General features: G+C 43.3%; 1 protein-coding gene across 1 annotated transcript; it reads left to right on the forward strand.

Annotated features, from left to right (window-relative positions):
* Positions 1-3,491: 3,491 nt before the first annotated feature.
* Positions 3,492-98,139, forward strand: CDHR2 (cadherin related family member 2). The gene is made up of 32 exons (XM_075274705.1): positions 3,492-3,520; positions 32,504-32,571; positions 34,492-34,560; positions 36,574-36,713; positions 40,593-40,643; positions 45,592-45,681; positions 47,866-47,955; positions 49,023-49,163; positions 51,501-51,644; positions 51,859-51,934; positions 52,039-52,154; positions 52,810-53,040; positions 54,095-54,250; positions 65,163-65,327; positions 66,593-66,654; positions 71,190-71,433; positions 71,520-71,759; positions 73,522-73,591; positions 74,217-74,831; positions 76,940-77,011; positions 78,729-78,778; positions 79,418-79,575; positions 79,666-79,768; positions 80,019-80,107; positions 86,113-86,190; positions 89,173-89,250; positions 90,462-90,522; positions 92,788-92,912; positions 94,391-94,504; positions 95,256-95,327; positions 96,490-96,541; positions 97,655-98,139. The coding sequence occupies exons 2-32, from the start codon at positions 32,517-32,519 to the stop codon at positions 97,778-97,780; spliced, it is 3,933 nt and encodes a 1,310-aa protein (XP_075130806.1). The 5' UTR covers positions 3,492-3,520; positions 32,504-32,516; the 3' UTR covers positions 97,781-98,139.
* The last annotated feature ends 23,981 nt before the right edge of the window (positions 98,140-122,120 follow it).

The following is a 122,120-nucleotide window of genomic DNA, read 5'->3' on the forward strand; positions in this document are numbered from 1 at the left end:
ACCCTGCCATTACATGGAAGCTGCCATGTGATAAATTTGTGTAGATTACAGACAGGCTTTGGGAGGTCCTGATAGACAAATGACTGTTAGTTAAAATAGGTTTGTGTTCATTTTACCATCTTTACTTACAGGTATTAGAGATGAGCAAATCAGCCAGGCTTGAAGGTGAATTTTTTTTGGGATTATTATAGTCTGGGGTCTCTTTAGACCCCAGTGTATAATATTAAACCCTCATACTCACCATCCCTCTCTTCTCCGAGTCTCCCTTGCCGTGTCCAGTGTTCATTCCCAGGCGTCTTCCAGCCTCTTCTGCCCCCCTGCATGATACCTGTGGTCCCAGGTCACCACTGAAACCTTTGTTTGGGCCTCAGCAGACATGTTGGATGTTTCAACGTCATGATGCTGTGATGTAGGCCTGGGGTATAATATGTAAGGCTTCACAGACTTAACCCGGTTTGGACAATATTGGAACTTGCAGATTTGGCCCTCTGGAACTTGCATTCATTTCTCTATCTATATACAGGACAGTGCATTACACTGAACCTATGGAGCAACATCTGGTACTGCACCTTAACAGATTTACATAGCAACCTTAATGCCCCATTCTGCCAATAAATATTATGTCTTAGCCCTCTAGTACAGTGCATTTTAATGGAAATTCAATGATACACGCTCACTGGGTAAATTTTTCACTTTATTCAACATTCAAACGTTTCTATATACTGTAAGTCTGAGTGCCTGGATGTTACGCTCTCATAGACTGTCGGCTGGTATGTGCATTGGCAGGTCAGGCTGTCGCCATTCGGAAGTTGAATAAATTGGTGCCCCTGATGCAGCATGTATTTCACCTTAGCATGTCCACTACAGGTCTAGGGTGTAATATTTATTAATATGCCTTTATGGAATCACTGCAAACTTAATCACAAGATGCAGATACAACTAAATACCAAAAGTATAAATATATTTTATTGTTCAAAGAAAATTAAGACGTAAAAAAAAACATACAACAAGGCGGAGGTCGCAGTGCCACTCCACATATATTCATGCAGGACAATTAAATATTCAAAAATCTCCAAATATCTGCAAATATTAGATAATGGTAGATATTCTAATAAACATATTGTCTATGATCGGCTAATAATTAACCATATATTGTATGAAAAAAGTAATATAATGATATATATGTCTGCTCTGCAATAGCTATACATATACAATGCTATATACCGTTCTATTAATGTCCACACACAAAAGAAGCCACGTATAACAGGGGTGTCAAGATATTGAAGACACCAAGGTGAATCACGAGATGACGAAATAGACAACTATTAGGCTAAGTTCAGACGGGGGGGGGTGGTATGGCGGATTTTGGCACCGAGAGTGACGCGGGGAGCCGCATCACTCTTGGGTCAAAACCCGGCTGTCGCGGCTTCCGACAGTTGCGGCTTCCCCCTCCGGAGTCGGCTCAAATGAATGGGCCGACTCCGGAGGTCTCTGCCACCAGGCGGACGCCGCGGCTCAACGAGCTGCGGAATCTGCCTGAAGAAAGGGCAGCTCGCTTCTTTTTTCCGTGAGCAGCATGTTGCCGCTCTCGGAAAAAAAGTATCCTGGCAGTCTCCATAGACCACCATTGTGAGGGGGCAGATTATGATGTGGATTACGTGCCATAATCCGCCCTCTCTATGCCCATGTGAATGGGCCCTTACTAGTGAGGGCAGCACCTAGCACCCCCTCAATCATTTCATATAGAGATGAGGGCACTCGCAAGGCAGAATTAATATCCAGGAACAAGACATCATGCAGGAGTCAAATGTAACAAGCAGGGTGTCAGAAGAGATTCAACTGCAAGCACCAGCCAAGACATGGTCATTCTCCTTTTTACTATGCCTCTAGGTCTGACGTCATCATTGGGCACAATTGACTTAGTAATATGACTTCAGCGTGGATCGACACCAGCAGAGCTATAGCCAAAACCAGAAGTACTCTGGTGAGCACTGGGAGGTGGAACAAAGGGGAAGAAAGTGTCCAGTTGCACGTGAGGCTTGGTGCCATTCATGTTTTTTGATAGGGCAATTATTTGGTGTGAAAGGCAGGGCCAGATGTTTTCATTTACTAATAAGGCTGCATAAGGCCCCAACACGTTTCCCCAGCTTTCATTGGTCTGTCAGGGGACATAAACCTCAGATAGTGCAGCCAAAAAGACAGTGGCCACTTGTGCTGCCTTATGGGACAATAAGCCGCCTTATCAGTAAATGAGAAGTTTTTATGGAGCAGCAATACTACAGTATTTAGAATACCTTACAATTCTGCACGCTGGAGTACACTCCTTTGTCACTCATTTTGTTTTATTTATCTGCCTTTAGCTTAGTACCATGTTGGTGCTTTTAGTTATCAGTAATGGCTTGTGAACTAAACAACCATCACTGTGTATCTCTATTGACCACATCCAAACAACAAGGTGTTCTCTGCATGTGAGGGATTCAGCACCTCTTTTGGTTTTGTCTACATGCAGATGACTGAAACTTCTTCAAGCATGCCATACAGTACATACATAGACATTGTACTTTATTTGTATCTCTTCCCTCTTCCTCTTCCTCGTGTACCTGTGAATAATTGAGAGAGCTGGATACTCATTGGTGTCTTTGGGGGCAAAAATAGTTTTATTGTTTATGAACGTTAAGTTAAGTTGTATTTATCTATTGAGGTCTACCCTAGAGACTGTAATTATACAACTATAGAGGCAACCCTCTATACTAATAACTATAACTATGACAGGCAGGGGGGCTCTTATATACACCAGACTGCTCCCATAATCTCACCGCATGGGAGCTATTCCAGCAACACATCAATTGAGTGGGTGGGGGCTAAATATGGAGGGGGTCGAAGGGAGTTTTGGGAGTAAAAACTGTCAGTAAGTGTGTAAGGCTTAAGTCTCACGTGGTGTAAATGCAATGATTTGACTGCACCGTTTTTAAATCCCTGAAAAGTGGATGGCATTCTAGAAAATCCCATCCACACATTGCTAAAAAAATACCCGCCGCAGAAATGCTGCGATTTCCAATACCTTTGCGTTTTCGGAAACCACAGCATGTCAATTATACATACTTAAATGCTGGTGGTTCCATATTGGTATAATTGATGAAAATCCGTAGAGGAAAATTCTGCAGACTTTCTGTGAGAAGCATTACAGTGCTTTTTGGCTGTGGCCCGCTATGTGGGTCCTTATCTTTAAACACTAAATAAATAAGGTATAAAGGATGTATGGCCGTGTTTTGGTGAATACTTCAGAATCCCAGTGCATTTTAATTGGTTCAGCTACGTCAGGATGCCATCATTATGACAGGGAATCTCTCTGGCCTGCCTGGTTTCAATAATGGGTGGAGATGGTAATTATTCTTGCTTATTACCTCCAGTTAATGATTGATATATGCGTGATGAGATGAAGTGAGCAGAGGATACAAAGGTCCTGAAATTATTACTTGCCCTACCTCCAGAAGAGGAGCGACTGTCTTAAGAGATACAGGTTTGAGACTTTTGTTTTACAAATTTCATACTTTTAGGCTAGAACTATAATATTGTGGTAATAATTTGATATAAAAGGAAAAAGAAGCTTCAGTATTTCCCATGTGCTTCTTGCTTTAGTTTGGATCTTTGGCTTTAAGACACTGCCACAAAAATACCCGAAGGCTTTGCCACATGTTACATTTTGCTATAGTCATAGGATATGGTGAGGCCTGAGCACGACATGATAATTGTTACGTGTATTGTATGTAGAAATGTTCCTGTGGTATATCAATAGTATATAAAAAAAAGTTTAGATCTTCTTTGGTATTATACTAGCTTAGAACCCATCATTCATATTGTCATATTCCACTTTAACCCTTTACTGAACACTGGTCACCTATTGAATTTACAGACACAAATAAGATTATACAGTAGTTAGGGTTACTGGAATGGACAATATCCACGATACTGACAAGGTCTTTGTATAATAATAGTTCTAAGTCACAGCTGTAAAACCTACTAATTTTCTGGTATTTTTTAAAATTATTTTTAATTTAATTTTTTTTTTTTAATAATCCCCAGACATCTAGACAGAGTATTCTACCTTAGTTAAATTGTGATATTTGCACCCATATCATATACATGGGTGATAACTAGAGATGAGCGAACAGTGTTCTATCGAACTCATGTTCGATCGGATATTAGGCTGTTCGGCATGTTCGAATCGAATCGAACACCGCGTGGTAAAGTGCGCTATTACTCGATTCCCCTCCCACCTTCCCTGGCGCCTTTTTTGCTCCAATAACAGCGCAGGGTAGGTGGGACAGGAACTACGACACCGGTGACGTTGAGAAAAGTAGGCAAAACCCATTGGCTGCCGAAAACATGTGACCTCTAATTTAAAAGAACAGCGCCGCCCAGGTTCGCGTCATTCTGAGCTTGCAATTCACCGAGGACGGAGGTTTCCGTCCAGCTAGCTAGGGCTTAGATTCTGGGTAGGCAGGGACAGGCTAGGATAGGAAGGAGAAGACAACCACAACAGCTCTTGTAAGAGCTAAATTCCAGGGAGAAGCTTGTCAGTGTAACGTGGCACTGACGGGCTCAATCGCCGCAACCCAGCTTTCCCAGGATCCTGAATGGAATACACTGTCAGTGTATTCCCGTATACCCGATATATACCCCCGATACCCGTTCCAACGGTGTGCCCCCCCACCTTCACCCCAGAAATACCCTGCAAGTCCCCTAGCAATAGAATTGGGGCTATATACACCCACTATTTTGCTACTGCCATATAGTGCCATTGTCTGACTTGGAATTCAAAGAATATATTGGGGTTACGTGCACCCACAATTTTTACTACTGGTATACAGTGCCAGTTTCTGACTGGGAATTCAAAGAATATATTGGGGTTACAAATACCCTCATTTCTTGCTACTGCCATATAGTGCCAGTTTCTGACTGGTAATTCAAAGAATATATTGGGGTTACGTGCACCCACAATTTTTACTACTGGTATACAGTGCCAGTTTCTGACTGGGAATTCAAAGAATATATTGGGGTTACAAATACCCTCATTTCTTGCTACTGCCATATAGTGCCAGTTTCTGACTGGTAATTCAAAGAATATATTGGGGTTACGTGCACCCACAATTTTTACTACTGGTATACAGTGCCATTGTCTGACTGGGAATTCAAAGAATATATTGGGGTTATAAATACCCTCATTTCTTGCTACTGCCATATAGTGCCAGTTTCTGACTGGGAATTCAAAGAATATATTGGGGTTACGTGCACCCACAATTTTTACTACTGGTATACAGTGCCATTGTCTGACTGGGAATTCAAAGAATATATTGGGGTTACGTGCACCCACAATTTTTACTACTGGTATACAGTGCCAGTTTCTGACTGGGAATTCAAAGAATATATTGGGGTTACAAATACCCTCATTTCTTGCTACTGCCATATAGTGCCAGTTTCTGACTGGGAATTCAAAGAATATATTGGGGTTACGTGCACCCACAATTTTTACTACTGGTATACAGTGCCATTGTCTGACTGGGAATTCAAAGAATATATTGGGGTTACGTGCACCCACAATTTTTACTACTGGTATACAGTGCCAGTTTCTGACTGGTAATTCAAAGAATATATTGGGGTTATAAATACCCTCATTTCTTGCTACTGGTATATAGTGCCATTGTCTGACTGGGAATTCAAAGAATATATTGGGGTTACGTGCACCCACAATTTTTACTACTGGTATACAGTGCCAGTTTCTGACTGGGAATTCAAAGAATATATTGGGGTTACAAATACCCTCATTTCTTGCTACTGCCATATAGTGCCAGTTTCTGACTGGTAATTCAAAGAATATATTGGGGTTACGTGCACCCACAATTTTTACTACTGGTATACAGTGCCAGTTTCTGACTGGGAATTCAAAGAATATATTGGGGTTACAAATACCCTCATTTCTTGCTACTGCCATATAGTGCCAGTTTCTGACTGGTAATTCAAAGAATATATTGGGGTTACGTGCACCCACAATTTTTACTACTGGTATACAGTGCCATTGTCTGACTGGGAATTCAAAGAATATATTGGGGTTATAAATACCCTCATTTCTTGCTACTGCCATATAGTGCCAGTTTCTGACTGGGAATTCAAAGAATATATTGGGGTTACGTGCACCCACAATTTTTACTACTGGTATACAGTGCCATTGTCTGACTGGGAATTCAAAGAATATATTGGGGTTATAAATACCCTCATTTCTTGCTACTGGTATATAGTGCCATTGTCTGACTGGGAATTCAAAGAATATATTGGGGTTACGTGCACCCACAATTTTTACTACTGGTATACAGTGCCAGTTTCTGACTGGGAATTCAAAGAATATATTGGGGTTATAAATACCCTCATTTCTTGCTACTGGTATATAGTGCCATTGTCTGACTGGGAATTCAAAGAATATATTGGGGTTACGTGCACCCACAATTTTTACTACTGGTATACAGTGCCAGTTTCTGACTGGGAATTCAAAGAATATATTGGGGTTACAAATACCCTCATTTCTTGCTACTGCCATATAGTGCCAGTTTCTGACTGGTAATTCAAAGAATATATTGGGGTTACGTGCACCCACAATTTTTACTACTGGTATACAGTGCCATTGTCTGACTGGGAATTCAAAGAATATATTGGGGTTACGTGCACCCACAATTTTTACTACTGGTATACAGTGCCAGTTTCTGACTGGGAATTCAAAGAATATATTGGGGTTACAAATACCCTCATTTCTTGCTACTGCCATATAGTGCCAGTTTCTGACTGGTAATTCAAAGAATATATTGGGGTTACAAATACCCTCATTTCTTGCTACTGCCATATAGTGCCAGTTTCTGACTGGTAATTCAAAGAATATATTGGGGTTACGTGCACCCACAATTTTTACTACTGGTATACAGTGCCATTGTCTGACTGGGAATTCAAAGAATATATTGGGGTTACGTGCACCCACAATTTTTACTACTGGTATACAGTGCCAGTTTCTGACTGGGAATTCAAAGAATATATTGGGGTTACAAATACCCTCATTTCTTGCTACTGCCATATAGTGCCATTGTCTGACTGGGAATTCAAAGAATATATTGGGGTTACGTGCACCCACAATTTTTACTACTGGTATACAGTGCCATTGTCTGACTGGGAATTCAAAGAATATATTGGGATTATAAATACCCTCATTTCTTGCTACTGCCATATAGTGCCAGTTTCTGACTGGTAATTCAAAGAATATATTGGGGTTATAAATACCCTCATTTCTTGCTACTGGTATATAGTGCCATTGTCTGACTGGGAATTCAAAGAATATATTGGGGTTACGTGCACCCACAATTTTTACTACTGGTATACAGTGCCAGTTTCTGACTGGGAATTCAAAGAATATATTGGGGTTACAAATACCCTCATTTCTTGCTACTGCCATATAGTGCCAGTTTCTGACTGGTAATTCAAAGAATATATTGGGGTTACGTGCACCCACAATTTTTACTACTGGTATACAGTGCCATTGTCTGACTGGGAATTCAAAGAATATATTGGGGTTATAAATACCCTCATTTCTTGCTACTGGTATATAGTGCCATTGTCTGACTGGGAATTCAAAGAATATATTGGGGTTACAAATACCCTCATTTCTTGCTACTGCCATATAGTGCCAGTTTCTGACTGGTAATTCAAAGAATATATTGGGGTTATAAATACCCTCATTTCTTGCTACTGGTATATAGTGCCATTGTCTGACTGGGAATTCAAAGAATATATTGGGGTTACGTGCACCCACAATTTTTACTACTGGTATACAGTGCCAGTTTCTGACTGGGAATTCAAAGAATATATTGGGGTTACAAATACCCTCATTTCTTGCTACTGCCATATAGTGCCAGTTTCTGACTGGTAATTCAAAGAATATATTGGGGTTACGTGCACCCACAATTTTTACTACTGGTATACAGTGCCAGTTTCTGACTGGGAATTCAAAGAATATATTGGGGTTACAAATACCCTCATTTCTTGCTACTGCCATATAGTGCCAGTTTCTGACTGGTAATTCAAAGAATATATTGGGGTTACGTGCACCCACAATTTTTACTACTGGTATACAGTGCCATTGTCTGACTGGGAATTCAAAGAATATATTGGGGTTATAAATACCCTCATTTCTTGCTACTGCCATATAGTGCCAGTTTCTGACTGGGAATTCAAAGAATATATTGGGGTTACGTGCACCCACAATTTTTACTACTGGTATACAGTGCCAGTTTCTGACTGGGAATTCAAAGAATATATTGGGGTTACAAATACCCTCATTTCTTGCTACTGCCATATAGTGCCAGTTTCTGACTGGTAATTCAAAGAATATATTGGGGTTATAAATACCCTCATTTCTTGCTACTGGTATATAGTGCCATTGTCTGACTGGGAATTCAAAGAATATATTGGGGTTACGTGCACCCACAATTTTTGCTACTGGTATATAGTGCCAATTTCTAACTGGGAATTCAAAATGCGCAAGGCTCCCGGAAAGGGACGTGGACGAGGCCGTGGGCGAGGTCGGGGGAATGGTTCTGGGGAGCAAGGTAGCAGTGAAGCCACAGGGCGTCCCGTGCCTACTCCTGTGGGGCAGCAAGCATTGCGCCACTCCACAGTGCCAGGGTTGCTTGCCACATTAACTAAACTGCAGGGTACAAACCTTAGTAGGCCCGAGAACCAGGAACAGGTCTTGCAATGGCTGTCAGAGAACGCTTACAGCACATTGTCCAGCAGCCAGTCAGACTCTGCCTCCTCTCCTCCTATTACCCAACAGTCTTGTCCTCCTTCCTCCCAAAATTCCCAAGCTTCACAGAACAATAACCCCAACTGTTCCTGCTCCCCAGAGCTGTTCTCCGCTCCTTTCATTGTCCCTCAACCTGCCTCTCCACGTCACGATTCCACGAACCTAACAGAGGAGCATCTGTGTCCAGATGCTCAAACACTAGAGTCTCCTCCATCTCCGTTCGATTTGGTGGTGGATGACCAGCAACCCACCCTCATCGACGATGATGTGACGCAGTTGCCGTCAGGGCATCCAGTTGACCGGCGCATTGTGCGGGAGGAGGAGATGAGACAGGAGTTGGAAGAGGAAGTGGTGGATGATGAGGACACTGACCCGACCTGGACAGGGGGGATGTCAAGCGGGGAAAGTAGTGTGGATGTTGAGGCAAGTGCAGCACCAAAAAGGGTAGCTAGAGGCAGAGGCAGAGGTCAGCAGCTTAGGCGAAGCCAGGCCACACCCGGAATCTCCCAAGATGTTCCAGTTCGTACCCAGCCCCGAAAAACTCCCACCTCGAGGGCACGTTTCTCGAAGGTGTGGAGTTTTTTCAAGGAATGCGCCGAGGACAGATATAGTGTTGTCTGCACAATTTGCCTCTCGAAATTGATTAGGGGCTCTGAGAAGAGCAACCTGTCCACCACTTCAATGCGCCGTCATTTGGAATCCAAGCACTGGAATCAGTGGCAGGCAGCAACGGCAGGACAAAGGCCGCCTGCCGTTCACGCCACTGCCACTGCCTCTGCCACTGCCTCTGCCTCTGCCACTGCCACTGCTGACTGTGCTGGCGATGCACTCCAGAGGACGAGCCAGGACACCACTTCATCTGCCTCCGCCACTTTGTTGACTTCTCCCTCATCCTCCCCTGTTCCTGTCTTATCTCCTTCTCCTGCACCATCAAAGGCACCATCAGGCGCTTCTTTACAACAACCCACCATCTCTCAGACATTGGAGCGGCGGCAGAAATACACTGCTAACCACCCACACGCGCAAGCCTTGAACGCCAACATCGCTAAACTGCTGGCCCAGGAGATGTTGGCGTTCCGGCTTGTTGAAACTCCCGCCTTCCTGGACCTGATGGCAACTGCGGCACCTCGCTATGCCGTCCCTAGCCGTCACTACTTCTCCCGGTGTGCCGTCTCCGCCTTGCACCAGCACGTGTCACTCAACATCAGGCGGGCCCTTAGTTCCGCGCTTTGCACAAAGGTCCACTTGACCACCGACGCGTGGACAAGTGCATGCGGACAGGGACGCTACATTTCACTGACGGCACACTGGGTGAATGTAGTTGAGGCTGGGACTGCTTCCCAAACTGGCCCGGTGTACCTCGTCTCCCCGCCTAACATTCCTGGCAGGGACACGAGAAGAACACCCCCCTCCTCCTCCTCCTCTACCGCCTCCTCCTCCGCCACCGCCTCCTCCTCCGCCACCGCCTCCTCCTCCGCTGTTAGATTGACCCCAGCTACGAGTTGGAAACGTTGCAGCACTGGCGTTGGTAGACGTCAGCAGGCTGTGCTGAAGCTGATCAGCTTGGGGGACAGACAGCACACTGCCTCCGAGGTGAGGGATGCCCTCCTCGATGAGACGGCAATATGGTTTGAGCCGCTGCACCTGGGCCCAGGCATGGTCGTTTGTGATAACGGCCGGAACCTGGTAGCAGCTCTGGAGCTTGCCGGACTCCAACATGTTCCATGCCTGGCCCACGTCTTCAACCTAGTGGTGCAACGTTTCCTAAAGAGCTACCCCAATGTTCCAGAGCTACTGGTGAAAGTGCGGCGCATGTGCGCCCACTTTCGCAAGTCGACAGTAGCCGCTGCTAGCTTAAAATCTCTCCAGCAACGCCTGCATGTGCCACAACACCGGCTTTTGTGCGACGTCCCCACACGCTGGAACTCAACGTTTCAGATGTTGAATAGAGTGGTTGAGCAGCAGAGACCTTTGATGGAATACCAGCTACAAAACCCTAGGGTGCCACAAAGTCAGCTGCCTCAGTTTCTCATCCATGAGTGGCCATGGATGAGAGACCTTTGTGACATCCTACGGGTGTTTGAGGAGTCCACAAGGAGGGTGAGCTCTGAGGATGCGATGGTGAGCCTTACAATCCCGCTCTTGTGTGTTCTGAGAGAATCCCTGATTGACATCAGGGATAACTCAGATCACACAGAGGAGTCAGGGATAGCATCCGATCCGTCACAGCTGGAGAGTAGGTCCACACATCTGTCCGCTTCATCGCGTTTAATGGAGGAGGAGGAGGAGGAGGAGGAGGAAGAAGAGTTGTCCGATGATGTGATGGTGATACAGGAGGCTTCCGGGCAACTTCGAATCGTCCCATTGTTGCAGCGCGGATGGGTAGACATGGAGGATGAGGAGGAAATGGAGATTGAACTTTCCGGTGGGGCCAGAGGAGTCATGCCAACTAACACTGTGGCAGACATGGCTGAGTTCATGTTGGGGTGCTTTACAACCGACAAGCGTATTGTCAAAATCATGGAGGACAACCAGTACTGGATCTTTGCTATCCTTGACCCCCGGTATAAAAACAACATCTCGTCTTTTATTCCGGTAGAGGGGAGGGCCAATCGCATCAATGCTTGCCACAGGCAATTGGTGCAGAATATGATGGAGATGTTTCCAGCATGTGACGTTGGCGGCAGGGAGGACAGTTCCTCCAGTAGGCGACCAAGTTCTCACCGGTCCACACAAACGAGGGGCACACTGTCTAAGGTCTGGGACACCTTGATGGCACCCCCTCGCCAAAGTGCCGCCACAGAGGGTCCTAGTGTCACCAGGCGTGAGAAGTATAGGCGCATGTTGCGGGAATACCTTTCCGACCACAGCCCTGTCCTCTCCGACCCCTCTGCGCCCTACACGTATTGGGTGTCGAAGTTGGACCTGTGGCTTGAACTTGCCCTATATGCCTTGGAGGTGCTGTCCTGTCCTGCCGCCAGCGTCCTATCTGAGAGGGTGTTCAGTGCAGCCGGTGGCATCATCACTGACAAGCGCACCCGTCTATCAGCTGAGAGTGCCGACCGGCTCACTTTGATAAAAATGAACCACCACTGGATAGAGCCTTCATTTTTGTGCCCACCTGTGTAAAGCACCCCAACATGAAACTCCATGTCTGTACTCAACCTCTCAATTCCTCCGCATCCTCATACTCATCCACCATAAGCGTTGCACAATTCTGCTAATACTAGGCTCCCTCCAACATGATTTCCCCCAACTCTGCTGGTTAGAGGCTCCCTCCACCCTGATTTCCACCAACTCTGCTGGTTAGAGGCTCCCTCCACCCTGCTTTCCCACAACTCTGCTGGTTAGAGGCTCCCTCCACCATGAATTTGCCCAAACTGGGCTGGTTAGAGGCTCCCTCCACCATGAATTGGTCCAAACTGGGGTTTTTAGAGGCTCCCTCCACCATGAATTTGCCAAAACTGGGCTGTTTAGAGGCTCCCTCCACCATGAATTGGTCCAAATTGGGGTTTTTAGAGTCTCCCTCCACCATGAATTTGCCCAAACTGGGCTGGTTAGAGGCTCCCTCCACCATGAATTGGTCCAAACTGGGGTTTTTAGAGGCTCCCTCCACCATGAATTTGCCCAAACTGGGCTGGTTAGAGGCTCCCTCCACCATGAATTGGTCCAAACTGGGCTGGTTAGAGGCTCCCTCCACCATGAATTGGTCCAAATTGGGGTTTTTAGAGGCTCCCTCCACCATGAATTGGTCCAAACTGGGCTGTTTAGAGGCTCCCTCCACCATGAATTGGTCCAAACTGGGGTTTTTAGAGGCTCCCTCCACCATGAATTGGTCCAAACTGGGCTGGTTAGAGGCTCCCTCCACCATGAATTGGTCCAAACTGGGTTTTTTAGAAGCTCCCTCCACCATGAATTGGTCCAAACTGGGCTGGTTAGAGGCTCCCTCCACCATGAATTGGTCCAAACTGGGGTTTTTAGAGGCTCCCTCCACCATGAATTGGTCCAAACTGGGCTGGTTAGAGGCTCCCTCCACCATGAATTGGTCCAAACTGGGCTGGTTAGAGGCTCCCTCCACCATGAATTGGTCCAAATTGGGGTTTTTAGAGGCTCCCTCCACCATGAATTGGTCCAAACTGGGTTTTTTTAGAGGCTCCCTCCACCATGAATTGGTCCAAACTGGGGTTTTTAGAGGCTCCCTCCACCATGAATTTGCCCAAACTGGGCTGTTTAGAGGCTCCCTCCACCATGAATTGGTCCAAATTGGGGTTTTTAGAGGCTCCCTCCACCATGAATTTGCCCAAACTGGGCTGGTTAGAGGCTTCCTCCACCATGAATTGGTCCAAACTGGGCTGGTTAGAGGCTCCCTCCACCATGAATTGGTCCAAATTGGGGTTTTTAGAGGCTCCCTCCACCATGAATTGGTCCAAACTGGGCTGTTTAGAGGCTCCCTCCACCATGAATTGGTCCAAACTGGGGTTTTTAGAGGCTCCCTCCACCATGAATTGGTCCAAACTGGGCTGGTTAGAGGCTCCCTCCACCATGAATTGGTCCAAACTGGGTTTTTTAGAAGCTCCCTCCACCATGAATTGGTCCAAACTGGGGTTTTTAGAGGCTCCCTCCACCATGAATTGGTCCAAACTGGGGTTTTTAGAGGCTCCCTCCACCATGAATTGGTCCAAACTGGGGTTTTTAGAGGCTCCCTCCACCATGAATTTGCCCAAACTGGGCTGTTTAGAGGCTCCCTCCACCATGAATTGGTCCAAACTGGGTTTTTTAGAGGCTCCCTCCACCATGAATTGGTCCCAACTGGGGTTTTTAGAGGCTCCCTCCACCATGAATTGGTCCAAACTGGGGTTTTTAGAGGCTCCCTCCACCATGAATTTGACCAAACTGGGCTGTTTAGAGGCTCCCTCCACCATGAATTGGTCCAAACTGGGTTTTTTAGAGGCTCCCTCCACCATGAATTGGTCCAAACTGGGGTTTTTAGAGGCTCCCTCCACCATGAATTGGTCCAAACTGGGGTTTTTAGAGGCTCCCTCCACCATGAATTTGCCCAAACTGGGCTGTTTAGAGGCTCCCTCCAGCATGAATTGGTCCAAACTGGGGTTTTTAGAGGCTCCCTCCACCATGAATTGGTCCAAACTGGGGTTTTTAGAGGCTCCCTCCACCATGAATTGGTCCAAACTGGGGTTTTTAGAGGCTCCCTCCACCATGAATTTGCCCAAACTGGGCTGTTTAGAGGCTCCCTCCACCATGAATTGGTCCAAATTGGGGTTTTTAGAGGCTCCCTCCACCATGAATTTGCCCAAACTGGGCTGGTTAGAGGCTTCCTCCACCATGAATTGGTCCAAACTGGGCTGGTTAGAGGCTCCCTCCACCATGAATTGGTCCAAATTGGGGTTTTTAGAGGCTCCCTCCACCATGAATTGGTCCAAACTGGGCTGTTTAGAGGCTCCCTCCACCATGAATTGGTCCAAACTGGGGTTTTTAGAGGCTCCCTCCACCATGAATTGGTCCAAACTGGGCTGGTTAGAGGCTCCCTCCACCATGAATTGGTCCAAACTGGGTTTTTTAGAAGCTCCCTCCACCATGAATTGGTCCAAACTGGGGTTTTTAGAGGCTCCCTCCACCATGAATTGGTCCAAACTGGGGTTTTTAGAGGCTCCCTCCACCATGAATTGGTCCAAACTGGGGTTTTTAGAGGCTCCCTCCACCATGAATTTGCCCAAACTGGGCTGTTTAGAGGCTCCCTCCACCATGAATTGGTCCAAACTGGGTTTTTTAGAGGCTCCCTCCACCATGAATTGGTCCCAACTGAGGTTTTTAGAGGCTCCCTCCACCATGAATTGGTCCAAACTGGGGTTTTTAGAGGCTCCCTCCACCATGAATTTGACCAAACTGGGCTGTTTAGAGGCTCCCTCCACCATGAATTGGTCCAAACTGGGTTTTTTAGAGGCTCCCTCCACCATGAATTGGTCCAAACTGGGGTTTTTAGAGGCTCCCTCCACCATGAATTGGTCCAAACTGGGGTTTTTAGAGGCTCCCTCCACCATGAATTTGCCCAAACTGGGCTGTTTAGAGGCTCCCTCCAGCATGAATTGGTCCAAACTGGGGTTTTTAGAGGCTCCCTCCACCATGAATTGGTCCAAACTGGGGTTTTTAGAGGCTCCCTCCACCATGAATTGGTCCAAACTGGGGTTTTTAGAGGCTCCCTCCACCATGAATTTGCCCAAACTGGGCTGTTTAGAGGCTCCCTCCACCATGAATTGGTCCAAACTGGGTTTTTTAGAGGCTCCCTCCACCATGAATTGGTCCCAACTGGGGTTTTTAGAGGCTCCCTCCACCATGAATTGGTCCAAACTGGGGTTTTTAGAGGCTCCCTCCACCATGAATTTGACCAAACTGGGCTGTTTAGAGGCTCCCTCCACCATGAATTGGTCCAAATTGGGGTTTTTAGAGGCTCCCTCCACCATGAATTGGTCCAAACTGGGGATTTTAGAGGCTCCCTCCACCATGAATTTGCCCAAACTGGGCTGTTTAGAGGCTCCCTCCAGCATGAATTGGTCCAAACTGGGGTTTTTAGAGGCTCCCTCCACCATGAATTGGTCCAAACTGGGGTTTTTAGAGGCTCCCTCCACCATGAATTGGTCCAAACTCGGGTTTTTAGAGGCTCCCTCCACCATGAATTGGTCCAAACTGGGCTGGTTAGAGGCTCCCTCCACCATGAATTTGCCCAAACTGGGCTGTTTAGAGGTTCCCTCCACCATGAATTGGTCCAAACTGGGTTTTTTAGAGGCTCCCTCCACCATGAATTGGTCCAAACTGGGGTTTTTAGAGGCTCCCTCCACCATGAATTTGCCCAAACTGGGCTGTTTAGAGGCTCCCTCCACCATGAATTGGTCCAAACTGGGTTTTTTAGAGGCTCCCTCCACCATGAATTGGTCCAAACTGGGGTTTTTAGAGGCTCCCTCCACCATGAATTGGTCCAAACTGGGGTTTTTAGAGGCTCCCTCCACCATGAATTTGCCCAAACTGGGCTGTTTAGAGGCTCCCTCCACCATGAATTGGTCCAAATTGGGGTTTTTAGAGGCTCCCTCCAGCATGAATTGGTCCAAACTGGGGTTTTTAGAGGCTCCCTCCACCATGAATTGGTCCAAACTGGGGTTTTTAGAGGCTCCCTCCACCATGAATTGGTCCAAACTGGGGTTTTTAGAGGCTCCCTCCACCATGAATTGGTCCAAATGGGCTGGTTAGAGGCTCCCTCCACCATGAATTTGCCCAAACTGGGCTGTTTAGAGGCTCCCTCCACCATGAATTGGTCCAAACTGGGCTGGTTAGAGGCTCCCTCCACCATGAATTGGTCCAAACTGGGTTTTTTAGAGGCTCCCTCCACCATGAATTGGTCCAAACTGGGGTTTTTAGAGGCTCCCTCCACCATGAATTGGTCCAAACTGGGGTTTTTAGAGGCTCCCTCCACCATGAATTTGCCCAAACTGGGCTGTTTAGAGGCTCCCTCCAGCATGAATTGGTCCAAACTGGGGTTTTTAGAGGCTCCCTCCACCATGAATTGGTCCAAACTGGGGTTTTTAGAGGCTCCCTCCACCATGAATTGGTCCAAACTGGGCTGGTTAGAGGCTCCCTCCACCATGAATTGGTCCAAACTGGGCTGGTTAGAGGCTCCCTCCACCATGAATTGGTCCAAATTGGGGTTTTTAGAGGCTCCCTCCACCATGAATTGGTCCAAACTGGGCTGTTTAGAGGCTCCCTCCACCATGAATTGGTCCAAACTGGGGTTTTTAGAGGCTCCCTCCACCATGAATTGGTCCAAACTGGGCTGGTTAGAGGCTCCCTCCACCATGAATTGGTCCAAACTGGGTTTTTTAGAGGCTCCCTCCACCATGAATTGGTCCAAACGGGTTTTTAGAGGCTCCCTCCACCATGAATTTGCCCAAACTGGGCTGTTTAGAGGCTCCCTCCACCATGAATTGGTCCAAACTGGGTTTTTTAGAGGCTCCCTCCACCATGAATTGGTCCAAACTGGGGTTTTTAGAGGCTCCCTCCACCATGAATTGGTCCAAACTGGGGTTTTTAGAGTCTCCCTCCACCATGAATTTGCCCAAACTGGGCTGTTTAGAGGCTCCCTCCACCATGAATTGGTCCAAATTGGGGTTTTTAGAGGCTCCCTCCACCATGAATTTGCCCAAACTGGGCTGGTTAGAGGCTCCCTCCACCATGAATTGGTCCAAACTGGGCTGGTTAGAGGCTCCCTCCACCATGAATTGGTCCAAATTGGGGTTTTTAGAGGCTCCCTCCACCATGAATTGGTCCAAACTGGGCTGTTTAGAGGCTCCCTCCACCATGAATTGGTCCAAATTGGGGTTTTTAGAGGCTCCCTCCACGATGAATTGGTCCAAACTGGGCTGTTTAGAGGCTCCCTCCACCATGAATTGGTCCAAACTGGGGTTTTTAGAGGCTCCCTCCACCATGAATTGGTCCAAACTGGGGTTTTTAGAGGCTCCCTCCACCATGAATTTGCCCAAACTGGGCTGTTTAGAGGCTCCCTCCACCATGAATTAGTCCAAACTGGGGTTTTTAGAGGCTCCCTCCACCATGAATTGGTCCAAACTGGGGTTTTTAGAGGCTCCCTCCACCATGAATTTGCCAAAACTGGGCTGTTTAGAGGCTCCCTCCACCATGAATTGGTCCAAATTGGGGTTTTTAGAGGCTCCCTCCACCATGAATTTGCCCAAACTGGGCTGGTTAGAGGCTCCCTCCACCATGAATTGGTCCAAACTGGGGTTTTTAGAGGCTCCCTCCACCATGAATTTGCCCAAACTGGGCTGGTTAGAGGCTCCCTCCACCATGAATTGGTCCAAATTGGGGTTTTTAGAGGCTCCCTCCACCATGAATTGGTCCAAACTGGGCTGTTTAGAGGCTCCCTCCACCATGAATTGGTCCAAACTGGGGTTTTTAGAGGCTCCCTCCACCATGAATTGGTCCAAACTGGGCTGGTTAGAGGCTCCCTCCACCATGAATTGGTCCAAACTGGGTTTTTTAGAAGCTCCCTCCACCATGAATTGGTCCAAACTGGGCTGGTTAGAGGCTCCCTCCACCATGAATTGGTCCAAACTGGGGTTTTTAGAGGCTCCCTCCACCATGAATTGGTCCAAACTGGGCTGGTTAGAGGCTCCCTCCACCATGAATTGGTCCAAACTGGGCTGGTTAGAGGCTCCCTCCACCATGAATTGGTCCAAATTGGGGTTTTTAGAGGCTCCCTCCACCATGAATTGGTCCAAACTGGGTTTTTTAGAGGCTCCCTCCACCATGAATTGGTCCAAACTGGGGTTTTTAGAGGCTCCCTCCACCATGAATTTGCCCAAACTGGGCTGTTTAGAGGCTCCCTCCACCATGAATTGGTCCAAATTGGGGTTTTTAGAGGCTCCCTCCACCATGAATTTGCCCAAACTGGGCTGGTTAGAGGCTCCCTCCACCATGAATTGGTCCAAACTGGGCTGGTTAGAGGCTCCCTCCACCATGAATTGGTCCAAATTGGGGTTTTTAGAGGCTCCCTCCACCATGAATTGGTCCAAACTGGGCTGTTTAGAGGCTCCCTCCACCATGAATTGGTCCAAACTGGGGTTTTTAGAGGCTCCCTCCACCATGAATTGGTCCAAACTGGGCTGGTTAGAGGCTCCCTCCACCATGAATTGGTCCAAACTGGGTTTTTTAGAAGCTCCCTCCACCATGAATTGGTCCAAACTGGGGTTTTTAGAGGCTCCCTCCACCATGAATTGGTCCAAACTGGGGTTTTTAGAGGCTCCCTCCACCATGAATTGGTCCAAACTGGGGTTTTTAGAGGCTCCCTCCACCATGAATTTGCCCAAACTGGGCTGTTTAGAGGCTCCCTCCACCATGAATTGGTCCAAACTGGGTTTTTTAGAGGCTCCCTCCACCATGAATTGGTCCAAACTGGGGTTTTTAGAGGCTCCCTCCACCATGAATTGGTCCAAACTGGGGTTTTTAGAGGCTCCCTCCACCATGAATTTGCCCAAACTGGGCTGTTTAGAGGCTCCCTCCACCATGAATTGGTCCAAATTGGGGTTTTTAGAGGCTCCCTCCACCATGAATTGGTCCAAACTGGGGTTTTTAGAGGCTCCCTCCACCATGAATTTGCCCAAACTGGGCTGTTTAGAGGCTCCCTCCAGCATGAATTGGTCCAAACTGGGGTTTTTAGAGGCTCCCTCCACCATGAATTGGTCCAAACTGGGGTTTTTAGAGGCTCCCTCCACCATGAATTGGTCCAAACTGGGGTTTTTAGAGGCTCCCTCCACCATGAATTGGTCCAAACTGGGCTGGTTAGAGGCTCCCTCCACCATGAATTTGCCCAAACTGGGCTGTTTAGAGGCTCCCTCCACCATGAATTGGTCCAAACTGGGTTTTTTAGAGGCTCCCTCCACCATGAATTGGTCCAAACTGGGGTTTTTAGAGGCTCCCTCCACCATGAATTGGTCCAAACTGGGGTTTTTAGAGGCTCCCTCCACCATGAATTGGTCCAAACTGGGGTTTTTAGAGGCTCCCTCCACCATGAATTTGCCCAAACTGGGCTGTTTAGAGGCTCCCTCCACCATGAATTGGTCCAAACTGGGTTTTTTAGAGGCTCCCTCCACCATGAATTGGTCCAAACTGGGGTTTTTAGAGGCTCCCTCCACCATGAATTGGTCCAAACTGGGGTTTTTAGAGGCTCCCTCCACCATGAATTTGCCCAAACTGGGCTGTTTAGAGGCTCCCTCCACCATGAATTGGTCCAAATTGGGGTTTTTAGAGGCTCCCTCCAGCATGAATTGGTCCAAACTGGGGTTTTTAGAGGCTCCCTCCACCATGAATTGGTCCAAACTGGGGTTTTTAGAGGCTCCCTCCACCATGAATTGGTCCAAACTGGGGTTTTTAGAGGCTCCCTCCACCATGAATTGGTCCAAACTGGGCTGGTTAGAGGCTCCCTCCACCATGAATTTGCCCAAACTGGGCTGTTTAGAGGCTCCCTCCACCATGAATTGGTCCAAACTGGGCTGGTTAGAGGCTCCCTCCACCATGAATTGGTCCAAACTGGGTTTTTTAGAGGCTCCCTCCACCATGAATTGGTCCAAACTGGGGTTTTTAGAGGCTCCCTCCACCATGAATTGGTCCAAACTGGGGTTTTTAGAGGCTCCCTCCACCATGAATTTGCCCAAACTGGGCTGTTTAGAGGCTCCCTCCAGCATGAATTGGTCCAAACTGGGGTTTTTAGAGGCTCCCTCCACCATGAATTGGTCCAAACTGGGGTTTTTAGAGGCTCCCTCCACCATGAATTGGTCCAAACTGGGCTGGTTAGAGGCTCCCTCCACCATGAATTGGTCCAAACTGGGCTGGTTAGAGGCTCCCTCCACCATGAATTGGTCCAAACTGGGCTGGTTAGAGGCTCCCTCCACCATGAATTGGTCCAAATTGGGGTTTTTAGAGGCTCCCTCCACCATGAATTGGTCCAAACTGGGCTGTTTAGAGGCTCCCTCCACCATGAATTGGTCCAAACTGGGGTTTTTAGAGGCTCCCTCCACCATGAATTGGTCCAAACTGGGCTGGTTAGAGGCTCCCTCCACCATGAATTGGTCCAAACTGAGTTTTTTAGAGGCTCCCTCCACCATGAATTGGTCCAAACTGGGGTTTTTAGAGGCTCCCTCCACCATGAATTTGCCCAAACTGGGCTGTTTAGAGGCTCCCTCCACCATGAATTGGTCCAAACTGGGGTTTTTAGAGGCTCCCTCCACCATGAATTGGTCCAAACTGGGGTTTTTAGAGGCTCCCTCCACCATGAATTTGCCCAAACTGGGCTGTTTAGAGGCTCCCTCCAGCATGAATTGGTCCAAACTGGGGTTTTTAGAGGCTCCCTCCACCATGAATTGGTCCAAACTGGGGTTTTTAGAGGCTCCCTCCACCATGAATTGGTCCAAACTGGGCTGGTTAGAGGCTCCCTCCACCATGAATTGGTCCAAACTGGGCTGGTTAGAGGCTCCCTCCACCATGAATTGGTCCAAACTGGGCTGGTTAGAGGCTCCCTCCACCATGAATTGGTCCAAATTGGGGTTTTTAGAGGCTCCCTCCACCATGAATTGGTCCAAACTGGGCTGTTTAGAGGCTCCCTCCACCATGAATTGGTCCAAACTGGGGTTTTTAGAGGCTCCCTCCACCATGAATTGGTCCAAACTGGGCTGGTTAGAGGCTCCCTCCACCATGAATTGGTCCAAACTGAGTTTTTTAGAGGCTCCCTCCACCATGAATTGGTCCAAACTGGGGTTTTTAGAGGCTCCCTCCACCATGAATTTGCCCAAACTGGGCTGTTTAGAGGCTCCCTCCACCATAAATTGGTCCAAACTGGGTTTTTTAGAGGCTCCCTCCACCATGAATTGGTCCAAACTGGGGTTTTTAGAGGCTCCCTCCACCATGAATTGGTCCAAACTGGGGTTTTTAGAGTCTCCCTCCACCATGAATTTGCCCAAACTGGGCTGTTTAGAGGCTCCCTCCACCATGAATTGGTCCAAATTGGGGTTTTTAGAGGCTCCCTCCACCATGAATTTGCCCAAACTGGGCTGGTTAGAGGCTCCCTCCACCATGAATTGGTCCAAACTGGGCTGGTTAGAGGCTCCCTCCACCATGAATTGGTCCAAATTGGGGTTTTTAGAGGCTCCCTCCACCATGAATTGGTCCAAACTGGGCTGTTTAGAGGCTCCCTCCACCATGAATTGGTCCAAATTGGGGTTTTTAGAGGCTCCCTCCACGATGAATTGGTCCAAACTGGGCTGTTTAGAGGCTCCCTCCACCATGAATTGGTCCAAACTGGGGTTTTTAGAGGCTCCCTCCACCATGAATTGGTCCAAACTGGGGTTTTTAGAGGCTCCCTCCACCATGAATTTGCCCAAACTGGGCTGTTTAGAGGCTCCCTCCACCATGAATTGGTCCAAACTGGGGTTTTTAGAGGCTCCCTCCACCATGAATTGGTCCAAACTGGGGTTTTTAGAGGCTCCCTCCACCATGAATTGGTCCAAATTGGGCTGGTTAGAGGCTCCCTCCACCATGAATTGGTCCAAATTGGGGTTTTTAGAGGCTCCCTCCACCTTGAATTGGTCCAAACTGGGGTTTTTAGAGGCTCCCTCCACCATGAATTTGCCTAAACTCTGCTGGTTAGAGGCTCCCTCCACCCTCATTTTCAAAACAAATGTTGGTGCCAACCTCAACTTACTACAAGGGCCAAATTCACTGCTGGTGACAAGCTCTCCTCACTGCAAGTGCCAAATACACATATTTCAAGGTGTTTTCCTACTGTCAGAGAGGTGGTATTGAGTGTGTAAAGTGTGTAGTTGTTAGGCTGTGATGTTGGGGTAATAGAGGGTCTTTGGTGTGTTAGATGCCCCCAGACATGCTTCCCCTGCTGTCCCAGTGTCATTCCAGAGGTGTTGGCATCATTTCCTGTGGTGTCATAGTGGACTTGGTGACCCTCCAGACACGGATTTGGGTTTCCCCCTTAACGAGTATATGTTCCCCATAGACTATAATGGGGTTCGAAACCCGTTCGAACACACGAACAGTGAGCGGCTGTTCGATTCGAATTTCGAACCTCGAACATTTTAGTGTTCGCTCATCTCTAGTGATAACAGCAGAACGAGTGTTTACTGTTATATGCGTCATACACTACAATGTACAGTTCACATGAATGTGCAGATAAAGTGATATTGGAGCAAAGACCCCTATAGTTAAGAGAGCATAGTGGTGCTGCCTCTGTTGAGGGTAATAATGAAGGCCTTATTATGTGACATACAGCTGTTCCAGAAAAAAGACGGTTATTAAAGTGGTTCTCCAGTACTTGTATATTGATGATTTTGAGTCCAACATTTGGCAGTGGCAGTGACACTCTCTCAGAACTGCTTCCGCTTCACAGATCAAGTGACATTATGTTTTTCAGTCACATGGCCTGACCGCAGCTCTGTCCCTTTCAAGTGAATTGACTGAGCTAGGCTTCTGTACAAATGTATGGTACTGTGCTTAGTATGTACTGAAGAGGCCTCAGCGCTCAGGAAGCCTTTTTAAACAGCTGATCGGCCTGGGTACTCAGGTATCACACCCCTGACCATCTTTAATTGGTGACAAATTTAACCTAGAAAACCCCTTTAACTTGAAGTGTTTTCAGGACTACATGAGATAACCTATTATTAGGATGGGCCATCAATATCAGATCATTGGATTCCACCTGTGCCTAGTGAACAATGGAGGAGACACAGTGCAGTCCCTTCACTTAGTTAATAGAAGGGGGTCTCAGGTGTCAGGTCCCCCAGAAATCTGATATTGATGGCTTAAAGGAGTTGTCTAGGCAAGTCAGTGAAGGGCCTGCAATGTCAGTACATTTGACATCACGGTCCTCTTCCTGAGGCCAGCTGAAGCCACAGATTGGTTTTAGCACTCACATGACCACTAAGTCCAGTCAGCGGCTTCAGCACAACACCGGAAGAGTCCCGGGACACGCCTTTGGAGTAGAATAACCTGGACAAGTGGGAGGACACCGGAGCATCATATGTTTTTCACTGCCCCAGCTGATTTAAACGTTAAAAGGGTTGTCCATTTTTGCCTGGACAAACCCTTTAACTAAAGGAGAATTCAGTTCTCTGGACATGTCCGTTTCACTAAATGCTTATAGTTCTCATAAAATAACAATACTGCAGCATCATTTTCTATAACTTTGTGTCGGGGGAATCCTAATACAATAGCCATTAAACAATAGGACTTTTGAGACCTAATTAAGACACTAATTAAGACATGAGGGTCCAGCCATTGTAAGTGACTGGCTGGCTAAAACTTGCCAAACCTGTATTCAGACTTATTTATACAATCCTAAGTAAATTCAATTCTCTACAACTTCTAATTATTCCAGAATTACAACTAATTCATTAAATTCTCAAAATATATATCAGCAGAGAAGGCAAAAACTTTAAGGGATCAATCTATCTCCCCCCTCCCCCATCATAACAAGAATTTATACACAAAAACACATTACAGAGCAGATATTCGAGTGACTTCTAATCTACTTAGTCAGATGTCTATCACCTTGTAGCAAACAATGCCGCAGAAATACCACTTTTGTTTTTCAAAACTATGATTTATCTTTACCTGCATGTACATATTAAGATAGCTCACATGCATTGCCTACCCCTTTATGGTGCCTAATCCCATATCAGAAGGATCATCTAAATAACAATGACTAAGTACATCTCATATTTACCAGAAGACATGTAACACATATGGGCCCATTCATTTCCATACATATATGCATACTTCACACTGGAGCTCCAGACAACACACATCCATTAAATCATAAAGAACTTGTCAAGTTTTCATATATTTTGTACAGTGATATATCACTTATTGTCTCAGGATGGACAATCTTATTTTCCTACAAATAATCACAGGGTTAGTTATAATTCCCGCACAGCTGAATATTGAGGAAAAAAAATAAACAAACAAATCATTACATGGCTTCATCTTCAATGTGTATCACTGAAAAATAAACATAATAATGATTATCTAAAATTTATGCCATTAATCCAATTCTAAAGACATTAAATATGATTTAAACAGCCAATACTGATACCAACATTACATATTAATATCTTTGTGCAGTTTTTGAATATGTCTATGGCAAACCCCTCTCTTCTAATTACCACAGATGTTCAGAACCTTTTAAACTATATTTGAGGTTTTGCCTTAAGGGCCAACTGCCAGAATTTTAACATTTTTCTTTATGAGATTCCAATCAAAGTTTTTACCACTGTTACACAAGTTTTAAAAATCAAATACTGGCATTTCTAAAAACAGCTTACATTATACAGTTACAAATTATTAAACCATATATTCATAATTCTCCATACATTATACCAATGATGTTACATCGTATCACTCATAGCTGAAATCTTAGCTACCTGCCGTGTCTCCCCTCCCCCCTTTTGTTGAATCCTAGCAAAACCTGTATCCTGTATACCTCTGCTGTGGATATATACGAGTCACACTGGAGGGGAGGGGCCTGACCTTCATCATCACTCACATGGCACATCAACAACACAATGCCATGTGCAGAACGCATTGATCTTTTAACTGGACTGAGTGTGTGTCCACTATGCATTTCCTTACACTAAGGAAAATATACACACACTTAATACCTTATTTCTGTAACCATTCCTTACTTAATTTGTTTTTCCAACTATCCAACATCTTATCAGCAGTTTCTCACCTCCATTTCTAACTGCTCTTTCCTTAAACCATCTTTTGGGTTGATTTCCATACCGGCTGACTCTGCACTCCCCCCATTCTGTTCTTCAATTAGAGCATATATCCCTTTGTAACTGATGCTCCTGTATCTGTCCTGCATGATCTAATCTCCATTGGTTCCCAAAATTTGTTATATCTTAGGAACCCCTGCTCTCTTAAGGATTTTTATTTATTTATTTTCCCTTTTTCTTTTACTTGGGCGGCAACTTCTTTTCTCTCTCATCTCTATTAGTTCATATGGGGTATATTTATTTGGGGGATCACACAGATTACTCCCCAGAACCACACAGATTTATTTGGGGGATCACACAGATTTATTTGGGGGATCACACAGATTACTCCCCGGAACCACACAGATTTATTTGGGGGATCACACAGATTACTCCCCGGAACCACACAGATTTATTTGGGGGATCACACAGATTACTCCCCATTTTCACTGAACTAATCTCTGTCTTTTAACTAAAGATGGAAGCTGCCTGTACCGCCTTATACACTTTATAACAGATGTATCAATCAAATGACAGCATGGACAGTATACAAAGAATGAGGTATAACATTCCCACCCCCTTTACAGACAATATATATTCTTTTAGGTTCTTTGCAAAAAGCTTGAGCTATCTATATAAGGAACATATGTGTTTACCTCACACTCGGACAGGAATACAAAAGTTCTTAGAAACACAGATCAAACTGGTAAGATTAAAGTTCTTACCTTGCAGCGCTGACTTTGTTGGATCTGTATTTCCAAGCACTCCTGTAATCTGGTCGTCCGGGGGATCAGCAAACCGTCTCCTCATCTCTCAAGCCGCACGTTTGGGCGACAATTTCTGTCGGGGGAATCCTAATACCCCCAGAGATATGCTGTCTGTAAAGGAAAATTAATTAACAGGCCAAGATCGGCTGCCGCCATCTTTAGCCCGGAGAATCATCAGAGACACATGGTGGTCGTGTATCAAAATGGATTCTGGTTTAATGGTGGCTAGAACAAAGTATATATCACATGGCATAGACAGAACAGGATTGGCTAGTATAATTAGCATACATCTATTGGTGGAGAAGTTTGTAACAATAGCCCTGATGCATATCTATTGGATAAGAAACTGGAGAGAGGTCACACCCCCCTGAAGGCTGGCTTTACTCTAAAATGGAGTCAGTGAGCACATGGTATGGTGACCACATGGCCACACAAAATGGCAGTCATCAGCACATGTCTCAAATACACATCCTAGATGTCTATCTCATGGTATCCTAAAGACAATAGACATCCTTGTTGGAGACAATTAGCTTAATTACCCTTCTCTTGTCCCTTTATCTTTGGAAGGGTCTTTGGTCTTTGATCCTTTCCTAACAGTGCCCGTAGTCCCTGCCGAACTGTCTCCATTTTAATTAGTCTCTTTGTAAGATAGCACAGTGCATAGTGTCTTGCATAACCAGTCTGGCAAGATCCAAACTGCATCTCTCTGGGAGAGAGATGGACAGATAGAATAATCGCTGCCTCTACCTCTATACATAATTTTTCATAAGATATTATTAGCCCCCCACATTTGTATTTTGCCTTTCCCCTGTTGTTCATCATGGAAATATATGAATAACCTACATGTCCATTCTCTTTGTTAAAGGCGCATGTCCCTATAAACAAAACTTTTCCAAATTAATGTTATTTTTGGTGTCTTGATTTAGGATGTCCTTTTTTGTTGGTATCTGCTGATGAGTCTCTGCTGGGTTTGCAATACGTTGGCTGTCACACTTTGGAGAAAATGTAAGCTTTCACCAACTCCTACAAGTCCAGTTCTTTATATCATTTAATAGGTGTTGCACCATTGATTCTGGCGCAGTTGGAATTATTTCTCTAGCTCCCACTGTTCTAGAACAGTCAATGCTCTTAGTTTTAGTGCTTCATATGCTATTTAGGTTCTGTACTGCTAGGAGGGCGATGCCAGGCAGGAGTAGACAAGGGGATATGACACTGTCCACCTCTAATTGGAGTTCTTACTCAAACCCCCTGCCTGACAATGATCTTCTGACATTACAGAACCTAAGTAACACATCAGGACCAAAACTAACTGTGCTTGTTGCTTGGGAAAGTTGGAGGCTAGAAGCAAAATTCCAACTGTGCTGGAATCAGTGGCAACTACTAACAGTTGCTTAGAACTTGAGATGGTGGAGGTGGTGAAAGGTGCTCTTTAACCACTTATGGACCGCCCATAGAGTATAAACGTCCGGGAAGTGGTTGCCTTGTTCTGACAGGACGTACCGGTACATCCAGTCAGAACACAGTAGCTGCACGGAGATCGTGCAGCTACTGAAGCTGGGAGCCGGCTGTAACTTCACCCGGAGCTCCCAGAGAGATGGCAGGGAAGGTTTATTCCCTTCCCTGCCATCTCGATCGCTGTGTATACAGCGCACAATGAGCGCTGTATACACGGCTATGGGCGCTGCCATGATGCAGCCGCCCTCTGACCCGGAGGTCACGTGATCCGCCGGGAGCAGCATCTTGCAAGAGCTGCTGAGTCCTACAGGACCCAGATCAGCTCTGTATACTGTGTATACAGCATGCTGGAGGCTGTATTCCTCCTGCAACTGGGGCTAAATGTACCAGCTCCAGTTATAGGAGAATCTCAGCCTCCCTAACAAAGAGAAAAGTGATGAGATGTCCCCAAAGGTCTCTTATCACCTTTGGATGTCTCCAAAGGTCTCTTATCACAATCTGAAAAAAAAAAAAAAAATTAAAGTTTTTAAAAAAATGTAAATAAAATAATAATAATAAATAATAATAATACGCTAATAAAATGCTGTTTTTAATGGTTATAGTCCCACCCTCGACGACACCATACAAAATAAAAATTACTGTAACGAAGAGGAAAAACTATTTTATAAAGTTTTTCAGTGACACTTTGTGTTATTAAATAAAAAATAAATAAATTGAAAACCAGACACAATTTCCCTCTTATTATGTTTATATTTTCCCGGATATAAAAAAAATTAAAACACATTTGAAAATAAAAACAACATAAAAATAAAGCCCTATGTGTCCCCGAAAAAAAAATGCAAAAATTAGTTGACTGAGACATACGGGAAAAATGTTACAGTCCATAAAACCGCACATACAAAATAAACCTAAAATGTGTCTGGTCCTGGACCACAAATTGGCCCGGTACTGAAGTGGTTAAATGATATTTTGTGACAATTTTCCAAACATAATAGCCAATTGATATATAATTCTGTCAAGGACAGGTTATTGCCTCTTCATAAATTATTTAGACATCTCTGCACTAGAATGAAAATTATCACCAATTATGGACTTGTGTAGATTTCTATTATACCTCACGCTAGAAAACTGGTGTAACCTATAATTAATCTGTTGGGCTGAAATTTCTCCAGCCTGTCCTGGCTCACTTCGCCTACATTCTATAAAGAAACAAGGGTCCTATGCCAAATGTGTGCCACAGTATCATCCCTGTACATGACAAAATTGCTATAAAGGGATTGAGGAATTCCTCCTAGTGTCCTTTCAAATCAACGGGTTGTCCATGTAATGCAGGACAGGTCCTTTAGGCCATGTAATCTTCTTTGTAACTGCTTTATCCAAGAGGTAAAGATCCTTAAGGCTAAGGCCCCATGTAGTGTTCAACAGCAAAAAAGCGCTGTGGGACAAACCATGGCGGCAACGCATTACAGTTCTTCCTACATTGCTTTGCACAGAAAGTTTGCAGAGGTTTCCTATGAAGACTTTCTGCTTCAAGTATAGCTTTAATAAGTGCAATGAGTGCAAGCAAATACCTTTAGCAGTATTTTGAATGATTTCTGGGTTTCTCTGGGAGCTCCTGGCATCCTCTGCATTTGTTTACATGGGTATCTTGCTGTTCTGTTTTCCTAGAACTACCATGATGTCTTGCACGTCACTCAGAGCTGACGCCATCCCTCTCCCTCCCCCTTCCTTTCTCACTTGCTCCTTCTCCCTGTTTCCCTAGTTGGCCGTCCACGATTAGCCCTTCCTAACTAACTCACCCGCTACCTTATCATACTTACCTGTCTTCTGGGCAAGACTTTCTGGGCATGGGACCTCACTTGTTGTTCTAGAACTCTGGCTCTATTGCGCAGACATGAGCCCTGAATAAGTGTCGTCCTGTGCCCAGAAGATCCACACACCATGACAGGTAAGTATGATGCCAAAGCGGGAGGGGGGTAGTATTGGTGACGTTCCATTTCCAGAAACGGAAATATGGAATGACATCGGAAAATTGGAAAATGTGCTAGGGGTGGTCACATGACTGCCCTGGCTTTCTAGGTAAATATAACTTTATTGTACAATAAGTAATTTAGAAGGTAGCTGGGGGTGGGATTAGGTTAGATTAGAAAGATCAGTTTATTCTGGACAACCCCTTCAATGGAATGGAGATTTGGCTATTGCTAAACATACGCAAATCTGAAAAGCACCAAGAGCAGAAATTACATGATCTCTACCTATCCCAATATGGTGATCAAATTGAAAGTGGAGCTAGTCGTGGACATGAAAAGACACTACCAAAATTGTGCCCAACCAGAATATTTAGCGATATAGAAATATCTCATATTAGTATAAAAAACAAAAAAAAAACTTTGCAAGTCTTCAGTAGGTGATACCTTTTTTAATGGCTAACTCATAATGATGACAGAATATGACGTTTCGAAGCTTTCCTCTGAGCTTCTTCTTCAGATATAACTAAAAAACACTCTGTAGAGGCTGCATATTTATAACTGGACACAGGGCTAGAATTACAGGAGGGAGGGGGGAAGAGGCTTATTACTATATACTTATAACAACAAACAATCAATTGCCAGATCCCCCAGTTCTTATCTTAATGGCTGTCTTAATGATGTGTATAAAAAGACATAAACCCACGTGAGATGTTCATCCCATTGTCCAACGTCTGGAATAGGGTCATGGCCTTGTACTCATAAATCAGTCGCTGTTTCCTTGATTTAAAGTTCCCTTTTAAGATCAAGATTTTCATGTCATTGATGATGCTGTGGTGTTCCTGGCAAAAATGATTTGGCACGGGAAGATCAGTTCTCTGTTGTTTGATTGTATGGCGATGTGAATTAATTCTCATTCTGAGTTTCTGACCAGTCTCTCCAACATACAGATTTTCAGTGGAACATTTGGTGCAAATGATCAAATACACCACATTAGGTGTGTTACAGGTGAACGTACCTGGGATTTTATATTCCCTGTTAGAGTTTGGTATCTCTATCTTGTCAGTGGTCAGTATGTGGGGGCAGGTTTTGCACCTCTTCTGTCCACATGGGAATGTTCCTTTGTTAGTTGGAGGTGACAGAGAGCTGCTAATAATCATATTCCTGAGGTTTGGTGGCTGTCTGTAGCATAGGAGAGGGGGGTCAGAAAATATGGATTTTAGACGGTTGTCTTTTTGCAGTAGTGGATGTAATTTGCGTGTGATTCCTCTCAGCGTCTCCAGGTGGGGGTTGTATGTGACAACCAGGGGTACCCGAGTGTTCTCCTGTTTGGTATTGTATTTTAATAACTCCGATCTTGGTATCCTGGTGGCTCTGGTGATTTGGTTATCAACTGTTCTTGGATGGTAACCCTGCCTCAAGAATGTGTTTTTGAGGCCCCCAAGGTGTTCGTCCCTATCTGCAGGGTTTGAACATATGCGATGGTATCTGATGGCCTGGCTGTATACAATGGAGTTCTTTATGTGTTTAGGATGAAAACTATCCCATCTTAGGTACGTAGGGCGGTCAATTGGTTTCCGATACAGCGATGTCTCAATTTTGTTGTCCTGTATCTTGATGACTGCATCCAGGAAGTTTATTTATTTCCGAAATAAACTTCCTGGATGCAGTCATCAAGATACAGGACAACAAAATTGAGACATCGCTGTATCGGAAACCAATTGACCGCCCTACGTACCTAAGATGGGATAGTTTTCATCCTAAACACATAAAGAACTCCATTGTATACAGCCAGGCCATCAGATACCATCGCATATGTTCAAACCCTGCAGATAGGGACGAACACCTTGGGGGCCTCAAAAACACATTCTTGAGGCAGGGTTACCATCCAAGAACAGTTGATAACCAAATCACCAGAGCCACCAGGATACCAAGATCGGAGTTATTAAAATACAATACCAAACAGGAGAACACTCGGGTACCCCTGGTTGTCACATACAACCCCCACCTGGAGATGCTGAGAGGAATCACACGCAAATTACATCCACTACTGCAAAAAGACAACCGTCTAAAATCCATATTTTCTGACCCCCCTCTCCTATGCTACAGACAGCCACCAAACCTCAGGAATATGATTATTAGCAGCTCTCTGTCACCTCCAACTAACAAAGGAACATTCCCATGTGGACAGAAGAGGTGCAAAACCTGCCCCCACATACTGACCACTGACAAGATAGAGATACCAAACTCTAACAGGGAATATAAAATCCCAGGTACGTTCACCTGTAACACACCTAATGTGGTGTATTTGATCATTTGCACCAAATGTTCCACTGAAAATCTGTATGTTGGAGAGACGGGTCAGAAACTCAGAATGAGAATTAATTCACATCGCCATACAATCAAACAACAGAGAACTGATCTTCCCGTGCCAAATCATTTTTGCCAGGAACACCACAGCATCATCAATGACATGAAAATCTTGATCTTAAAAGGGAACTTTAAATCAAGGAAACAGCGACTGATTTATGAGTACAAGGCCATGACCCTATTCTAGACGTTGGACAATGGGATGAACATCTCACGTGGGTTTATGTCTTTTTATACACATCATTAAGACAGCCATTAAGATAAGAACTGGGGGATCTGGCAATTGATTGTTTGTTGTTATAAGTATATAGTAATAAGCCTCTTCCCCCCTCCCTCCTGTAATTCTAGCCCTGTGTCCAGTTATAAATATGCAGCCTCTACAGAGTGTTTTTTAGTTATATCTGAAGAAGAAGCTCAGAGGAAAGCTTCGAAACGTCATATTCTGTCATCATTATGAGTTAGCCATTAAAAAAGGTATCACCTACTGAAGACTTGCAAAGTTTTTTTTTTGTTTTTTATATTTTATAACCACTGGCTAACACGGTACCAAAACAAACATTTTCCTTTTATCATATTAGTATAGCAGTGTATAGCATACATGTGCTGGATCGCAGGAGTTATGTGCTGTGCTCAGGAAAAAAAATGCACATGTGCAATACAATTTCCATCATTATCAACAATATTAGTCACATATAACATAAGAGCGTCCTCATTTGTGTATCATCTATGCACACGTATGATTCATGTACATATTTCTGTTTATAGGACACATGCTGGAATGATCTGGATCCTCTGCCTTCTCCCTTTCCTCCTTCTGGATGGCGGTGGCCAAGGTATTACTCTTGGTTTTTAAGCATGTTTTTAATGTTAATAACATATTTTACAGTTTTTTCATAGTTTGATAATACAATAACGAAAGTGGTGGAGAAGGAGTGGTCCCTGAAGAAACATTGAAAGAATCTGTAACGTCTCTGCCTGCTCGGTTCACTGCGTCGCCCTGTGCTCGCATGCGGCGGTGCATGAGGCTTGTGCAGTTTGATTCCTTGTTTAAAGTTTTTGGTTGCACTGTGTGAACACGGCTCTAGTTTGGTAATTGATTTTCCACCTCACCTGTCTGCTTTCACATTCATTTCCCTCTGCTTCTCTAATGGTTGCATTTAGTCTTGCCCTGTGATTGACAGCCTGCCTTCCTATCAGGTTCAGGGAGGGTACTTCCTCCCTATTTATTCTTGGCTCACATTCACACTGGTGCTTACTATTGCCTTGTGCTTGCTGGCGTTTTCTCTTGCTGTTTTGTTACTTGTATTCTTAATCCTGACCTCTGGCTTTCCCTATTGACTATTCTTTTGGACTTCGATTTGGCACTGCATTGCTTGACTGTTACTGAACCCTGGCCAGCTGACCTCGCTTTGTTGTTGTTTGTCTTGTCTTTGTGTATCACGTATATAGGAAGGGATTGTCTCCAAGTTGCCACCTATTGCATAGGATAGGACCAGGCAAGCAGGAAGGGATAGTGGGGGGCTTCAGCTTAGGGCTCACTGTCTCTTGTGCCCCTTCCCAGGTTTTCCAGCAGCTACTGGGGAATTGCTGTCCTAGCAATTCCCAAACAGAATCACTGGCAAAATCTTTCAGTGCAGTCTTAAGCTGGTTGCACAGTGTGCTAACTGGTGGCCATGAATGAACGACACAGGTGACATGCAGGTGACACATGGACATCACCCATATGCCGCACGTGCTTCCATGGCTTCTTTCATTCAATGAATAGGAGCCACAGGAGCAAGATGGTAAAATCAGACAGGAATAAGACCTATTCCATATTTTTTGGAAAGCATCTTGACAAATGGAGAAGGCAGCATTTCTTAAACAATTTAAAAATAAGATTATTATATTCAATTGGCCTCTTCAGTTGTGAAAAGTTGCTTTAGAATTGACATTACTCATTGAATTGAGCATGTTCTAAAACATTTGGAGAAGTGATTGTGGTCTTTAATAGACAGGAAGCTACTGAATGTTATAGAGCAAATAGTACTGAAAACTTTTATTAGTTTGTATTTCACGTAGGTCAAGCACATGTTGAGCACCGTTTATCAAACATATGTAACAAGAAAACTTACTGTTACCCATAACCACTAATAGCAGTGAAGTTTTGCTTTTCCCAGAGCAGTTTTATCACTGAAGTCCCTGCAAAGTGGATGGAATTCTAGCGAATCCCCCCCACACATTGCAGAAAAATACCTGTAGCAGAAATGCGATTTCCAAAACTGTTGCGTTTTTGAAAATTGCAGCAAGTCAATTATACCTACAGAAACACTAGTGGTTTTACACTATATGTATAATTGAAGAAGAAAGTCTACAGAAAAAAACTCTGTGAAAAGTGCTGTCGGAAAAACGCAATGTGTTTCCACCATAGTTTTTCCAGCATTGCTTTTTCGCTGCAGCCTCCTACGGGGGACCTTAGCCTAAGGAATGAAATCTAAGCTCTCCTTGCTATGGGCAATAGGTCACGTTTTATGATAGACAGTTTTGATAAAAGAGGCCCATTTTCTTCCCCAAAATAACTGAGTTTCATGTGTGTTCTGCTATTATTGATATGAATATATGTGAATATTACTATGTTTCTATGATTTGAATATATTTGAATATTACTTGCTATATTTTTCTATGATTTTATACATTATGCATTAAACTCATACTTGTCATACCAGTTTGTATTTCGTTTCTCCTTAATGTAAGACTTAAACATTGCTTTTCAGTCACTGCTAACAAACGACCTGTTATTCATGGAAATCCTTTTGAGCTGATACCAGAAGATTTACCCCTTGGTGAGTGAAACCTAAGTTATCAATTAGGGCTGCTACGTTTTAGGTAAACCCCTTCATCAGGTATAAAGTGTAGGAGACAATGCAAGCAACAAATAATAGACATAAGAATTCATAAGGATGTGATGTTGAAAACACAATTGGGATTAAGATATTTATATTCTACATATTATGTAGCTGCATATAAATATCCTAATCCCAATTGTGTTTTCAACCAGTAATATTTTGGGAAATAATAATATATATATATATAGTACTACAACCTTAGTCTCATTTGCAAGATGAGGATGTCCTCTTTCATATGACACCGAAAGCAAGTTTGTACATTTTATAACGCCAGAGATATAACTTTTTGAAGTGCCCCCTTCCCTCATGTTCTGTACATGTTACGAAGCCCGTACATGCGCCAAGCCCGTATGCCATGTTACTGGATGAGAGGTAGGAACAGCTCTCAATACAGATGCAAGGGAAAGAATAAAGAGATGCAGGATTTCATAGAAAGGAGTTAAAATTTGTTAATAAAGTATTTTACAAAATGTATTAATGACACAAATACTGCCAGAAAATCAAAAGTTGTTTGAAAGTTTAGTTATACTTTAATTACTGTTGGCTCCGCCCATTTGGCATTCTATTTCACTTAAAAATTAGAACTCTTAACAGTGAGTGCTGCTCGGCATTCCACATTTGACTCTGGCCCAGGACATAGGAGGTCTCCTATGTTAATACTCCAATGGGGCTCGCACTCCCATCTCTAATCCTCTGTACATTTGTACTGTGGCGAATGTGTGTTAACTCTGGCTCCAACTCCCTTCCCCAGGCACAACTTGGTCCTTTCAACTTGTCTCTTCAGCAGTGCACTCTTACCTGAAGTTATTCTGGATAATGGGATAATAGGCTACTAGCTGACTTCTCCCACCTTCTAGAAACAACTTTGAAGATGCCACTTTTATTTATACAGATGACACAGCGGAAATGAAAGTGGCATTTTTAACCTTAAAGAGGACTAGAGATGAGCGAACACTGTTCGGATCAGCCGATCCGAACAGCACGCACCCATAGAAATGAATAGAAGCACCTGTGACGCCGGCCAGCCGCCGGCAAAGTCAGCGTCACAGGTACTTCCATTCATTTCTATGGGTGCGTGCTGTTCGGATCGGCTCATCCGAACAGTGTTCGCTCATCTCTAAAGAGGACCTTTCATCAGATTGGGCACAGGCAGTTCCATATACTGCTGGAAAGCCGACAGTGCACTGAATTCAGCACACTATCGGCTTTCCCGATCTGTGCCCCGGGTAAAGCGCTATTGGTCCTGGTACCATAGCGCTTTACAGTCAGTCGAGCATTTCTGACAGTCAGCCAAGAACGTCCTTCTCTGCAGCAGCGCCTATCGCGCTGCACAGTGTGAGCGGGGAGGAACACCCCCCTCCCCTCCTGATAATACTCATCTATGGATGAGCACTGTGAGCAGAGGGAGGGGGCGTTCCTCCTCGCTCACACTCTACAGCGCGATAGGCACTGCTGTGGAGAAGGACGTTCCTGAAAGACTGTCAGAAACGCCCTTCTGACTGCAAAGCGCTACGGTACCGACACGATAGCGCTTTACCCGGGGCACAGATCGGGAAAGCCGATAATGCGCTGAATTCAGCACACTGTTGGCTTTTCCAGCGGTATATAGAACTGCCTGTGCCCAATGTGATGAAAGGTCCTCTTTAAAGACACAAGGGGCTTTCGTCAAGGGTTGGATTTATCAAAATTTCTCCTGTGGCAGTGCAGGGAATACTTAATTGAATTAGGTTTAGATTATGCTGTGATGGTGGTCACCAGTCACCCCTGCCCTCTTCTGATCCCACTCACTTTCAAGAAAAATGGCAAGGCCAGCACATGAATGCCCCTTGCGACTATTCTAGTCATAGATGGAGTTAAATAGTCACAAAACACCGATCAAGCATGTGTCCTTAGTCTTTTGTCTTACATAAAGCTATAAATAGGGATTTTCACACACTTTATCTCAAACAGGTTCACTTGCTTTCATCATTAATGCAACAGATGAAGATGGGGACACTCTGACATATAACATATATGGTCCAGATTCCTTCTATTTCAATTGTAACAACAACAATGGTGAGGCAACTCTCATTCTCCCTCTAGACTATGAGGTAAGCTGTTATAGGAACTCTTATTCTTATATAACATATATTTACATTTACTCTTTATTCCTCAAACAGAATACATATTGGGCATATAATTAATAGTGTGGTTATGGTGTGACCTTTACGTAAAATGCACCAAACTGTGTTGCATTTTGCATTTGGTTTGAGAGCAAATTTTCCAAATAGCTTGGCAAGTGGGTGTGGCTTTGCTTAAAAAGGGCATGTTCAGTCTTTAGAAAAAAAAAGAAGTGAAAGTAAAGTAATTCTTTCATATGCCAAGATCACATCTGAGATCTCTGAGATCTCATTTTTCTTAAACCCTTAAGGTGACCATACACATAAGGCCGGGTTCACACGGAGTATTCTGGCTCGTCATTTGGTACGTAGACGCCACGGGAGGATTTGCGGGCCGTATACACTCCCATTGTTTTCAATGGGAGCCGGTACCGTACACGCGGCGCTATTTTGCAGCCGTGATTTTGCGGCGGCCATCTACGTACCAAATAAACGAGCCAGAATACTCCGTGTGAACCCGGCCTTAGTGCGATGGCAAGCTTTATTCTGTCAAAAATAGATCATATGTGTTGGGAATTTTCAACCAGTGGAAAATTAGGGTACATTCACACATAGGACTCTGGCACGGACTCCGCAGCAGGATACAGAAGAAATCTTTGTCCTGCTCGATACTGTCTTGGAATCTGCAGCTGAATTCCGCAACTCAACAATTCCTGCTGATATTCCATCACAGGTATCCTGTGTCCGTATACGGTGGCAGAAAATGAAGACGAATTTCTCTTCGTTTTCCGCCATTTGACTGATTATAAGCAAATGTATAAAGAAAGAATATTTCTGGCACTCAATGGGAATTTTTCATATATTTATTTTAAGCATCCAGAGTTATACAAGTAGACATTTCGGTCAATTTAGACCTTCCTCAGTACAACGGATGCAAGAAGAGTGAACACATGGTGATTAGGAAAAGGTCCAGTGTGACCTTTTCCTAATCACCATGTGTTCACTCTTCCTGCATCCGTTGTACTGAGGAAGGTCTAAATTGACCAAAACGTCTACTTGTATAACTCTGGATGCTTAAAGGGGCTGTATCAGCAAAATCATGCTGCTAGAGCCCCACATATGCGTGCATAGCCTTTAAAAAGGCTATTCAGACACCGTAAAAGTTATATTAAACTACCCCCCAGTTTTAAAATAATAACCTAAAAAAGAATGTGCTCTACTTACCGAACGTGCACGCTGGGCGGGCATTCTGGGTGTGTCTTCATCTTCATCCCCGCCTCTTCTTCCTCCGATGTCTTCGGGTCCCGTCCTCCTCCGGCGCTTGCTCGCGGACACTGATAAAAAAAAAATAGCTTGCGCGCATGCGCAGTAGCACGCGGCTTCTACTACGGCTACTGCGCATGCGCCCAGGCTATTTTCTTTTATCAGTGTCCGCGAGCAAGCGCCGGAGGAGGACGGGACCCGAAGGCATCGGAGGAAGAAGAGGCGGGGATGAAGATGAAGACACACCCAGAATGCCCGCCCAGCGTGCACGTTCGGTAAGTAGAGCACATTCTTTTTTAGGTTATTATTTTAAAACTGGGGGGTAGTTTAATATAACTTTTACGGTGCCTGAATAGCCTTTTTAAAGGCTATGCACGCATATGTGGGGCTCTAGCAGCATGATTTTGCTGATAGAGCCCCTTTAAAATAAATATATGAAAAATTCCCGTTGAGTGCCAGAAATATTCTTTCTTCATTGAATATGGCGGTGAGATGCCTTTTCTGAGCACCTAACTTATTAAATACCGAGTGACGGATCATTACATTTTATAAGCAAATGTATGCAATGTCACTGCATTTAAGCTAAACTACTCCCCAGAAGGTGCAGTTTAGTTGTTAGTGTTGAAGGTGGGATAATTGATACAGGCAATCCCACCATCAATTGATTTGCCATATCAAGACTGGTCAACTATAGTTTGGAATTTTTAAAAGCCATAACTTTTTTTTTATTTCTCTGCTGACCTAGACATATGTAGGCTTGTTTTTGCATGATGATTTGTATTTTTAGATGCCACCATTTTGTGGTACGTATCATATTTTTTTTTAGCTTTTCTAAATAGTTTGGGGGGGGGGGGCTGTAAATATGTCCTTTAATTGGGTTTTGTTTTTATGAAATGCACTTTGCTGTAAAGATAAGTTTTTTTTTCATCGAATACTTAAAATTATGATAATATCAAATATATATTGTATGTTTTGTTTTATAAAAAAAAATAGCTTCTGGGCACCATATTTTAACACCCACCCTATATTGGGGTGATATATCTGTGTGAGGACTCATTTTTTGTGTGAGCTAATTTACGGTAACTTTTTGGGGGAATGGTGGAGATGAAATACAACAATTTTTGCATTCTTGCATTGTGGGTTTCTCTGGCATTTAGTGCATGGGATAAAAAATAGGAAAAGGTTTTTCAACCTTGCATATTTTCTATTTATACTGCAATACTTCTGCTATGACAACCTCTTGGCACTCTGGGATGTTGTTGCAGGGGACAAAAGGAAGAGAGAGTAGTCCTTTAGGGTATGTTTGCACGGCAGAATTTGCATTCCGCATTTGAACACTTCCGCAGTCAATTTGGGCACTTGTTTTGCACTGATATAAATATTTTGAGCTCCAGTGTAGCCCGAATGAATGGGGCTACACTGGAGCGTGCCTTGAGTCGCGGATGCCATGGGTGATTCAGTCGCAGAATCTGAGGCAAGATAAGGCATGTCACTTCTTTTTTCCGTTACTAGCTAGCGGAAAAAAGAAGCGAGTGGCTCCCATTGAAGTCAATGTGATCTGTTTTTTGGCAGCGGATTTTGAGGCAAAATCCGCTGCCAAAAAATGCTCTGTGAACTAGCCCTAACAGGGAACAATATTCCTTTGTATTTGCTGTTACTCACAAACTTCTGATGAAGCTCACCCTGGTTAGGTGTTGTCCAACTCTTTTTATTTTTATTGTTTAATAGGATTGCTGATTGGGCCATAAAAAATAAAAAAAAACTGTTCTTACCTCTCTCCAGGACTCCATTTCCATCAGCGGCAGGTTCAGTCTTTAGTATACAGGTTGTTTGTGCCAGATGACCACTGCAGCCAGTCACAGGTCTTAGTGGTGATCTCTTCACAGATGGCACATTACAACAATCATGTGTGAGTATGGGAAGAGGTCACCACTTAGTCCTGTAATGGATGCAGTGGTCACCTAAAGCAAACAGGATGTCGCCGCTGGCATCAACCGGGAGACCTGTATAGATGGAGACTGGAGCTGCCGCTGCTACTGTAAGTGGAGGCTCAGGGAGAGGTGATTACATTTTTTTAAATATGTTTATCAGCAGCCCTATTAAACAATAACAAATGAGTCAGACAACCCCTTTAAGGGCACTAATAACAGCATCTTTAGTGTGTGGTTATGTGGGATACCCTATTAGGATATACCACATAGGGCTCCGGCCTTACCCTTGGTTCACATCTGCGTTTGGTAATCCATTTGGGAACCCCCGAACGGACTACCGAATGCATTTGCAGGCAGTGTGCAGTGAATTTGCCGCGAGTTTTCTGCACAAGTCATGCCAACAGGAAAGTAGATTGTGAAATACTTTCCTGTCCGCATGTTCCCTGCAGAGATCTCGCAGCAAGCACATGGACCCCATTATAGTCTATGGTGTCTGTGTGCTTTCACTGTACACCGCTTGCAAATGCGTTCGGTACTCTGTTCGGGGGGAGGGGGGGGGGTCCTCATGCGGACTTCCCCGAACGGATTACCGATGCAGATATGAACAAGGCCTGATACTTTCAGTGAAATGTAGGGTTCTGATATGTAATCAATATCTGCCTTTCTTTTCCTATAGACTAAACAAGTTCTTAACATCATTCAGACAGTATCTGATGGAACGGAAATGGTAAGAAGTCACAATTAGAGATGAGCGAACACTAAAATGTTCGAGGTTCGAAATTCGATTCGAACAGCCGCTCACTGTTCGAGTGTTCGAATGGGTTTCGAACCCCATTATAGTCTATGGGGAACATAAACTCGTTAAGGGGGAAACCCAAATTCGTGTCTGGAGGGTCACCAAGTCCACTATGACACCCCAGGAAATGATACCAACACCCTGGAATGACACTGGGACAGCAGGGGAAGCATGTCTGGGGGCATAAAAGTCACTTTATTTCATGGAAATCCCTGTCAGTTTGCGATTTTCGCAAGCTAACTTTTCCCCATAGAAATGCATTGGCCAGTGCTGATTGGCCAGAGTACGGAACTCGACCAATCAGCGCTGGCTCTGCTGGAGGAGGCGGAGTCTAAGATAGCTCCACACCAGTCTCCATTCAGGTCCGACCTTAGACTCCGCCTCCTCCGGCAGAGCCAGCACTGATTGGCCGAAGGCTGGCCAATGCATTCCTATGCGAATGCAGACTTAGCAGTGCTGAGTCAGTTTTGCTCAACTACACATCTGATGCACACTCGGCACTGCTACATCAGATGTAGCAATCTGATGTAGCAGAGCCGAGGGTGCACTAGAACCCCTGTGCAAACTCAGTTCACGCTAATAGAATGCATTGGCCAGCGCTGATTGGCCAATGCATTCTATTAGCCCGATGAAGTAGAGCTGAATGTGTGTGCTAAGCACACACATTCAGCACTGCTTCATCAAGCCAATACAATGCATTAGCCAGTGCTGATTGGCCAGAGTACGGAATTCGGCCAATCAGCGCTGGCTCTGCTGGAGGAGGCGGAGTCTAAGATCGCTCCACACCAGTCTCCATTCAGGTCCGACCTTAGACTCCGCCTCCTCCGGCAGAGCCAGCGCTGATTGGCCGAAGGCTGGCCAATGCATTCCTATGCGAATGCAGACTTAGCAGTGCTGAGTCAGTTTTGCTCAACTACACATCTGATGCACACTCGGCACTGCTACATCAGATGTAGCAATCTGATGTAGCAGAGCCGAGGGTGCACTAGAACCCCTGTGCAAACTCAGTTCACGCTAATAGAATGCATTGGCCAGCGCTGATTGGCCAATGCATTCTATTAGCCCGATGAAGTAGAGCTGAATGTGTGTGCTAAGCACACACATTCAGCACTGCTTCATCAAGCCAATACAATGCATTAGCCAGTGCTGATTGGCCAGAGTACGGAATTCGGCCAATCAGCGCTGGCCAATGCATTCTATTAGCCCGATGAAGTAGAGCTGAATGTGTGTGCTAAGCACACACATTCAGCACTGCTTCATCAAGCCAATACAATGCATTAGCCAGTGCTGATTGGCCAGAGTACGGAATTCGGCCAATCAGCGCTGGCTCTGCTGGAGGAGGCGGAGTCTAAGGTCGGACCTGAATGGAGACTGGTGTGGAGCGATCTTAGACTCCGCCTCCTCCAGCAGAGCCAGCGCTGATTGGCCGAATTCCGTACTCTGGCCAATCAGCACTGGCTAATGCATTGTATTGGCGTGATGAAGCAGTGCTGAATGTGTGTGCTTAGCACACACATTCAGCTCTACTTCATCGGGCTAATAGAATGCATTGGCCAGCGCTGATTGGCCGAATTCCGTACTCTGGCCAATCAGTGCTGGCCAATGCATTCTATTAGCTTGATGAAGCAGAGTGTGCACAAGGGTTCAAGCGCACCCTCGGCTCTGATGTAGCAGAGCCGAGGCTGCACAAGGGTTCAAGCGCACCCTCGGCTCTGATGTAGGAGAGCCGAGGGTGCACTTGAACCCTTGTGCAGCCTCGGCTCTGCTACATCAGAGCCGAGGGTGCGCTTGAACCCTTGTGCACACTCTGCTTCATCAAGCTAATAGAATGCATTGGCCAGCGCTGATTGGCCAATGTATTCTATTAGCCTGATGAAGTAGAGCTGAATGTGTGTGCTAAGCACACACATTCAGCTCTACTTCATCGGGCTAATAGAATGCATTGGCCAGCGCTGATTGGCCAGAGTACGGAACTCGACCAATCAGCGCTGGCTCTGCTGGAGGAGGCGGAGTCTAAGATCGCTCCACACCAGTCTCCATTCAGGTCCGACCTTAGACTCCGCCTCCTCCAGCAGAGCCAGCGCTGATTGGCCGAATTCCGTACTCTGGCCAATCAGCACTGGCTAATGCATTGTATTGGCGTGATGAAGCAGTGCTGAATGTGTGTGCTTAGCACACACATTCAGCTCTACTTCATCGGGCTAATAGAATGCATTGGCCAATCAGCGCTGGCCAATGCATTCTATTAGCGTGAACTGAGTTTGCACAGGGGTTCTAGTGCACCCTCGGCTCTGCTACATCAGATTGCTACATCTGATGTAGCAGTGCCGAGTGTGCATCAGATGTGTAGTTGAGCAAAACTGACTCAGCACTGCTAAGTCTCTGCATTCGCATAGGAATGCATTGGCCAGCCTTCGGCCAATCAGCGCTGGCTCTGCCGGAGGAGGCGGAGTCTAAGGTCGGACCTGAATGGAGACTGGTGTGGAGCGATCTTAGACTCCGCCTCCTCCAGCAGAGCCAGCGCTGATTGGTCGAGTTCCGTACTCTGGCCAATCAGCGCTGGCCAATGCATTCTATTAGCCCGATGAAGTAGAGCTGAATGTGTGTGCTTAGCACACACATTCAGCTCTACTTCATCAGGCTAATAGAATACATTGGCCAATCAGCGCTGGCCAATGCATTCTATTAGCTTGATGAAGCAGAGTGTGCACAAGGGTTCAAGCGCACCCTCGGCTCTGATGTAGCAGAGCTGAGGGTGCACAAGGGTTCAAGTGCACCCTCGGCTCTCCTACATCAGAGCCGAGGGTGCGCTTGAACCCTTGTGCAGCCTCGGCTCTGCTACATCAGAGCCGAGGGTGCGCTTGAACCCTTGTGCACACTCTGCTTCATCAAGCTAATAGAATGCATTGGCCAGCACTGATTGGCCAGAGTACGGAATTCGGCCAATCAGCGCTGGCCAATGCATCCCTATGGGAAAAAGTTTATCTCACAAAAATCACAATTACACACCCGATAGAGCCCCAAAAAGTTATTTTTAATAACATTCCCCCCTAAATAAAGGTTATCCCTAGCTATCCCTGCCTGTACAGCTATCCCTGTCTCATAGTCACAAAGTTCACATTCTCATATGACCCGGATTTGAAATCCACTATTCGTCTAAAATGGAGGTCACCTGATTTCGGCAGCCAATGACTTTTTCCAATTTTTTTCAATGCCCCCAGTGTCGTAGTTCCTGTCCCACCTCCCCTGCGCTGTTATTGGTGCAAAAAAGGCGCCTGGGAAGGTGGGAGGGGAATCGAATTTTGGCGCACTTTACCACGTGGTGTTCGATTCGATTCGAACATGGCGAACACCCTGATATCCGATCGAACATGTGTTCGATAGAACACTGTTCGCTCATCTCTAGTCACAATATAATCAGCTGGTGACATGAAAGGCTCCAAATCAATAGACTTACCAAGTATTTTCATTGCAATATTGTAAATAAATTGTGCTTTAATAATTTAATATTTTTATACTCACTGAGCAGTGACTAAAGCATTTAGGTTGAGGGGAGGGGTAAGGAAAGCCAGAGACAGACTGAAATGACAGATTTGGCAGAGGTAGTGATGAATGAGTGGAAAGTACAAAACAATGAAAGCTATATTGAGATGCAGCAGGCTTTCAGATGAAACTATTCTGCTTATTTCCAAATCAAACCCCTGCCTTTCCTTTGAGAGAAGATTTTGGAAACTGTATTTTGTTCATGCTGAGATATTAGTCTTTGCTAGCATGAATTCAGTCATGCTGCCTACTTGGAAGAGAAGACAAGGAGCTGCTTCAGTCCCTGTTTGGACACAGATCTGATCTGTGAATGGATAATAGTCCCAATACACATTACAATCAAATAAAGAGAAGTTTTTTATAAACACAATGAAGGGTAAAATGTAGGCGGCTGTCACACAAACCTCACTTATTTTGTGTAAATATGTCCAGAGATGATCTATAATGGGCTAAATAACGGTACTCTGTGACGAAACACAGGGACAATGGCAACTGCTCAGGCCCGGTTTACGTCTACGTTCAGGTTTCCGTTCAGGGAGTCCACTTGGGAACCCCCCCGAATGGAAACCTATATGCATTAAAAAGCGGGTACATAAGGAAACCCACAGACACCATAGACTTTAATGGGGTTTGTTTGGTTTCTGCTTGTTTTCCAGCATGAAATATGCAGAGAAAAGTGCTGCTTGCAGGATTTTTCTATCCGCATGTTTCCTGAGGAAACCGAGCAGAAACCACACTATTATACTCTATGGGGTCCGCGGGTTTTCCAGGTAACTGCTTTTTAATGCGTATTGATTTCCATTCGGTGGCTCCCCGATCAGAAACCCGAATGCAGATGTGAACCGGGCCTAAGAGACAAATATAAACTCACCAAACTGTATTTGTCACAACAGTCATGAAAGACCTTGTGAATACCAGTCAGACAGCATTCACGTGGCTTCTGCCTTCCCCCCTACCTGATCTCATGCACAAACCAGGCACCATTTATTGTTGTCCTCTGTCACACAAAGCAGTGCTTTTCACAAAAAGTTGGCAGAGACAGTCCAGATCACTGATCGTGACAGGACCCCAGCCCTGGCCATAGATCTAGGCATAGATAGATGTACTAATTCTTGGTGATTTTTCATTTTAACCTATCGTATAGTCCAAAATGACAACTTTCTAATTTTTTTCCTAAAATGGTAAATAAAACCCTCCAGTTTATGGTATAAGATGTTTGCCAATGTCTTTATAGAGTGAAGAGATTATGTCAGCCTTACTGTAAGATTCGCTCAAACATTTTGGCCCCTATCCATTGAATGCATCGTAGCTGATTTCTGTGTTTTCTTTCTTTAAGGTTCAGAGACCATTTATCGTTCAAGTTACAGATTGCAATGATAACGCGCCGGTATTTTATGGGCTGCCTTATGCCGTAGAGGTCCTGGAGGTAAGTGTGGCTTTCAAAGTAAGAAATTGCTTTGGCTCATTGTTCTTAGTTTAGATCACATTAAATAGAGTCTTCTGTAGATACGGCGAATCTAGTGAGGATATTTTATTAGGACCATATAGGTTATAAAACCCATTACAGCCTTTGCGTTACTAGAGTCAAATCTGCTGGAGAATTGGGGGGGCCACACGGTGGCTTAGTGGTTAGCACTGCAGCCCTGCAGTGCTGGAGTCCCCAGTTTGAATCCTGTCAAGGGCAAAAAAAACATCTGCAAGGAGTTTGTATGTTCTCCCCGTGTATGTGTGGATTTCCATCCCATATTCGAAAGACATACTGATAGGGAAAAATGTAGATTGTGAGCTCTATGTGGGGCTCACAAGCTACATAAGAAAAAAAAAAATCTGCCGGAGAATTGTACGCTTGTAGCCTAGATTCTCCCACACATTGCAGCTCATTCCTGGGGCTGTGATCAGCTTATTTTTTTTGGAAGATCTTTCTATAAAACCGTGAAATGATATCTTTGTTGAGCAATTTCAGGCAGGTTGTATTTTTAGCTGTACAATTCCTTTTCTTCTGGACATAAACGCCACCAAAGATCTGAACATGTGACCAACTTATTTTTGGAAGATCTTTTCTTGAAAAACAGTTGTGAAATGTGACAACTACTTTATTACGTACTGTGAGGCCAAGGTACAAGAGTGACACCCAGTGTCTGATTTTTGTCCCTACATTTAGTTAATAGTACAGTACTACGTCTATCCTAACTACTTTCTTATATTGATTATAACTTTTTACTTCCTATTTTAAGCAAAGTATGTAAATTTTCTTCTAGAAAAACCCAGATTTTGGAGTTTTGAATCACAGCTGTCAATTATACGAAGGGAAACACTGGTGGTTTCCCTATAGGTTTAATTGAAGAAGAAAGTCCACAGAGGAAACCTCTGCAAACTTTCTGTGGAAAGCATTTTTTTTTTTTTTAAAAGTGACGTGTAGTTGCCACGTTTTTTCCTCTAGGAAGCTACACTGGGCCTTACTGAACATTTGGACTTTTTTCCTTTTTTATGTAGATTGTGAGCCCCACATAGAGCTCACAATGTACATTTTTACCTATCAGTATGTCTTTGAAATATGGGATGGAAATCCATGCAAACACAGGGAGAACATACAAACTCCTTGCAGATGTTTTTTTGCCCTTGGCAGGATTTGAACACCAGGACTCCAGCACTACAAGGCTGCAGTGCCAACCACTGAGCCACCATGTGGCCATTTGGACTGTGTTCTGTCTGCATCAGGCTGGGTTCACATCTCCGCTAGACTTAAAAGTGCTGCAAGTGCAACTTTTTCATCCGGCTGTTTCAGAACGGATGCCGGGCGGATCCCATTGTAGTCAATGAGGCCCATCGGCGCTGTTTTAGTGGTCCTCCGATGGACCAGAACAACAGACACCCAGGTGCAGATGTGAACACAGCATCAGATATTCTTTTGCTGTTTAAGGCTGCTGGCAGACAACCATGCTGCAACTGGCCAGCCGTGAATTAAAGGCATAGGCGGGAAACGGGGGACACAGGGATGTCACCCATGTGCCGCCTGTGCACGGCTGTCCTTCTGCGGCTCCTTTCATTAAATGAAGAGGAGCCATGAAAGCACAGACTGCAAAATAGGACAAAAATAAGGCCTGTTCTATATTTTGTGGCCCACACTGTGAAAGTCACGGTTGTGTGTACGGACCCCTTTTGAAATGAATGAGTCAGTGTGCTATCCGTGAAATATGGTCGTCTGAAACCGCCCTAATTCTGTAGCTCTTATCCTATGATGGATGAGAGCAACTTCTTACTGTAATGAAGATCATGTGAACTTAGCCTTAGATTCTCGTACAGCTTACAGTTTAGTCCTGGGGGTATCAGAAGAGGCATATCCTGAGATACATTTATTTTGGAGGATCTTTTTTTTTAGCAAATTGTTGTCAAATGTGAATACTCCTTTCGGCTGGCCATATAGGTTAGATCTTTACTTAGGGATTTCAAACAGGTTACATTTCTACCTGTCTAATCGTTTGTATCTTGTGCACAAACATTTAAGCCAATAATTTTTACATTACTGACACTGTTTTTTGAATACTAACATTTCAGATGAGTTTGAGGACATGATAAAAAAACATAAACCTATAATTATTTTGTATTGCAGAATGTGCCACTTGATTCTGTAATCTGCAAGGTCACAGCAGAAGACTATGATAATAACAGACTTATACCAGTGACATTTGCAATTGAAGAGGTAATATAGAAATGCTTTTGTATTGCTTTCAACCAGATCTGTTATTCACATACGTGAAAAACATCCTTTTTTAAAAAATAATTTCATATATGGTCTGCGGGTCCATGAAAAGAGAATAGCAAATATGTGCTCCATGGTTCACAATATGACCAAAATAGAACACCATTGGTCCATGGAAAAGAATGGAGGTCAGTATGAACCATTAAAATAAATTGGATCACTTGCATCCATGATTGCCAGGGTCTCACATATCTGCAGATTGTGGACATGTGAATAAGGCCTTACTCTGTATTATTTTTATTAAATGTGTTTCCTTTTATCTACTTTGTTTTGGCACACAGAGTTTTTGGCGCTGATTTTGATGGCCAAAAAAGGAACCCATTGAAGTCAATGGGAGGCTTTTTTTTCAGAGCTGAGTCTGACACCAAGGCCCCATGGTGCGGAAACGCAGCTTTTTTGTGGCAAATTTTGCTGTGGTTTTTGAGCCAAAACCAAGGAATGGGAAATATCTAGGAACTTCTTATACTCCTACCTTTTGTTCAGTCCACTCCTGACTTTGGCTCAAAAAACTGCAGCAAAACCTGCAACAAAAAAAGCCGCTTTTCTGCATCATGGGGCCTTAGCCTGAGATAGGTCAGGTTGCTTTTTTTTCCCGCTGGCTAAAAAAAACCGCTAGTGGAAAATAAAAGCTAGCGGCTTCCTTTGAAATGAATGGGAGGCTTTTTGCAGTCGGATTTTGAGGCAGATTCTCGAAATTTGCTGGCAAAAATCTCTGTGTGAACTAGCCTGAAAGATTTCAGATTGCTGCTGTGTTGGGGGAAAAAGTAAAGTTATTATAGCTTTCCGGATGCAAAAATTACTTTAAAAGTAGCCATTGACATACATAACTTGAAGCCCAATTCACATCTGAATTTAGCAATGGTAAGAGGAGGATAGGTCTGAAATATCTTATAGGCCTGAGTAACTTGTTGGCATATGTCTAATTCATAATATATATATATATATATATATATATATATATATATATATATATATATATATATATATATATTACACTTCTTTCCTAGGTCATTCCAAGCTCAGACAGTGACCTGTTCTACATTCAAGATGTTGAAAACACACTTCCCAGAATTGCAGATATTAAACTGAATGGTTCTTTGGACTTTAACAGAAAAAGCACCTTCTACCAATTAATAATAAATGCAACGGTAATGAAGTTGTAGACTGTAACCTTTCACATGCTTTTCTTGTTTTTATACTGGTAGGGTGGGATTTATCATTGCTTGTACACCAGAATTCAGCCATGTTTTCCCCTATTTTGCATGCTGGTTTTCTTGTGTGCCCTTAAGTTATTAATAGCTTGCTCAATTTTTTAAATGTTTTGCACCTACTGCACTTTTTTTTGGTGCATGATGGTTTACTACTTTTGAGTTTTTAGAAAGTTGCAAAATACATGCGCAAGCACAAGCCTGGTTCACATCTGCGATGGGGACCCCTCCGAACGGAATACCGAACACACTGGCAAGCATTGTCCAGTGAAAGCAAACAGACCCCATAGACTGTAACATACCCGGGCCACAAGAAAATGGCCGCTTACACAGTAAGCTGGTGTAAACGGTCATTTTCTTGTCGCCCAGGCATGCACAGTCAGCTCTGCCCAAAGCCTAAAAGATTGAAACCCAGGACAGAAGAAGACACAGGTAGAGGCCGTTCCAGAAGAAGATGGAGGTGTCGCTGGAGAGTTCTCTCGCAGCATTGGGGATGCCCCCAGTGCTATTTGAGCGTTGAGGACGGCCCCCAGTGCTGCGAGAGAACTCACTTGAATACCGAAGAAAACTCGGATTTCTACCGAACAGCGTCGCAGAGAAGACATCTAAAGGTAGGAGAAGAATAGCCTCTCTTAAGGCTATTCCTACGTGTTATCGAGAAAAAAAAGGGTATCCAATGATAGTATCCCTTTAACATTACTGCCCATCAACGATTAAATTATTGGTTTCTGGTTTCTAGGATGTATAATTTCTTGCCGCTCTGGAGGTACGTACACTGAACATGGGGCGCATCTTCCGTGAGACGACCTGAGGCGATCGGCCACTATTTATTGTATTATTGCAATAGGTAGAGTCTGATGGTTTACTCACCTAGCCACATTCCGGTCCAGGCCTGCCTCCGCTGGTGCACTTACATAACAACGCTCTTCCTAGCATCCTGACGTTTTTGAGCATCAGCTCCAGTGTGCCCTGGATGTAGTAGTAGAGGTTGGCATGGACAGGAGCTTGGATAGGTGAGTAAATTAACGGTCACTACCTATTGTGATGATACAAAAGGTAGCAACCTAACATATCACTACGGGGGGCTTTAGGAAAGTGGTCATATACTATAATAATAAATTAAAAAGTTTAAAATACCCATTTTATCATTTTAATATCAATATCACCGTATATATCAGTATCAATATCAGTATCACCGTAATCGTAATGCCCCACTGGACAAAGCTGTCATGCTATTTTTAATGCAGATTGAACACCATAAAAATAAAATGCAAAAACTAATGAGAGAGTTGTAGTTTTTTGTTTTTTTTTAACACAGAGCTGCCCAAAAATAGTTAATAAGAAAGAAAACATTATGTGTACTTCAAAATGGTGCCAAATGAAAGCACAACTTGTCATTCAAAGAAGTCCTCAAAGTTATGTTGACAGAAAAATAAAATGTATGAATTCTTGAAGGTGAAGATGACAAGTATGAAAAAAGTCGCCGAGCATTAATGTCCAAACTACTGTGTCTTTAAATGGTTAACAGTCAACACAATGAATGGAACTCATGCAAACAGCACATAGTCTTTATTGTTTACATAGTCAAAGCAGCTCATCTGTATCAGCAGTTGTACCAGGTGTATTGTAGTTTGTCACATTAAAGGGCTTGTACAGTTTCAGGGGAAATATTTTATTGTTTGTGTATTCTAATATTCTTTCTGTAGCAATGCTCTGCATTTTTTAGATCTCTTTTTGCTGTCTTCCGGTGGATAAAATTTAGTCCATGGCCACATAATGGACACACAAGTCACAGCTCCTTACAAGACAGAGCTCTCAGTACTGTGACTGTAATGAACTGGGCAGTGACTGGCATAGAGTTCAGATATAACTCTCATCCCCACTCTGCCCATGTTTAAAAAAAAATTGCAAACAAGATGGTAAGTGGCACATGTTCCAAAATTGTGCCACTGTGTGCCAGTAATAAATTCTCCCATTGAGTAAATTCTGCCACTTAACATTAGGCACCAAAACTAACTGTTCTGTTTGCTTGGGGGCAAGAGAAAAAAATTCCAACTACACCACAATCAGTGAATGGTTACTTATTAAAGCATTGAGAGAACTAGAGTTTAAATATCTGCATTTATCAACCTCTCAAACTGAAAAAAATAGGTTTAAATAAAAAGAAAACTACATACATAAAATTTAATAAAGATATGCCATATTACATTTTAAACATATTATTACAACAGTGTACTAGATGTGCATTTTATTAGCATGTGTCTTATAAACTTACAGGACCAGGGAGGAAAATTGAACAATACAGAAATATATCAAAGCACAATAGCTTATGTGTCTGTGAAAGTTGTGGACGTTCCAGATTTGGATCCAGAGTTTATTGGTGCACCTTATATGTCTTCCATTGATGAACATTCTCCATTGGTAAGTAATATCCTAGTCTACATGTCTCGCAAGTTGGAAACATTTTAGCTCAAACAAGATGTGTCAAAGATGTAATACATTTATGCCAATATCTTGTCGTAACCATAGCAGTAAATCTGGGCCAATATAGAGTCAATGAGATGATAATAGTCACAGAAGAAGCTCACCTAGGAATTCTTGTTTTATGTAAAGTCTTCATTTTGGTTTTATACAGGGCCACAGTGTACTGACAGTCTCTGCTATAGATGGTGACAGGGGGATCAGAGATGTAATCCTATATTACATTGAAAGTAAGTATGTAATTTCTGAACAACTCACTTTTATTATGATATATAATTTACTAAAGATGCATTGTCTTGGTTTCTAAATATACTAAACTTCTGTATGTCTGCAGAATCTCCTAAGTCTGATCTGTTTAACATAAGTACAAATGGTGAAATCTGTATAGCAGGAGACATTGACCGGGAAGCTCTGCTGGATGATGGGGAGCAGATAATATTACAGGTGGTGGTAAGTATGGCGTACTTGTTGTACTTCTCAGACACTAGGGCTAGAGCGCTTATCTAGATTATCTATCTATCTATGGAATGCAACAGCACCATCAAACAGAGAGCAACAAAATGCATAGTAGTACTCTGTCTTTACATCCAGAGCTTCATAAAAAAGAAACCAATTCCAATTTACCACCATTATGCAGAAAAGATGGAAATCCTTTAATGGACATTGCTGACATCATGTACATACAGTACACGATGTCAGCAATCTCCAGTAAAGGATTTCCATCTTTTTTGCATAATGCTGGTGTATTGAATTTAGTTTCCTCTTTATATACACAGATTCGGCTTTACAAAAAAAGACATACTCATCTTTCAAATCCTCGGGTGCAACAGTGACAATAGTTTGTGAGTGCCCTGGCATTATTTACCTGGCTGCAGTGGTGATGTGCCACACTTCACATATCAATGTGGAAGCCAATCAGTGGCATTGACACCACTATGCACTTACACCAATGGCTACTAGGTGAACAACATGTAATAAACAGTTTTGTTTTTTAAGAATTGGATATGAATTTTATCCCCCTTACAGGCATAACAAAGGGCTATTTCTCCTTTCTGACCAGTCAAATTGTTTCAAAATAATTCAAGCATTCTTTTGATTCCATCAGGCCCAAGAAGAAAATCTAAATATATATGGACAGAATGCAACAGCCATCACAAGTGTTACCATTCGTGTCATGGACATCAATGACAATATTCCCCAGTTTTATAACTGTGATGTAAATGACTGTAATTTCACCGCTGGCCCTGCAAAATGGTTTTTTGGTGAGATTGAGGAACATTCTTCTGTCCGGGTACCAGTGGCAAATCTGACCATTACTGCTAATGATCCCGACAAGGTATGTAACTAGTTCAGTGATGCATACATTACTTCTCATATCAGATATTTAAGAACTATAGGAATACTTTCTATTTAAAACATCCCAAGATTTTGACATTCATTTGTCTGTTGGCTATATTTGGTATTGCAACTTAAACCTAATTCACTTGAATAGGGCAGAACTATAATTCTAGATATAGTCCATGGACAACACTATTTTTGGAAGAAAATTGTCATATTCTCCTTATCCCCTTTCAAGTTTATCCATCAACAGTTATTGTAGTTTAGTATGTTCAATATTATTCGTCATCCAGTGTTATTTTATTATAAATTCCATTGTGGGTTTATTTATTTGTGTTTATGCCATTTTATCAATTTCACATTGGAGCAAATAGGTCTAAAGATTTGACTAGTGACTAAGTAGGAGACACTTATCAAGACTGGCACTTCCAAAATAGGTCTAGATTTTCAATGTACTGTAGTAAGATGCACCAAACGTATTGAGAGGCACAGTTCTGGTGTAATCCATAGTAAAGCTACCAGGCTTTAATGTGAACTCATTTAATGTGACTGAGCAGCCAACTTACTATGAGCTCCTGACAGGTGATGTAGTTTCACATTGCTATCAGTTACATAGCCTGTGTATTGGTTGAACAGTAAGGTGTGATGGCTGTCAACTCCATGATTAGCACATAAATGGATAATCTCGAGCAAATGTAGAACATGACCTCACCTCATTTGTCAGTGGCCAATACATGTCATATTTATACAGACCTGATTTATGTTTTGTGGCAAGCACCAGAGATTTCAATTCCCCCTAGAGAAGTTTATAATCACACCCTCATTGCTGTAATGGAAATGAACACTCTGAACAATGCCTGATACACAGTAGACAGCGTGAAAAAGAAGAACTACCATATAAAGAACGCGGAGAACTGAACAGAAGTCTGAGGTTTCTATTACACCAGTCAATGCAGGCTTAGAACAAACGCCAATAACTATACCTAATAATCTCTTTAACTGTATCTGAAATCATGTCTGTATGGTCAAGCTTTTACTTTCTACCATTACAGGACCAGAATGGAACCTTTAACTTATACCTAAGGGGAAAAGACGCAGATTGCTTCACAGTAAGCCCACAGCGAATCAAAAATACTGGACTGGTTCAAATTCTGGTCAAGGACTCGGTAGCTATAGACTATGAAATAGTTCACCACATGGAAGTGGAGGTACGGTTATCACTTATCTATCTTAGTGCTTATGTGTTTATGGAACAGAAATTTGAAGTCTCAAAATACAGTCAATACAATAATCTTTGGTATCCTAGTAATCTTTTCTGATCAGGGGGTTGTCTCATCTTAAGGATTCTATCTATACTGGTAGTTCATGTAAATTGAAGACTTTTCCTAACTATATTGCTTTACAAATGCTGCTTTGTTCTCCTGCTATGTGACCTTATTCCTCCCATTGTTTACACAATGTTGCTATAACAACGGACCTATAGGACAAGTGATGTCACTTACTACTCTGCCAACAGGACAATTGTTGAGCTAATTTCAGTTTGATGATAAAGTCCAATCTGTTATCTCTCTATGTAAACACACAGATTCAATTGAGTCTATTCTGTACAAGCATCTGCATATTATCTGATCTGTAAAAGTGTTGTGAGAGGGAGGGAGGGGAGAAATACAGGAAGTGAGATGAAAAGACTACAGCCAGACTGCTGAAACACTGAGATGGGAAAACCCCTTTAAGAAAAAGGTTATAATTTTTGTGAATAATTGCATTGTTAGGATATGGGTTTTCTGCAGGCAGATTTTGAGTCTAGAGCAATTTTTTCCTCTAGCTGAAAAATATGAAAAAAGAAGCCTCAGAACCTTTCTTCAGGTGGGTTTCACTTTGCAAACTCCAGTGCAATGAATGGGAGGGAGAAAAAATCCTCGCATTTTCCTTCTGCTTCCTGTTCTTGTATATGGTCTTTGCAAGGCGGAATTTGCCTGTAGATAATTTCTGATGCTTCTTTTTTCTTGTTTTGCTGAAAAAATCAACTAGCGTAAAGAATCTGCTATTGACTCCCATTGAAATGAAGGAGACAGTTGGGAGGCGTAAAGAAATGGGTACTATAAGTAGGTGCTGACCGTTGATATATGTGTTGCACACCTAATAAACTAACACTGGTGTGGTTGGGGGGGTTTATATTCTTTATTCACTTTATCTGTAATCATAAGGGACATGCATCAATATGGAGAGTAGGACCTCCCTTCTTCTTGCTATCTGAGGTGCACTACAAAAAGTGTCCTTAAATACTATCTAGTGGTTATACATTAGCATCAAGTTCTCAGTCATTCCTAACATCAGTGACTGTATCAACATATACTGAACAATACAATATGAGAATAGAACAACAACATGGCTGCAGCAATTAATCACTGTACCTGTAATCATAAGGGACATGCATCAATATGGAGAGTAGGACCTCCCTTCTTCTTGCTATCTGAGGTGCACTACACTAAGTGTCCCACCAGAAACACACCTCTGAGATGGTCCCACTCTAGTGTCAGATTATAGGACCTGTAAACTGCTAGTCTGACACTAGGTAATATCCAAATTTTTGTGTGGTGGATCTTTCTCTATATATATATCTCACATTCTTCCCCACTAAATTAATGTCGTCCTCGACATTCCGCATTTCCACAATTATGTGGATTGTCTTAAGGTACTTTAGTAATTGAGAACAATCAATTGGTGGTGATATCTCCAATAGAGGTCAATGCCTCATTGTGACATATGTTCCTATAAAAATGTCACAAGTTACTTCTAGGTCCGTTGCTAGCTAAGAGACCTAGAAGAGCCAATGTTAGCACTGGTTCTAAGTAGTATTGGACCACCATGCATAACAATGCTACTACAATATCTGAACCTCATTTTATGAGGTGGAGATTGGTCAGGTCTAATTTTTGCATTAAATATGACCATATGACCAAGTAACCTCACAGTTTCTATCGCTAAACAACTAGAAACATTGCCAAATAAACAAACTAATTGTAAACATAACAGTGCAATTGCTTTGAAGGTAAATAGTCTTTATATCCGCTCACAGTTCTCCAGAAAATATGCTGGTGGTAGGTACCATTCAGGTTGTTTCTCTTGGCCAATGGTTTTCACTACCTGTTTAGCATGAAAACTTCTTGGTACCCTACTTGGTTCTCCCATGGTATCATAAGTAAGTGTAACCGGCCTTCGCCTTTCTCTCGCAACAGAAGATCTTTTCAAAGTCTGTTGTCCTGAAGTTTCTGTTTCTTCATCTGTTTCTGGGTCTGTTGATTCAGATTTCTCCATCCATACTTCTTCCTCTGGAGTTGTTGCAGATTCCTCTGATGACTTTTCTGACTCTGACAGTAGACCTTCAGGTGATGCCAAGATCTCTGATGAATTTTGTGGTTCAAATTCTGCTGCATCAGGATTAAGTTTACTGCCTTGTGCTGTATCGTTATCTGTTGTAGGTGAACTTAATGAACACATTTCATCTTCTTCATCAACACTATCAGTTTCATATCCTACATGCGATGTTGGTTTTGGTCGCATTGCTTTGGAGGATCTCTCTTGGCTTAACAATTCAGCAGTCTGCTGTACATCTGAAAGATAGTCACAAGATAATAACAGATTACGGTGCAAAATCCTTGATCTGTTGCCACCTGACTCTGGTTTTACCTCATACACTGGACTGTTTTCGTGTTTTCTTCTCACGACAACATAAATCTTATCTTCCCAATAGGAGCGAAGTTTTCCTGGTCCTCCTTTCTCATGTAAGTTCTTCACTAGAACTCGACTTCCTGGAGTAAGTTCAGCACCATGACTTTTTTGATCATAGTATTCCTTGCTTTTACATGCTGACTTCTTTGCGGTTTCTGAAGCTATTTTATAAGCTTCTGCCATTCTCTTTTTCCAGACTGTAGCATAATCTGCGTAAGTTTTGTGTTTCTCTGATACTGGAGTGTCAAACATTATGTCAATTGGAAGTCTTGGTGAACGACCATACAATAGGTAGAAAGGTGAATACTCTGTTGCTTCACTTTTAGTACAATTGTAAGCGTAGACAACTTTTGACAAAGAATTCTTCCAGTCTTGCTTTTCTTCCTCTGTAAGAGTTCTCAACATTGACAACAATGTACGATTAAAACGTTCAACCTGTCCATTACCCTCTGGGTGATATGGAGTTGTATGAGAATTCTGAATTCTGCAGTATTTCCCAAGTCTTGCAAATAACTGATTTTCAAATTCTCTTCCCAGATCATGGTGTAATTTTGTTGGAAAGCCAAACTTTAGAGCAAAATCATTAAATATCTTGTCTGCTGCAGTCTTACCAGACTTGTTTGTGGTAGCATATGCCTGTGCAAACCTTGTAAAATGATCCATTACAACAAGGATGTACTCATATCCTCCTTTGCATTTTTCCAGATGCAGAAAATCAATCGATACCATTTCAAAAGGATAGGTGGAGACAATGTTGTTCAATGGTGCTCTGGTTGGTTTATTGGGACGTTTGTCTTTTAGACACTTGCATTCTCTGGTGACATAATGCTCAATATCCTTCTGCATGTATGGCCAGAAGAAGCGTTCTCTGACAATTTTGACAGTTCTTTCTACTCCTAAGTGTCCCATTTGCTCATGGAGTTCTTTGAATACTGTCCTATGGTAGACTTTTGGCAGGACTAATTGTAAGTTATGGCTAGTCTTCCTATAAAGAATACCATCTGAATTGAGGTATAACTTAGACCATTCTCTGAATAAGGCAGTTACAGCTGGTGGTTCTGTTTGTCTCTCCTTCTTAGCCGGAAATCTATTTTGATGTTTGTAGTGTAGCAGTCTCCCAATGATCTTGTCTTCTTCTTGTGCTTTTCTGATAGTTTCTTTTGGGAGCTGGTTAACGCTTGCTCTGAGGCTTTGTTCAGCTTCTCCAGCTGTACTTTCTACAGTTACAGGGCACCACCATGGCATATGTTCCTCCTCTTGTATCTGCACTGCTTGGACAGTGCTACCAATAGCTTCCATGCTGATTTCTTGGGAACATTCCTTCATATACTGGTCAGGATCTAGTGGCATTCTTGACAATCCATCAGCGTCTGCATTTGCTTTCCCTGGGCGGTATTTAATGCTACAATTGAAGTCTGCCAGTTCTGACACCCATCTATGGCCAGTCGCATTTAATTTCGCTGTAGTGAGAACATAGGTAAGTGGATTGTTGTCTGTATATACAACAAATGATGGACTATAGTACAAGTAGTCTCTAAAACGGTCACATATTGCCCATTTCATTGCCAAAAACTCAAGTTTCCCCGAGTGCAAATGGTAGTTTTTCTCTGCTGCAGTAAGAGTTCTTGAGCCATAACCAATAACTCTCAACTTGCCATTTTGCCTTTGATATAGGACAGCACCAAGTCCTTCCTGAGACGCATCACAGTGCAGTATGAATGGGATGTTGAAGTCTGGATATCCCATCACTGGTGGCTTAACTAACAAATCAATCAGTCTCTCCAGGATTTCTTGATGATGGGCAGTCCAATTGATGGGCTGATGTGCAGGAAGTTGACTTTTTTCCTTCTGTTTGGATCTATCTCTCTTTGCTTTCTTTTGTGTGGGTGATGGTGAACATGGCCCTGCTGACAGTAGATCATACAGTGGAGCGGCAATCCGGGAGAAATTTTGAATATATGTCCAGTAGTAGGACAGAAAACCTAGTATTTTTCTAAGCTCTCCCACTGTAGATGGAGGTGTGTTTTTCAAAGCCATTACTGGAGCAATTTCTGCTGGATCCATAGTATAGCCATCAGCAGAGACACTCTTACCTAGGAACCGGACTTGTCTTTTGAACAGCTCACATTTCTTCGGTGTTAGCTTGATTCCATGCTGTTGGTAGCGCTGAAGCACAGTCCGTACATGTTCCACATGTTCAGTGAAAGACTTACTGTGAACCAGGTTGTCATCAAGATATGGTTGACAGATACTGTCTCTCAGTCCTTCCAAGCATTCTTCCATGCTTCTCTGAAATTCCGCTGGAGCTGAGCTGAGCCCAAAAGGAATACGGATCCATTCATATAATCCCCAAGGTGTTATAAAGGCTGTCAAAGGCCTACTGGATTCTTCCATAAATCCTTGGTGATAGGCTTTCCCTTGATCAAGCACAGAAAACCATGAACTTCCTGACAAACTATTCAGCATATCTTGGATTCTCGGTATAGGATGACGGTCAGGAACTGACTTCTGGTTTAGTTCGCTATAATCACAGCAGAGTCTCAAGCTACCATCTCGTTTTCTTACACATACTATAGGAGAAGAGTAGGATGATTTTGACTTTCTAATCCATCCTCTATTTATCAGGTCTTGTAGTTACTCCTTCACTTCGTTATGAAGCGGTTTCGGCACAGAAGTATATGTCTTTTTAACGGGGGTGGTGTCTTTTAGATTAATCTTTAATTGGAGTGATGGAATATATCCAACATCAGACTCATCTCTGGAGAAGGCATGACATTCTTCTCTTAACATCTGCCTTACTATGCACTGTTCATCTGCATCAAGATGATCCATAGGAACCGGAGGATCCCATTCCTCTTTAACTGAAGACACTTCACCCTCTGCTTTGTCAACATTTTCCACTGTTTGTATGTTTGCAGTCAAAGAAGAAACTTGAACAGGTTTTATGCAAGCTGGGTATACCGCTTTGACTGTTTCCAAGTGACCCAACACGGTTTTTGGATCCAGTACAATATCATGTTTAGTGGGGTTCATTACTGGAATGGTTACCCGAGCATAGTTGTCATAAGGTACAATCACAACTGTCTCATCTGTATATATTCCCTCTGGTAACTGTGCAGTGTTACTTGGCACAAAGAGCTTTTCCTGGTTCTTCTTATGAGGTCCCACATGGACACCACACTTGACACCCATTATAGTACCTGCAGGAATAATGGTACGACGTACTCCAGTTCTTACCTCCTTCACAAACGTTTCTGCTTGGCTCACTTGGACGGCTTTTACCACCATCTCTGCTCTTCTTGTCGGCAGTGAAAATGATGCAGCCAGTGTACTCACCAAAGATGATGAAGGGATTTTTCTCAGGATGACTTCCTCAATCACATTATATCCAATGATTGGCTCTTCAGCTACACTATTGTCACTGGATACTAGAAAAGGCACCAGAAGTTCTATGTTGTCATTACCAGAGGACAGCTGAAAGGTTACTTCTATCCAACCAATGAAAGGAATTTCGGTCTTGTTTACCGCTCTCCCGCATAATGGTTCAGAGCCTAGTAATTCTTCCACTGCCCTTACTTCTGTTTGAGGAAGGTACTGCTGCCGCCAACTTTCATTGATGATACTTGCTTGAGCTCCAGTGTCCCATAATGCCTGAAGAGGAACCCCATTTAGTTTACATAGGACCATACACCTTTTTCCTATTAAATTGATGAGTTTTCTTTGGCCTCTCGACACACTTTCACTCATCTGTAAGTTAGTTGTCGTGCACTTCCTAGAGGTGACTTGCTGTATATTGTTCTGTTGAAGCTCCAGTTGTTGGATACGATCACATACATTTTGGAAATAAGTATGTAGCAGATTTTCTTTGGCTTCCATACCTGAAGATGGTACATTCTTTGGTTGGGACTGGGGCTTGGCACAGGTTACTGATTGTCCCTCATCAGCAACCTCCTGTCTTTTAACTGTGCAGACCTGGGTGCACAACATCCCCTAGCATAATGTCCTTCTTTGCCACATTTGTAGCAGTGGCGACATGTATGACCTTGATTTGATGTCTTGAAGGCCTCACAAATTGGATTCTGCTTATTTCTGGAAGTTACTTTGAATGAAACCAATCTTGGTTCTTGAGAAGTCTTAAGTAACTTTTTCAATTCTGACATCTCATTCCTCAGTTCTTTCACAGCCTCCTCCCAGTTTGTCACTTCTGTATCTCCTGGAGGTGGAACTTTCTTTGATTTTAGCGTAGGTGGGGCGGTTTGAGTTGTAGATGACTACTTTTGTGAGTAATCCTTGTTGTGTGGTACCAGCCTGCATTTCACCAAGTTTGCTGATTTTGCTGGAAGAGTACTTCTTTAATTTCTGTTCCCTCTCTTGTTCCCAACTGGCAGCTTCATTCATTTTCTTTATTAATACGTCATCAGTGACAGTGGGATCATCCAAATAAGGTTTCAATTGGAATTTAATGTGTTCACTGAGCAGTCCTGTTCCTACTGATCTCAGGAATTTCCTTTGAATCAAATCCGTTTCAAATTTTTCCTCTGCTCCCACTTCTCTAGAGGCAAAGAGAAGTCTGTCCTTTAGTTCTATAGCCCTGAAGAGGAAATTTTGAGGAGATTCTTTGCTGTCTTGCGAGATATTTACCAGCCGGTGGTATAAGTCCGAGTTGCTCTCCTCCTTGTAGTGTCCTTTTAGGATAGTCTTCAGCTGTGGCAGTGTTAGATCACTTTTCATCTCTAACATATTTCTTATACTCAGGCCAGGGCTTATTGCTTTAACTACTGCCTCAATCACTTCTAATTCACTGTAGCCCTTTTGCAGTCCCATGTCTATCTGGTGCATGAGATTTGTGTAAGACAGTTTGTCTTTTTGACCTCTTTCACCAATTTGACCACTAATTTTAAAGTCTTTCCGTATTGTCATTTCTGGCCACATGTTCTGTGGAGAAGTCCTGCAGTAAGTCTCTCTCTCTGACACCTCTTGCTTTGCTTGACTTGATGTCTCAGAAACAAGGGCTTTTTCTAACAGTTTGCTAGATTCCTGGAATGCTTTCTGCAAAGCAAGGTACTGTGCCTTTAAATCTTCCAATTGAGTCTGGGTCTTAGTCTCTTTTGCCTGTGCCCCGACCTCTGCCTCTGAATGCAGATCTGTAATGAACTGTTTGCACTTTTGGAGGAACAGACAGGTAATATCTTCATCCTCTGTTTCTCCCACTTCATCAAGCAGTTTATTGATAGCATTCAGCAGGTGCCTGCGGGTTCTGGCTTTGGAGATTTGCTCCCCTGGCACTTTAAGGGTGCATGCACACTGAGTAACGCCGGGCGTGTATGAGAGCCGTACACGCCGGCATTACAGCAGACTGCCGAACACTTCCCATTCACTTCAATGGGAGCGCTCGTAACAGCGGCGTTTACGAGCGCTCCCATTGAAGTGAATGGGAAGTGCTCGGCAGCCCTGCTGTAACGCCGGCGTGTACGGCTCTCATACACGCCCGGCGTTACGTAGTGTGCATGCACCCTAAGATATTTGCTAACAGCACCCAGTTCATCAAATTCTGCTCTGTATCTTCTATGAATTGTCACTCAATCCCATCCTCGTCGCCATTTTTGTTGCACACCTAATGAACTAACACTGGTGTGGTTGCGGGGGTTTATATTCTTTATTCACTTTATCTGTAATCATAAGGGACATGCATCAATATGGAGAGTAGGACCTCCCTTCTTCTTGCTATCTGAGGTGCACTACAAAAAGTGTCCTTACATACTATCTAGTGGTTATACATTAGCATCAAGTTCTCAGTCATTCCTAACATCAGTGACTGTATCAACATATACTGAATAGAGATGAGCAAACAGTGTTCTATCGAACACATGTTCGATCGGATATCAGGGTGTTCGCCATGTTCGAATCGAACACCGCGTGGTAAAGTGCGCCAAAATTCGATTCCCCTCCCACCTTCCCTGGCGCCTTTTTTGCACCAATAACAGCGCAGGGGAGGTGGGACAGGAACTACGACACCGGGGGCATTGAAAAAAATTGGAAAAAGTCATTGGCTGCCGAAATCAGGTGACCTCCATTTTAGACGAATAGTGGATTTCAAATCCGGGTCATATGAGAATGTGAACTTTGTGACTATGAGACAGGGATAGCTGTACAGGCAGGGATAGCTAGGGATAACCTTTATTTAGGGGGGAATGTTATTAAAAATAACTTTTTGGGGCTCTATCGGGTGTGTAATTGTGATTTTTGTGAGATAAACTTTTTCCCATAGGGATGCATTGGCCAGCGCTGATTGGCCGAATTCCGTACTCTGGCCAATCAGTGCTGGCCAATGCATTCTATTAGCTTGATGAAGCAGAGTGTGCACAAGGGTTCAAGCGCACCCTCGGCTCTGATGTAGCAGAGCCGAGGCTGCACAAGGGTTCAAGCGCACCCTCGGCTCTGATGTAGGAGAGCCGAGGGTGCACTTGAACCCTTGTGCACCCTCAGCTCTGCTACATCAGAGCCGAGGGTGCGCTTGAACCCTTGTGCACACTCTGCTTCATCAAGCTAATAGAATGCATTGGCCAGCGCTGATTGGCCAATGTATTCTATTAGCCTGATGAAGTAGAGCTGAATGTGTGTGCTAAGCACACACATTCAGCTCTACTTCATCGGGCTAATAGAATGCATTGGCCAGCGCTGATTGGCCAGAGTACGGAACTCGACCAATCAGCGCTGGCTCTGCTGGAGGAGGCGGAGTCTAAGATCGCTCCACACCAGTCTCCATTCAGGTCCGACCTTAGACTCCGCCTCCTCCGGCAGAGCCAGCGCTGATTGGCCGAAGGCTGGCCAATGCATTCCTATGCGAATGCAGAGACTTAGCAGTGCTGAGTCAGTTTTGCTCAACTACACATCTGATGCACACTCGGCACTGCTACATCAGATGTAGCAATCTGATGTAGCAGAGCCGAGGGTGCACTAGAACCCCTGTGCAAACTCAGTTCACGCTAATAGAATGCATTGGCCAGCGCTGATTGGCCAATGCATTCTATTAGCCCGATGAAGTAGAGCTGAATGTGTGTGCTAAGCACACACATTCAGCACTGCTTCATCACGCCAATACAATGCATTAGCCAGTGCTGATTGGCCAGAGTACGGAATTCGGCCAATCAGCGCTGGCTCTGCTGGAGGAGGCGGAGTCTAAGGTCGGACCTGAATGGAGACTGGTGTGGAGCGATCTTAGACTCCGCCTCCTCCAGCAGAGCCAGCGCTGATTGGCCGAATTCCGTACTCTGGCCAATCAGCACTGGCTAATGCATTGTATTGGCGTGATGAAGCAGTGCTGAATGTGTGTGCTTAGCACACACATTCAGCTCTACTTCATCGGGCTAATAGAATGCATTGGTCAATCAGCGCTGGCCAATGCATTCTATTAGCGTGAACTGAGTTTGCACAGGGGTTCTAGTGCACCCTCGGCTCTGCTACATCAGATTGCTACATCTGATGTAGCAGTGCCGAGTGTGCATCAGATGTGTAGTTGAGCAAAACTGACTCAGCACTGCTAAGTCTCTGCATTCGCATAGGAATGCATTGGCCAGCCTTCGGCCAATCAGCGCTGGCTCTGCCGGAGGAGGCGGAGTCTAAGGTCGGACCTGAATGGAGACTGGTGTGGAGCGATCTTAGACTCCGCCTCCTCCAGCAGAGCCAGCGCTGATTGGTCGAGTTCCGTACTCTGGCCAATCAGCACTGGCCAATGCATTTCTATGGGGAAAAGTTAGCTTGCGAAAATCGCAAACTGACAGGGATTTCCATGAAATAAAGTGACTTTTATGCCCCCAGACATGCTTCCCCTGCTGTCCCAGTGTCATTCCAGGGTGTTGGTATCATTTCCTGGGGTGTCATAGTGGACTTGGTGACCCTCCAGACACGAATTTGGGTTTCCCCCTTAACGAGTTTATGTTCCCCATAGACTATAATGGGGTTCGAAACCCATTCGAACACTCGAACAGTGAGCGGCTGTTCGAATCGAATTTCGAACCTCGAACATTTTAGTGTTCGCTCATCTCTAATACTGAACAATACAATATGAGAATAGAACAACAACATGGCTGCAGCAATTAATCACTGTACCTGTAATCATAAGGGACATGCATCAATATGGAGAGTAGGACCTCCCTTCTTCTTGCTATCTGAGGTGCACTACACTAAGTGTCCCACCAGAAACACACCTCTGAGATACATGGTCCCACTCTAGTGTCAGATTACAGGACCTGTAAACTGCTAGTCTGACACTAGGTAATATCCAAATTTTTGTGTGGTGGATCTTTATATATATCTCACATATGTCAGGGACACTGATAAAACTTTGGCATTTACAACTCTGTCATATGCTTTCTTCCTCCTTTATAGGTGGTGGCCAATGACACAGGTCTGGGTAATGACTGTTGTTCCTCTGCCTTTGTGACTATTAGTCTAATAGACATAAATGATCATGCTCCAGAGTTTGATGATGCAACCTATAGACTTGCGATTGAGGAGCACAGTCCTGATGGATCCATTCTTGGGACAATTACAGTAAGTAAACTAGAGAAATATTAAAATGAGGGTTTTTGTTCTTATTGTTTTATCGTCGAAGGGAGATGCTTTATTTGACACCAAACATGGTTTTACCATTTATTCAGACAAAACATTAGAGAAGTTTTGTTATGAATGAAATATGTTAGAGGAAATGGTGGTCCAAGAACTTTCTAGTAAAAAAAAACAGTCTGTCTATTCGGCAAAGGGATAGTTGAAGGGACTCTACTTTTCAGAAACAGAAAGCGAAGTCCGGGGCAACATAGTAAAGGTCATTGCACATTAGGATTAGTTTAGGGTAGAAAAACCACAGGCCGGAAACGGTACAATTTGCCCACGGTGGAAATGTTGTGGGAGAAATTGCAGCCTTATACAGTAAATAGCAAAGTGGATGGGGTTCAAGCGAATCCCATGCCCACTTTGCGGTAAAATCCGCAGCTCGAACACGCTGCAATTTCCAAAAGCGGCACGTTTTTGGAAATCGCAGCATGTCAATTATTTCTATGGAAACGCCAGCGGCGTTAATTGTAATATAAAAATAATAATAATTGTAACAGAAAAAAAAATGCTTTTGGGGGGCGGATTTCTCCTCAAAATCCTCCTGCAAAAAGCTTAGAGTGACCGTCAACCAGAGAGGAGGAGGTGCAGCAGCTAAAAGTATAAAGCAGAGAACACTTTAAGCCGGGTTTTTTTTTAACCAGATTTTGACGTGGAGGCCGCAGAGCCGTGATTGGATGCCGGGGCAGTGCATACATTGCACCAGCATCCAGTTGCGGCATTCTGCTCTTGATTAGAACCAAATGAATGGGCCTAGTTGGGAGGGAGGTGTCGCACCGCAGTGTCTGTGGTGAGAATCCGCCTCAAGAAAGGGCATGTTGCTACTTTTTTCCGTGAGCAGGAACAAACCGCTCGCGTAAAGAGGAACTCATTAAATTCAATGGAAGGTGGTTTTTTGAGCCAGATTTTGACGTGAATTCCACGTCAAAAATCCTGACCAAAAAACCCTGTGTGGACCCAGCTTTAGAGTGAGGGATTAGCTCACTCGGCTGCACTTACAGGGGGTAGGCCCGCCAAACTAAAAATAATTTTTTCAAGCAATGTTACTCTTAACATCCACCAATGCAATTTAACCACCTCTCAGTGACTCCTATTTAGTGCTGTCAGAAGTTCTGTATGGGCAAAACTGTTTAAAGTGAAAGAATTCATATTTCTAATAGAAAACTGACTTACCTTGATAAGAGTCTGATATTTTTATTTTTTTTTAGGCAACTGACCCTGACTCTGGAGATTATGGAAAGATTACTTACTCATTATTGCCAGATTCCATGTAAGTGTATAAAGGGGTAGAAGAATTTATACAGGAACGTATTTAAAACGGTACCGTCTATAGGGAAATTGGCACAAGGTATCTCCTGGGTTAGACAGATTGAGGATATTCCCTCCAGTGTACAGCTTTCTTATCCGAACTAGCCTCAACCAATTTTAATTTGTTTCTCATATGGACATTTTTTTTTTTTTTACTGTAGATTGTGAGCCCCCTATAGGGATCACAATGTACATTTTTGAAATTTTTTCTCCTATCAGTATGTCTTTGTATAATGGGAGGAAATCCACGCAAACACGGGGAGAGTATACAAACTCCTTGCAGTGGACAAAATTTTTTACAATGACCAGAACAAGGAAATTCTTATGCCATCTGGCCACTATCTGTATGGTTGTAATGGAGTGGTTAGAAGTACCAATAGGTTCTCATTGTCTGTATCCAGTAGATGGCATTTCCTCCATGGTGTTTCCTGTGTGGTTTGTCAGCTCTGCTGACCAGCCCTTCACAGTTAACACACCCTCATTATTGGCATTTCATGTTACAGTGTAATACAAGTGACAATTAGAGATGAGCGAACACTAAAATGTTCGAGGTTCGAAATTCGATTCGAACAGCCGCTCACTGTTCGAGTGTTCGAATGGGTTTCGAACCCCATTATAGTCTATGGGGAACATAAACTCGTTAAGGGGGAAACCCAAATTCGTGTCTGGAGGGTCACCAAGTCCACTATGACACCCCAGGAAATGATACCAACACCCTGGAATGACACTGGGACAGCAGGGGAAGCATGTCTGGGGGCATAAAAGTCACTTTATTTCATGGAAATCCCTGTCAGTTTGCGATTTTCGCAAGCTAACTTTTCCCCATAGAAATGCATTGGCCAGTGCTGATTGGCCAGAGTACGGAACTCGACCAATCAGCGCTGGCTCTGCTGGAGGAGGCGGAGTCTAAGATAGCTCCACACCAGTCTCCATTCAGGTCCGACCTTAGACTCCGCCTCCTCCGGCAGAGCCAGCGCTGATTGGCCGAAGGCTGGCCAATGCATTCCTATGCGAATGCAGACTTAGCAGTGCTGAGTCAGTTTTGCTCAACTACACATCTGATGCACACTCGGCACTGCTACATCAGATGTAGCAATCTGATGTAGCAGAGCCGAGGGTGCACTAGAACCCCTGTGCAAACTCAGTTCACGCTAATAGAATGCATTGGCCAGCGCTGATTGGCCAATGCATTCTATTAGCCCGATGAAGTAGAGCTGAATGTGTGTGCTAAGCACACACATTCAGCACTGCTTCATCAAGCCAATACAATGCATTAGCCAGTGCTGATTGGCCAGAGTACGGAATTCGGCCAATCAGCGCTGGCCAATGCATTCTATTAGCCCGATGAAGTAGAGCTGAATGTGTGTGCTAAGCACACACATTCAGCACTGCTTCATCAAGCCAATACAATGCATTAGCCAGTGCTGATTGGCCAGAGTACGGAATTCGGCCAATCAGCGCTGGCTCTGCTGGAGGAGGCGGAGTCTAAGATCGCTCCACACCAGTCTCCATTCAGGTCCGACCTTAGACTCCGCCTCCTCCAGCAGAGCCAGCGCTGATTGGCCGAATTCCGTACTCTGGCCAATCAGCACTGGCTAATGCATTGTATTGGCGTGATGAAGCAGTGCTGAATGTGTGTGCTTAGCACACACATTCAGCTCTACTTCATCGGGCTAATAGAATGCATTGGCCAATCAGCGCTGGCCAATGCATTCTATTAGCGTGAACTGAGTTTGCACAGGGGTTCTAGTGCACCCTCGGCTCTGCTACATCAGATTGCTACATCTGATGTAGCAGTGCCGAGTGTGCATCAGATGTGTAGTTGAGCAAAACTGACTCAGCACTGCTAAGTCTCTGCATTCGCATAGGAATGCATTGGCCAGCCTTCGGCCAATCAGCGCTGGCTCTGCCGGAGGAGGCGGAGTCTAAGGTCGGACCTGAATGGAGACTGGTGTGGAGCGATCTTAGACTCCGCCTCCTCCAGCAGAGCCAGCGCTGATTGGTCGAGTTCCGTACTCTGGCCAATCAGCGCTGGCCAATGCATTCTATTAGCCCGATGAAGTAGAGCTGAATGTGTGTGCTTAGCACACACATTCAGCTCTACTTCATCAGGCTAATAGAATACATTGGCCAATCAGCGCTGGCCAATGCATTCTATTAGCTTGATGAAGCAGAGTGTGCACAAGGGTTCAAGCGCACCCTCGGCTCTGATGTAGCAGAGCTGAGGGTGCACAAGGGTTCAAGTGCACCCTCGGCTCTCCTACATCAGAGCCGAGGGTGCGCTTGAACCCTTGTGCAGCCTCGGCTCTGCTACATCAGAGCCGAGGGTGCGCTTGAACCCTTGTGCACACTCTGCTTCATCAAGCTAATAGAATGCATTGGCCAGCACTGATTGGCCAGAGTACGGAATTCGGCCAATCAGCGCTGGCCAATGCATCCCTATGGGAAAAAGTTTATCTCACAAAAATCACAATTACACACCCGATAGAGCCCCAAAAAGTTATTTTTAATAACATTCCCCCCTAAATAAAGGTTATCCCTAGCTATCCCTGCCTGTACAGCTATCCCTGTCTCATAGTCACAAAGTTCACATTCTCATATGACCCGGATTTGAAATCCACTATTCGTCTAAAATGGAGGTCACCTGATTTCGGCAGCCAATGACTTTTTCCAATTTTTTTCAATGCCCCCAGTGTCGTAGTTCCTGTCCCACCTCCCCTGCGCTGTTATTGGTGCAAAAAAGGCGCCAGGGAAGGTGGGAGGGGAATCGAATTTTGGCGCACTTTACCACGTGGTGTTCGATTCGATTCGAACATGGCGAACACCCTGATATCCGATCGAACATGTGTTCGATAGAACACTGTTCGCTCATCTCTAGTGACAATAACTAAATATGCCTCTTCTAAATGCTACCTTAACCAACCCTGTCTGACATGAAAACATGGGGTGGTGCCTAATGGTAACAGCCACAGGAGCTGGCATAGACACAGGGATAGACACCAAAAGAAGAGAATGACATATCCTAATGATCACTCTATTTGCCATGAAGATGCTTCAGGGCCCCTTCACACGGAGTAAACACGCGTGTATTTTGGCAAAATACACGTGTAAAAATAAGACTCCCATTGACTTCAATGACATTTTACACGTGTATTTTGACGTGTTTTTTTTACACATGTAAAAAAAAATGCCATTGAAGTCAATGGAAGTCTTATTTTAACACGTGTATTTTTACACGTGTATTTTGCCAAAATACATGCGCGTTTACTCCGTGTGAAGGGGCCCTTATAATAGTTGCCCAACTACAACTTAATGTGAAATCACTCTAAATACCCAGTGACATAATGCATTATCTTAGGTTCCATGTGTTAGGTAGAACAGAGCTCATGTAATACTTCTGTCTGGTTTATATAGAAAGGTGTTGCCACTTGATAACACTTCAAATTTTTATCTGTTAAACTACATTGCGAAGCCTTTTGTTATCCTTTCTATTGAAAATGTGGAGATCTTATACATTCAGTGATATCTGCAGACAGCCACTTAAAAAACAAGGATGACTGAGCCTATTGATATATACTGTAGTTTGGGGGGGGGGGGGGGGGAGATTCAGTATAGTGTGTTTTATCAGATTAAATTCCTGTTCATTCCATGGGTAGTAGCCTAGTGGGGGACTCTAACAGAGTAGAATCTGCCCACTGTACGCCTATGGCCACAATAGGAGTACAGTGGTCATAGGAGTACAGTGGCCATAGGAGTACAGTGGTCAGATTGTACTATGAATCTGCCCAACTCCTTCTGCTGTATAGTGGCACCTATAGATTAGACATCATACTTTATGTAACAGGTAACCATACTGGATCTAAAATTTGGAGAACTTTTGAATACTTATTCACTAATCTAAAGTATAGCTTCTGTTATGAGAAGGGACAAGCTGAAAAGGAAACCGCAAAGACAACAAATTGAAAAGCAACAAAAGGCTTCCTAAAATTTTTCAGCAAACAGTCACTGCTTATTTTAGCAAATATTCAATTTCTTACTTTCACTGTATACCGAGATATGATTGCTTAATATTAAGCTTATAGCCTTTGCCTGCAATAATATCACGTTCTTGTGACATTTCCCAATAAAAGGGGTGTAGAATAACCGGTGACTTCCCTATATAGTATATAGGGAATGATAATGGGATAATCGAAAAAATAGAAATCAGACATCATGTGTTGTGGCTTCCACTCTTGATCCTCCGCTGGGTCCAACAAAGAGTGGATATCATCTCTGCATCTGGAATCTATTGACTTATAATGGGGTTTAGGTCTTGATATCTTACTCTGAATAAAGACGTAACATTGACACCAGACATCACATGGAAAATTTTCCTTTTTTTTCTGGTAAGCCATTTTTACTACTGACTGTAGCATTATTTATATAGATTATTTTAGTCACTATTGCATCCGGATCCACAATACAGTAACAAATCGAATGTGATGACTTTCTTTCCAGATTGAATTTATTTCAGGTAGATTCATCAAATGGGACAATCACAGTGGTGAATGGAGATCTTCTAGATCGAGAACGCACCCCTTTCTATTATGCAACCCTAAAAGCACAGGATGGCATGAATGCTACAGGGACCACTCTTCTTGAAATTGAGCTATTAGATATTAATGACTGTGTTCCAGCGGCAATAGGAGTATATAATATTTTTGTAAAAGAGAACATTGACTATGTCAACATCCAGCTTGAGGTAACAATCCAGATAAACACCTTTTACAGCAACTGTGTTATATGGACTCTGTTATCTGCTTATACCAATAAGTTATGTTTTCTTAGGCCTTTGATAATGATGAACCAGGAAATAATAACAGTGTGATTGAGTACGAGATCCTACCCAGTGACCTCAGTGGCAATTTCAGCATTAACGTCACCACGGGACTTATCACAAGTCTTGGTCCTTTGGATAGAGAAGCCATTGATATATCACAGAATGGACGCATTATACTGACTGTGAAATTATATGACCTGGGAGTTCCTTCTTTATCGAGTTATGTTAATGTAACCATCAATGTTGAGGTAATGTTTTTCTGTTTTCTGATATGAACACAATGTAATGATTAACTTTCTTATGATGGTGAGCTTAGAATATGTTGATATCTTTACTATGCATCTATTATTATCACTTCCTTTTTCCTCCTTAACAAGGTGACTGTGATGAGGAAGCCTTTGTATGGTCTATCAGCTTGTATATCTATACTAAGGATCACATACTATTTATCGATTGGGGTTTCAGTGGGATATCAATGCAAATTCTTGCTAGCCCAGTAATATATTGCTAGCACAATAATATGTTGGGTTGTGATCATTCACGCACATCAATAGTGTTCATGTGATCACCAACATCACCAACTTTTGTGTCCTCTCCATCAGCCCTGGTGGCACAATCAGAAAACCCCAAGGTCTATCTTGTCATGATATTAAAGGGTACCTGGGTTTTCATGAAAAGTTGAAATATGTGCAGGATCTTGTTGGGCAGACTGTTCTATGGCCCTATAAACCTTTGTACATGGTGTCCTATCAGGTTTTTCTACTGCTAATAGTCACATTATGGCTGTAGCACATTTTACATTACAACAAGGAGCAGTCTGACCTCTCCCATATTCATCACTACTAATACATTTTTAGTTGCATGCAAGTCTGCCAGGAGTAACTGGACAACAGCAAAGAAATAGCTGTGAAAAACCTATGTAAGTATAATGTAGGAGATTCAGGAATACTGGACAGCAAATACATGAAGCTATGATGATACAGCCACAGGACACAGGAAAAGAGCAATCTATTAACAGTCATTAAAGCTTCTTTTTATCTGTGAATAATATACCATCTGTAAACACACAAGTAGTCAGAAGTAGATAGAAGAACATAAGTAGATTTTTCTTACATTATAATGCTAGGTTCACACTACTGTTCAGGCATTCCATCCCAGATCCTGCTTAAAATCGTCGGAGAGAAAAATCCTACAAGGAGGACTTTTCTCTCTGCCGATTTCAGTATAAAATCAGCAAAAACCCGGCGACACCATTATTGTCACTTGTTTATCTAATGTCTATGGAGTGACCATTCCTAGTAAAAAGGAATACACTGCAAATTAGCAGGAAGGGAGACACCTAGTGATAGGAACTTTAGGCCAGGGCCCTACGTGGTGTTAATGCTTTGGCAAGTACCGCAGTGTTTTATAGTCCCTGCAAACTGGATAGGACTCTAGCAAATCCCATCCACACAAAATACTAGAATAATAATAATAGTAGAAAAATACTTGCAATGGAAATGCTGTGATTTCCAAAACTGTTGCGTTATTGGAAATCGCAGCATGTAAATTATAAGTACAGAAACACCAGAGGTTTCCCTATAGCAGAAAATCCACCGAACTCTGTATAGTGGCTGAACTACCTTACCAGAGTCCGGACACAGTGATCTGAGTCAACAGCTTCGGACTCTGTATAGTTGATTTGTGTCCCACCGATCAGATATTTATGGCTTGTCCTTAGGAAAAAGAAAATCCTGGAAAACTATAATACTATATAATATAATACTAAAGTCCTGCATGCAGTTCCTGCAATAAGTCAAATCCTTGTATTGTTTCCTTTCAAAATTGTATTGTATTATGCAACTGTTTTTTGCAGTATAAAGTAGTTTGTATGTTGATATTAACATTTTGTTTTATACTATGTGTTCATATTGACTTTAGCATGGTAATAAGGTGTGACCTTTAAAACGTATATGTCTGAAATGCGGCTTGTACAAAGTAACATGTAGAGGTCAATTTGTTGTCTTTCAGGACCTAAATGACAATGGACCAATTTTCAACCAGACTCAGTACACATTTTTTGTAAATGAGAGCACACCAGGTAAGAAAAATTCCTTTAAACACTATTTTATTAGTGCTATACATTTTCTTCAAATATTTTACCACATCTAATAGCCATTTCCAGATCTATAAAATATCATATTAATAAGTGGTAAAAGAAACTCGGCCTTTAATGAGATACTATGAATTTTATATCAAATTTATGGAGAAAAAAAGGCATTTTTTTTACAGTGAAACTGGCCCTTGCATATGTCCCTGCCCTCGGTTGATTCAAATAACAGAATTGGCAACAAAATCATCTACAATTTTAGTGGCATGTTCAAGAGTTGAGTCAGAAAAGGAGATGAAGATAAGATCATCTGCATATAAGTCTATTTTATCACTATGGTGGACCTAAGGATATACCATAATAATTTGGGGACTGGCAGGTATTTAGGGAAAGAGCCTCTATGAATGCTGAAAAAAGATTGATCGTTAGCAAGCCATGTTGAAATGTGAATGATGGACAGGATTGTTAGGATAATAAAAATTATGTTAGCCTTTGTGGAGATTTCCAATAGAGATCCAATGAAGAAATCAATGAAATTGGTTATATTAAAATAGATACAAATTATAACATGGCAAGTGTTGGTGTATTCATGTATCACAATTATGTCATCTTTCAGGGGCCTATGTTGGAAATGTGGAAGCCAGTGATCATGATCAGACAGAGTTAAACAACCGTATCAGTTTTAGTATTTCTCAAGGTGGATTTGGGTACTTTATTGTACGTGGACAGAGACAGGCTTTGGGCCAATACCTTGGGCTTGTGACTTTGAGTGACCCATATATGGAGCTGGATTATGAAGAACAGACAATGTATACCTTGATAATAGATGCCGAGGATAATGGCATAGAAGAAGACAGTAATACTGCAAATGCCACTGTTATTGTGCAGGTGCTTGATCTCAATGATGAGCCGCCATACATAGACCCCTCCTCTTTAGTAGATATCTACATTTTTGAAAACCAAACAGATGGACCAAAAAAGATTGCAACGTTAAATGCAACTGATCCTGATACTGTGCATGATCTGGAATTCCAGCAACTTGCCATGAGTTGCTTCAAAAATGGAAAGGATGTGGGCAGTCTATGCTATGACTGGCTATGGCTTGCCCCTGACGGACAGTTGTTTGTAAATCATACGGAGGACGTTGATTATGAAGAGTGTGATCTTATGGTGATGCTTTTACGTGTGGAGGACAAGCTAACATTTATTGGGAACAGATACAGCCAGAACGGTATGCCCACTTTCCATTATTAGAGATGTTTCTGTTGAATTGGTGAAATTTTGGTAAAAGTTATATCTTCAGCCATCTAGGGGTGCAACTGTAGAGATTAGCCTGATGTTACTTTCATCTATTGCACTCATTGGGAGGAATTCATCAACACATCTACACCCGTTTTCTGACATAGCTGTGTAATAATATGGAATATCTTTGGCCCTTTCTTGCCTCGAAGGCATCCCCCCCAATGCTCTGTTCTGCTCCTTGCTCACCACTTACTTAGTTTTCTTCATTCCCTAACTGTTGTAGATCACCATTCTAGGCGACCCTCCTAATAAATCAGGCACACCTTACACCTGTCGGAAGCCTTTATTAGCACTGGTGTAAAGAAATGTCTTTAAATCTGACCCATTTTTCATGATTTTAAAGAAGGATAATACATTAGATCAGTTATTTCCAAAGCTTGACCTGTGACCCCCCCTGTGAAGACCTCTGGGGGTTTAATGCTGGTCACTAATATTCTCTCAATTCTGATTTTGCCCAGCGTGGACAGGTTGGGTTTATCTCCATTGGGCCCTATTATAAATGTAACTCGGTGGCTTCTTTAATAATGAAGTCTCCATCGAATTGAACTTCATTTTCCAGAGATCATAGCAACAACAGCATCATACGTTTATGCAGGATAGCAGAATACTGCAAATTAAGAGGCAGAATACAGATGAATTGCAGAATAGATACAATTATAGGTAGCATTTTCAATTTGGCAGAGAATTATTTTTTTAGTCAAAAATAAAACTGCACCCAAAGGTGGGTCCTGCGTCATTAAATACTGAGGTGGCTCTGAAAAACTTCCACTGAATTCATTATCTTATTTTTTTTTATATCATATGAAGTGTAACCACTTCAGTACCTGGCCAAATTGTGGTCCAGGACCAGACACATTTTCAGTTTATTTTGTATGTGTAGTTTAGAGGGCTGTAACATTTTTCTCATACGTCTCATTCAACTAATTTTTGCGTCTTTTTTCAGGGACACATAGGGCTTTATTTTTATGTTGTTTTTATTTTCGAATGTGTTTTAATTTTATTTTATATCCAGGAAAATATAAACAAAATAGGAGGGAAATTGTCTGGTTTTCACTTTTTTTTTTAAATTTAATAACACAAAGTGCAACTGAAAAACTTTACAAAATTGTTTTTCCACTCTGTTACGGTTTTTATTTTGTATGGTGTTGTCGGGGGTGGGGCTATAACCTTTAATAGCGGCATTTAATTGGTGTATTATTTTACTTATTTTTTAAATTATTTTATTTAAATTTTTTAAAAAACTTTTTAATAAATTTTTTATATATATTTTTTCAGATGGTGTCCCCGTAAGGTCATAAGAGACCTTTGAGGACATCTGATCTCTTTTTTTTGTATTAGATTTCCCCTGCAACTAGGGCTGGTACATTTAGCCCCAGTTGCAGGAGGAATACAGCCTCCTGCCCGTCCTGTCAGAACAAGGCAACCACTTCCTGGACGTATATAGTCTATGGGCGGTCCGGAAGTGGTTAAGGCTAAGGTCACACATTGCGGAAACACAGCTTTTTTTTGTTGCCGATTTTGCTGTGATTTTTTGAGCCAAATCCATTACGTAGAAGTATTAGAACTTTCTAGATATTTCCCATTCCTTTTGTAACCATTCTTAGCATTGGCTCAAAAAAGGCAGCAAAATCTGAAATGAAAAAAGCAGGGTTTCCACAACGTGAGGACTCCTTTTATTATACCTGTACAGAAACCCCATTGTTTCCACAGGTATAATTGACATGCTGCGATTTTTAAAACCACCACAGAAAAGTCCTCTAGGCTAAGGCCTCACCCTTTTCTGTGGGAAAACCCATGGCTGAAATGTATCGTGGTTTTTCCCGCACTACTTTCCCACAGCACTTTTCCGCTTCTGCTACAGTTCGCTATGTGGGGACGTGTAAGAGTCTCCTATCTGGATTTCTTCCTCATGGAACAAGTAACCTTTACTATATACCTACCATTTACATTGTGAGATCTGCTTTGAAAGACGAGCTGTGATGTGAAATAGGAATACTTACTTTATGATAAGTCACTAATGCCCTTTTTCTTGCCTAGTGAGCCAGAGAGTGGTGATACAAGACGTGAATGATAATGCTCCGGAATTTTTAGACCTCAAGGAGGCTTTTGGTATGTAATATTAATTTCTTTACAGGATAGAAGTCACTTATAGCAGTTTGGATGAAAGAAGTCTGTAAGAAGATTGTAGGCTGTTGATTTCACTCTGGCTCGTGGTTACATGAGACATCTAAACGCTTGGTGGAAATAGAGGCTGCTATAATGAAACAAAATACTATGTTATCACTTCAATGGCATATTATACTAACTGAAAAACTATCCAGAACGTCTACTCCCACTGTAAGAGCAGGATTGTTCATTTGGAACAAAACCGCTCTAACCTATGCTCAATATCATCCTCAAACATTCCACTTGCAGCAATACAAATGCAACTACAGAATACTGAGTTGTCAAATTGGATTAATAGATTTATAAGATATAATGTAAGATATCAAAAAACACTAGGACAAAGGTTCTGCTACTTTTTTTTTCCGCTAGCAGATTTTTTCCGTTAGCGGAAAAAAAACTTCCTTGAGGCAGATTCCATCTGCAAAAACCAATGCAGTCAATGGGAGGCGGAAAATCCATGTGGAATTAGCAAAAATCCACATGGACCTGGCAAAAGTCCACATGGAATTGGCAAATATCCAATTTCCTGAAGTGGATTTTTTCCTCACTAAATTCCTTGCCAAAAACTGTGTGAATGGAACCTAACGTATCATGGAACCATTCAAAATTCAATGGCAAGATATCTCTAAATATCTCCACAGTTGTTTCAGACAGTTTGATCACTTTGGTGAAAATCAACGGTATACAGTCTTCATTATAAGCACAAGAACCTTTAAATGGGTCGACCACTTAGAGATCACCAGAAAACTGCAGTATAGATTATACTACACACCATATATACTAAAATATATCCACAATCCTGTGTATGCTGGAGTTGCCATAAAGAATTGGGCACACTTTTATATATATATGGTGGAACTGCGCTGTAATCCATCCATTCTGTGTTGCACAATTGTTTATTGACACATCAATGATACATGAGAATCAAACAATTGTGTGAGTAGGCAATATCTACCTACACTAACATATTTAGACTGAGGCCCCACGTAGTATAAATGGCGCAACTTATACCTATTATACAGGTATGATTAAAGCAGAAAGTCCTCAGAGGAAACAGCCTCAGCATAACCTTTGATTCCACTACGTCTTTCAAAGCACACATCCATGGCCTTACCAGAATACTAGTGACCTCATGACCTCATCATTTCCATCCTAAACTACTGCAACAATCCACCAATACCACGTGCAATATCCAAACCCTATAAGACACTCTTCTTTGCTCTTTTATTATCTGCTCTACCATGTATGCTCCTTTGAGTCCTCATTCTCTAGTACTTGCTACCCCAACACATCAGTCCATTCCCCCAAAAACCTATAAAAGCAATCTAAAGAAACCTTCATCAGAAAATCTACAACCTACAGCCGTGCTACCACCTGACTACCACATAAGCAGCGTCTACTGTCACCTATTGACTATTTCTCCCTTCCCTTGTACCTTCTAAGCCTTCTTAGCCAGGGTCCTTTCTCTCTCTATTTCTGCACCAAGTGGTCTCTCAATTACTGTATTTCATATTTATAGTATTTTATCATAATATAATATTATGTATGTAAACCCTTTTCATATGTCATGTGTACTGGTCCCTGGAATAGGGTGTTATTAAATAATAATACTACTACTAATAATGAAATAATGGTTACTATTACTCTTATATCTCTACAGTGGTTATACCTGAAACTGCAGTTATAAATACAGAAGTGGCTTACGTGAAGGTAGTCAGCATATGTTTTTTATGTTTTATATATAGTTTGTCTGGGACCACTCATTTCTGTGATATACTTGGCAGATTGGGGATGGTTTTCAACCCTCTGTGATACATGTTGTATCATGGTGTCATGCTATCAGATTTTCTGATGCTAATAGCCCCATTATTGCTGCAGCACATTTTATTTTTATCCCTGAGGCTGGGGCCGGGTGAGGAGCAGTCTGCCGTCCAACAATTCATTATTATTACTACTACTGCTACTAATTTCGTTACATGTAATTGTGTAAGGAGTAACTGTAAAATCAGAAACAAATAGCTGAGAAAAGCCCAAGTGACCATACTATAGGAGATCCAGGGACAATTCCAGATTATGGTGCAGCTAAAAAGATCCTTAACACAAAAAAACAAATCCCAGCACTATAAGGAAAGCTGCTTCCTTTCTAAAACTAATATTCCATCAGCAATAACGCAATCTGCTTGTCACAACTTTATAGACATAGTAAACTCTCCTTACATTGTAGAAGCTGTAAAACAGCACCAATAAGGTACATTACATTTTGGTCTAATATCATACTGTCTATTAAATGAGACTAAGTTGTCTAAGTTGGTGACCATTAAAATTTGACATTTTTTTTTTCTTATTAAGGCTTATGATAAGGACAGTGGACAAAATGCCGTATTAAGCTTCTCAGTCGACAAAGTGGAATTCTTCTACTCCACTGGTGAAACTGAACAACTTGGAAACATCTTCAGCATTACTTTTGTTACTGTTAGTGAAGATGGCGTATACACCGGTTCTGTCAGGTCTGTCCTCTGACAAATCTCCAGCAAAACTGTTTCATTGCTTTATATGAATATGTATTGAGTGCATTGTGCACTTTTTTTAATTTACAGAGTTGCAAATAATTTAGACAGGGCACTGAAAGGACAGTACCATGTAACCGTAAAAGCAATGGACGGAGGAATCCCTTCACTCAATGCTACCCACTCTATAACGGTAAGACTCAAGATATCTTTCTACTGCATAGAATTGCACATTATGATTTAGTATATAACATGTGAATTTTCCAATTGATTGCTTGTTATTACAGGTTCTGATCTGGATTTTAGTGGCTTTTGAAGCATTAGAGTTGGACTCCTTATTGTACTATTATACCATTTAAGCTGCATGATTTGTAGACATATTTTTTTTATTTGTAAAATTGTATATTATTCTGATGTCATTTACTCATATTGTATTTCGGTAGATATTTACAATAGATGAGTCCTATAGAGTGGTACTACGATTCACAGTGTCTGTTGATGATCTGACCAAAAATTCGCCAGCAATAATTAGGTAAGACTGTAGGGATTCTGAACCTTGCCCCTGCTTCCCCTTCCCCTTATTAACGATGAATTAAATAAGACACGGACAACGTATGTAACTTTTGCGTGGGTGGAAGTCGGCCACAGCTTATTTATTTATAAAACTAGAAAAACTTGTGTAAACATTTGGTTGCCATGGCAACCGTAACCATGGCAACAACTTGTAAACAACACTTGATAACAGTTGCAGATAGAGGAGGGGACTTGGCCCCATCCCGCGGAAGGGGCGGACATGTCCCCGCCTATCCTATTTTCTCTGCATTACCGCCACGGAGGGGCCCGGTGTTACACCGGGCACCGACCCCCACCCAGCAGGAATAAGGCCTGCTCGACACCGTCTTGCAGGCCAGACAGAAAAATATCAAGGCCAATATCGTTGAGGTGGACAGCATCAGCCCTGAGCAACCGGGAATTATCGCCCTCAAGCTGATGGTGTTGAACCACCACACCCCCACGGGACCGGACAAATCGCGCCATCCGCGCGTTGACAGACCGCCGACAGCGCTCGGCTGATTCAGGGTCCCAAGATCCCTGCCATCGAAGCCGGGGAACGATCTCTGACGAGACCAGAACCATTTCGGGGAAGAACCCCGGGATCCGCTCCAGATCAGACCGCATGACCGCGAGAAGTTCGGCCATGCGGACGAAACAAAGATCATTTCCTCCGGCATGGATGACCAGGACCACAGGACCGCTTACACTGCGACTGAGCTCCACCGCCTCTGAAAGAATTTGCCCCCACCGTATTCCGCGAATACCCCTCCAAATCAGCTGGAGCTGCCGGAATCCTAGGTTGCTCCCCCCAGGTCTGACTTCGGCCCTCAGGGCGGCCCAGTAGACATAAGAGTGTCCAAGAATGATAACCACGGGATCGCGCTGATCTGAAAAAGAAGGAGAGAATCAAATGACCAATTCGGGTCTAACATAACGGGCGTAGGAGCCGGACTTCCAACGTCCGACGCGCTTGACCTCCTCCTCGTTCAGGCCCACGTGAGCCGCTTCAGTGGCGGCCCCTATCCTGAAGGAGTGCGTACCGAAGTCTCCGGGGGGGAGGCCGAGGAACTGCAAACCTCTTTTAAGCAAAAAATCGAACTGACACCTGGACAGAGGTGATCCGTCCTTATGAGACAAAAAGGAAGGCGAGGGAGGGCGGACTAGGGAGTATCCAGTAATAACTTTTACTGGGCACACCGGACCCGAAATCTCACGCAAGATCAACCACTCACCCTGACCTAACACGTCCGTCTTTGACCGACGGATCCGAACCCGCAATACGCCACCGGATACGACCACGTCGCCATCCAAAAGCCCACCCAATTTATTCCGAGAAGGGGAAACCAGCTCACCGACGCGCAAGGCGCCAAAAAACGCAAGGCAACAGGCAGCCGAAAACAAGACAGCCTCATGCGCCCCTCTGCAGAAACGAGAAGAAGCAGAAACCAATCTCGTGAGGATGTCATAAGTAATAGGTCGCCTGCTATCCTTCTGAGTACGCTCCCTATGCCAACCCTTAAGGGCCTGACGAATGCAAAAACAGCCCGTAATGTCATCCAAACTCCCAAGTTTTAGGAAAAAACCAACCCCTGCTAAGCGCCGCTGAGCTACGCAAGAGGACACACCCACGTTACGCAAAAAAATTAAGTAATCAACCGTTAAACGCAACAAAAATTCCCTATCCCCCCAACGAAACTCTCCACGGGCCAGCGCGCACCATTCCTTCCAAGCCTTACCGTGTCCGTTCCATGTCGCTGGAGCGACTGATGACTGGATAAGGGGCATTAGACGGCCCCACCAAATCCCATAACCGGTCCGGGCAAGACATACCCTCCTGGGCAACCTGCGGCAACCTCTCCCGGAATTCCTGCCAACGAAAACGTGACAAGGCATCAGCCACACCGTTGTCGACACCTGGGACATGACGAGACCGAAACCAAATATTGAATTCCAGGCATTTCAGTACCAGGTGCCGCAACAGCTAAAGAATAGGGAGGGAAGAAGACGTAAGATGGTTAATACAGTGCACAACTGACAAATTGTCTGTCCAAAAACGGACCCTGCGGTCCTTGAGCTGACTCCCCCAAAGTTCAATTGCCACAACAATGGGAAACAGCTCAAGGAGAGTGAGGTTTCTACAAAGACCCCTATCGCGCCACTCCTCAGGCCACGGGGCGGCGCACCACTGCTGACCAAAAACCGCCCCGAAACCAAAGCTGCCGGAAGCGTCCGTAAAAAGAGAAATTTCTGGATTAGCTATTTCATCGCATTGCCAACAAGTATGGCCATTATACTGGACCAAAAAGGACAGCCACGTATTCAAATCCGATTTCATGGACCTAGTGAGTCGAACGTGATGCGACGGGGAAGAAATTCCCCTAGTGGCTAGTGAAAGCCATCTAGAGAAAACTCTACCCATGGGCATGACCCTGCAGGCAAAAACTAAAAGGCCTAATAGAGACTGCAACTGTCTCAACGTAACCTTCTCAACTGACAAGAAACCCAACAAGAGATTCCGGAGCCGGAGGAGCTTGTCCTTGGGCAGACGAAAAACCATGGCCAAGGTGTCAAATTCAATACCCAGAAAAGACAGACGGGTGCAAGGCCCCTCAGTCTTTTCCGGGGAGAGGGGGACGCCAAAGTATTTCATAAGAGAACTAAAGAACTCAAGGAGGTAACTGCATCGCCCATCACCTGGAGAAACGAAAAAGAAATCGTCCAAGTAATGGGTGATACAACTGGAACCTGTTTCATAATGCACCACCCATTCCAAGAAAGAACTAAACATCTCGAAATAGTGGCACGAAATGGAACAGCCCATTGGAAGGCAAGTATCATAAAAATACTTCCCATCCACAGAGCAACCCAGCAAATGATGGCAATCAGGATGGACCGGGAGGAGTCGGAAAGCCGACTCAATATCGGACTTGGCCATCAAGGCCCCACGGCCGGCGTGCCGAACAAGGATCGACCGCTCTGTCAAACGACACATAGGAGACAGAGGCCTCATCCTTTGAGATGCCATCATTCACCGAGCAGCCCCTAGGGAAAGAAAGATGCTGGATAAGCCTAAACTTACCCGGTTCTTTCTTCGGAACCACGCCGAGGGGGGAAACACGCAAGTTCGAAAAAGGAGGAGAGTCAAAAGGACCCACCATACGACCCAGGGACACCTCCTTAAAAACTTTCTCCCTGAGCGCCTCTGGGTTGTCCCTAGCCGACTTTAAATTATGTGCAAAAATGGGGGATCTAGAAAAAAAGAAAGGAATGAAAAACCCATACGTAAAACCCGAACGCAATTTAGCAGCAGCTTTGGTATCAGGGTCTAACCACGGTAGCATCCTTCCCACGTTCATGGGAGTCCTTCGACTCACCGGCACCTTTTGATGATGACTTGGCGGCTCCCGAGCATTTGGATGCAGCGTGAGGCCCCCCCGCAGGAGGAGCACTCGTGCTTGAATTTGCAAAGGCCGAAGAAACGGCAATGGCCCTCATTAAAGAGCCAGCACGTTCCTGGTCTGCGCACGGCCACCGATCCAGAAGGGGAGGCCCCGGAGCGGCGGCCGCTGCTGGAAAGGGCAAAGGCCACTGAGACATCATCAGCCGGAGCCAAACAGTTGTAGCCTGAACAGCCCACCCGATCTCAGGCTGGAGGGACAAACGCCGCCTGAACTCTTCATCGTAGCGCCACCAGGCGCTACCCCCGTGCGACTTATATGCACAGTAGATCGTATCCATATATATAAAGAGTTCAGAACAACGTTCAGGGTGACGCTGTCCCATAACACAGCCCAAGACCGTGAAGGCCTGTATCCAGTTGTTAATGGTTTTGGCTATCCGCGGTCGCCTGTCCACGGTTCGATCAGTAGCCACGCGGCGTTCCTTATCCACGGTGTGCTGATCGACCGACAACAGCGACCAAATGTCCACATAACGATTCTCATAAATCTTAGATCGAGTCTCCTCGTCCAGGTGGGCCCCTAAGGGGCTAACACCGCAATAAAAAGAATCCTTAAATAAACCGGCGGTAGCGGGGGACCCGCCACCACTCTGTCTCTTCTCAAGGTGATTCACTAACGCCTTCAATTTAGGAAGCATCTCCACCCCATCCCCCGCCCCCCAGGCCCCAGAGAAGTCGCACTCACCACTCGGCAGCACAGCAGGGACTTCGACTGCCGGGACCGGTCGTGGCGCCGTGTAGGCCCGACTGGCCTCACGAGACTCCCACTCCTGCGGGGGAACAGGCTCCTGCCTCTTACAATGTCGACGACCCGAACGAGTCGAGCTACAAGGGCTGGACGAAGCATCAGAAGAAGAAGGGGAACGTCGCGGGATACCCTGGAATGTCTAGAACGGCTACTACGCCTTGAAGACCTGGAACGCCTCTTTTCCTTCCCACGCTTGCGCTCCTTCCTGTGACGACTACACCGCGGGCGCTCCACGTAAGAGGAGGATGAACCAGATGACAGGGACCTATCCCTCCTATGGGACCTGCGGTGTGGATATCCGACCGCAGAAAGCTGATCAAAGGGAAGCTGCATGCCATATAGGGAGAGCCCCTGGGAGGGGGGAGGGGTGACTGACTGGCTAAGCTGCAAAGCCTGGCCGGAGCTCACCACCTGCGGGCCGGCCCTTCAGTGCTAAAGTCCTGGGGGTCAACTAAGCCATGCTGCGTGGCAGGGGGAGTGAGAACGGGAGCCGGGGGGGGCAGGCACAGACTCCTTGGATCCCATCCTTAGAATTTTTTAACTCCTCCTCACACACCTAGTCAGCTAATCACTAGATTAATTATACCATAGACTGCATTACGACTGTCTTGCAGTTCAAGGGAAGATCACTAGGATTGTATTACATTTTGCCTAAGATCTTGTTCACATCTGCATTGGTAATCCGTTCAGGGGATTCTGCATGGGGACTCCCCGAACGGAATACCAGACGCATTGGCAAGCGGTGTGCAGTGAAAGCACACAGATCCCATAGACTATAATGGGGTCCATGTGCTCTCCGCACACTGCCCGCATGGAATATGCGGATGGAAAAGTAGATTGTGATCTACTTTCATGTCCAAATGATTTGTGTGGGCTGTGTGAGAAAAGCACACGTACCCCATTATAGTTTATAGGGTCCGTGTGCTTTCACTGTAAGGCTAAGGCCCCACATTTTGGAAAAATTTTTGTTGCAGATTTTGCTGTGGGTTCTTTTAGCCAAAGCCAGGAGTGGATTGGGCAGAAGGGTAATGTATAAGTACTTCCTATAACTTCCCAATCCTTTTGTAGCTACTTTTGGCTTTGGCTCAACATAAGGCAGCAACTGAAAAAAAGCTGCTTTTCCCCAGGGTTCACATTGGGTTTTTTTTACCGGATTTTGATGCGGGAGGCTGCCTCAGAATCCAGTCCAAAAAATGGCTCCTACGGCTACCGCGACTGTCGCGGAATTCCGACATACCGATCTGGATTAGGCCCAAAGGAATGGGCCTAGTCGGGAGTGAGTGTCGTGATGCAGATTCCACGTGAAGAAAGGGCAGGTCGCTTATTTTTTCTGTGAGTGGGAACACACCACTTGGGGATAAAGGAACGCATTGAAGTCAATATGAAGCGTTTTTTTGAGCTGGATTTTGATGTGAAATCTGGACCAAAAAACCACATGTGAACCCAGCCTAGGACAGGGTTTAATATAACGCCAGTGTAATAATCTTATAAGGCATCCTGCAGGTGCTTCAGAGATGGGCCAGATGGGACAGAAGTGCCCAAAAACAACCATGACTCAGACGGAGGCTTAAAATGCTAAAGGGGTGGCAATGCTCTACATTGTTCCAGCAGTGGTTTGTGGCCACAAAGTTATGTTTTCTCCCTTATTAAAGGCCTTACATACACAACACTATAATAGCATTGGAGAGACCCAGTATAAAGTAATCTCAGAATTTCTTCTAATGTACTGTATTATCATTTATTGATATGATATGTGATCTTTTTTATGCGACAGCCAACTTACATTAGCAACTGGTTCTACAGTGTTTGTGGCTGGGATTGAATCGGCTGAATCTTCTAAAAGAACCATTCGGTAAGTTAAAGAAATTACAGAGTGAAGATTAGAGATGAGTGAACACTAAAATGTTCGAGGTTCGAAATTCGATTCGAACAGCCGCTCACTGTTCGAGTGTTCGAATGGCTTTCGAACCCCATTATAGTCTATGGGGAACATATACTCGTTATGGGGGAATCCCAAATCCGTGTCTGGAGGGTCACCAAGTCCACTATGACACCCCAGGAAATGATACCAACAACCTGGAATGACACTGGGACAGCAGGGGAAGCATGTCTGGGGGCATAAAAGTCACTTTATTTCATGGAAATCCCTGTCAGCTTGCGATTTTCGCAAGCTAACTTTTCCCCATAGAAATGCATTGGCCAGTGCTGATTGGACAGAGTACGGAACTCGACCAACTACGGAGGCGGAGTCTAAGGTCGGACCTGAATGGAGACTGGTGTGGAGCGATCTTAGACTCCGCCTTCTCCAGCAGAGCCAGCGCTGATTGGCCAAAGTACGGAATTCGGCCAATCAGCGCTGGCCAATGCATCCCTATGGGAAAAAGTTTATCTCACAAAAATCACAATTACACACCCGATAGAGCCCCAAAAAGTTATTTTTAATAACATTCCCCCCTAAATAAAGGTTATCCCTAGCTATCCCTGCCTGTACAGCTATCCCTGTCTCATAGTCACAAAGTTCACATTCTCATATGACCCGGATTTGAAATCCACTATTCGTCTAAAATGGAGGTCACCTGATTTCGGCAGCCAATGACTTTTTCCAATTTTTTTCAATGCCCCCGGTGTCGTAGTTCCTGTCCCACCTCCCCTGCGCTGTTATTGGTGCAAAAAAGGCGCCAGGGAAGGTGGGAGGGGAATCGAATTTTGGCGCACTTTACCACGCGGTGTTCAATTCGATTCGAACATGGCGAACACCCTGATATCCGATCGAACATGTGTTCGATAGAACACTGTTCGCTCATCTCTAGTGAAGATATGATCACTCATTTAATGTACAAGGAATGCGGATGTCTGTAATATACATATTTTTTACTAAAAGTGCTAGTAATAAAAGAAATGTTTGTAGACTTGTGCAGACATTATATGTCACAAAGGTATCATCTAGTTTTAATTAGATACAAAAGGGCCATATTGTTCTCCACACTTGAACAGTTGGCGGTACAACGTACGTAAGATTCAGTAATAGGTTACAAATTGCAAACCGGATAAAAATGTAACAAAGTTTCAGAAAAATAACTACTTTACCACCATCTGTCCATGAAGGAGCTGTACCTGATATGTTATTTTAGGACACTTTAAGTGCATTTGCATTTTGCCCAAAACAAATGTCAAACCATGTAATAGGATGAAATGTGGAGTTTTCTGGTTTGAAATCTTTTTCAATATGTGGATCCCTAGAAAAAGTGAACTTTACATAGTCCTACTATAATACTAAAATAACCCTCACATATTGGAGCAGATTTATGGAGACTGGCATTTTTAACCAATAGAGGGTGCTCCTCATCTATAAGGAGGCGCACACCTCTTCATAAACCGGGTGCACCCTCTGGTATGCCAAGTGCCTGCACCGAAATCTACAACAGCCACAGGATTTCAGGGATCGTCAATAATAGATCATTGAGGGTCCAACACCTGGAACCCTCCCTGATCAACTGTACTCAGAAGCTGATACAGAGGATGGAGCAGGAAGCAGATAGCTCCCATCTCTGTGTAGTAGACAGACCAGTTACTGCAGATCAGCTCCCATTCATGTGAAAGGGAACTAAGTTGCAGTGAGTCATTTCAGCTTCTATGTATAGAGCAAAGATGTCTGTAATTGATGGGGGTGGCAAGTAGGGGCTTTCTGTTCCACCATATTAAATAGGGATCCTCTATGGCTTTCATATGAGGACATGGAAACAGTGTTCACAGACATGTTTAATGTTAAGCCTGCCATAGACACATGAGGTAGTAATATCAATAATATTTTTTAACATATTCTGCAGAACTGTACAAATTATTGGGTTCATGTACAGACAAACTGAGACATTATAGTGTAATAAATCAATTCACATAATAGCAATGGGGACCCTCCCCACAAGAGCTTACTATCTAAGAGGTAGAAGGGTTGACATAAGAGGCAGAGTTTACCAAGTTCTGCAGGTTTCTTTTCCTGCACAAAACAGAGGCAGGAGACGGAAACCTGCAGGACTCTTTCTCACCCATTCATTTGAATGGGTTTGAAAGATGTCAGGCCGTGAGCGGCGGTGAGCGTTTATGCTCTCCGCCGCAAAACCGTTTTTTTAAAAAATCAGACACAGTCGGACACGCAGTACTCTGTGTCCAGTTTTAAAAAAACGGTTTCGCGGCGGAGAGCATAAAATGCTCACCGCCGCTCACGGCTGGACCCGGTATGACAGGTTTCTGTCTTTTGCATGCAGGAAACAGAAACCACAGAACGGAGACCAGAACGCTAGTGTGAACCTAGCGCCACAATGTAATGTATTTTAATTACATTAAATATCTGACTATTTTCTGCCTGCAAAACCTCTCTAAAGTTCCTGCCAGTAGGTGTCTCTTTTCTAGCTAATATACAGTTTACTACCTGTTGCTAGCCAAGGTCCGTCCATAGATACATTTGCTAAGCAAGATGGAAGCACAGTGAGTGAAGAGAGAGATTCTTTTCTCTCTTATATTATAGTCACCTGTGTTTTCTCACATCTATTTCTTTGTTATTGCACAGTTATCAGTCATGGATAGGAGCGGAGGGCAGACTGCTCCTTATTGTATATGCCCATAGTCTGAGAAACGAATGTTAAATTTGTTTCAGCCATAAAAACCCCCTGATAGAACACCATGTATGAAGGATTATACAATCATAGAACAGACTGCCCCCTGCAAGATATTTTAACTTTTCATAGATACCCTTTAAGTAAGTCTATAATAATTGGACTTTTTGAGTGAAAGTAAAAATTTCTCACAATACAATATATAATTATGTTCTCTTTCTCAGCGCTGGGGATCAGAGTATCATGACAGTCTACTGTATCTACACTAATGGCACCGCCATAATGCCAACAGACTTGAACAGGTAGGTTTTCAAAGAAAATCTTTCTTTGTTCGACAATCATTTTTTTATTACCAAATATATACCTGTTTGGTTGTACTTGTTAAATACTACGGTTTGTGGATATTTAAGAAAGCTAGGATAAATTGGAAAGAAGTATAGAAATAGGTTTAGGTATGGATTGGACAGATTTGTTATTATTTCGATTTGGGAATAAGGAATACATCATAAATTAATATAGAAATAAGATCCATTCTAGATCTATTCAGTTTGTCTTAATTCTGGACACCAGATATTTAATATTTACCTTCAGTGGTGTAATCCTATGCTTGTTATAGGGATCCTATCATAAAAAGTCAGGGTTTTTTTGTCCCTAACATGTAGGAATAGCCTTAAGAAAGGCTATTCTTCTCCTACCTTTAGATGTCTTCTCCAGGCCGCTGTTCAGTATATAATCCGATTTTCATCGGAATGCAAATGAGTTCTCTTGCAGCACTGGGGGCAGTCCCCACCTTCTCAAACAGCACTAAAGGCGTCCCCATTGCTACGAGAGAACTCTCCAGCGCCGCCTCCATCTTCTTCAGGAACGGCCTCTCCCTGTCTTTCTTCTGGCAGTGGCTTCAAATTTCTAGGCCTAGGGCAAAGCCGACTGGGCATTCCCGCTGGCCACAAGAAAATGGCTGCTATATTACAGTATATTAGGTATATCAAACACACCATCTCAGACATGCTCATAGAGTGGTTCGCTACAATATAGCAGTAGTAGTTCTTTTCTGTATGATTTTGTATTGATTTCATGGCTACTCCAGCACCTAGGAGAATGGATGTGGATACAGATTTCCTAGAAGTTTTGATTATAATGGGGTCTCTGTAACTAGATAAGAGTGTCTTTAAGAAAAAAAATGACTGGCAGAATCTGCTGGCTAGTTGACACCACACCAGACATAGAAAACAAGAGGTCCAAAAGAACTATTCTCTATGTATGGAGACCTTTAAGTCTATTGTTATTACCTTGACTTCCTCAGCATTGGGGAACAGATTTTGCCACCATTACTCACAAAAATGTTTATGTTGGACAAACTTTCCTATCATTAAGTTGAAATAAAGAAACCTCTTGAATGAATTGTGAAATGCCTTCAAGATTTCAAAATGAAGTTGATTTTAAAAATATTTTTTTTGTACAAGTTCTAAAACAATGTGGATTATTTCATTATTTTTATTACTTTTTTTTATAGAATAATTCAGGGAAACAGTGAAGTTTTGAATAACCTTCTAAGACTTGGTCTCTATGTCATTGTGAGTATAAAAATAATACAATCAGGTTACCTATTATAGTTAAAGATTTGTCACCTTGTACAAATACTAAAAGGTATACATCTATTGACTGCTGTTGTGTCCCTGATCAATTTATCATCTTTATTTTTAACCCCTTCATGAGGGTGACATTTTCTGATTTTGGTTTTTGACTCCCCACCTTCCAAACCTCATAACTTTTTTTACTTTTCCATTCACAGAACCATATGAGGGTTTAATGTTTGCAGTTGTACATTTTAGTTATACCATTTGGGGGAATGCCTATTGCATTGTTCACTTTTTATTCAAAATTTTTATCAAAGTTGAAACAGCAAAAAAAACAGGAGTTCAGCTCTTGAGATTTTTTTTCCCACCACGGCGTTTACTGTATGGGAAAAATATTTTTATAGGTTTCTAGGTTTTTGGACACAGGGATACCTATTGTGTTTCACAGTAACTTTAAAATTTTAGATGTAGACTAGGGAAAGGGGTTAATTTTGAACTTCTAATTCCATATACAGTATAACTGTTTTCTGTTGCATTTATTAAACTCCCTAGGGGTCTTGAACATGAGGGGGTCTGATCAAAATGGCTCCTCGGTCAGCTTTGACCATGGTGCCAGGAGCTTTATTGTTCACAATCAATGAGCGCACTGACTGCGGCTTTTGCGCTGGGTTTTGCAGAGGCCCAGTGGCTATGGCAGCCGCTCGTCTCCTAAGTAGCTGCCGTATTTAAAGGGATTCTATCATTAGAATCCTGTTTTAAGCTAAACCCATGTCGGAATAGACTTAAGAAAGGCTATTCTTCCCCTACCTTTAGATGTCTTCTCCACACCACCGTTCCTTAGATATCCCGGTTTTTGTCCATATGCTAATTTGTTTTCTCACAGCACTAGAAGCATGCCCCAGCACAGTGAACAAGAAGAAGGCAGCGCTGGATAGTTTTCTTGCAGCACAGGGGATTCCCCCAGTACTGTTTGAGCGCTGGGGACCGCCCCCCAGTGCTGCCAGAAAACTAATTAGCATATGGACGAAATCCGGGATAACTAAGGAATGGTGGGGCGGAGAAGACATCTAAAGGTAGGAGAAGAATAGCCTTTCTTAAGGCTATTCCGACATGGGTGTAGTTTAAAAGGGGATTCTAATGATAGAATCCCTTTAAATACCTGTAATAGTACGGCGGATGTCTGGAAGGAGTTAAAATCAGTTCACATATTCAAAAGATATGGCCCCTGGAATCTTATATGTAAATTAGCTCAATTGGGCAATTCACCAAGTAGGCACTTACCCTGTATCTTCTATGAGAAAAACAAAAGGTTTGCGCCCTCTTTGTGAATAAGAGCTCAATTACAATTAGCCAGGGGCCATTATTTTGAACCGATTGATGGATTTCAAAAATAAATAGGCCAAATTGTTCAGGGGCAGAGCAAGGATCAAATGCTTTATAGTATTTACCATTTTGTACATAGTGACAGATCCTCTTTAACTCTGTCATAGCCGTTTTTCAATTTTCATTTTGACTCCATTCATTCCAAAATCCATAAATTTTTATTTTTCCATTCACAGAGCTGTATGAGAGCTGAGTTTAAATTGTTCTTCATAATAGTACCGTTTAATATTGCTTGTATGTTGTACTGGAAAGCTGTATAAAAATTCATAATGGGGAGGAATTTGAGAAAACCTGTGTTTGTGTGACGTTCTTATGGGCTTCATTTTTATGGTGTTCACCGTACAACCAAAATGACATGTTACCTGTATTCTATGCTTCTGTATGATTACAGTGATACCAAATTTCTATAGATTTTTATTTTATTACAGTTTCCTTGTACAGGGATGCATAAGGCGTGTTTTTTTGCAGGGCTAGATGTACCAGCTTGGAGTGTGTCTATTGCTTTGATTGCTTTTTATCCAGATTATTATGAAAGATGGCGGTTCAACTCTTTTGTTTTTTTCCCCGCTGTGGCACTGAAATTATAAGGCTAGATGTGGTTTCACCACACAGTAATAATGGTTAACCTCTGATCTTCAGTCTTGCTCATATTTTTAGCATTGCTTTCTGAATGATTCTATCAAATGTTCCAGTTCCACCTCCCTCTTTAAGGTGCCGCCCTTATATAAAAAATGACCAGCCACATGCTCAATGCTATTCTTATGAATGCTATTCCCTTGGCCTCAACCAGAGGTCCTAGGGACAACAAAAATGGTACTAAAGCTGTAAATTTTGTGTAAAGTATGAGTAGACTGATATTTACTATACATTCCTCAACAGGGACCAGAAGACCCAATGACACAAGATAATAATAAGATGTTTTTTGGAATAATTGCTGGCTTGGCTGGTTTCATAGCTGTACTTATCATCATTATGACTTTGACTATAGTCTTTATGAGGAAAAGGTAAATCTACTAGATATTTTTTTATTTGTATTTAACCTGTCAATGTACTGTAAGAGTCTGTTCACACTGGTATCTTGGTTTCTGTTATTATAGGAGTATTGATGAACATTCTAGTATAAAATAGGGCTGTTAGATTTCTGTTCTTCTCCATTATAAAATTGCAATGGAAATTTACAAAAGAGACAGTGATGACATTGTAAATATAGGCTTAAAAGCAGAAAGTTATTTTCAATTTTTTTATTTTAGATTTTTTAAATGTCATTGTATTTATTTTATTATGGGGCAACTATCTTAACCAAGAAGCAAGATGGCTGCCCCTAGCAATCCCAAGTATGTATTTAGAGCAGGCACATGAGCATGGGAAATCTCAGTCAGAAACTGCAAAGTGGATGGGATTCTATCTAATCCTATCCACACATTGCAGAAAAAAAAATTGACTGTGCTTTCAAAACAATGAGAATTTTTGAAAATTGCTGCATGCAGACATTCTGCTTCAGTATCACCTGTATGGAAAATGCTAGCGTTGCCGCAGGTATAATTGACAGTCTGTGATTTTTAAAAATTCAGGCATTTTTGAAAACACAGCTTTTTCCGCTGCAGATTTTTTTCTGCAATGGGTGGATAGGATTAGCCAAAATCTTATTCACTTTGCAGGTATTGTGAAAGTCTGCATTTTCAGAATTTGGGGCTTCAGCCTAAAAACTGTTCCATTTAGAATCCCCGTCACTCTCTCCATCTGTAGAAAAAAAAAAAAGGTTTAATCTCCAGAGGTGACAAGACTTCTTCACTGTAAGGGCAAGTTCACACGGGTTTTTTTGGTCAGGATTTTGGGGCCATATCCGCCTCAAAATCCTGACCAAAAAGACGTCTTATAGACGTCTTATAGACGGTTATTTCTTTTTTCCGGGAGCTGTTTGTTCTGGCTCCCGGAAAAAGAAGCGAGATGCTTATTCTTTCAGGCGGATTCACCTCGCGACATCCGCCTGAAGACATTCCTTCCTGACTATGTCCATTAATTTGGGCCTTATCCAGAGCGGAGTGCACTGCATCAGCATCCAATCGCAGCTACCTGTATTTTGGACTGGAACCTGAGGAGGCCTCCGCCTCAGGTTCTGGTCCAAAGAACCCCGTGTTAACTTACTCTAACAACTGTGAATCTGTGGAATAGCCTACCCAGGAGCTGTTCACAACAGCCTTATGTGCCTTTTTAGAGCAAAATAGCATTGATGCTTGTGAAAATGCATAGAATGCCTGTTTCGTTCACTCTTCCCTTCAGCCATGCCCTTGGTTGAACTTGATGGACATATGTTGTTTTCATCCATACTATGTACCTATGATAAGTGGCACGCAGTGAAATGATAACTATATGTCTGTTTTTTTCTCTATAAATGGTCACTAGCCAAATGATATTTACTTTTTAAAATCTACTTGGAATAATAGACTTGGGCAATATGTTATGTATCCTTTTGATTTTACAGCCATAGCCGAAAGATACGAGCTATTAAAGCTTCGAAAGCTGCTAAGGCCTTACCTGGAGAAATCATACAAGCAGTGGAAGCCATACCTGGAACCAATAAATTCAATGCTGAAGGGTAAGGAAGCATAAAGAGAACAAGACTACAGGCATTTGGGGGAAAAGATGAAACCTCTCATGAAGGTTTTCATTATACTGGAGATGCACTAAATCTCTCAAATCATAACTGTCTTAGTTGGGTCCACCAGCAGGACTGTGAAGACCATGTAATGGCTGTGACATTACTTGACATTTCATGTAATTATAAAACCAACAGGTATAATTATATGTTTATAGTATGGATTTAGTAGAATCTTGTTCTGTTAGATAACGGGGAATAAAACAACTTCTCATTAGAATCATTTAACAATCCTCCGTTGTCTAGATATTGCTGTTAGATGGTGCCCCTAGTGTAGTTCCTCCATTGAGACTTGTTTCGATGCTTCTTGCTTGCACAGCCCCTCTCAAATTTCACTAAATCTGTTGAAGTTTAGATCTGGATTTTGCCATGGCCATTCAAGGATTTATTGATTTCATGGGATTTCTTAGTTTATGCCATTGTCATGGTGCAAGGTCGACTTTGGTGGAGCATTAATGTGGGTCACTTGTTGACTGGGCACGTGTGCAGTTAAAGAGGACCTTTCACCAAATTCCTGTGGTGAGATAGTCCAAGCTTGACTTGGGGTATCATTGACTCTTGTCTGTGTTTTACTTAAAAGCTCCTGGAGACAAGAGAGTAGTCCTAAAAACTTTATTAAATAATATTAATAATAAGTTAAAGTATTACATTATTAACTATTTCATAATTCTCATCCTGAACTTTACTGCAGAGCCAATCCTATTCTAAATATCGATCTGGACCTGGGCCTGGATTTGTCAAGTTCTAGCAGTGACAATATCAGGTAAGAACTAAAGTTGCTCTTAAAAGGGAGACCTTTGCTTGGGGTTAGTGACACACAATAGCTGAATCCCTGGGCCGCCGCTGCGTTCACTTCTTAGTATTTACAAAGCACCCTAGGAGAATTCAGCCTCAGGCTAAGGCCCCATGCAGTAAACTGCAGAAAAAAACATTGCATAAAAAAAGCAGCAGAAACTCATCATGTTTTTTTGCAATGTTTTTCACAGAAAGTCCACAGGGTTTTCCACTGGCCATGTGGGTAGTACACACAGCATCATAGTCAGTTATGATGTAGTGAACTCCCAGCTTTATATCAGTTTATTACAGTAGTAATTGAGCCGTTCAGGAGTTCACTGCATCACAGCCATGATCAGGCTGGGCTGTATGGCCCACACATGGACTGTGTTTCCCAGATGGAACACAATTACGTGCATGGCCACTGATAAAGATTGATTTTTATTCTTGTTGTGATATCCTGCAGATTAATTGTGGATTTTCACAATAGACTTACCCTATGTGCTGAACAGGTTGATATGTAACACTTATAGGTTTTGAAGCAGATTTGCTATTCTAGTCTACCTGTATGAGAGTCATTTTACATTTTTAGTGTTGCAGTATACATGTGATGGGCAGGGTTGCCAATTTTAATGAAGGGTTGTTGTAAAAAAGAATTTTGCCCCATCAGGAAAAGCTTATTTCAAAGCAAGTGGGAATTTCTCATAAATAATACTGTATGTGTAAGTAAAGTAAGTAAAATTAGAATAATTTTCATTTCCACCAAACTATGTGTCAAGAAAAAATATAATTCATGTTGTAACTTTATTCTCACTTGTTCTCATTTAATTTTGTGTTTTAGGGCTAGTTCACACAGGGACATTTTGAGGTGGATTCCATGTCAAAATCCACCCCCACCTCATAATAGAGGTCTGTTTGTTCCTGCTTGCGAAAAAAAGAAGCGAGCTGCCCTTTTTTCAGGCGGATTCCGCCTTGTGTCACCACCTTCCAGACTAGGCCCATTCATTTGGGCCTAATCCGGAGCGAAAAGCCACGCAGAACCCCATGTGAACTAGCCCTTATTGTGCCTTATCCATGACCCCTCAATGATCATTGACTCCTACTGTTATTATTTATAATGTGATGTAATAATTTATACTATTTTTTAACAGTGTCAAATCTGATTATGACAATATACTTGAAAAGAAAAATCCAGTTTTTCAGGTGTGTACATATTTTTTTTTTTTATTAAAAACCTTCTTTTGCTATTTACTTCCCTTTCTGTCGGCCTTTCTGTCGGCCTGAGACCTGAGCCTCCATTGATCAGCTGTTTGAAGGGGCTGCGGCACTTAAGAGAGCGCTGTGACCTCTTTACTCTTTACATTGCATGTTATGGGTATGTTAGCACATAGGTATTTGGTGCTGACTTTGAGGCAGATTTCACTTCACAGTCAGTGCCAAATTCCACCCTGAATCAACCTCCAATTTCAGTGTATGGAAGGATCAGTGAAAATGGCCAAAATTAGGACCATCAAAATAACTTTCATGTGAATAGCCCCCACTCACTGACAGTGAAATGAATGCTGCTGTGTGATGTCCATTAAAAAAAATGGTAATCACTCATCTATTATCCACTATCATGTGAATGTAGCTTAGCACCATGTATGGGCACACTATTGGGAAGAGAAATAGGGAATAAGTAGGAAACAGAGTTCTGATACAATATTTACATGTGGCAGCAGAGGTGTAGCCTGAAACTCCATAAAGCAAATTCTTTTATGGGCCCCTACCTACCAGAACAGGAGGGCAATGAAAGGGAGGGAGTTTTTACAAGGGGTATACCAATTTCAGAACATTCATTGCATTTTCTGTGACTACCGTATATACTCGAGTACAAGCTGACCTGAATATAAGCCGAGACCCCTAATTTCACCACAAAAAAACTGGGAAAACATATTGACTCGAGTATAAGCCGAAGGGGGAAGGGGGGGGGGGGAATGTAGCAGCTACTGGAAAATTTAAAAAAATTAAGATGGTCGGAGTTTTTGGGTGCAGTGGGTGCTGAGGAAGGGGAGGGAGTGTTTTGGTTGATATAGGGTATCTGCAGTGCTCCTATTAACCCCTTCCCAATGGAACAGGAGCACTGCAGATCCCCTATATTCAGTATACCGGGCACTTTCAGACACAGGGATACCTAATGTGTATGTTTTTCACAGTGTGTTTACCCCCTTGTGGACTAATATAATTTCTTTCTTTATATTTTTCATCTGAAATGTCATTACAAGTAAATTTTTCTTAATTTGTCTTAATTTTTAATGATTTTATTTTTATATTCAGGACACTAAAGACGATACAAGTTCTTCTAAAGAGAGCAGAAATGGGGAAGAGCCTTTGGTAGCTGCTCTAAGTGACAGAGAATATACGTCCTTCAGTAACACAGCTCTAGACACCACCGACTTGTGATATATTTATAATATGGACAATAAGCCTAAAATCTCTCTGAACTCCATGCTATACAGCTGAACACAAAATAACACAATTTAGGTAACAAACTACCTTAGGCTGCCGAGGTGGTGACTATATTACTGTACTTCTCAATGGCAACCCAACAAGAAATGCAGAAAATGTCTGCCGGTGTGTGTGATGACTACATAATCTTGTATACAATGATATTGTCGGACAACACTCCTTATAGATTTTTGTAAAGAATAACTGCTATATTAACCAATGCAAAAATGACTGCAGTATGTGTGAGATGTTTACAGATACCATTCCTTTATCTCCATCAATATAAGTAATTCAAGGATTGGATAATATTAAGATTTTGGCATGTAAGTTCTAAATGGACATTAAAAATTTAATAAAAATATTTATGTTGAAAAATAGAAGATTGAAATGTGAATAATGAATGTCAATGTATGTCCTCTTAAAGGAGTTGTCCAGGGCATTAAAAAAAAGAGGCTGCAATATAAAATGGAGTGATATCTATGCCTGGTTCACATCTACATTTGGTAATCTGTTCGGGGAGTCCGCATGGGGACCCCCCGAACGGCCTACCGAACGCACTGGCAATCAGCGTGCAGTGAAAGCACACGGACCCCATAGACTATAATGGGGTCCATGTGCTTTCCGCATGCTGCCTTCATGAATCATGCGGACATGAAAGTAGATCACGATGTTCCGTGCAGACACCGCGTGGAGAGCACACAGACCCCATTATAGTCTATGGAGTCTGTGTGCTTGTACTGCACACCGCTTGCCAGTGCATTTGACATTCCATTTGGGGGTCCCCATGCGGACTTCCTGAACAGATTACCAAACGCAGATGTGAACGAGGGGTTAGACTTATAGATACATCAAATTCATTAGACATCAAGAGTCATTTGACAAGTTACGACACTGAAAACCCCAGCAAAACTGAGTGTTAAAATTCCAGTCATAATGTTTTTCAGGATAAATCCAACCTGATCTCATCTTAAATGATAAAGTTGTACAATCTATTGAACAGCCCATTATTAGAAGTCTATGCCACAATGTTTAAAATCTGTGATACTTTGCTCAAAATATAATGTCTGAGATTTCTAGTAAATGAATTCACTAAGGGGCCCAATCTCACTACTATGTGTTCTAAAAGTCATGGACTTCAGGGATGTGATCCTCTGTTGTGTTGTCTTGGCTTACTATGGATATTAGGCTGAAGCTCCACGTTGCAGGAACGCAGCATTTTACAGTACTACCTGCAAAGTAAATGGGATTCTTGTGTATTTGAAAATCACAGCAGTGAATTAAACCTACATAAATGTTTTTTTTATTCTGATCAGTATAATAGAAGCAGAAAGTCCACAGAGGAAAGCTCTGCAAAATTGCAAAGAAAACCACTGTGAAAAAAAAAGCAGCAAAAACATTTTTTTTCTGCAGTTTTTTTTTTTTGCTGCGCTTAGCCTAAGGGTTGGAAATGCTGCGATTTGCCCATCGTAGAAATGCCGCGGGAAACTTCGTGGTGTTTTACAGTAACTGCAAAGTGGATGGGAATCAAGGGAATCCCATTCCCAATTTGCGGAAAAAAACGCGATGTGGACACACTGCGATTTCTAAAACTGGCACAGTTTTGGAAATCGTAGCATGTCAATTCTATCTACGGAACCGCTGGCAGTTTCCCCATGGATATAATTGTAACAGAAAGTCCTCAGGGGAAAACTCTGCGAACTTTCTGTCAAAAGCGCTGGGAGAAGAACCACGATACCTTGCCGGCGCAGTTTTTCCACAGTGCTTTATTGCTGCAGGTGGTCCCGTGGGGCCTTAGCCTTAAGGCTAATGTTATGTCAGTCCAGGTAGCTGCAACGGGGCTAAGGAATAGCAGTAGGGAATCTCGCCCTGCACTACTCCCACTAGCTATCCCGGTCCCTGCCTCACGGGTGTGGGTCGGCTGTACTCAGGCTAAGCCTGACCCCGACAGCTCCTCTCTCACTGATTCCGTAGGCCTAGAGAGAAGTGGGAGAAGGAATGCCCTATAAGATCTCTAGGGACTGGAGACTAAAGGGGGTCACCCCTAACGAACAAGTGAAGCTGCTACTGACAGGGACTGACAAGGGTGTGCGCTGACTAACAACACAAGCAGCACACAGGAAAAATGTGGGAAAGGATTCCCCCAAACCAATATGGGAAGGAACCTTACACTAGGAAACAAACACAGGGAAACTGAGTAGAAATCAAAGGATAAGGCAATTCACTCACACAGTCAATTATACACAGAGGGAGGATTGGTGAACACAGAAGGGAAAACACACAAACCAACTCGTTCACCCAAACCTCCCAAAAACCAACCACGGAACTTCCTCTATCCCAGAACACCACCTACTCCTCCTGCTAAGGCCTAGCTCTGTAAAAGCGACACTCAGCACAGAACCATGGGAGGCATGGGTTTAAATACAGAGTAGAGACCACTCCTCCCAGGTGCAAATCGGAGGACAGACTAATCAACCAGGAGATAAAGCTGCCTACCATCAGTGCGCACGTGCAAGTCAGAAGGTGTGCACCAATACTCACGACAGGACAACCCCGCAGCGCCAGGATGCCACCCCAGACACTGCGCAGCCAAAAACTCCCCAGGTAAGAAAAATAGAAAGTAATGAACCTAAATACTCCTAACAGCTAAGGCCCCATGTTGTGGAAACGCAACTTTTTTTGTTACAGATTTTGCTGCGTTTTTTTGAGCCAAAGCCAAGAATGACTACAAAAGAAATTGGGAATATATAAAAAGCTCTTATACTTCTACCTTCTTCTCTAAAAAAAAATATTAAACAATAAAAGCTGCATTTCTGCAACATGGGGCTTTAGGGTCCATTCACATGGAGTAATGTGCCGCGTGATGTGGCACATAGACGGTGTGTGAGACTTTGCACGCCGTAAAAGCTTCCATTGATTTCAATGGGAGCCTGGATCGTATATGCCGCGTTATTTTGCGGCTGCAAAATCAGAGCCGCAAAATAACGCGGCGTATACGATCCAGGCTCCCATTGAAATCAATGGGAGCTTTTACGGCGCGCAAAGTCTCACACGCCGTATACGTGCCACATCACGCGGCACATTACTCCGTATGAATGGACCCTTAGTCTATAAAGGGGATTTCTGGGCTGTATTAATTGATGACCTATTCTTAGCATAGGTCATCAATTGAAGATCAGTGGCACCTCTGTGGCTTGGCTACTTGCAGAGGTAGCTGTGCTCCTCTTCACAGGTGATGTGGCATCATGTTCATCCGTCAAATAGCCTATTCTCTGCTTATTTCCATATAACTGGATACAAAGCACAGCCGCTATACAAATGTACAGAGTTGTGCTTCCTTTTCTGTAAAGACACATGATTAATGGGGGTCCTGTGTGTCGGGCTCACATGATCTTCAATTTATGACCTATAATAAGAATAGGCTATCAGCTAACAAGCCTGGGAAACACAGTTAATCCATATGGTGAGTATATGTATTTCAATTTACAGTTTGGGGTCCATTTTTTATTTTTACTTAGAAAATGCCTTTAACTGATAGCAGACACAGTGTTATCTTCTGCACAACACTATTATAAAATAGCATCTGAAATACTGACTTTTAAGAGGACTTTTCATGCGGTTTTATATACCCCGGATGAAGAGTAATCGGTGCATATGTAATGTCCCGGTACTGCTAGTCCAATTCGCTCTACTGCAGACCGAGATAGCATGGACATTTTCATATAAGGTAAATATTTTCCTCCCCCTTCATTCCTTCTATATATTTCTATTCTTCCAGAGCCAGCACACAGGGGGTCTATTAATGCGCCATCTTGTGGATGTTTTTGTGAACTGCACCTGCCTATACTTTGCCATTGTAATTTGAGTTGTTACTGTAAAGGGAGTGTCCATTATGATTAGCTGACCTCCAGGACCAATCAGGCTCCCTTGACTGGCCTGGAGGGAGAGAGATACCAAGGTACTTTATATGTGATGACGTCCATGGGAAGGGGGTCTGCGAAGCAAGCGACTGCTGGGTTGCTTTAGACAGGGTAACATTCAACACTTCTGATTTAGTAAAGTTGACTTTATAGCCAGACAGCTTACCATAATCCTCCATCAATGTAGCTATGTGTCTAAGACCTTCTTCAGGGTTCGTTATGATAAATAATACATCGTCCGCAAATGCGGTTGCATGTAATGACTCGCTTCCCACCTCCACTCCCTTGATATGGGGATGTTGGCGCACTGCCTGCAGCAACGTTTCCAAGACTAAAATGAAAATTGTCGGGGACAAGGGGCAGCCCTGTCTCGTGCCGTTAGTTATTAAGAAAGGTGGGGTGAGTGTCCCATTAAGTTTCAGGCGGGCTGACGGGCAATGGTACAATGAAAGAATGGCCGTCACATATTGTGCAGGGAAGCCAAAGCGGAGCAATACCGCCCTCATGAAGTTCCAGTCCACCCTGTCGAATGCTTTTTCAGCATCTACACTGAGGAGAGCTAGGGGAAATTTCTTCTTTTTAGCTAAATATAAGAGGGGGAGAAGTTTTGCTGTGTTGTTCTTTCCTTCCCTTCCTAAAACAAAACCAGATTGCTCTGGGTGGATTAGTGAGGGGATAAGTGGTTTCAATCTCAGTGCCAATATTTTTGCCCAAATCTTTATGTCTAAGTTCAAAAGGGAGATGGGACGATAGCTACCACAGGCCTGGGGGTCCTTACCCTCCTTAGCAATGAGGGTTATATGGGCCTCTTGTGATTGTTTGGGTAGGTGTCTGCCAGACATTAAAGCATTACATAAAAGTGACAGGTGCGTAGACAGGGTGGACTGGAACTTCCTATAATACTGGAGCGGCAGCCCATCCGGGCCCGGGCTTTTCCCAGGAGGGAAAGTCTTCAAAACCTGAGTAATCTCATCCAAAGAGATGGGTGCGGTTAGTTTTTCTCCCACATCTTGCGAAAGAGTCGGGAGGTTGAGCTCCATCAAAAAAGCATCAATGCGTTTAGTGCGTTCATCTGAAGAATAATGGACATTACCAGGGTTTGCTTTAAGGTTATACAGGGAATCATAAAAGGAGACAAATTCAGTTGCAATATCTGTAGTTGCTGTTACTAATTTGCCACTAGGAGTTTTAATAGAGGGGATGAATGTTTTGGCTCTGGCCTTTTTAATAAGTGCTGTCATAAGGTGTCCCCCCTTGTCACCATGTGCGTATAGCAATTGCCTATACTGAAGATGGAATTTAACTGCCTTCTTGTTCAGAATATCTTTCAAAGATTCTCTAAGAGACTGTAATTCTTTGAAATGTGACATCGCTATGGATCTCTTGTGGGTTCTCTCAAGCATGGTTATACGGCATAAAAGATCATCTAGTTCTTTTTGTGCCTTCTTTTTAAGCCGTGTGGCTAAAGAAATGAGAACACCTCTGATGAAGGCCTTATGGGCCTCCCAGGTGATAGTCGGGCAAATGTCAGATCTAGAATTAAGTGAGAAGTATTCCTGCAATTGGTCAAGTAAGTATTTTACATTTTCCTCACTATCCAGTAAGGACTCATTCAATCGCCATTGCCATTCTTTAGCTGGTAGCGGTTTTAGTTCCGCCGTTACAGATACTGGTGCGTGGTCAGACAGAGTTATTGCACCAATAGACGCCTTGGTAGTAGAGGTGAGGAGGCCCTGGGTAGCAAAAATATAGTCTAACCTATGGTAGGACTTTCCTGCTGAGGAATAGAAAGAATAATCTTTAACAGATGGGTGAAGACGTCGCCACACATCAGATAAACCGAGGTCCTGAAGGGTTTTGATTAGTTTGCTAAGTAGCTTTTGGGAAATTGGAGGTCTCTGTGTGGTAGAATCTATGAGCGGGTCTAACGCTAAATTGATATCTCCCCCCACTACAATTTGACCTTCCGCAAAAAGTCTAAGTTTTTCTAACACTTCCAATAACCAAGAAACCTGGTGCCTGTTAGGAGCATATATATTCACAAAAGTATAAGGTATAGATGCAATACTACCCTTAAGCATGAGGACTCTCCCCTCTGCATCCTGATATTGCTGAGTACATAGAAAGGGAACAGAGGGAGCAAACAGAATGGAGACACCCTTGGCCGTGGAGGTGGGGTGGGTACTATGAAAGGACACAGGAAATTGTTTAGATGGGAGCTTGGGTATTTTCCCCAATTTAAAATGGGTCTCCTGGATAAATGCCACATCTGTCCCTAGTTTCTTCAATAACGTAAATATACTATGTCTCTTCTGCGGGGTGTTAAGCCCATTAACGTTGTACGAGGTAAAGGTGAGTTTGGACATTGTTGAGAAGAGGGAGAAAGTATGTCACAGTCCAAGCCAGAGGGAGGAAGGGGGAGGGAGGGGTGGGGGAGCGAAATATAAAAAAAGAAGAAGAAAAAAAGAAATAAAGAGAAGGGTAGGGACAGGTAAAAAATGTGGCAGGAAAGTCGGACTAACTAACAAAACTATTCAACGCTTCCGCCAGAAGCGTGCTAAGTAGATAATAGTGGTCCGTGTTCTGGGACGGCACACCATAAACAACAGATTTCAAAAGTACGAGGGAAGGAGTAATTCCTGATCGGTAACGACCGGGTCAGCTTCCGTAAAAACACTTTGGAGCAGATTCGACAAACAATAGTCAAGAACAATTCGTCTGAATAAGGGAGGGCAGAAGGTGAGGGTAGCATACACATGGGGGGGGGGGGGAGGGGGGGAGGGGGGGTGCTATAGATAGCGGTAAAGGACATAGCCAAGGGCGAGTCACCCGGTAACGGCCATGTCCCCGCAGCAAGCACGGTGAGACACGGCGGCCACCGGGCAAGTGCACACTCAGCAATAAGCTATACGGAAAAGGGGGTGGGGGGGGAGAGAGAAAAGGGGCAGCTAGCACAGCAAGATTCAATAAAAACTATTAAAGTTTTAAGTGCAATACACTAACTTACGCAAACTGTAATTATATGAACATGTACTAAAGATCGCCACTCATATTACCGTATAACAACCGCGTATGCGGAATAAGAGTCAAATATCGCTGTTTGAAGCCTCCCGTGGGGGAGAAAATAAAGCAAATGGCGTCCAAGTAATCTTCACTCCTTTAGTAGAGCACCCAGTTGTCTGCTTACTTGTTTCCGACTCTTCGGAGACTTGAAGCGGGGTCTGGACCTAGGGAATTCCACTTCTTGGAGGTCAGGAAGCTGCTCTATGTCCTGGACTGGAAGCCATGAAGGGACTGGGATCGGAGGAATGCCAAGGACGGACCAGGCCTGGTCCAGGTCTGAAGGGGTGCGGATCGTAATACGTTTGCCATTCTTAAGTATGGACAATCCGAACGGATTTAGCCAGGCATAAGGTAAGTTGTGGGCCCTTAAAGCGTCCAACAATGGTTTCATAAGCCGCCGCTTGTTCAGCGTAGACGGGGCTAAGTCCTGATAAAAAGCAATGGTGTGGCCTTGGTATGCAAGCGGATCCTTCTGTCTCGCGGCCTGTAGGAGTGTAGTTGTATCCGTGGAATTAAGAAGTCCACAAACTATATCATGGGGGGGATCGTCTTGGCGGGGTTTAGGGCGCAAAGCCCTGTGTGCTCTTTCAATAGGAATCATGGCCGCCTTTTCCGGTCCTACCAGTGAAGTGAATATATCTGCTAGAACTTCCCGGAGAGACTCCGGTTCTATGTCCTCTGGTAGGCCTTTAATGCGGATGTTCCGCCGTCTATTGCGATTTTCCAAATCCTCAATCATTGTGTATGTCTGATTCAAATGTTCCACTGCAGCATCCTGGTTCTGTGCTAGTTGTTTGGTATGCTGGGAGACGTCAGTATAGGCCCCTTCCAATAACTCTACTCTCCCGCCAATATGCGTCATCTCTTTCCTCAGCTCTGCTAGTTCTGCAAGAATTGGTGAAAGGGCTTGATTCAAAGTTTTCCTGAAAAAGTTCTTAGTTATAACTGAGGAGCTAAGATCAGGTTGGGAGCCTTCCTGGTCAGAGTCTGCATTACCTTCTCCTTGGCTGGTCTCATCCGGCGCCATTTTGGAAGCACGGGCCGGGGAGAAGAGGTTCTTTTTTCTGAGGAAACGCTGCATGTCTGTCTGCGAATTTTTAATTCTCGGGGAGTCCACACGTTCCCCTCCACCATCCTTGCCCAATTTCCCCATTTTGCTAAGATTGTCGCTGGTTAGAAGCTGTTACCCGGTCTGTTGAGATGGAGCACCAGAACTATGCGACCATCTCCTTCTGCGGTCAGGCTCCGCCCCGGAGGGAGAGTTGAGTGACCACCCTCTCTAGAGGGGGTTGGGGACGTTTTTGGCTGATTTTCTTTTGTGTGGGGCTACAAGTCTAAGACATGATACAGCTAGCAGACTGAGCACATGGAGCACGGATGATGGCTGCCCACTATCAGGGTACACCAAGCAGAGATGCCTTCTCCTCTGTCCTCAAGGCCCTTCTCAGAGAGTGTTTTCCTCTGAAGCTCTAATCTTACAAGCGCTGAAGTTGATGGACTTGTCTTATCCGTACATCTGGGACCTCACAAGTATATCTCTATCCAAGTAAGTCTTTGGGACAAATCTATCGTTAAGAAACCCATAGCTAGTCTGGCAGAAATTGAGGGTATCCCGCTGCCAAATTGTATCTCCTCTTCTATATACGTGTACCCAGTTTGTTGAGGACTAACCCCCTGGATACAGGCCATCTTTACAAGTATATACAAGTTAACTGCCAAGCAACTACTATCCAAAGCATTCTGCCCCATCCTCTGCTAATTGGACACTACCTACAAAGATCGCTGTATTGTATGTGAAGAAGTCCTCCATATGTACATTTGTATTACTTTGTCCTGCTAGTAAAAAAAAAAAAAGAAAAGCAACGATTACCCCCGAAGCCTGGTTGTCTGTTGTCATTGTCAGATATCACGCAGGGGAGGGTAGTCGGGGACATCAAAAGGGAGATTTGGTGCACATTCGGGACCCAGGGACTCCCTGCAAGCCGGCCACATCGGATATATTACCGTGATACCAGCCCTGGCCCCTCCTGAGTGTTACAACCCTTTCCTTTTTGTGGCGTCACGAACAGGATTGTGCCTCTGTGCCTGCCTAATAAAAACTGTATGTTATCTCTGTAGAAGTACTGCTCCCAGCATAACCTTGATCACCAGTACTCTCTACAAAGCGGGGGTTAAAGCATTGTATTTCTGTGCCTGCCTCAAAGACTGTATATTCCACCATTTTGGATTGACTAGCTACTTGAGCAATTCATCAGGAGTAAACTCCACCCACCAAACTTCCCCCAAGTGCCAAAACTGGGTGTTGCCATCTTTACTAAAGCACTGAATCCAAATCCATCTAAACTGTAACAGGACTCCAGCTCCCCTGCCCCCAATTTTTTTTTTGCAAAGACTCCTTATCTCTTCAAGGATCAAAGTGACCTTCATCCTGCCTGCAGCTCCTACCAGAACCTCCACTGCCATTGTCTGCTGTTACCTGCCATTCCTGGGATACAGATAAGTGCATTTTATAAAGTGACTTTGTATTTGCTGAGATTTGCATTTCATAAAAGAGACAGAAGCCTTATTATTTTACTTAAAGAGACAGTATCCTAATCTTTGCAAAAATGTCTACATCGCCTCAAGATGCCCTGTCTGGCACAGATAACACTACAACCTCATCCTCCAGTTCTCCTGCACCTCAGGAGACAGCTACCACCTCTGCTTCAGCTCTTGGTAGAACAACAGGCTTGCCTTTCTTTATAGGACCCTCCAGTCTTCCAAGTTACAGAGGGGATCCTCATACCCTTGCTGAGTTTCAGGAAAAGATATTGCGTACTCTTGAACTTGTATCACTTTCTCCCAAGCAGCAGGTACAGCTTCTCTTAGGACAACTTGAAGGTCCAGCTGCTGAGGAAGTTCGTTCCTGGCCACCGACAGAAAAGACCACCGTTGACCAGATCCTCACTCGTCTGAAAAAAGAATTCGAAGTCCAGTCACCAACTGAGGTTCGTCTTAAATTCTATGACAGACGTCAGAGACCAGGTGAGACCCTCAGAGACTATGCACTTGCCCTCCAGTCAGCATATAGGGCTCTGCGCCAAGTTGACAACATTGATCCTACTGCTGCAGAAAGCATCATTACAGACAGGTTCATAGAAGGTGTGGACTCACGGCTAATACAGAGTCAACTCCGCATGCTAGCAGCCCAAAATCCAGACATGTCTTTTCTAGATTTTAAGACTTTGGCCCTACGAATAGTGGGAACTGATGCACCTTGTGCTAATTATTACTCTGCCACATATTCCCCAGACCTGGCTGGTGGAATCTCCGCTGCATCTCCATTACCTCCTATTGCGCCCATGCAGGCCACTCAGACTGTACAGGCTCCTACTCCTGCCACTATGCCCTCTACCACCGATGTTCTTGCTCAGGTAGTGGAATCTCTTTGCCAAGCCCTAAAGGAATTAAAAGGCCAGTCTACATCATGTGAGTCCTCTTTATCTAGAACATTGCCTGCAGAGCCTCACTCTAGCCGCCCAAGTCCTGATAGACTTCCTCCTGACCGGTCTTCACCACGTGAACGTCCTTATTGTACTTACTGTGAGCGTGTTGGGCATTACAAATACCAGTGCTTTAAGTTAAACGGGACACCACCGAGGCCAAGGGCCGCCCCTCGGGAGGTGAATCCAAAGGCCCAGGGGGACAATCGCCATGGACATCCAGATTCGTCTCCAAGTGCCCGTACATAACTATTTGGATTGAGGGTGTACCATTAGAAGCTTTAGTGGACACTGGGTCACAAGTAACAACTATTGGGCAACAAGCCTTTGAGAAATATTGGGACTCTGACATACTAAATTCTGGGGGTAAAGCGAAGTTACGTTTGATTGCAAGTAATGGTCAGCCTATATCCCAACTAGGTTACTGGGAACCTACCATTCGTATTGGTGATCGTGAATTACCACGACAAGGTGTAATTGTTACAGAGTCTCAGGGAATGGCTACACCAGTGGTATTAGGCATGAATGTTATGTGTCATGTATTCACTGAATTGCTAGATGCTTTGCATGCTTCTCTCCCTACTGCTACTCTTTCTTACAGGCAAGCTGTACAACGTACCATCAAAGTGCTCTGTGCCCAGCAGAAGTTTGCTAACCGTAATGGTGAAATTTGTCGTGTCCGTATCCAGGATGCCCGACCCGTCACTCTGACTCCTAACAGTGAGACTCTCATCTGGTGCCGAGTTCGTCCAGGCATTAACAACGAAGATTACGAAGCTCTTCTTGATCCTATTCAGATTGAAGGACAGCCGCTGGTGAAAGCCGCCAGAAGCATCGTCACCGTCTCCAACGGTAAAGTACCAGTACGGCTAGTCAACCTAAGTGATGCACCTATCGAATTGCACAAGTTTAAGTCCGTTGCTCAACTGTATCAACTCGGTTCAGAAGACATCCTAGATGATGAAGCACTTGCTTATCAAAAGTCAATTCATGTCCCTGCCGGAGGTACTCACGAACCTACTACCTTCTGGTGGAATGAACTCAACATTGGGGATGCGAATACCCCTAGGGAACACATCAATGGTGTCATCAAAGTTGCGAAACGGCACAGCCAAGCTTTCAGCAAGCATCCACTTGATTTTGGGAAAACCTCTTTGATCCAGCATAAAATCAACACAGGTGATCATCCTCCTATCAAGGAAAGATACCGTCCAATACCTCCTGCTAACTACCAGCAAGTAAAGAAGCTGATAAAGGAGATGAAAGACACCAAAGTCATCCAAGAAAGTCAAAGTCCTTGGGCAGCACCTATCGTTTTGGTAAGAAAGAAGCATGGTAACATCAGATTCTGTGTTGACTACAGAAGATTGAACGACATCACACATAAAGATGCCTATCCTCTTCCACGGATTGAAGAATCCCTCACTGCTCTTGGTTCAGCTGCATACTTCTCAACTCTCGACCTAACCAGTGGCTACTGGCAGGTACCCATGGCTCCTGAGGATAGAGAAAAGACAGCTTTTACCACCCCGATGGGACTTTATGAGTTTAATAGCATGCCTTTTGGGTTGTGCAACGCCCCAGCAACATTCCAGCGACTCATGGAGAGATGTCTTGGCCACCTCAATTTCCAGAGTGTTTTGCTGTATCTTGACGATGTTGTTATGTATTCTCGCACTTATGAAGACCATCTGAACAACCTAGCAGAAGTGTTCCAGGTTCTTATTGAACACGGCCTGAAGATAAAACCTTCAAAATGCCACCTGCTAAAACCAAAGGTCAATTACTTAGGCCATGTAGTCAGTGCTGAAGGTATCCAGCCTGACCCTGACAAGATCTCTGCTGTCAAAGACTGGGAAACTCCAAGGACAGTAAAGGAAGTCAGAAGTTTTCTAGGATTCGCGGGCTACTACCGCCGCTTTATACCTCACAGGTAGCGGAACCACTGACAGAATTGCTACGTGGTTGTCCTAAAGAAAACTCAAACAGAAGACTCCTAATTGATTGGTCTGAAAGACAAGAAACTGCATTCCAGACTTTGAAAGCCTTATTGACTTCTCCTCCAATTCTGGCTTATCCTGACTACAGCCATCCTTTCCGTCTCTATACAGATGTCAGCTATCAAGGCCTAGGAGCTGTACTGTCACAAGTCCAGGACAACAAAGAGAGAGTTATCGCTTATGCCAGCCGAAGCTTGAGAGGTGCTGAGAAGAACGATCACAATTACAGTTCGTTCAAGTTAGAGCTACTTGCTGTTGTGTGGGCCGTCACAGAGAAATTCAAAGACTACCTTGCGGCTACACCATTTACCGTTTACACAGACAACAATCCTCTAGCTCACCTAAACACAGCACGGCTAGGTGCTCTCGAACAGAGATGGGCTTCCAGATTGGCGAACTATTATTTCAACCTCAAATACCGCAGTGGTAAGACCAACGTAAACGCTGATGCGTTATCCCGTTTGCCTATAGGAGAGGAACCTCCTGAAGAAGACATGTGGGAAGATGTTGAGATGCCTCCCTTCTATCAGAAGTTTGCTACGCAGGACGTCATTGCTGCTACACAGCCTGAAGAAGGTCCTCAAGAGAAATCTGACCCACTTCAAGAACTATCTAGATGGCAAACCCTCCAGAAAGAATCTCGTGTCATAGGTGAAATCTATGATTACCTAATCACTGGAAGAATACCTGTCAGACTCAGAAGACGGTATACGGATACTGAGCTCAAACGCCTATGGAGGCAGCGCAAAAGACTTTTCATCCAGAAAGGCTTGATTCTGTGCAACACCTTAGATCCTGTTTCCGGTGAGAGGTTGCACCAAATTCTCATTCCTAGGCGGGATGCCAAGATCATTCTTGATGCCTACCACGATCAATCTGGACACTTTGGAGTGCAGAAAACTGAAGCCACCATACGCCAACGCTTCTATTGGATTGGAATGCGTGCTGACATTGAGAGTTGGTGTAGTGAATGCCCAGCCTGCAACCTTACAAAGACTGGTAAGAAGGATGCTAGAGCACCACTACATCCCATCCATACTCAGAGACCAAACGAACTAGTTGCTCTTGACCATGTGAAGTTAGCCCCGACTCGTTCAGGCTACTCATATGCCCTTACCATGGTGGACCACTACTCCAAGTGGGTTGTCGTTGTGCTAGTTAAAGACCTCACCGCACGTACCACAGCCATCACATTCTACCACGAATATGTGAGACACTACGGGTGTCCTGAAGCAGTCCTAACTGACAGAGGACCTGCATTCGAGTCACAGCTTTTCCAAGAACTATGCCAGTTCCATGAATGCAAAAAGCTGAGAACAACTGCCTACCATCCCCAAGGGAATGGACTTTGTGAGAAGGTTAACCAGATCTTCATCAACATGCTGAGAACGGCATCTGTCACCAAACAAGCAGAATGGCCTCAACTACTTGATGAATTAGTGGAGATCTACAATAACACTACCCACTGTTCTACAGGCTATTCACCATACTTCTTAATGTTTGGAAGACAAGGTCAACTTCCAAAAGACCGTGCTTTAGGAATTCAGATACCAGATGTGATCAACCCTCTGCCAAAGACTGATTGGGTTCTAGAACATCAGCGCCGAATGCAAGAAGCGCAAGAGATAGTCGACTGTCGCATGAAGGAAGCTCACAGACGACAAGAAGAGAACTACAACCAAAGAGCTAATGCTACACCTTTACACATTGGTGACAAAGTATGGTTAAAGAAGTACCACAGAACTGGAAAACTTGATTCCCTTTGGGAAACAGAGCCATACACCATTACAGCAATTCCCTATCCAGAGTCCGATGTTTATGAAGTAAAGAAACCAGGCATGGCTCCACAAACAGTGCATCGGAACCGTATCAAATTGTGCACCAGAGAGGACTCACTGAGGATGTCAGCACCACCACAAGCTACAACTGTCTACCAACCAGTTCCTGTGATGGCAACTCCTCCAAGACAGCCTTCTATAGATGAATCGATCTTCAGATCTCAATTTCTTATCCCCGGCTGTTACCAGTTTGTCCCTGTTCCAGTTCCTATCCCGACTCATGTTCCGGTTCCAATTGTTGCCCCGGAACCAACACAAGAGGGAATGCCGGACTCCAGTGTTGCTGCTCCAATTGCTGCTCCTGAACCAACACAAGATGAAATTCCGGACTCCAGTGTTGCTGCTCCTGAATCAACACCAGATGAAATTCCGGACTCCAGTGTTGCTGCTCCTGAATCAACACCAGATGAAATTCCGAACTCCAGTGTTGCTGCTCCAATTGCTGCTCCTGAACCAGCACAAGATGGAGTTCCAGTTTCCAGTGTTCCTACGCAAGTAGAAGACCAAGTGCTGAGGCGATCAGAGCGAAGTACCAAGGGAACTCTACCAGCTCGCTATAGAGACTGAGCAACCATATCCTTTCATGTATATATACTTTGCCTCTTTCATATACCTATGTTCTTATTAATTAGTTAGTTAACAACCGTTTAAGCCTCCGTACCTGGGTAATCCCAAGCATTTTGTTATGTTCTTGTTTTGCATTACATATTTCTTTACAGCCTATGGACTACTGAGGACTGTATTTTTGCCACATGGTGCCTACCCTGAGCCTTTCCATGGACAATGCCCTATTGCTGAAAGAGACTCTACTCACCTATTGGCATTATGTTTCCACTGTTTATTATGTTTTGGTTTTGCATATAATCACGGGGTATCGTTCTTGTACATAAGTCATGTCACATTGTTGTTTGCCATTATTCTGTTTATTGTTCCTCAGGTATCCAGCCCAACTACCTGTGCGCATCCTCTCTCTAGGTTCCTCCGCGCTAGTTAGTCGCCGAGGACGGCTCTTTTCTTAGTGTGGGTGTATGTAATGTCCCGGTACTGCTAGTCCAATTCGCTCTACTGCAGACCGAGATAGCATGGACATTTTCATATAAGGTAAATATTTTCCTCCCCCTTCATTCCTTCTATATATTTCTATTCTTCCAGAGCCAGCACACAGGGGGTCTATTAATGCGCCATCTTGTGGATGTTTTTGTGAACTGCACCTGCCTATACTTTGCCATTGTAATTTGAGTTGTTACTGTAAAGGGAGTGTCCATTATGATTAGCTGACCTCCAGGACCAATCAGGCTCCCTTGACTGGCCTGGAGGGAGAGTTGAGTGACCACCCTCTCTAGAGGGGGTTGGGGACGTTTTTGGCTGATTTTCTTTTGTGTGGGGCTACAAGTCTAAGACATGATACAGCTAGCAGACTGAGCACATGGAGCACGGATGATGGCTGCCCACTATTAGGGTACACCAAGCAGAGATGCCTTCTCCTCTGTCCTCAAGGCCCTTCTCAGAGAGTGTTTTCCTCTGAAGCTCTAATCTTACAAGCGCTGAAGTTGATGGACTTGTCTTATCCGTACATCTGGGACCTCACACGTATATCTCTATCCAAGTAAGTCTTTGGGACAAATCTATCGTTAAGAAACCCATAGCTAGTCTGGCAGAAATTGAGGGTATCCCGCTGCCAAATTGTATCTCCTCTTCTATATACGTGTACCCAGTTTGTTGAGGACTAACCCCCTGGATACAGGCCATCTTTACAAGTATATACAAGTTAACTGCCAAGCAACTACTATCCAAAGCATTCTGCCCCATCCTCTGCTAATTGGACACTACCTACAAAGATCGCTGTATTGTATGTGAAGAAGTCCTCCATATGTACATTTGTATTACTTTGTCCTGCTAGTAAAAAAAAAAAAAAGAAAAGCAACGATTATCCCCGAAGCCTGGTTGTCTGTTGTCATTGTCAGATATCACGCAGGGGAGGGTAGTCGGGGACATCAAAAGGGAGATTTGGTGTACATTCGGGACCCAGGGACTCCCTGCAAGCCGGCCACATCGGATATATTACCGTGATACCAGCCCTGGCCCCTCCTGAGTGTTGCACATTCACTGTCAGAAGAGCGTTCCTGATAGTCTACCTAGAAATGCCCCTCCTGACAGTACACTCCCCCCTTCTGCCTGACAGTACTCATCTATAGACTAGCACTGGGGGGGGGGGGATGGTGTTCCTCACCGCTCAGCATCATGGCTGGGCTATAAGGACGCCCCCTTGCAGTATAGTGCTACACACAGTACTGTCAGGAGGGGCATTTCTAGGTAGACTGCCAGGTACACCCTTCCCTTCCGATAGCTCTTCACCCAGGGCACATAATGGGAAAGCCGACAGCAAGCTGAATTCAGCACACTTTCGGCTTTCTAGTGATATATAAAACCATATGTGACCGAGGATATGAAGGTCCTCTTTAACCTGTATTGAACAGAACCAGAATACTCAGCATTGTCCCACAGTCTGTAGCATACATGGAGGACGTGGCCCATAAATATTCATTTATTCGTTGTAGCACACTCCTTTTGGTAATTTCTCAACCAATGATGCCGAGAAGTTGTTGGAATTCTGAGATCTAATAAAATAAAACCGCAGACAAAACAGAGAAAGCAAGTTTTTTTTTATTTCTGATTTTATTAACCAACATCAGTTCTACAACTTTTACCCAGAAGAAAATGGATAGTAAAGGAAAAGAGACAAGAGTACAGTATTTCACCATATCACATTGAAATAAAATTCTATGGCACGTGATAGAACTCCACATCATAACTAGAACAGCGAAGAAGAAGAAGGAGAAATGTGTAACAACTGCTGAAACTACAAGAACATCAGAGAGAGAAAGAGAGAGAAAGAGAGACAGCTGCCCGGCTGGTACCAATCTGTCACTGGGGCTAAGGCAAATTGTAAAAAATAAACCAACATTACCAAGTTGATGTTACAAAATGGAGTAGACAGTAAGGCTACACCACATTAAAGCCTTCGTACAATACTGTTCATGGAAAAAACTTGTGCTTTGCTCATGCCCCATGAACTAATAGGGAGGGGACACTCTCAATATGGAACATTTAGCTAGTAAATGAATCCTTGTTAGAAGATGGAACTAATGACTTGTCTTCATAAATTTCATTGTTTCCTTAGATTCCAAGTAGCAATAAACATACATTTAACGTTAGTGCAGAACCTTATCACTAGGACCCAAGGCGTTGATGGTTCCTTCTCATGTTGTATTGTAAGGGCACTTTACAACTTCTTATGAGCTAAACCTGTTGACGTTTTGCATTGTGTTACCTGATCGGTTAAAACAAAGAGGCACATTAGAGTTTGACCACCCATGTGTCTCAGATAGGTGACCCCCCACCCCTGATTGTCTGTCTCTGATATTATTTACATTAAACTATAGAAGACATGATCACTTGTTGGGTGAAAATGTCCTACTGCTTCTATGCAACATAATATTGCAAGCCCGTGGGCAGAATGGCGTACATGCAAAGCTCGCAGACTACTCAGGAGCGCAGCGCAATACTGAACTTGTGAATGATAGCTATGTACAAGAGGAAAACTCTTTCACTGTTCATGGTCTGAGGTAATAGTACTTCCAGCAAATAGATCACCTCAAGCTCCATGCTCTTAAGACTGGTATTTACATTGAGTTCAACATGGCTGCTATAGTGTCACAAAATCTTTTACCTCTCCTTGCTTCCGCCATCTTCTCCAGTGACAGGTACCAAGTGATGTCATGTATTAGGAGAGGCTGCAGGATTGATACAAGGTATAGCAGAAGAAATCACATCAAAATATAAAAAAGCTGCGTCTTCCGGTGGGTTCATCACTTACTCCATAATGAAACCAAGTGTGCCAAGTATCCATTGGGATTAGTAAAAAAAACATAGGAGGATCCCAAGCGGAGGAGACATATTATGTAATATAAAGGACATGATCAGGTTCTGGGGTACACTCATTGTGCTTAGCTGCACTACAGCTAGACTCCATGTAGTATATGACCTATATATACAGCACAGTTTCTGTAACTCTGGTTTGATCAGTAACTACTATACTAACTTTGTTGTCCAGTAATACACTTAATAAATCTACCCAGTTCCTGAGATATAACAAAAAAAGGCCAGCAATATCAGCATAGCCTCAGTCCAAACACAAATGCTGAGAATAGTAAAGTATTTATCTTCACAGTTTTAGTTCTCTTCATTTCCTATAGCCCAGAAATATTAATATTACAGTCTCCAGGATTGTGAAGTGACTGTGAGAAGTAGAAATCTCTTTTTACACTATTTACAGTGGTCCTTACGCAGTGATCTGGATACCGCATCCAGTGGTGTAACTTTATACTACCCCAATAGTATACAGAGAATTGAGAAGGAAAAAAATGGGAAAATCTTAAAGCTCTGCTGTTCCATAAACCCTGCAAACACAACCCCTTATTGGTCTTATGAAGATGCTGGAACGGCGTAGAAATGCGTAGCCCTTATCCTTGTCCCTTTGGAAAAAATTAAACTGTTTTAATAAGTCCGAAGTCTCTCTACTCTAAGATTTTCCCAGTTTTTTCCTTCTCACTTCTCTATAGCGCTACCACCTACATCATACGATGGTCTCTGGGTAAGAGCTGCAGCTGACCCACTCTATAAGGCTTGTACTGTGACCCACAGCTATCAGGTTGCAATTTTATGGTGTATCCTGCACCGGTAGTAAATAGAATCAGTAGGCTCCGAATACTCCATCCTTCATAAGCTGGAGATGTTCAAACATTTATGACTTTTGATCCTCCTTTCTTATTTTCAGCTGTCATTATTGAACTGCCTGACATCTGGTTTCATCTACCTGTATACTAAAGAAGCAGCTCTGAGGGTCAGAGTAGACTACATTGACCTGCGGAGGCAAAACTAGATAATTCTAGGCCCCATCCCAAAATCTGTAACAGAGTCCATAACATTTATGTATCATTTATAATGCTCCAGGGTCCCTGTGACTGCTGCCCCTACATCGCATATACCAAAATCCTTACGCATCTGGTTCAAGATTCTCAGAGTTTTTACAGTGGACTCTAGGTAAAGCAAGGTTATTATTAGACTACACTTTATAATATCATTTAGTAGGAAAAAATTTCAATGTAGATGGAATAGCAGTCCTGCCATTACCACATTAATGTAAACCTGGTGTGCCCTCTATGGAAACTATCACCAAAAGTCATGGCGGTGGTCCAGCTCTAATGAACAGTCAGGCTGGTTGGCCCCTTTCTGGCTTGACTGACACCCCTCAGTTTCCTGTATTCTACCTTTTAAAATAGACACGCCATTTATAGGTCTGAGATCATCTGCGGTCAGAGAACCTTTAAATATTCGGCACCCTTTCCAGACTATAATGTCCCATATGTTTATTCTTTCCAGATCAGGGACAGTTATCTATTCTTTTTTAGAAATGGCACATATGAGCAATTTCTGAAGTGGCCTACAATTTCCATATTCTGCATTGTGCTTGCTTTAGCTCTGACCTCAATGGGAATTAAAATTTGCTAACTCATTTCAGGCATACTGTTGTAGAAGAGATATGGCTGTATGCATTTTTGTCAAGATTTTTTTAACATAAACATGTCTTCCCGTAGTTTTTCAATTGGCTGGACATTTCCAGATATGTGTGTCTATGAGATGACCAGCTCTTCAAAACGATCATTGTACGCTATCCTGAGATACCTAACCTTATTTTGTGGCCACCCATTGGTTTTGTTGCAATTTGGAGCGTGTCAAGGGTTTTACTAGCATGTTGTGATATTGGATTGGATTGGTTCTATAAGAAATAGGAGATCCTTAACCAAATTTGAAGTAAGCGACACCTGTATTTACAGTACTGTGCAAATGTTTTATGTAGGTGTGGGAAAATACTGCAAAGTAAGAATTTTTTTTTTTTTAAAAAAAGAATTGTTAATTTATTTTTGTCAAAGGGAATGACCAAAAGAGAAATCTTAATCATATCAATATTAGTGTGACTGCCTTCTACCTTTAAAATTGCATCCGTTTTTCTAGGTACACTTGCAGACAGTTAGACATTTGGTAGGATTATACTCTGTGTGAGAAGGTAACATGCCGAATGCTGGAGTCCCGATATATCAACATCAGGTTTCTTGCCCATGTATGTTCCAGGGCAGGTCTTGAGTAGGCCTCAGTCCAGGTGTAGGTCCTGGGCCAAAAAAAGCTGCAGAGCCCGCACTTCAGGGCAGATCCTAGGAGGAGAGGAAGTGTCTGGGTCTGTCCCAACACACAGAGTCTGGTGAGACCATACTGTGCTGTTTTTGTTTACTCGCGTGGTTGGTAGTAAGCCATCTGTACAGTTAGTACTTTATTGTTTAGTTAGTGCTCAGACAAGCAGGGTTTTTTTTTACATTCTTTTGCCTGAAGTTAAGGCTGTATTTTATTTTGCTCATTTTGTGCCTGAAGTAAAGGTTTATTTATTTTGCTGTTTTTTTTTTCTAAATAAACTGGCTTACTAGAGATTTTGTGTCCCTATCTCTATCTGGTTGGGTCCGCACCATTGCTTCTACCAAGATACCTTCCCCACATCTTTTTATCAGATTATACCAAATAGGTGGTTATTATTGTCATATGAAAGTTGAAACCCAGTGAAAAAATAACCATAAACAGCTGTGTAGCAGGCTTAAAACATTTTGGTTTTAAGATGTGTTGGTATGGCTTTTGGAAGAAGCACCAAAAAACTAGCAATCTGGAGAACCATAGATGCAGAGGTCAGCCCCACAAGTTAGTGCAGCAGATGAAAGACAGGTCATGCTTACTTCCCTTTGACATCATAAAATACCCCCAGCACTGTCTGGGCAGAAGCCAGTGGGAGATAGGTAAAAGCCATCTACTGTTCATAGAAGTCTGGGTAGAAAAGGTTTTCATCAAGTGTGGGTAAAAAGCCATACTTTCGACATGGAAACAAGGTCACATGACTCAGTTATGCACAAAAACATTGGAGCTGGGGGCAAAAACATGTCAAAAGGTGCTCTGGACTGACGAATCAAAATGGGAAATATTTGTCTGCAACATAAGGCAGTTTGTTCTCTGAAGGGCTGGAGAGCGGAATAAATAGCATTGGGTATTTGGTCAGGATTAAAGGAGTCCTCAATGCTGTTAGTACAGGCAGATACTTATCTATCATGCAATAGTATTAGATCCACAATTTGTTCTTCAGCAGGACAACAACTCCAACCTTACAGTCAGTGTCATTTAAGAACAATCTTTACTATAAAAAACATGGAGTCCTGGAAGTGATGATATGGCTCCCACAGAGCCCTGATCTCAACATCATCAATCTGTCTGGGATTACATTAAGAGACAGAAGGATTGGGGCAAGTACTTTCAAAAACTGTGTGCCTGTGTACCTATAAGGGCTCGTTCACATCTGCGTCGTCGGTCCTTATTGCAGGTTTCCGTTTCCTGCATAAAACAGATGCAGGAGACGGAAGCCTGCAGGAGACTTTCTCACCCATTCATTTGAATGGGTGAGAAAGCTGTCCGGCCGTGCGCGGCAGTGAGCGTTTTGCGCTCTCCGCCGCGAAACCGGGTTTTATAATCCGGACACAGAGTCGGACATGCAGTACTCTGTGTCCGGATAAAAAAATCCGGTTTCGCGGCGGAGAGCGCAAAACGCTCACCGCCGCGCACGGCCGGACCCGGTCTGTGGTTTCCGTCTTCTGGCATGCAGAAGACGGAAACCACAGAACGGAGACCCCAGACGCAGGTGTGAACCCAGCGTCAGAATTGATGCTGTTTTGAAGGCTAAGGGTGGTCAAACCAAATATTGCTTTGATTTAGACCCATTTATTGTTCATTTTCTTTCCATTTTGTTGTTGTCCAAAAACTATTTATACTTTATTTTTTTAAAGCATTCTTACTTTGCAGCATTTTCGCCACACACTTGCTTTAAATTGTTGCACAGCACTATACATAAAAAGTTAATCTGCATTAGCAAATCTGTTAGTGCTACTCCACTGATTCTGACACAATTGTTTTTTTTTCCCTTGCCACCATTGTTCCTGTTGAGCAAATATTGTAGTTGTCTTTGGTGCCTGATATGCCAATTAGGCTCATCACTGTCAAGAGGGTGGTCTCAGGGAAGAATAGATAATGGGATGTGGTACTGAACTCCAACACTGTCCATATAGACAGTTAGTGGCTACGACTAAGGAACCAGGAACTAAGGAACGTCAGCCGGGACGTTTTTCTCTTTTTTATATGGGAGCTAATGTTGCCATTTGGATCATTCTGTACGTTTTATCTTCACAAGCGAATAAAGATTGGATTTGTAGAAACAGACGGCTGCTGGATTTTGTTCAGAATCTTCCTGTCCAGTTAGAGGCAGACAGTACACGAGAAGTCAGAATCATGTGCCCTTGTCTACTTGAGCCTGAGAGCACCCTGCTGACAGTGCAGAGCCTAATTGGCAGAAGAGGCACCAAAACTACATTGATTGCTCGTGGGGCTAGAGGAAGAATTCCAATTGTACCAGATTCACTGGAGAGAATGCAGAACTGGATTTGGTGGAGGTGGTGAACAGCTCTCTTTATATGCACACCCTTAGCATTTGTATCAGTGAACATGCATGTATATAATGCTCTCTGGGGTAGAAATTTACCAGAATTAATCAATACAAGATTATTGCAAACCTATGATGTTAATATTTTATGCTGAACTGAACTACACAACTGATTCTAAGACAAGTGATATTCCTATGTAAGCATATAAAGACTAGACCAAAACGGCACTATGTGAACATAGCTCTAAATAGATTCATACTAATCAGGAAAAGAAGAAGGGATTACTTTATTTTAAATATAACCAACTCAGCCTACGTTCACACTAGCGTTCCAATTACGCTCGGGTTTTCTGTCCCAGGATCCGCTTGAAAAATGTATTTTTCCGTAATTTTCAGGCGGAAACCGGGCGCATCCCATTATAGTCTTTGGGGTCCATAGGTTTCCACGGGTAAGCGTTTTTTAAGCGTGTTAGCTTTCCCCCAGTGGACCTGAAGAACAAAAAGTCAAATGATAGTGTGAACCTAGCGTTTTAAAAAAAAAACACAGCAAAATCTGCAACAAAAAACGCTGCATTGCTCCAACGTGGGCCTTAGCTTTATGTTTGGCCTCCTTGCCCTGTTCCGTCCCAGGAACCTATATAAATGATTATCTGTGACCACTATAGTAAGATCTACTCAGATTGGAAGTGCTGCCATCTAAGTGACAGACAGGAGGAACAAAGCTTACAATAGGAATATGCCTGGCATGTATGGCCAGTCCTGTGTACTATCTCTCTGCGCTGCACGCTGCTATAAGCTGTCAGGAATCATATAGTCTCTAGTCTCTGGCTAGACAGTAGCAGGGACTTCAAATCTGACAAATAAGCATAAAAATCTGTACACTTGAATACAGACAGTAGCACTTTACATTGCAATAGCATGTAATATTTTTTTTTACATGTTTCCTTTATAAATATATGTAAACTCATTTGTAAGCATCTGCATAGAAGTGGACATGTTTGTTCTGAATACTAGTTCCTTCCACAATGTTATACACAACTATGGTTACTTGCAGAAGCCGATTTCCATGGTAACAAGGAGAAAAAGAGCAGAAAATATGAGCAAATATTTTAAATGGTGATTTAAAACCAGGGAACATGTCTGTAGCAAGCGCCCATGTCACAGTTATTATGTTATATCTGCTACACGCAGAACAAAAAACTAACATATTACACACAGAGTCAAAAGATCATTTACTGACATTGTAGGTTGGATTGAAATGACCACTGAACGACAGCTGTCAGTAAGTCAATAGCTTTAAGAATATACAGATGTAGCTTTTGTTAAAGCAATGGCTGGCTTGCTACACAATGCTCTGCGATATTCACATAGTGTGAACACGTAGTGCACTCTTAGAGTCCATTCACATGGA

The sequence above is a fragment of the Leptodactylus fuscus genome, chromosome 5 (genome assembly GCF_031893055.1).
Source record: "Leptodactylus fuscus isolate aLepFus1 chromosome 5, aLepFus1.hap2, whole genome shotgun sequence".
NCBI lineage: Eukaryota > Metazoa > Chordata > Amphibia > Anura > Leptodactylidae > Leptodactylus > Leptodactylus fuscus.

Bases quoted from the DNA above. Each gene is read 5' to 3' on its own strand.
- CDHR2 (XM_075274705.1), top strand. From the start codon at position 32,517: ATGATCTGGATCCTCTGCCTTCTCCCTTTCCTCCTTCTGGATGGCGGT. The intron at 71,760-73,521 runs GTAATGTTTTTC...GTTGTCTTTCAG, and splicing joins ATGTAACCATCAATGTTGAG to GACCTAAATGACAATGGACC. The intron at 90,523-92,787 runs GTGAGTATAAAA...ATTCCTCAACAG, and splicing joins GACTTGGTCTCTATGTCATT to GGACCAGAAGACCCAATGAC.